The 136,126-nt window shown below is 39.8% G+C and overlaps 14 protein-coding genes and 1 long non-coding RNA gene across 26 annotated transcripts; 6 read left to right on the plus strand and 9 right to left on the minus strand.

Annotated features, from left to right (window-relative positions):
* Window positions 1-1,532: 1,532 nt before the first annotated feature.
* Window positions 1,533-2,885, minus strand: Pgcl (Pepsinogen C-like). Its single transcript, XM_017251060.2, has one exon. The coding sequence runs from the start codon at window positions 2,857-2,859 to the stop codon at window positions 1,642-1,644; it is 1,218 nt and encodes a 405-aa protein (XP_017106549.1). The 5' UTR covers window positions 2,860-2,885; the 3' UTR covers window positions 1,533-1,641.
* A 642-nt stretch (window positions 2,886-3,527) lies between these two features.
* On the minus strand, window positions 3,528-4,892 carry LOC108131941 (lysosomal aspartic protease-like). The gene has a single exon (XM_017251061.3). It carries the CDS (start codon window positions 4,873-4,875, stop codon window positions 3,655-3,657), a length of 1,221 nt encoding a protein of 406 aa, XP_017106550.2. The 5' UTR covers window positions 4,876-4,892; the 3' UTR covers window positions 3,528-3,654.
* Window positions 4,893-5,238: 346 nt separating this feature from the next.
* On the minus strand, window positions 5,239-6,499 carry LOC108131943 (lysosomal aspartic protease-like). Its single transcript, XM_017251063.3, has one exon. It carries the CDS (start codon window positions 6,481-6,483, stop codon window positions 5,272-5,274), a length of 1,212 nt encoding a protein of 403 aa, XP_017106552.2. The 5' UTR covers window positions 6,484-6,499; the 3' UTR covers window positions 5,239-5,271.
* A 29,280-nt stretch (window positions 6,500-35,779) lies between these two features.
* On the plus strand, window positions 35,780-37,901 carry ase (asense). Its single transcript, XM_017251062.3, has one exon. The coding sequence runs from the start codon at window positions 35,960-35,962 to the stop codon at window positions 37,550-37,552; it is 1,593 nt and encodes a 530-aa protein (XP_017106551.2). The 5' UTR covers window positions 35,780-35,959; the 3' UTR covers window positions 37,553-37,901.
* A 5,217-nt stretch (window positions 37,902-43,118) lies between these two features.
* On the minus strand, window positions 43,119-45,382 carry Cyp4g1 (Cytochrome P450 4g1). The gene has a single exon (XM_017251058.3). The coding sequence runs from the start codon at window positions 45,254-45,256 to the stop codon at window positions 43,607-43,609; it is 1,650 nt and encodes a 549-aa protein (XP_017106547.2). The 5' UTR covers window positions 45,257-45,382; the 3' UTR covers window positions 43,119-43,606.
* Window positions 45,383-47,480: 2,098 nt separating this feature from the next.
* Window positions 47,481-52,387, minus strand: ebo (ellipsoid body open). The gene is made up of 10 exons (XM_017251078.3): window positions 52,200-52,387; window positions 51,555-52,072; window positions 51,295-51,450; window positions 50,835-51,217; window positions 50,583-50,779; window positions 49,959-50,398; window positions 49,181-49,900; window positions 48,899-49,108; window positions 48,395-48,839; window positions 47,481-48,331 (listed from the first exon to the last, which is right to left on the minus strand). Exons 1-10 carry the CDS (start codon window positions 52,200-52,202, stop codon window positions 48,254-48,256), a joined length of 3,150 nt encoding a protein of 1,049 aa, XP_017106567.1. The 5' UTR covers window positions 52,203-52,387; the 3' UTR covers window positions 47,481-48,253.
* A 118-nt stretch (window positions 52,388-52,505) lies between these two features.
* On the minus strand, window positions 52,506-53,785 carry LOC108131955 (uncharacterized). Of its 5 annotated transcripts, none has more exons than XR_011442432.1 (8): window positions 53,565-53,780; window positions 53,474-53,513; window positions 53,261-53,378; window positions 53,142-53,209; window positions 53,003-53,080; window positions 52,909-52,949; window positions 52,724-52,800; window positions 52,506-52,661 (listed from the first exon to the last, which is right to left on the minus strand). It is a non-coding gene; the product is annotated as an uncharacterized lncRNA (long non-coding RNA). The 5 variants fall into 5 exon arrangements; XR_001773669.3 differs by having other exon boundaries at window positions 52,515-52,672; XR_011442431.1 differs by having other exon boundaries at window positions 52,909-53,080; window positions 53,565-53,779.
* Window positions 53,786-54,403: 618 nt separating this feature from the next.
* LOC108131936 (28 kDa heat- and acid-stable phosphoprotein-like) lies at window positions 54,404-54,946 on the plus strand. The gene has a single exon (XM_043209829.1). It carries the CDS (start codon window positions 54,404-54,406, stop codon window positions 54,944-54,946), a length of 543 nt encoding a protein of 180 aa, XP_043065764.1.
* Window positions 54,947-61,706: 6,760 nt separating this feature from the next.
* On the plus strand, window positions 61,707-63,759 carry LOC108131959 (uncharacterized). 3 transcript variants are annotated; one of them, XM_070278929.1, is made up of 5 exons: window positions 61,707-61,822; window positions 62,154-62,217; window positions 62,310-62,487; window positions 62,909-63,305; window positions 63,367-63,759. In XM_070278929.1, the coding sequence occupies exons 3-5, from the start codon at window positions 62,352-62,354 to the stop codon at window positions 63,428-63,430; spliced, it is 597 nt and encodes a 198-aa protein (XP_070135030.1). In that variant the 5' UTR covers window positions 61,707-61,822; window positions 62,154-62,217; window positions 62,310-62,351; the 3' UTR covers window positions 63,431-63,759. The 3 variants fall into 3 exon arrangements, with proteins under 3 accessions (XP_070135030.1, XP_017106573.2, XP_070135052.1); XM_017251084.3 differs by having other exon boundaries at window positions 61,719-61,871; XM_070278951.1 differs by lacking the exons at window positions 61,707-61,822; window positions 62,154-62,217; window positions 62,310-62,487 and adding an exon at window positions 62,663-62,822.
* On the minus strand, window positions 63,682-68,402 carry LOC108131956 (uncharacterized). Its single transcript, XM_017251080.3, has 6 exons — window positions 68,280-68,402; window positions 65,778-68,216; window positions 65,067-65,719; window positions 64,653-65,003; window positions 64,037-64,597; window positions 63,682-63,954 (listed from the first exon to the last, which is right to left on the minus strand). The coding sequence occupies exons 1-6, from the start codon at window positions 68,293-68,295 to the stop codon at window positions 63,793-63,795; spliced, it is 4,182 nt and encodes a 1,393-aa protein (XP_017106569.2). The 5' UTR covers window positions 68,296-68,402; the 3' UTR covers window positions 63,682-63,792.
* A 45-nt stretch (window positions 68,403-68,447) lies between these two features.
* Window positions 68,448-71,421, plus strand: LOC108131957 (ATP-binding cassette sub-family B member 10, mitochondrial). 2 transcript variants are annotated; one of them, XM_017251082.3, is made up of 7 exons: window positions 68,450-68,667; window positions 68,875-69,202; window positions 69,266-69,472; window positions 69,529-69,731; window positions 69,784-70,065; window positions 70,121-70,864; window positions 70,918-71,421. In XM_017251082.3, the coding sequence occupies exons 2-7, from the start codon at window positions 68,995-68,997 to the stop codon at window positions 71,209-71,211; spliced, it is 1,938 nt and encodes a 645-aa protein (XP_017106571.2). In that variant the 5' UTR covers window positions 68,450-68,667; window positions 68,875-68,994; the 3' UTR covers window positions 71,212-71,421. The 2 variants fall into 2 exon arrangements, with proteins under 2 accessions (XP_017106570.2, XP_017106571.2); XM_017251081.3 differs by having other exon boundaries at window positions 68,448-69,202.
* Window positions 71,422-72,876: 1,455 nt separating this feature from the next.
* On the minus strand, window positions 72,877-76,080 carry LOC108131962 (probable methylmalonate-semialdehyde/malonate-semialdehyde dehydrogenase [acylating], mitochondrial). Its single transcript, XM_017251089.3, has 2 exons — window positions 75,927-76,080; window positions 72,877-74,604 (listed from the first exon to the last, which is right to left on the minus strand). Exons 1-2 carry the CDS (start codon window positions 75,954-75,956, stop codon window positions 73,072-73,074), a joined length of 1,563 nt encoding a protein of 520 aa, XP_017106578.2. The 5' UTR covers window positions 75,957-76,080; the 3' UTR covers window positions 72,877-73,071.
* A 1,705-nt stretch (window positions 76,081-77,785) lies between these two features.
* Window positions 77,786-98,862, plus strand: Unc-76 (fasciculation and elongation protein Unc-76). The gene is made up of 5 exons (XM_017251086.3): window positions 77,786-78,860; window positions 96,689-97,170; window positions 97,244-97,459; window positions 97,529-97,618; window positions 97,711-98,862. Exons 1-5 carry the CDS (start codon window positions 78,319-78,321, stop codon window positions 97,791-97,793), a joined length of 1,413 nt encoding a protein of 470 aa, XP_017106575.1. The 5' UTR covers window positions 77,786-78,318; the 3' UTR covers window positions 97,794-98,862.
* A 1,163-nt stretch (window positions 98,863-100,025) lies between these two features.
* Window positions 100,026-121,471, plus strand: csw (protein tyrosine phosphatase non-receptor type corkscrew). 4 transcript variants are annotated; one of them, XM_017251077.3, is made up of 11 exons: window positions 100,026-100,201; window positions 101,635-101,822; window positions 101,892-102,018; window positions 115,436-115,598; window positions 116,561-116,740; window positions 117,008-117,125; window positions 117,199-118,142; window positions 118,222-118,312; window positions 118,382-118,571; window positions 118,645-119,135; window positions 119,243-121,471. In XM_017251077.3, exons 1-11 carry the CDS (start codon window positions 100,188-100,190, stop codon window positions 119,398-119,400), a joined length of 2,664 nt encoding a protein of 887 aa, XP_017106566.2. In that variant the 5' UTR covers window positions 100,026-100,187; the 3' UTR covers window positions 119,401-121,471. The 4 variants fall into 4 exon arrangements, with proteins under 4 accessions (XP_017106566.2, XP_070136589.1, XP_043065630.1 ...); XM_070280488.1 differs by lacking the exons at window positions 100,026-100,201; window positions 101,635-101,822; window positions 101,892-102,018 and adding an exon at window positions 108,890-110,186; XM_070280556.1 differs by lacking the exons at window positions 100,026-100,201; window positions 101,635-101,822; window positions 101,892-102,018 and adding an exon at window positions 115,229-115,364.
* Window positions 121,472-125,281: 3,810 nt separating this feature from the next.
* Window positions 125,282-130,818, minus strand: ph-d (polyhomeotic distal). 2 transcript variants are annotated; one of them, XM_017251088.3, is made up of 5 exons: window positions 130,719-130,818; window positions 129,041-130,638; window positions 128,544-128,979; window positions 126,772-128,483; window positions 125,282-126,705 (listed from the first exon to the last, which is right to left on the minus strand). In XM_017251088.3, the coding sequence occupies exons 1-5, from the start codon at window positions 130,751-130,753 to the stop codon at window positions 125,948-125,950; spliced, it is 4,539 nt and encodes a 1,512-aa protein (XP_017106577.2). In that variant the 5' UTR covers window positions 130,754-130,818; the 3' UTR covers window positions 125,282-125,947. The 2 variants fall into 2 exon arrangements, with proteins under 2 accessions (XP_017106577.2, XP_070133543.1); XM_070277442.1 differs by having other exon boundaries at window positions 130,715-130,761.
* Between the last annotated feature and the right edge of the window lie 5,308 nt (window positions 130,819-136,126).

A 136,126-nucleotide genomic window follows, 5' to 3' on the forward strand; every position in this document is an offset into this window, starting at 1 on the left:
TTAACTGATTCCGTTTAGAGATTTGTCAACGGACAACTTGTTAAGGGATTCCGCTGGTGAAATATTTTAATGTGATTTATCTGCCCGACTAACAGCTAACAGATACACGAAACGTATATATGTATGTCGAACGAAACAATCGAACGAGCCATAAATCAGGCGCAGCTTTTGCGGCTAATGAGACAGATTGCCATCTTGCCTCTCGCTCTCGGGACTCTTGGATACCCTTTGGGGTCAAATGCCGGTGGTCCATACTTCTTGGGATCCTGCCATACTTCATTCGGGATCTGGCCATCCTCCCAAAAGCAATTGCTGCAAATGATATTTTATTGGTATTTGATGAGCTTGATGGTGGCTTGAGGTTGATGCAATTGCTGGTCCAATAAATCTAAAGCCCGATATCGGGAATACGCACTCATTAGAGAACGATCTTGCAGAAGGCACTGAAACAAACCGGGCTATAGATTAATCTTTTCAAATTTCAGGCCTTTATTAAATATAAAATCAAGTATAAACCTATTTAATTGAAAACTAGATTGGGGGAAATCAAAAGAATTCCTCACCGGAACATTGCCTTTTAATGATGTATTTAAATTCATTAATTTTTCTATTTGAATTTAAGCTTTTAAAAATATATATATAATTACAAATTGTATAAAATTCTTAATTAAAATATATCCCAGACTTTAAAAACTTTAAATGCTTAAGAATTGAATTTAAAAATTTAATAAATATTTATAAATCTTTTTATTAATTCGTATTCATAAATAAAAGTAAAATATTTTCAAAGCAATAATTTCTCTTCATAAATTTGTGGGAATTAGAGGCTTTCGTCACCGGAACTTGGACCCCAATAATTGTATTTTTTTATTCCATAAATGTTGTCTACTTTTGGACTTGTTTTGATACCTTTCATGGACTTTTTTTAAACCTTCTAGAAGAACTACCAATAAACCCCTTTAAAGAACTACAAAAATATTTTTCCAAGTACATTGGGTCGTGATCTGGATCTGTTACGACCACCGGGCGAGATCCGTGTGGGAGAGCCGAGGCCTAATCCTGGCCAAAGCACAAAAAATAACATCACATAAATAATGCGCTCATTGAGTTCCACTTCATTTCACTCTTCAGTTTGAGTTCCAATTTCTTTGCTGCCAGTTGTTTTTTCTTGGCCCCAGACTCGGTTCTTGTGTGTGTTTTTGTAATTTTTTTTTTCTTCACAATAAATCACGCGACAGGCCAATTAGGTTCGCCCAATTTGCGATCACTGATCCCCCGGAGAAGCTGCAAAAACAAAACCCCAAAGGCTATGGTTCTCCCCTAACACACAGAACAAAAAAATAAGAGACAAGCCTTTGGCCAACTCAATCAGGTCAGATGGCTCGGGCCTGATCCCCTATTTACTTTTGGCTAAATAGACATAGTGCCGGGTTCGAAATAGAGCCAAGTATTTATCTAGAACTTACGTTATCGGTGTGATCGATGGGCTCGCGGTGGCGGTTTAAATGACATGCTTCCCCCACATACCAAAGTTTAAAAGGGAATTATTTATTAAATAAAACGGTTTACGGTTTTACATTTCAGGGGAAAAAAAATAAAAAAAAAATTGGTAGCTATTATATAGTTGGAGGTATAGTAAGGTTAGTGGAAGAATATCTTATAGACGGCAAGGACCATCAGTAAGCCCAGTACACCCGACTGGCTAAGGGTATTGGCGGCATTCACGGGAGCGAAGCCCAATCGCTGGTTGCCCACATCGAACTCCGTGTAGTAGCGTCCCAGGAAGACATCGCCCATGATCCAGAAGTCCTGATCGGCAGGCTGGATGGCCAGGGCGCAGTAGTATCCCTCCTGGATGAGATAGTACTCAGGCGTGATCTGGAAGGATACACCGCTGATCTTGATCCACATCGTGGGCCACTTGTTGATCTTGCCGCAGGGAAAGACTCCCTCGGAATCGGCGCTGAATATCTTGGCGATCTGGGTGTACTCCGCCTGGGGTGCCACCAGGAGGGAAGTGCCCGTGTCCGCGATGGCGGCATCTCCCATGCTGATCAGAGTGTTGCCCATCTGGATGGAGTCCGTGTAGAACTGCCAGTAGGCGGGATAGCTGACCGGGACGTAGGTCAGTGCGCCACGATACAGTTTCGGGTCCGATCCTCCCAGGATCAGCTCACCACCGTAGTTCAGGGTTGTGCCATTATTCCTCAAGTAGAATGAGAACACCGGCTGCTTTACCACATTCTGGCTAATCAGATTCTGGAAGAATGGAGTCACCAGGTTGACCGCCAGCATGGGGAAGGCCAAGCCCAGGATTCCATCGAAACTGGCATTCAAGAAGTTGGTACCCGACTCAGAGGTCACCTCACCGAAGGTCTGGTTGCGGATCACCAGGCCCGCCACCGACACCACGTCCTGGGACATGAAGCCGGAGACACTGCCCGTGCCGTAGGTGATGTTGAAGATGGAGCCGTTGCTCTTGTAGGTGCTGGACTGGTAGCTGGAGTACCGGGTGTGGACCATGCAGGATGTGCTCGTGCACTGAGAGCTGGGGATCCATAGGTTCGAGGAGCCCGTGTCGAACTGTACCTGGAAGTTCTGGCCGGGAGTGCCAATGCTGATGTTTCCGTAGTACTGGAAGTTGTCGTAGTTGGAGAGCTTCTCCACAGCGGAGCTATTGGTGGCGACATTAAGATTGTACTTCCTGGCAATGTAGAACATTTCCGCCTTGGCCGCCGCCCGGGTGCGCTTGAAATTCGGGGATCTCTGAATAGGGATGCGGCGGAGGGATCCATTAACCGACACCACCACCGACAGGAGCAAGGCCAGCAGGGCCAACAGGATCTGGGGATGAGCCATGTTCACGGCGGCAGGTAACTAAAACAACTGACTGGCCGCTTCCCACTCCGTTCAGTTCTTATAAGTAAAAAGTACAACTCGGAGTTAAGCCTCCCCCTTATCAATGCAGATAACGGGCAGTCTGGGTGAGAGTTACTTAATATCCGAAATTAAGCTAGTGTTACACTCGTTCTATTTATCGCTCACGCATTCAACTTGTTTCCTTTCCAAAATATTTCACAAGCCCTCTTACTCACCCCCGATAAGTGGCCTTAACTTTCCTATCTATTTGTGATTTCATTATCGAACATTCAGAATAAACAAAATAATGTGTACTCCATGATTCAGTTCCCGAAACTTTCGTTAATCCTTTCAAGGAAATGACGAAAGTCAATGCAAACTTCTTTTTGTATCACCTTGGATACAAAAGTTCTATTTCCATTAACTGGTATCGTATAATTTCTATACGTCATGAGCCCTTCCAATCAATCAATCAATAGACAATGTAATCAAAGGCGGTGACATGTTCTCTGATGAGTCTTCCTGATAGATAATTTTGTGGAAAGTCGGTTCTTATTCATATGATTAATGAAAAGTAAGTTAGATCCGTTTAGTTCTCAAGACCTCCAAAACTATGGGAGGAAGTACGGATAGTAAAGGGTTCCCAGAGCTCAAACCAACACAACAGATTTGCATTTCACATTAAACATTTTATTTATTTTTATAACATATACCAAAAAAAAACAATATTTAACTAACTGATTAGACTCGCACTCATTTAAATGACATTTTGGAAAGACTACATGTTCCTTTTAATCAAAAATCCAAAAGATTAGAGGTTAGAAAGGCAGTGACAACAAACAAGACCAATGCACCCATCTGGCCTAGAGCACTGGCAGAATTCACTGGAGCAAAGCCCAATCTTTGGTTTCCCACATCGAACTCCGTGTAGTAGCGTCCCAGGAAGACATCACCCAGGATCCAAAACTCCTGATTGGAGCTCTGAATGGCCAGCGAGCAGTAGAAGTCGTCTTGGATGATGTAGTACTCCGGCGACACCTCGAAGAAGACCCCGTTGATTTTGAAGTACAGCTTGGGCCACATGTTGATCGTACCGCAGGCGAAGAGTCCCTCGGAATCAACACCAAAAAGACTGGAAATCGAATCGTATTCGGACTGAGGAGCCACCAGAAGCGAAGTGCCAGTGTCCGCTATGGCCACATCTCCCATGCTGATCAGAGTGTTGCCCAGGAGGATCGCGTCTGTGTAGAACTGCCAGTAGGCGGGATAGCTGACCGGAATATAGGTGAGCTCTCCCCTGTAGAGGGTGGGATCCGATCCGCCCAGGATAAGCTCTCCGCCGTAGCTTATAGTGCTGCCGTTGTCCCGCAAATAGAAGGAAAACACGGGCTGTTCGACCTCGCCGTTATTGATGAGGTTCTGGAAGAACGGAGTCACCAAGTTGGCCGCCAAGGAGGGAAAGGCCATGCCTAGGATGCCATCGAAGTTGGCGCTCTGAAAGTTACTGCCCCTCTCCGTAGTCACCTCGCCAAAGATCTGATTGGCGGAAGAGAGTCCGGCCACTGTCACCACGTCCTGGGACATAAATCCCGAGACACTCCCCGTTCCATAAGTGATGTTGAAGGATGTTCCATTGGCCTGGTAGGTGCTGGACTGACTACTGATGTACTGGGTATGCAAAAGACAGGCGAAGTCATTACACTGAGAGCTGGGCACCCACAAATTTGAGGAGCCCGTGTCGAACTGGACATTAAAGAACTGAGACGGTGTGCCGATACTTATGTTCCCGTAGTACTGGTAGTTGTCGTAGTTCGACAATGGCTCCATTGGATATCCATTGGCCACAGCGTCCATGTTGTACTTGTTCCGGATATACGACATTTCCGACCGGACTGCTGCCCGGGTTCTGTTGAAGTTTGGAGATCTCTGGATGGGAATCCGCCGCAGAGATCCCGTGGCCAGGACAGCCACCGCATAGATTGACAAAATCACGGCCAGAAAATGAAAGTTAGCCATGTTGACGGCAAAGAGTTTCCAAAACAACTGACTGGCCTTCCGCCTCCGGGCTCTCATATAATAATGATATAGACATTGGCAAGAAATAAGCCCCCAATCTTATCGATAACGATAACGAGCGAGTCGCGTGTGTGCTTCCCGCGAATTTACAAAATCAATCAAACCTCGTTTTTGGGTAATTAATGAAATTAGAATATAAATGGGTTAAGGGTATTATAATCTTGTAACCTTGTCCGTTCTAAGTAGACTTGTTTCTTGGCCACAATACCCCCAATACAAGCTTTGTCTTTTAAACAAAAATCATTTTATCATTAACACTCTTACTTTATTTATTTAATATATAGTTAATATATAACAAAAAAAAAAAATAATAACAATCATGATTCAGACTCGAACTCAATGGACCCACAGCTTCAATAGGATAAAGCTCAGTAACATAGTGAACACACCCATCTGTCCTAGAGTAGATCCAGTACTATTTACATTCGCGAAACCCAACCTCTGGTTGCCCACATCAAATATCGTGTAGTAGAGTCCCAGGAAGACGTCGCCCAGGATCCAGAACTCCTGATTGGAGCTCACGATGGCCAGAGTGCAGTAGGCGCCTTCCTGCAGGATATAGTTCTGCGGCGGCACCTTGAAGGATACTCCACTAATCCTGAAGTTCAGCGTCGGCCACGAACTGATTTTGCGGCACCGGAAATATCCCAGCGAGTTCACCTTGAATATCCCGGCGATCTGAGTGTACTGGGCGAGGGGAGCCAGCAGAAGTGAAGTGCCGGTGTCCGCGATCGCCGCCGATCCCCGACTGATCACCGTGTTTCCCATCTGGATGGAGTCCGTGACGAACTGCCAGTACTCGGGATTGCTGACCGTCACGTAGGTGAGCTGGCCGCGATAGAGCGCCGGATCTGAGCCGCCCAGGATGAGCTCTCCGCCGTAGCTGGCGGTAGTGCCGTTGTTCCGCAGCAGAAACGAGAACACCGGCTGCTGCACCAGCTTGTGGTGATACAGATTCTGAAAGAACGGAGTCACCAAGTTGACGGCCAGCGGGGGAAAGGCCATGCCCAGGATTCCATCAAAGCTGGAGTTTAGGAAGTTGGTACCCGTCTCCGTGGTCACCTCGCCAAAGGTCTGAAGCACACCCCGAAGGCCTGCCACGGACACCAAGTCCTGCGACATGAATCCCGCCACAGTACCCTCCAAGTAGGTGATGTCGAAGACCGACCCGTTGCTCTGGAAGGTGCTGGACATGTTGCTGTAGTACAGCTTGTGCTGAACGCAGGCGGGACTCGAGCACTGGGCGCTGGGCACCCACAGGTTAGCGGAGCCCGTGTCAAATTGGACACTAAAGACCTGCCCCGGAGTTCCGATGCTTATATTTCCGTAGTACTGGAAGTTATTGAAGTTCGATAACTGCTCCATGGGGAAGCCGTTGGCCGTAGTGTTGAGGTTGTACTTGTGATCCACATAGAGCTGCTCCGCCACAATGGCTTCGCGGGTTCTCTTAAAGTTTGGAGATCTGTGGAGGGGTATCCTGTGAAGAGATCCATCGGCCAGGGCCGACAGAAGAATGAGAATCCCGACCAGAAACTGAAAGTGAGCCATGTTCGCGTCGGCGCGTTTGAAATTCAACTGACTGGCATTCTCCGGTCCTCCCGAGTTCTTATAGAGGGGTGCTATACCCCCCGAAAACAATAACAAATAAGCCTCCAATCTTATCGATAACACGATAACGTGTGACTGGCGTTATGATTTCTGTGATTTTACAAAAATCAATCAAAGCTCGCCGTTTGCCTCGATAAGAGTTAAAACCCAATCCCGGAAGGAAGCAATAATGTAACCCAGTTTTTAGAATCATTTCTTTATTTAAGAAATATATTTTTTATTTTCAAAAATCTCCCATTTATAAGTTCTTTAGTTTTAACCGTAAAATGATTATAAAATTTGGAAAAACCATTCAAGCTTTACTTTTGAAATGCGCAAGTCATCAAAGCTGTTTTAATTCTTTTTAGAAATTCAAAGAACATTACCATCTCCCGGATAGTGACATTTTATTTTTCGTATAAAGCCTCCATTATCACAATTTTTTATATGTGTCATACATATCACTCTGTCAATCAATCAAATTATTTAAATTATTTCATCAAAGTCTTAGGGCTTCTTTTTCAATGAATTTTAACCCTTTTTTATGAAGACGTGTGATTGTGAAAGAATGCTATGTTTGTTATTTTTTAATCAATAACAAAACTAACATAATAAATAAGATTAAAATATATCTAACAAGAAAGCAAAGCTAACTTCGGGCGGAGCCGAAGTTGATATACCCTTGCAGCTAAAACCGAATATATAGCGCAAACATCGGATATAGTTGGCCGATCCTTATGATTACATCATAATAAAACCAATTAATTACAATAAAAAATCTAAAAAAAAGTCCCAAGCTTCTATCTTCAAAAATACGAAATTTAATATTTCTACCAAATACCATTTCCGATCGTTCAGTTATATGTCAGCTATAAGATATAGTCAACCGATCCTAATGAAACTTTGTAGGTCGGATTAACTGACCAAAAATAGAATGTGTACCAAGTGCCAGCTTTCTATCATCAAAAACACGAAAGTTGGGTCATTTCCGATCGTTCAGTTATATGGCAGCTATAGGATATAGTCGGCCGATCCTTATGAAATTTGGCATGTCATATTATTTTGCCAAAAATAGCTCTCATATCAAATTTGAACTCTCTAACTCTAAAAACACCGAAGTTATACCATTTCCGATCAATCAGTTATATGGCAGCTATAGGATATAGTCGGCCGATCCGGGCCGTTCCGACTTATATACTGCGTGCAAAGGAAAGAAGGGTGTGTGCAAAGTTTCAAGTCGATAGCTTTAAAACTGAGAGACTAGTTCGCGTAGAAACAGACAGACAGACAGACGGACAGACGGACAGACGGACAGACGGACAGACGGACATGCTCATATCAACTCAGGAGGTGATCCTGATCAAGAATATATATACTTTATAGGGTCGGAGATGTCTCCTTCACTGCGTTGCACACTTTTGGACAAAATTATAATACCCTCTGCAAGGGTATAAAAATAATAGTGGAATGGAAAGCAAAATCTATATATACATTTATTTTCTTTATTAAAATGCAAATAACTTCCTGGCTGTCAGAATTCGTTTTGGAAACCTTCTGGTTTTAAAATATAAAGCAGACCCCTGGAATGACCAATGTCCACTATCCCTCTGACTAATGGAGTTGTCAATTCTAGAAGTGTGGGAATATTTATGGATCGTATCTAAAATAACTAAAGCCCGAGACCCACCAAGATGCCCACAGAAAAATGAATGAAGGCAACAAAGAGTTATTGTTTTTAATATATGCACAGGACTAGCCGAAAAGGACGAGGGTCAGAGGTCCTCAGTAGGTGGCTCAGTAGTGCACACACGTGGGTATGGTATCCTTCTCTCCTAGGTGTTGGCCACTTGATTAGCCGTGACCTAATGTTGCACTACACACAATGGGCCATGATGAGGTCGCTTTGTCGCCCGTGCGGCAGTGTCAATACGGATTGGTTCCGCTACCATATATAGATTCCTTTTTTTTCACTCTCTATATGGTATATAGTGTATGGTAGCTCTGATCGATCCTTTGCGTGGGCGCTCAAGTCAAGCTAATTGAAAATTTATCACCCGCAACGAATGCCGGATGCCGACTCCGATGATGACTTTGTATGCCACGGAGAATGCATTTTTTACACTTCTGGACGAGCACTGAACCATTTGCAAATTGATTTCGTTTTGCCCAAAAATGTCAACCGAACAATGATCACCTCTCCCTTCTTTTGGCTTTATTTCAGTTTTTAGTATTATATTTTTTTTTTGTCCATCCTTAAAGGTACCTTGCCGGGTCTATCCAATTTCAAAGGAGTTTCACACGCAAATGCCGCCCAAAGAAGCTCCAGAAAGTCATTGGCCCGCTGTGAACTGCAGGCTACACTTACCGAAACGAATGATATTTTGTGGTTTTTAAATGGTTATAATTTATATTTTTTTTAGTTTTTGGAAAAATTATTTTTAGAATTTGGTGGAATTTTTTGGAAACATAAAAAGGGGTTTTGAAGGAGAACAAGAAGGGAAGAAAAAGGAAAGGATTATTTTTATATTTTTTGAAAATATTAAAACTATTATTTTAAAAGTATTAAGCCACTAAATTACTAAAAATTTAATATACCAGGTATACTTAATAAACTATATATTCTCTTATATTTTTTTCTATTTTCTAAATAGAGTTAAAGATGATTATCCTAAGACCTTAAAGAACCCTTTTAAACCTTAAAGAAAGAAGAAAAAAACATCATGTCTTCTTAATCCTTAATCAAAAAATAAAAAAATATTATTTAAAATTAAAATAAAATTATTTTGAACTGTGCTTTATAATCCTGGAGTGGGTGCAGACTGTTCCTGGAGTCAAAGATATATATCTTGGCCATGCTATATGGCCCTTTGGCCCCGGGGCGCTGCGTTTTAACTTCAATTTCATTTCGAGCTGATCGATTTTTGCACGCAAAGTGTGAGGGAGCCCTCCCAAACCCCTAAAGCTCCCAAACTTAAGACCCACTAAAGCCCCACACACCGCCCCCCCACACACACACACATACACATAGGAATAAGGACTCTGTACTTAGGCATCGAATTTATTGTTCACTCCGATCAATATTTTATTGTTTTTCTCGCAAAACTTCTGCACCTCCTTTGGTGGTTATGGTGGTGCTGGCTGGTGTGGTTTTCTGGAGGTGCGTTATCAGTTCTCGTCTGTAGATCGAAGGTGTACACTGAACACTGTAGAGCTTCAAAGCGCCGTCGGGGTAGAACCTTCCCCCTTCCCGCTCTTACCAATATCGGTTTTCGGTTTCTGATTTTTTTTTTATTTTAAGGCCACATGCAAAACAATAATCGATGTTGGGCAATTGGAGACTCAGACTCGGCCGCATTTCATTCCATTTAAGGGGAGGGTAAGGTATTAAATATTTTTTTTTTCCATTTTTTTTTTATTTTTTAAATTGAATGCATAATATCTGAAGAATATTGTGTCAAAATTTCAAGTCAATTAAAGCAAAATTGACGAAGTTATTAGTTATTGACGAAGTTGCTTATTAACGTTTTACACTGGATTTTTTTGTGTTTAAAACTTTAAAGCGTTTTTCCCACAACTCACGTTTTCAAAGTCGGTGCCCCTCATAACTTCAAAACTACTGCACCGATCCTTTTGAAATTTTAAACACTATTTCTGTACATATTTTACGAGGTAACGCTGTCGAGTTTTTTTTTTTTTTTGTTCATAGTTTTGATTTTGCAATGAAAAATTAACCGATTTTTTCCCAAAAAATTGAGTTTTTCACTTCAAAGTCTTCGAAAAAATTAAAAAATTGCAATTTTCAAAAAACCTTTACAGCGTTACCTGGGGCGAACTATTATCTAACGAATGAATTTTCATTTTTTGATTACAAATGATCCAGCACCGAGTTATGAGGGGCACCGCAATTCAACTTTTTTTGGCGACACGTCCGGACAATTGCTACCATTGCCATATTTTTAAATATTTTTTTGTAAAAATTTGATAAAACATTCTTCTAATGTCATACTTTAATATACCGTGGGTTGAATAAATAAATTTTAACTGTGTCGTCAGGAAAAAAATCACAAAAACATGGCTTTTTTCGCATGATTTGACCTTACCCTCCCCTTAAAAACGTGTTAAAGAGTGGCATTTCCTTGGCATTAAAGGGTATGGGGGGGAGGGAGCTGGGATGGTGGGGCAATGAGGTCTTCAGACCATGGCCAAGATCACGCCCACACTGCACCGCCCTGGCTTATTTGATTTTGGATGCGTTCATTCCGCGCCCCGCGGCACCACTTTATCCTCTTGCTTTTCTTTTAGTGTATGGATTTATGATGTGATTTCGATCATTTGACATAATCTATTTAGCGTCTTCTGCTCGTGCTGCTCTTTTCCTCCTTCCAGAAGAATTCTCCTCCACCTTCGTTCTGGCATTGGGGGCATAATTTGTAATGAGATAATTTTATTTGCTTTGCTCAATGACTTGTGTTTGGATACTGGATACTGGATTTGGGATTCGAAATTGGGGATTCTGGAAAAAGAAGGTTTCTTCAGAAGATGGAGGTGGAAGATTCTGGCTGATATTAAAGTTGGTTGCCCTGTTGGGGCTTATTTATTGGGGGCTTTTTCTTCAGTTGATCACTTCCTCGATCGAAGAGGTCAATTGGTTAATTATATGATGGTTTTTTTGGCATAATAATATTGTAAGTTCTTTTAAAATTCTTCAAGAAAAATACGTCTTATTCCCAACCCATCCTTATGACTCATTCCTAGCAATTAGTAAACTCTCTCTTTCGTATCTACAAATAAATTTGTTCTTCACCTTTTGATAAGGAACACCCGGAAAGGACCCCAAAAAAAGGATACTCTTTGAGTCGTAACTTTCGCTCCTTGTGATCCTATCAGTAGCTACTTTAATGTCACTGGCAAGAAAGTTGCTACCACATTTTCCCAACCGAGGATGCTGGATCTGGAGGATATTTTTACGAGCATAACGAATTTGGTTTTTTTTTCTTTTACGACTTTCACCTACCGCAGCCGTGACAAGTCTTAACCCGTTGCGGTATCAGAAATTAACCCCTGACTAGTTTTTTATCCGTCTACTAATTGATTCAGAAGTCAGGAAGAAAAAAAAAAGGGACACGCGCTTCGCTCGAGCGATCTGTATCGAGAGGGATCTACTAATTAAGGACCCACCGCATACAGGACTCCCGATCTCTGGCACTTTCTTTAAACAATTTTTATTTTTCTTTTTCGCTGCCAACAATGTTTCAGTTGTGCCAGAGAGGCTAATGAAACGTTTTGGGCCAACTTGACCCACAAAATCCACAAGAATCCAGAAATCCAAAGAGCCGGTCACCGTTAATACCAGTACTGATAGTTACTAATTGTTTGTTATTAGTCTGTAACTGTTTTGGGTTCTCATCTGGGTCTTTTTTCACTGCTTTTTCCCTGGGATTACGCTACATGGTGCTCCGGCGATTGGTAATCAAGAAGCCATGGCCAAAATCAGAGACAGACTCTTGGCCAGAACCGCACTGATCGATAGCCATCACCGGCGGAGTTGTGGCGCAATCTTGATGGCCAACTTGTTTTATTTTTTTCAATATTTTTTTTAATACTCTTTACAGAAAGGATGCTTGTATATTCACATAAAAAGTATTATTTAAATAATGTATATGTTTTATAGAGAATATGATAGTTTCTTTGTATAATTGCCTTTAATATATTTTTTCGTATTATTTCTTTATACTCTTAAACAAAAAATAATGTTTATATATTTTTTAATATTATTTATATACACAGTCTTCTCTTGGAATTAAAATATACCAAGTCCTTATTAATATAAGCTCATAGAGTATTAAAATCTTCTGCTTTTAATATTTGCTTTACTTTCTTGATTTTTTTTACATTTTGGCTTTGCTTTTTTTATACCCTTTTTATTTTTCTTATTTTTTTGCATAAAACGCGCCTCATTTGCTTTACATCCCAGAGAATTGAGTTGATTTAAAAAAAAAATGAAAAGGAAACGTTCGACGCACTTCACTTGGGCTGATGGAGTGTCTGCTTTTCTGCTTTTGCTTTTGCTGGCTGCTGCTTTTGTGGCTGCTGCCCGGGGACCACCCAGGCAGTCGATATTTGCCACCAAGGTTGGGACCCCTCAATCCCCCTCTGGTTTTGGGCCGTAATATTGACGTAAGTTGGGTCTTTGGGCGTCTTTGTGGGAAGCCAGGAGAGGGGCGGCAGTGTTGCAAATTAGAAAAATGTTGCACGAAAATCAATAAAAGCTAATGGATGACCAAATTGAAAATGCGAACACAAAGCGAAAAATCCACCTCTGGGCCAAAGTAATGGCAACAATGTGCGGATAATTGTTAGTGGAAATGATTGGGGGCAAGCCATTCGGTTAAGTGATCGTTTAGCGATCATTTCTGGTCCTGTTTCTGGCCGCCTTTTGAGGCCCAAATGGCCAGAATGGCCACAATGTCTTGGTAAATGAATGCAAAAATGCCCTGACAGAATTTCATTTGCAGTGCCATTAAGTAATAAAATGGGAGGGCATGTGGAAATGAGGAGGAAACATTCTTTGGCCCGATAAAAGATTGATTTTGATCGATTTGTGGTGGTGACTGTCTATAATTTTCTTAAAACGCATTTGAATTTCAATTTTCTTTTAAGGATTACTCATTAAAATCAATAGCCTTTAATTTGCATAAATAAATTATGAACTATGAAGAATTAAGGTCTAATATCTATAATCTTTCTTCAAATTGATTTTAATTCAAACTCATAAGCATTATAGACGAAAAAATTTGCATTTATATTAAGAAAAAATAGAAAAATCGACTTTAAACGATTAATATTAACTATCTCCCTTTCATATTAAGTTATTTCCCTCAAAACTCACTACATTTTATATAAATTTTTTCTGCACTTTTTGCTGGCAATGTGACATTGTAAAATTCCCATTTCAATCATGATAAAAATTCTAAAGTTCATCAAGCAATGAATACAATGACAAAAACGGCAATTAACGTAAGAGACAAAAATTCTAAAAATTGTAAGTTAAATTGAATTGACAAATTTTTATGATGAAGTGACTGACAGGGGAGCTACTACTACTGCTCCGCTCAATGGACATAAATCAGAAAATCATAAAAGTTCAGACAAGTTAAGGGAACCGAGAGTAAACCGGACTGTTGGCGATTAAAAATGCGTATTAATTTTTATGTCCAAAACGAGCAAAAAAACCCCAACTCAGCTTAAAGATCAGAAAAAAAAACAGGACTTACAAGGGAGAGGAAGAACAGGAGTTTGCTTTAAAAATATTTTAAAGCTGTTTTAAATTTTGTTAAAATTTTTAAATCTCTACATTTCTCAGAGCAAGATCTTTAGTATTTTATATTCCGTAAAAAAATTGATTTGATTTGCAACAGAAATTCTATTGTTGGTATTTCAAACAATGAGTGGACAATCGTAAATTACTAATTGAAAACGTATTTCGGACTATTGTCCACTTTTCACACATCAAGGACAATGGGCCTTTGAAACCAAGTGTTTTTGTATTTATAGAGATTTTTTTTTTGGCATTGTTTTCCGTTTCAAGGATTTTCCCGGGAAGACCAGCAACGCGTGTCAGTCATCAGGAATTAATGATCTATGAACTATAAATTTATTGAAGACCTTTAGAAAAATATATATAGTATATTTATAAACTTTTGATTTAAAAATTGAATACTGGTTAGTGACCTTTTAAGGCCGGACATCCGTTGATTCAAGTTCACAGAGGCTGCCCCTCTGGCTGCGACTCTGTGTGTGGGTTAACCTTTTCAGAAAAAAAATAAAAATAAAATAAAAACCAAAAACCCCAGATCCTTATGGCTGACAATTCAATTATTTTTATATTTTGTGTCGGGGCCGGAAACTCAGACAGCGGACTTCCTTGGGTCACTGCCTACTTATGCATCTTTTTTTTTCTTCTTGGGTTCTTGGTCAGTTAATTGAGTTGTCCTGGCTTTTTATGCAATTCATGGTCCTGCATTGTCCTGGGCCGCATATCCTGCTGCTGCTACTGCTGTTCCTGGTGATCCTGCAGGACCACACACCCGACCACCATCCTCGTAACCTCCTAACCTCCACTTCTAGACTGCATTCAGAGTCGTTCCTGCTGCGAAGAGTCTGTTATGGAGGTGGAAGGAAATGCTGTATGGTCTGAAAAGAATCCTTCAAGGCTTCAGACAAAAACAAAAAATTTTTCTCATCCTAAAGTATCTAGTTTATTTTTTTTTTATGGTTAAAAATAGTTTAGTTGAAAGATCAATTAGTAATAAGTATAAAAGATATCTAAAAACTCATGCTATCTTAATGAACCAATAATAGTATCTTCTCTTTAATAGTTTATTTTTAATAGTTTATTCCCCTTGTTTAGATAATTAATCGATTAACGATAGTCTCTGGGTTGTAGCACAAATTGTCAACAACGATCGATAAGGTATCGATTGCCGAAGCCAATCAGAAACTCACCAGGAGGAGGTCCTTCTGCCGTCGAGTGTCGTGCTGGGATCGCATCAATTAAAGCCGCACCAATGTTTTCGCACCCGGTACGCAAATCGATTAATTCCGCGCCTAAATGCGATAACGTTCTCCCCTGCCCCCTCCCTTTTGGGCCACTGCACTGCCCCTCTTTTTCGATTTCCATGGGACCCCTGACTGGGCAGTCAATATTTAACTTTGAACTAATTATTTCAATGGAAAGGCAAATAAGTTGATTTTTCTGTTTGGAGCCGGGAGACTCTCCTCCCCTTTCCGGATAAACCGCCCTCTTTGTCTTTTTTTTTGGGAGCTCCTTGGGCATGTTTTTTTTAATTATAAGCAACACGCAGGCGGCCACCAGATTTTGGTCAAGTCGCGTTTGAGCCAAGTTGAGCCTCAGAGTTGCACTTCATTCACTGGGCTTGCGCGTGGCCACGTCCGCACAATGCCCATGATTGTGGAAAAAAACACTAAAAGAAATTGGGGTTACAAATTGGAATTTATTTAACCAAGGGTTCTGTCTATTTTCTGGACTTTTCTTCATTTTTTCCTGTGTATAACCATTGCCAATCCCAAAACCCAAGCCCATCTTCAAGCTTGTCTCGCAGTCTTGATGTGCGCGCGATTTTTGCCACTTAATAGCGCTTAAACACGAACATTTTGAATTGTGTGGCCAGGACGAGGGGATCTTGGGGGCTCTTTGGAGGCTCTGGGGGCTGGGAATCAAAGTGCAGCGCGTAATTGCAGCAGCAGGAGCTTCTGGCCGGGATATACATATACACATAGGATCTGCGACCAGATCCAGATATCCAGATCCCAAGTCTCTGGTCCCTGGTCCCTGGTCCATGGCTAGTTGCAATCCCGAATCGGGAGCAGAAACAAACAAACAAACAAACAGAAGGCACACAGACTCGAAGTGCCGGCACAAATTGCGGTGTGAAACAGCCAGGAATGCCATAATGAAGCTAAGCGAGTTACAGACCTAAAGGATACCGTCTAACGCCAGCGACACCTAGTGTTGGGTAGAGGAAAGTTAAAGAGGTTTAGTGAGAAGTTCGAGTTTACAAAATTTTTAGGAGTATTTTTAAATGAAAATAATATATAAAATGCTTAAAAGGATGTACTCATCTTAAAAATTCGAGAAGCTCAAATGTATTCATTCTACTTATAGTTGTATATTTTTTTTTAAACAAAAATCCTAAGGTATTAAGAACCAGAAACCAAAACGACTTTCATCCTCCAGCCATTTAGACTCGTGCAGTTTCCCTGGCAGCACTGCACATAAATTAATTTGTGTGCATAATGCCAGATAGAATCCTGGCCAGAACCCTTTGCGTGGCTTTGGAGCATTCATCACGGGACTTTCGCATTTGTTTGCTGACAATGAATTGCACACTTGAGGGACTTTTGAGGCTCGACTCCAAATTAAAATTCCGCCATGGACCCAAAGCATAATTAAAAGATTCGAATGCCTAATGAAGTAAGCCTGGCATTAGATGAAGCTACCAAAAAAAACAAGAACAAGAAAATAAATAAAGGGTCTCAGCAGCCAATATATCAATGTGCAGTGACAACTGAAGCCACGCGACTTCTGACGCAAAAAAAATAAGAAATCCAAGATGAAAAAAACAGCTCAGAAATCCTGTGAAAGGTGCGCTCTAAATAATTGCCCATCATTATCGCTGATGATCGTGGGGCAGGAACGGAGGAGCCACTTGCTTGGGTAACACGTGCAACGCCATCAAATCGCCAGCCAAATCAAACACCCAAGATCCCAAGACCTCAAGACCCCAGACCTGAGACCAGAGTTCCCGTCAAAATTGTGTTTAATGAGTGAGTTGCTGGCAACTTAAAAAAAAAAAATATGAGAAAGATCCTCATCCCAGATTCGGAAAGGGCTACCTCAGCAGCTTAGCCCATTATTCAGGCTTTATTTATTTTTCGGTCCACTCCATGGAAGTCCACATCCATGGATGTCCAACGGGCCAAGTCGGAGAGTCGCAGTCCGGAGCCAAATTAAAAGTTCGGTGCTTCCAAGTCAAAAGTGCAAATTTTCGCAGCCGCATCAGACGTCATATTAGCGAATCAACTGACAAAGCATATGAATATCAACAGCGTTTGAACAAGTGGATTAAGGACCGATCCCATCCGATCCGGCTTGCTTTCCAAACTGTGACAGAGATGGCAAATACACCCAGCGTAAGAGATAGATCCAGAATGGGGAAACGGGAAAGGGTGAGACAGACTCCAGAGCCGGGACTTTGGCTCCGTTCTTTATAATTAAAACAGTAAGGGGCAGGGTTTTGTGTTTTAAGGTAGAGGTCTGAATACCCTTCTTTAAAATATAATATAATCTTGGAAAATATGAGGTTTTTCTTTCAGAAACAAGATTTTTCTTTCGAAAAGTATCTTTAGCTTTAAGCCCTAGAACAAACGAGATCTTTAAAAGACCAAGCTTAGCCTAGGACTATTTTCTTGCAGGTTTATGTTAAAATCTAATACTATAAAAAATATGTTAATATATTATACTTTATAATGAAACAATAAAGTAGTATTTAATTTTTAAAAAAAATTTTAAAATGTATGAATCAGTTATTCTAACATCTTCTTCTAAACAGAATATTAATTGTAAATAAATTTTGAATAATATTTGTAAATATTTTAGCTACAATTTTAAATATTATATATATTATAAATTATATTCCAAACTGTATCAGTTAGCTAATAATCCCCTTGTGCTGAGTACAGAGTCGCAATGCTGAGCTGCAATTCCGGTTCCCATTCGTAATCGGGCTTCGATACGTTTCATTCATGGACTTCTCAAGCCTAAGCCGCTTAAGTTCTTCCAAGCCAGTCTTTATATTTCTTGTTTATTTTTTTTTCCTGGCTCATTTTTATCGTGTGTGCTTTTTGTATTTGTTGGCCTTATATATATATATATTTTTCTTTCTCCCTGACTAATGTCCAGCTTACACTTGACTGGCGCACAATCAACACCATCAACGGGAGCGGTAGATTCCTCAAACTCAACAGCCCGCGATTTTTTGTTTGGGTTTATTTTTAGGGGTTTCGGGTACTCATCATCATCAGAAGGCACATGAAAATATGTTTCTGGGTAAATTACTAAAGAATTTAATCTAATAACTAATTTTAAAGAGAGTTCTTAATACTTTAGGCGCCTATTTGTGGAGTACCTTTATAAGAAAACCCATAACTCCTTTTTAAAACATTCTAAGACTATCTTTAAAAATTTTTCCCTGTGTAATATCCATCACTTTTGAGAGGAAAAGATGCCGATTACTCGTATTAAGGCAACGCGTGTTTCTGCAGCGTAAAAATTCACAAATTTACTGATCCAGAGGTTCGATATCCAATCTTGAGAGTCTGGTGGCTTCTGCTTCTGGCTTTTGGCCAAGAATATACCGTTTGTTTTATTTGACTTTGACTACGCCCACCCCGAGGAAAACCGGGCCCCAGAGCCCCACCTGAGGCCAATAAAACGACATCCGAAGAGCCTGATGTCTGGAGGCATCATCTCATCAGATGAGGCCTAACGGGCGCACATCCCAGTCCCAGGAAAAGCATTAACTTGAGGAACCCAAATCTAAATTGGAGCTACCGTTCCTTAATTTAATTTTTTTTCTTTAGATTCCGATAGGGAACACTGTAAAACTGGATTGTAGATTAATTGTTTACTTTTCTGGAAAATCAACAGAGCAAGACGTCCGAATCAGAATCGGAATCGGAATCGAAATCATTATGGTAATGATATAATCAAACAGTCGCCTCTGGTTAAACATTTCCAGAGAAGTTCCCTTTTTTCGGCCAATTTAAAAGCCATTAGCCAAATGACACTAAATTCACCCCATGGGGTGTATTCGGGTAACAAAAAAGGTCCTTTGCAGATCATAAATTAAAACATTAAAGGATGGCCCAGAAACAGGAAACAAAAACACATAACTTTAAACGAAATGCAAATTGAAAAATTCTTTTTTGGTTTTTGTTTTTTTTTATTTGTCTTGTTGGAGTTCTTATATGTACATATGTATGTCTTGTTCTCCAAAAAAGAATTCCAACGACAGCACTTAGTGTGCCCGCAGTAACTATTTAAATTATGCCAAGGACCTGGAACTCGTGGATCTCCATCTCCACGTACTCCTGGCAATTACGGGCACCAGCATAAATGCGCAGCGGGGTTTCCTGGAGGATACTCTGAGTCTGGTAAGGTACTGGGGTCGGGGGGATAAAAGCTAAAGTCGAGTGCCAATATACCTAGTCAGTTATTAAACAAAAGGGTGGATAGGTGTCTTAAGAGCTTATATTTCGGAAAGGGTTTCATAAATTATGATATATAATTAATATGAAACAATTGACAAGTTATTATGTTTCTTATCGTTATGCATACTTTTCCTTATAACTCTTAGCGGTTTAAAAACTCCTTATATTTTAGTAAATAATTTATTAACTTTTCTCAAATCACTCAGTATCCCCGCTTCGAGTTTTATTTTCAAACTTTCCATATATTTTTTATACCCCTTATTTTTTTATATTTCTTTTTTTAATTTTGAGCCGGCAGTCGAGCAAATACGACAGCGTTGATGATCATGTTAATGAGGGGCAGGTCCCAGAAAAATCAGAAGGCGCAAGCGCAGTCGCAGATCTCAGCTCCCAGCCCCGAGAACCCGTTGATGTTGCACACACCAGTGATGTTGCAGCATGTGGCAGGATGGAGAAGAGTGGAAGTGGGGAAACTGCTGGTGTTTGCCAGTTCTCTCGTATGCAAAACGTCAGCGTTGACGCAAAATCAAAAGATCACACAGGATCAATTACAACTAATGATATGGAGACGAGGCTGAAAGACGTTGAGAAGACGGAAAGACTGAAGAACAACTGACTGGGTAGACTGGGAAGACTGAGAGGGATGAAGACGGAAGACTACAGGATGGATGGTGGATGGGAGAGGCATCTTCACTTGGCTGACAGCTGAGATGACGTCGCCGCATGCGGGAACCCGGTGTGCTAACAAGTTGCACCCCAAGTCTCAAAATTGGCCAATTGACTGATGTTGGCTAACATGCTGTTGCCGGTAGTACATACATGCTGCCACCGAACACAGTACCGGCTAAGATAATAGCACTCTATTACCCATTAATCACAAGGAACCCATTACAATGGGTGGGTGGCGGTTCTTTCTAATAGTTACAAATCGGTCAAAAAAAGATGAAAGGAAGTGCCTTTCTCTGAAGAATGTATGGATTTACTAAATTTATTTTAAAGATATTATTATCAAATTTTTGTTTAAATTTATTATACTTTTAACAAACTTTATCCATCAAAAAATAACCTCCAATTACCAAACAATTAGTTGTCTTTCTATTAAACGTTATTATTAAAAAAACTCTTAACAACATTAAGTTCAATTAAGTTCTTGTTTAACAATAACATAATTTATCCTGCTATTAATTTAACCCAAACTGTTAAAAAAAAAATAAACAAAAACCCAAAAGCCAGACAGCTGGGACATGAGGAGTTCTGGGGTTTGGAGCTCTTCATCATGTCGCATCGTTGTCACCTCATGACCAAAAATTATCCTTGTTCTTCTCTTGATACACCCCAGACCCCAAGTCCCACCAAAGTTCCCTTAGAAGCCTCCTAAAAAAAAATCGGAGCATAATTAAACTAATTGTTTCCATAGCCGTGGGTCGCCATTCGTTTGATGTTTCAGTTTTTTTTTTGAGCTTGATGCGGTCAATGATCTTGAACTTTGTTCGGCTTTTAGTTGGCATCCAATCCAATTCCGATTCCAATTCCCGATGGTCCAATTCAAGTTCAGCACTTGCACTTTAAAATGTAAAAATTATTGACGTCCGTGCCGCGCTCTGTGGCAGTTATGTCATCAATGTGGCATTCAACAATCAGCGATCGGCAATCAGGGGGCAAGTTAAGTAATCAAAAGGCCTCAGAAATGCTTCATTTTGCTTGGGGCATGTTGGTTTTTTAATGAAAAATTGTGTATTTAATAAAAATATTAGTAATTTTAAATTTAAGAATTTTAGGCTCTTAAATATTATATTTCCTTGGGCCTATGGGTGCCTTGGGAGAAAAGAGAGTCTTGGAAGTATGGGCTTGTATTTATTTGTTTAAGGCCTTTTAAATTCTATTTAATAATTTTAAGATAAAATTATTTATATATTTATTTATTTTAAGACCATATTTTAACATTTTCCATACTCAAGATAGAGTATCTTTGAAGCATTTTAGTGTGTTCCTTGTAATTTCTTTGAATTTCATTTTTGTTTGTCACGATTGTGGCGATATCTCATATAAACTATGTTGAAGGAACAGAAAAAAAAGAAATAAAGGGCCGAAGAATCGGATGGCGGAGAGCTGGTTTTGTAGCAAAAATAATAATAAATAAATATGCCGAAACACTAATAACACGCTTAAAAGATTGGCGCAAGTTGGCGCTTCCTGTGCCCCATTCAACCTCAACTTCAATTTCAACTTCAACTTCAACTTCGGCATCGTTTCTCTTTCTAACTCAGTGCATGTGCCTGTATTGGCCATCTCTCTCTACTCCTTGGATCGGTCAGTTAACCCGTCTTGGCCATATCCCGTCTACTTCTGTTTCTCTGCTTTTGCTTTTCTGCTTTTGCTTTTTTTTTTTTACTTTTTGCTTTTTGCATTTGTCGGATGCGATTTAATACAATAAAATATCACAATAGTCCTCGGGTCATTTAGTTAGACTTTCAGCTTATCATACATGAGTATCTGTGTGTGTCTGAGTATCTGAGTGTGTGTATGTCTGTATCTGTATCTGTGTGAGGGAGGCTGCCCCTCTTCTTCCTGGCATTGGCCCTGCCTCTGTCTGATCCGCAAGATTGATGTTAACGGAAAGCATCGTTTCTTTTGGCCCGTTGTCTGTCGCTGTATCTCATGGATGCAATCTCTGGGATGCACTTTATACACTAGTCAGCCAGGTTTCATTTTGAAAAAATACTTTACTATACAATTTTTTTAATGTTGATATGTACTGTTCTTTAATTTTAAATATTTCCCATTAAAAGAAGTGTATTTGCTGACTAGTGTATAATGTGGCAGTCTGGATATGATCGGAAAGTTGCCGTTTCTGCTAGTTACTGTTGTTGTTGCTATTGTTGTTGTTGTTATTTGTGCAACATTCAAGTGCAACAGCGTAATTGCTGTTATGGTTGTTGTTATTGTTATGACTGCTTTTGCTTTTTTTTTTTTTTTTTTTTTAGCTGGCAGTGTAAATTTTATTGCATTTCAATTTGGCAGCCCAAGTGATTTTCCCCTTTCTTCAGATCTCACCGGAAAGCGAGCTCATTTCTGTGATTTCCGCTGCGGCAGGAAATTTCATAATAAGAAAACAATAATTCAGTTAAAAAACAGAAAACACCATCATGACGTCACGGGAAATGGCTTTCAAAAAAAAAATAGGGGGGATTTTTTGTATAAAATATTTATGGATTTATTTTCGAGGGGGATCTTTATACATAACATAATCCCAATGGATTATGCAAATTAGATAGAGCGTGATAAGCGATGGGCACACGCTCGTTTGCTTTCTCCCTCGCTCTGTCTGTATTCTTGTCTCTATCTTTTGGACTATAGCTCTCCCTGTTGTCTGGTGGCACACGCGCACCTGTAGAAGGAGCAGGTGCCACCAAATCGTCGTAAGATCGAGAGGATGCAGCCCAGGATCCCCGATTCACGATCCACGATCCCCGGGTGGCAGGTGCAACATTTACCGTTTGGCTTCGAGAGGCCGCAAGCCAAGAGTCCTCGATAGGGGATATCCTTAAAGAAAAGAAATAGGGGAGACAGGACATTAGCCAAGGCATCCAGCCAGGACATCCCTTGGGGGAAACATTTAGTTTGCTTTTAGGTAATTAAGGGCACTTAATGGGGTTTTAAATATGAAAGCAAGCTAAAACGTTTTAATTAAAATATTTTTGGTTTTATTTAAGAGGTGATAGTTATAACAATTTCTTAAAACCAATAATAGTAGGTAATTTTATAATAGTTTCATTGTGTTTTATAAACTTTATTTTGCTAAAAAAAATGTTTAAAAGGATTTCAAATATTAAGAATTTACTTGAAACACCGACATTTAAATTATTAAAATAATAATTGATGATAAATATTTTTGTTAAAACATTTAACGACCTTGAAGACTAAAATTCAATGATTTTATGAATGCTTTTAATAGAAACCCCTTTCTATTCAAATACCAAGTTCATTCTTTATTTTTCCAGCATTAAACAGAGCCCTAACACCTGATCCTATTGAATAAACAAAGTTTCCACTTCAACAGCCAACAAAAAAGGACATTTTTAATCGATGTCACAGAAATATTTTCATTAAGATTACAGAAGCTGAAGGATAAAGAAAGGATAGCCAAAAACATCAATTCCCGCTGCGTTGATGACAATAATAACATCAACAGCAAATAAATTTATGACCAAAAAAACACAAAAAACTAGAGACATGGATACCCCCCTCTAATTAACCCTAGAATGCAGATAACCCTCGAGATTCTAATAGATAGAGATAGAGAGGAAAAAAGGGTCCAGGTAGCAGCAATGCAGGTGTGTGTATGGGAAACGGTGGGCTTCCCCATCGCCTCCTACAATTTTTGATTTATAAGAGCATGTCCTTCGATATAATAAAGTTTTTTTTTATTATTTTGGAGGCGTTTTATTGTGCAATCAGTAGCCAAAATAGATAGAAATCATCTAGGATGTCACTTTCGCTACCAACGATCGTCTTCCAATGAAACTGATACCTTGACATTGATATCCTGAACATTCCAGGAATGGTATACGACTCTCAAATATTCCCATATAACCCCTGCACCTGTATGCTATATCCTTTCGATTACAAGCTGATTAATTGAGTTGAAATGATTGTTGCTAAAAAAAAAAAAGAAGAATCTTAAAGGAATTAAAGAAGGAACGATACAAGGTGGTCCCTTTTTGGCAGCCACAGCCAGCAAATCAATTAGCCTAACAAGACAGTCGAAATGGTTTTTGGGAATCCGTTGGTATTCGCCAGGAATCTCCTTCTATCCAGCTACCGAAAAAAAATAAGATATATGCTTCAAAGGATGATCGGATGAAAAATCGGAAGCATCACCAGCAGCTTCCTTTTTTTTTGGTGTGTGTGTGTCGGTTTCTCCCTTTTTGGCTAAATGTGTGGTCTATGCCAATCATGCACTTTACGCGCTGCCTTCATTAGCCGCCAGTAACAATCTTGGCCAGTTTATCGCACTCCTTAACCCTCCACTCACTCCACACTCAGCCACCACTCTGTTAACCCCAGAAAGGTATCCCGATAGCGCCGAGGCGACCACATCAAAGCATCCCACCGATGATCCGAGTACGGGACGGGGGGACTCCATGGCCATTATTAAACTGATTTGCGAACGCGACGGACCTGGCCTGTATTTGAATGCGCAATTTATGCGGTTAGCTGATCCTAGAGCATTCCTCAGCAGCGCCCCCAAAAGGCCAATGCACTCAGAAAAAATTTTAAACTAGAAATAGTCTTTTTATGATGAAAACATATTGGACTCCATTAGCATTATCTGGCTCTCTTTTTAGTCTTTCTTCTCTAAAAAACGTTTTCCATTTTTTTTCAAACTATCTTTTAATTCGAGTGTGCTACCATTTCTTCCCATTTTTTTTTGCCTTTTTTCTGGCCATGTAACGAGCTGGCAAAATGACTTAATTAGTGGCCCGGGACCCGGTTAACGATTCCCTCGGCTCCAGACAGTACCAACATCTCCATCGACCCGGCCTGGACATTAACATTTAAGTCGGGCGGATTTGTGAAGATCAGCAGCAGCAGCAGCAGCTCTAGACGGCGGCCTGCTGGGCCAAGTGGATCGAGGACGAAGGACCTTATCTAAATAGGCGCGTCCCAAAGTAGTACAAATGGTCAAGTGGATAGATATTGGTCCACGGGGCTGGCTTCGCAGGGAGTCTAATTTGTGAACAGTTAAATAAACAAACATGCCGGCTGATGCGGATTGGGATTCCAATTGCTACTCCCGAAAAGGACACTTGTCGGCGTCGTCCTCTGAAGCCAGATATCTGCTCAGCTCTCAGGCTGGCCTTTGTGGAACAAGCCGACACGTTTTGATAAGACTGACTCCCGGCTGGCAAGGACTCTCAAGTGGCGACGCACGCGACATGCCTTGGAAAGGAAAATAAAATAAAATATATTACATTCAGAAGGCAAATCGGAAGTGCTGTAATAATTCAAGCGATTCGGAAACGGAGTTCGGTTCAAAGGGAAAGAATAACAAAAATATATTTAAATATTCTTCAATTACAACTTGTAAAATAATACAAAGGGGAGCCTTCAAGCGAAGTTCGGGCCAATAAATAGACGAACTAACACAAATGGTCTACCGATCGAGAATCGAATGAGAATTGGCTGAGATGTGGCTATGACTCTGAACCATATTTGAAAAACCCCATTTTACAAGGAATCTCCCCACAAAATTTGGAAAAAAATCTAAAAAATATTTTGTTGCAAGATTTTGATGCAGATTGGTGGGAAATTGATCCAGAAATCGTTTAAGGTATTCCGTTTGGGAATCGGATGAGAATTGGCTGAGATACGACTATGATTCTGAACCATATCTAAAAAACCCCATTTTACAAGGGGTCTCCCCAAGAAATTTGGAAAAAAAAATCTAAAAAATATTTTGTTGCTGGGTTTTGATGCAGATTGGTGGAAAATTGATCCAGAAATCGTTTAAGGTATTCCGTTTGAGAATCGGATGAGAATTGGCTGAAATGTGGCTATGACTCTGAACCATATCTAAAAAACCCCATTTTACAAGGGGTCTCCCCACAAAATTTGGAAAAAAATCTAAAAAAATATTTTGTTGCAGGGTTTTGATGCAGATTGGTGGGAAATCGATCCAGAAATCGTTTAAGGTATTCCGTTTGAGAATTGGCTGAGATATGGCTATGACTCTGAACCATATCTGAAAAACCCCATTTTACCAGGGATCTCCCCAAAAAATTTTGAAAAAAATCTAAAAAATATTTTGTTGCTGGGTTTTGATGCAGATTGGTGGGAAATTGATCCAGAAATCGTTTAAGGTATTCCGTTTGAGAATCGGATGAGAATTGGCTGAGATATGGCTATGACTCTGAACCATATCTAAAAAACCCCATTTTACAAGGGGTCTCCCCACGAAATTTGGAAAAAAATCTAAAAAATATTTTGTTGCAGGGTTTTGATGCAGATTGGTGGGGAATCGATCCAGAAATCGTTTAAGGTATTCCGTTTGAGAATCGGATGAGAATTGGCTGAGATATGGCTATGACTCTGAACCATATCTAAAAAACCCCATTTTACTAGGGATCTCCCCACAAAATTTTGAAAAAAATCTAAAAAATATTTTGTTGCTGGGTTTTGATGCAGATTGGTGGGAAATTGATCCAGAAATCGTTTAAGGTATTCCGTTTGAGAATCGGATGAGAATTGGCTGAGATATGGCTATGACTCTGAACCATATCTAAAAAACCCCATTTTACAAGAGGTCTCCCCACCAAATTTGGAAAAAAATCTAAAAAATATTTTGTTGCAGGGTTTTGATGCAGATTGGTGGGAAATTGATCCAGAAATCGTTTAAGGTATTCCGTTTGAGAATCGGATAAGAATTGGCTGAGATATGGCTATAAATCTGGACATATATGAAAATATTCAATTTTTAAGGGGTATCCCCCCAAATTTGTTGCAAGATTTTGATGCAGACTGGTGGAGAATCACCCACAAACCTTTTAAGGCTTAAATATTGAATTGGAATAAAGATGTCTGAGAAATATCTATGGATCAGGAGGACTATATCTAAAAGTCCCGTATTTTATATATATATTTTTTTTTTTCCATTTTTAAGAAGCAGAGCAAAACAAATGTCTTTGTCGAACGAAAAATCCAAAATCTGTCATCTGAAGTAATTTTTTTATAGAACCCAACTATAGTGTCCTTCGTAAAGGGTTGACAGCCTTTCAGTTAATCCTTTGGCAATCCGGCAATTCCCAGAAGGCAGAAGGACATAATCCTGCAAAGAAATTGCATAAGAAACGAGCGTTGCAACAAAATCGCAACATTCGATCAAACATCACGAACTCCGGCTCCAAAAAAAACGGGGCCCGAAATCCTTTTCCCAGGATAAACGTGAGAGAATCAACAGTCCTTGATTTCTATCAGACTGGAGAAGGAGATGCCGAGGGAGGACAAGAAATGGATTCTCAGAAGCCAGGACTACGGCTTGGAACAAGGATTGTTCCATTTTTGTGGCTTGGCCCACAAAAAAAAAACACAGAAATAGAAAAATGAAAGGGACGATTTATTTGAATGGTTGCCTATATTTGCGCAATATTCCTGAGCTGCCAGCTAAGAAAATGTTTTGGCTGTAAACTCAAAAAGGATTAGACAGGGCCAGAAACAGCTGAATAAAACAGAAGTCCTGCTACCTTGAATGAACATAAATATTTTGTTTGCTGGCACAATTGCAAATAGGACATTGGAGAAATAAAATTGCAAGGAATGGGTAGGTTATAAGGTCTTGTAGATACCCTTTTAAGTTTCTTTCAGTTACCGAGTTTATTTTCATTTGTATGATTTTTTAAAAGGATGTTTGGATAAGTAATAGTACTTGGTTTATACCAAAGGATAATGGATCTATATCATTTTATAAAACATTTGTATTTTGTTTCTGGATCACTTATTATGTATGTATATCTTTATCAAGATTCTAGCCGATTCATCAGTAGGTTAAAAACATTAAAAAAAAGGAGGTAGAGTATTCCTAAATGTCGACCAAAACCTACCAAAATAAAACACAATACCAATAATAAGAATCTAGAAGAAAAACCTTAAGAAACCCATTGCCAATCAAGAACTGCGCAATCTCTCGTTATTTTTGCTACGAAATTTTCCGTGAAAATCGTAGAAGAATGCCGTAGAGCCGAGGAAATTGTACAACAATGGACAATTTTTCACAATTTTCCACAGTGCTTGGAATGCAACAAGGATATATGTACAAACACGCAGCATGTGGGCACATTCAGGATACGTCCAGCCAGGACCAAAGTCAACAAAAATTCACCAAGAGAGAGACACTGAGTTGGGAAAAAGCAAATATCACGAACTACTGTGAATAAGCAATGATGGAAAGGACAATGGATGCAGGGGATATATTTAATTGATCTGAAATACAAGCAAGTGCAAAAAAATACAACAAAATAGAAAGAAATTTTTGTAAAGGATACAGGACATGAATGAAGGCAATTCTTTGGCATGGGGCGTTTGTCCTGTTTTTTTTTTGTCTTTTCTTCTGTATTTGGTCATGTTTTGTGTAAACACAGATCCCTCGATCAGGGGAGTGACTTTGATAGGATCGAGGACCCTATAGCCCATGGCCCATAAAAAAAAATCACTGATATTGACTTGAAATTCCTTGAAATATTTTTTGTCTCTTAAAGAATAGGACATTTCTGATCAATCATTTTGGGGCAAGGACAAGTAAATGTTTTTTGGGAAAAAAGAAACCTAACAAAATAAACAGAAGCTATCTTCCTCAAAAATTGTATCATTTTCTTTACAAAAATTCATACAATTTGTCATTTATTTAAAAGGAAATCAGGATGTTTGTTTTTAAAAAGGAAATTTATAGTTTAATGGCCTTAAAAAAATATTAATTTCAAATTTAAACTCTCCCTAACATTAAGAATTACATAAATATACGAGTGCCAGGATCAAGGATCATGTAGCAGCTGCTGGGAAAGTCATGTGCCCCTGGGCTAATCTAATCAAGAGAGTCATAATTTGTCCTCAGGCTTCTAGGGGGAACTGAAAAATAAAGAAACTAAAAAAACGAAAAGTGTATCTTATCAGCGGGAAGCCTGCTGCAGATACAGATACATAAGTAGCTCAGTATCGCAAAGGACATGGCCGCATGCCAAAAGTGCTACAACACCAATTAATGGTTAAATGTCCTCCAGAATTTGAATCTCGAATCTGGAAACTAAATACTATTTTTGTCTAGCCAGTCGGCAGACTTCACTCGCCGTCTAATCCTTGAGCTGCAATTCACTTTTGACGCATAAAAATACATCTACATATATCCTTGTATACCTTGGGCTACTTAAAGGATCATTCAAGTGCATTTAAATCCTCATCGGAGCCGAAAGGATCATTTGTCGAATCGACAACCGCAGCTTGCCAAAGGAGGAACAATAAAAAGGAAAATTCAACGGTGCGTAAATTTTCCATTTTGCAAAAAAAAACAATTTGTTTGAATACCAAAATCGTCGAAAAAAGGCAGGATATCAACGCTTGACACAGAAAAATCAGGGAATCAAAAAAATTCTATAAACCATTGAGGGGGTGTCTTATAAAAAAAAGTAATATGAAAGAAATTAGAAAGGGTTGCTTTGAGGAAAGGCATTAAAAAAAATTGCCTAAGTTCAAAGGCATTTCTAAAGGTTGCCTTTAAAAAAAGAAAGACTTTAATTGCCTGTGAAAAATTTATACAAATAATCGTTCCTCTTATATCCTTTGGATATTCTTAAATATCCTTACATCCAAGTCTCAGTTTCTGTACTAAAAAATGATATAAAGAGTGCCGTCCCAACCAGTTCAATCGACACCTGCAAGCATACATAGTCTTTAAAAATTACAATAAAAATAAATTTAAAATAAAAAAAGAAAAAATTAACAGCGCGTGCGATCACTGGTATATTTCTAGGGTTGTTTTGTGGAGGGGGAAGAAGAGTGAAGGGGTTAATATTCAGAGGACATGTCCAGGGAATAGGGACACGCGCACCGGGCAGCTCATTAATATGCCGACTGGGCAAGGTCATGCCGTTCTACAAATTAGGGATACCCTTTCCAAAAAAGGGAGTTTTTTGACTTTTTACACATAGTACGTGGTTTCCTTAATATTATTACAGTCTTTCATTTGTATTTTACACAATACTTACAATAAATTGTTTAAGAACAAATTAAATTAATTTTTAAGGCTTGTTGAGGATTATTTCTTTCACAGATTCTTTCTAGAGTCTTGACTAGTGTCTATTGTTCCTTAAGAATAAGACTATTTTTTATTAAATTTATTTAAAAGTTGTAATAGTTAATTTTTATTTTGCCTTAATATTTAATAATTTTTTTTATACAATAACTGATTGTGGCTTTATCATTTCCATTCCGCAATACTTTGTTTTTAATTAAAATATGTACTATAAGTGTATTTATCTATTCGTTTACTTTTTACATTGAAAACATACATATTTCTTAATTTACAAAAAAAATTTTAAAAATAAATTTAAAAGCCTTTTGATTTTTTTTTTTAGTTTAATTATGAAGCCACCGAAGCAGGATCAACTTTTTGGCAAAAGGGGAAAATTTGCATAATTTGCATAGCCGCCGGGTGAGTCCTTTATCAAGGACCTTCGCGCGTGCGCACAATGCACCCTTCCACCCCTCCCTCCTGTCGCGGCAACAAGTTTTTCAAAGCTTTTTTGTTGTTTTTTTTTGTCGCCTATTCCTGCTCACCCTCCCCGGCCATGTAATCAGTTATTCAAATAGATTTTTTTCATCCCATTCCCCTCCAAATAGTATGCGCATTAATTCCGCCCATTGTGCACTCTATTGTTGTGCTATTTTTAAGGTCCTCCTCCTCGGCTCGATTGGAAATTCCGATTGCGAATCCTGTTGCTCCTGCGCACTCACCCTCGTTGTACGATTGTCCTGAAAGTACAAAAAGAATATAATTTTTTAAATAAATTACCTAACTAAGAGCCACCCATAGCATTTTGATATATTTGCAAGGATCTGCGGAGAGAGGGTTGATTATAAAATTTATAAATAGTTGGTGATACTATTTGAAGTTCTAGGGACATTCAGAAATGAAAGTTATTGGATGAAGTATTGAAATAAAAATTATATCCATATGTATAAAGACAAGGACTATGTATTAAGGGCTCCTGTCAGTTTTTTTAAGGCCCTAAAAGATCCTTACGATCCCATAAACTATTCATAACCAAAGAAACCAAGGAAAATAAACAAAACCCAACAAAAAAAACCTATAAACCTTATGAAATATATCCCATAAAACAAACATTAAAGCCTAAAATCATAAAAAAAAAGGGAACCATGTTTAAGGACTCCCACTCCCACTCCAAAAGAAGAAAGAAAAAAAACAGCTTTTTGGCTGCTTTTTTGGTCAAAAAGCTACCACCGATCCTTGCTCACAGATCCTTAGAGCAAATACACGGGGAGTTTGGGCTAATCCTGCGGAATCCTGTGCTGCCAGGACCTTTGTGGACAATGCTATTGACAAAATGCCAGAGGCTACAGAATACAGGAGTGGCTGGCACAGGGGTTGCTGGATGGTTTTTCTCTGGCGAGTATGGGGAGGAGGGTAACGGGGGTGGGGTAGGTCCTGCCAACAGGAGACGGGGGAGGCACACTGGGCGAAAGGGAGGGCGGGGAGGGGTGGAGAACTGGCTGCAGCAGGAGCAGATGTTTTTCGCGGCAGGATGACGATGACGTTGGCGATCAGCGACCCCAGCACGGGACACGATACAGGACTCTGGATATATAAGTATATATATACATGTATGCAGTTATATGAGTGTGTAGTGTATAGGGAAAATGGACAACAAAGAGTGAGAAAGAGATAGAGACTATGCGAGGGAGATCCTGCGCCCCTTTTTTCAAACAAAACCGGTCGCTATCCTCTTACACTTTGAAAATTATTAAAAGAAAGTGTTTTATATTAAAATGTAATATTTTTTAAGCTTAAAAGCTAAAGAGCTATCTGATACCCCGTACTTCTTTGTAATTCTTGAACCATTTTTCGAACATAAGCTTTAATTTTAAAAACTGTATTTTTAAAGAAAAAATTTTTAAAAATCTATAGTCCTTATTTTATATTTGAAGATACAAATTTGTATCCCAAAACTCTATACTCTTTCAATTATTTTTCCCCCTGTGTAATATCGCCTTTGGCGATATATGTCCGGATTGGATCATAATCAGAATCGGCTATAGTCATGGCACATGGCCCAAAAAAGCGGCCAGAGGGAGAGGGTGAGACATTAAGAGTGAGACGGCAAGAGGGCGAGGGTGAAAGGTAATTTATTGTTGGTTGTCAACCCCCGAAAGAGCGACCGAAAAGCGCGGGACAACGACCAGATCCGTATAGTCATGGTAGTCCCAGGTAGGGCACGATCCCTTCCAATTTCAATTCCTTTGCATACACGCACACACACTGGCACGCACACGCATACTTGTACAGTAGTAAGGACATGGGCACGTGCGCAGGATATCGCACCCCAAAAAAAAATAATGAAAATAAAACCGAAAATTCCACTCAGCTGCGCGTTCGACTTTTTGTAGGAAAATTCGCCGGGACTTTAATGGCGAAATGTGTCGAGAAACTGGACGGGATCGCCGATTCCGGATTTAAGATCCCAGATTGCAGATCGGCGCACTTTTGGCGCAAGCCTAGGGGCGGAAATTTCGGGAAAATGTTCACAAAAAGGAGGATACAAGGGCCAAACACCTAAAAGTATGCCAAGTTTATAGGAATAGGAATATTAAAGTCTATAGAGGATATATGTATGGGGAACTTTAAAAATAAACAAAATAATAAAAAGTATTTAAGCTTTATTATGAAATAGTTTAGAAAGAAAATCTATCTCTAAGTTCTAAGAGTTTCAAATTAAAATAAACTAAACTTCTCTTAAGAAATATTTTATAAGAAGCCCAAATTAAACCATTATATACCCCGCAGAGTGATTCCTAAGTTTCTTGAAAATTTTAAAATCCTGCAAGTTCGAGAACTTCCACAGCAAGACTTCCGTTTCTTCAAGTTTCCGCTTCACTCACAAACACAAAAATGCCAAAAAAAAAAAAAACAGAAAACCTAAGAAAAAAATATGAAATTTATGAAGGTACAACTGTGCACAGATGCTGTCAAGCAGCAAGGATGGAGGATCAAGGCACTTGAGCTGACGACAAGTACACAGGACATGAGGGCCGCCGAAAGGACTCTCATTCACTCGGCGCCTTCCAAGCTAATTTCCAGTCGAAGTCAAAGTCCTTTGAATGCTTTGCCTGATTGATTTACAGCCTCCTTCCTACCAAAAGAAGGACGACTGCCGCCGAGTGTGTGGAGTGTGAATGGAGAGAAAGGATGTGTCCCAGGATCCTTATTGTTTTGGGCTCGACTGCCTCTGTTTGCTCACCGCTTTCACTCCCATTTCAAATTTCACTCATCATCTATATTCATATTTCTTTTCAACGGCGCTCCCTTTTTCCCATTCAGGATGGGCAGGATACAGGATTCGAGATTCAGAATTCGTATTTTCCCATTGAAATCGATGCGTTTTATTATTTTTTTTTTTTTGCTTTGGGAATGCAAATAAGCCAGGGACCTGATGAAAGATCGAAATTAGTTTTTTGTTTGCACAAATTGTTGTATTTTCTCAAGCCGCCAAAGATGAAAGTCACAAAAATTGAAATGGAAAACATAATACGAGATTTTTGTAGAACAGGATGTAGGCAGTTGATCCTTTTTTTGTTTTTATTTTGCCAAAAAAATGATGATGAGATACCATAGATCAACCCTCGTAGATTTTTGCTTTTTCAGCTGAAAGCTTTTCAATTAAAATTTCATCATCAAAGTGCCTAAAAAAAAGTTTTAAAACGTTTTTTTTTTTTTTATACTTATGTATATGGTTATATAGTTCTTCTATATCTCTGTATGCGACTGTATGGGTGTGATTATAAGTGAGAGAATATAAGAATTATAGAGAGAATTGGGAGAACCGAATTGCATTATTGAGAATAATGAGAAATTCAACCCTGTTGGGAATCAGACAAATTATAATTCCACCAGGGGTGGCATTATTTTTTATGATTATAATAATTTTTATTACCAGGTTGGGTTTTGCTTAATTTTTAAATGGTATTATTTTGAAGGAAGGCAAACTATTGAGACCCAAAGCCCTGCTTCTTTGCTATCCGAGAAACTCTAACAAAATCATATATCTTACATAAATCTATAAAATAATATTTTTAAACTTTATAATCGTTTATCTTATATCTTACCAAGTATCATCTAGTTAAAAAAAATTTCTTGGATCCTTTTCTCAAAAGATCCTTGCCATCCAGAGGGTGGCCTTTCTAGGCGTGTCGTGTCGTTTTGTCAAAGTGGGACGCAACCGAGTCAAAGCCTGAAGGATAACAAAGGACCCTGCAGCAGCAGCAGCTCTCACAACTGTTGACTCCTTTTTTTTGAAGAAACATTTTTTGAAAAGTAAATGCTTTTGGTAAGAGAGGAGGAGGGATTGCGGAGAAGACGAATATAAAAAAAAACAAACCGGTAGTCAAGTCGTTTCCTTGAACCTTTCAAGTGAACTCAAGTTTATAAATTGTGCAGCAAGTACACAGTACTCGGTACACACACATATCCTTGCTCTCCCAGCAAGGAGACTGACTGACAGGACTCAGGTCTCCGTAGGACTACCTGAGAACCCGAAAAAGTTTATTGTAGCACACCGAAACTAGTTTCAAAAAAAAAAAACAGACAATAATTTAAGCTTCCCGAAAACGAAACGAACGAAAAAAAAAAAGCTAAAGGACCTGGTAAGCAGGAAGATATTTTCCCACCAAACTAATTGCTTAAAGGATCTGAGAAAAGTGGCCAGAGAAAGGATGCCACTGCCACTGGTATTGGCATTCACCCCTATAAGGATTCTGTCAATTTTAATTAGGATTTATGGCCGAACAAATTCACCAAGATTCCAGATCCTTTCTTCCCAGGTCCTTTAATTTTCCTTAATTAGCTTGACAATTGGCAAATGATTTTGCACAATACCAGGATATTGATTAGTTGCCTCTATTTTTCTATTTTTTTAAGGGAAAGTTTCAACATTTTGAGAATGGAATTTATTCTTTTTGTGCGGAAGTCTGGTGATTAAGTGGAATTTTTAAAACAAAGTGACAGGGCGGGGATTTGGTGATTAATGGGGCTTGCTTTTATTATATTTTCTGCTTTTGGAATATATATAATATATTTAATAGTTAAGTTATTAATAATTATACTTATACCTTTTTATATTTCTAAGCAAAGCTTAAGACTCAGGTTCGACTCCCTTGGGATCTCTAAAGTGATCTATTATTTGGTAGTGCCAGAGTGTGTGTGGGAATCTTTCCCACCTCACTCTCTATTTTTTGTACCTTTCTGGTAATAAAGCTCCTCTTCTTCTATATAGGAATATATGTATATATATTTTCCATTTCATGGATATATATAACGCTTATTATTATATGCATAACCGAGGGGCGGTATATAAACATTCTTGCTTTTGGTAAATAAAATGCTGAGAGCCGGCCAGAGCCAGTCGGGGCGAAATCCACCCTTATCCTTGTGGTATCCTTGTATCCAGGTGGAGTGGCTCGAGTCGATCAGATGTTAGTTTTCCCAAAAAAAAAAAAAATAAAAATAATACAGAGGTGTGCGCCAGTGTGTTGCGATCGCAAAAAGGGAATAAGGACACCCCAGTCTAGGGGATGAAAAGTCATACATGTGTGTGTGTGTGTGTGTGTATGTGAGTGGTGCTTTACATAAGGGATACACGCAGGATATGCTGCTCCTGCTCCTTGCTCCTTGCTGTATTATGTTGTGGCATTCAGTCAGTCAACGAAGTCACTTCCGCCGCTCGGTTTTATTTCAGTTGATTTCAGTTCGAGCTCGGAGTTCGGGGCACGCGACACGAAATTCTTTCTAAACCTTGCCAACCAACGTGGATAATTACGTTTTTTTTTTTTACATTACGAAACTACAACTAAAACCAAATCCTAAATGGCTGCCTTGAGTTTTAGTCCATCGCCGCCACCTCCTGCCGTCAGCGCCACGTCCAAGGACTCCACCAAGGAGAATGCAACGGGCTTGAAGGCGACTCTAAAGCCCTTCGGCAAGATCACCGTCCACAATGTCCTGTCGGAGAGTGGCGCCAATGCGTTGCAACAGCATATCGCCAATCAGAATACGATTATTCGAAAGATCCGGGACTTTGGAATGCTGGGAGCCGTACAGAGTGCCGCCAACAGTACCAACAGTAGTGCCAACATCACGACTCAGCGAAAGCGACCGCTGGGCGAGTCCAACAAGCAGAATCTTCAGAACCAGCAGCAGAATCTACAAAATGTCCAGAATCTACAGAACATACAAAATCTACAGCCCAGCAAGGCCAAACGCGTTAAGAACTCAAAGAAATCCAACCAAGAAAAGCCACCAAAGGCTGCAGTTCCCATCAAAACGGTTCCGGTTCCCACGCCCAAGCCAAATCCTGGCGAGGATTTGACCATCAAGGCGGCTGGAACCCCAGGACGCAAGGGCCTGCCCCTACCCCAAGCGGTGGCCAGAAGGAATGCCCGGGAAAGGAATCGCGTGAAGCAAGTCAACAATGGCTTTGCCTTGCTGCGTCAAAAGATCCCTGAAGAGGTGTCCGAGGCTTTCGAGGCACAAGGAGCCGGACGCGGGGCCAGCAAGAAGCTGTCCAAGGTAGAGACTCTTCGAATGGCGGTGGAGTACATCAGATCCCTGGAGAAGCTGCTGGGCTTTGATTTTCCACCGCTGGGAAATCAAGCCAATAGTTCCGGTTCCGGGGATGATAGTTTCATGTTCATCAAGGACGAATTCGAGGGCTTGGATGAGCACTTCGATGACTCTCTGAGCAACTACGAAATGGAGGAGCCACAAGCCGGGCTCAGTTCAGTGCCAGAACCCTCGCAGGACATGCTGCCGAACCTAACTACCATTAATGGGATGCAGTATATAAGGATACCGGGGACGAACACCTATCAGTTGCTAACGGCAGATATACTGAGCGAGTTGCCAGGTGCAACATCTGCAGCAGCAACACCAACAGAAACTGGCAACTTATCGCGATCGCCCGTGCCACACGATAGCAGCAACATAAGTAACAACAGCCCCTGCTCGTCGCCTTTGGTGGAGAGCCACGTTTCACCTGCCACAAATGAGCTGCTGTTGCAGGCGTGTGCCGCTCAGCTGCAACAGCAATTGATCAAGCAGGAATACAACAACACCACCAGCAACGTCACCAACAACAATCTTAATAGCAATAATATCCACAACAACAGCAACACCATCAATTCTAATACCAATTCCAACACTAGTTCCCCCAATTTTCCACAACAATCTCCCCAACAACAAATCCTACTGCCCGCCTTCTACGACCAGGAGCCTGTTAGTTTCTACGATAATGTTGTTCTGCCAGGATTTAAGAAGGAATTCAGCGATATCCTACAGCAGGATCAGGGCTCCGGATCTGCCGCAGGCGGTGGCTGTCTCTCCGACGAGTCCATGATCGACGCCATCGACTGGTGGGATCAGCACACGCCGAAATCGGAAGCCACAGGAGCCACCATTTAGCCTCAAATCTTAATTATTTTTTTTTAATTAACAAATTAAAAATATACTTGACTAAGTCATTGTGTAAATAGTTAAAGAAACTTAAGTAAAAAATGGAAATAAGGAGTCATCTAGTGATATAAACCAAAACAACTAACCAAAATCTTCCCCCCTTCCTCAACAAAAACTAAAACCCCTCAACAAAAACAATTATAAAACCAAAAAAAAAATATATTCCTAATTTTTAAACATAAGTCATATTTAAGCATAAGTTTATTAAAGTAAATGGCATTTTTTTCTCTCTTTAAAATCAATTTTTTTTTCATAGATTTTATTAATTAAGTTAAGCATGTTGAGAGTTGAAATATATACACACAAAAAACACTATAAAGAATCCGTTTTTGATTAAAAATAAACCCCTAAATAAATGCACCAACTAATGGACGTTAAACATGCACATGAGATTCTGTGATCCTGCGACATATCATGTTAATTTTCCAACGCGTCCAAGCATAGCAAAGGACATGGAAATGAAAGGCTACAACTGTCAGAGATCCGGGGATCTATTTGCATATCGAGGGTATGCTGCGCTTGAGTGCTTCACCCCAAAGTGAAGCCCCTAGGATATTCAAATGAGTCGCACCACTTCCATCCGTATGTCCTTTCGCATCGTCCTGATAAATGACAGTGCCGCCAAAATAAAAAACCGAAAACCAAAAAAGTCCTGTGCCGTAACGTGGGAATTGTTTTCGGAAATTTGGGAATTTGCATGGCAAGTGCTGGAAAAATTCCTTCGTAACGGTTGCTGTTTCTTTTTCAAAAACACATGTGTATCCCTGGCCAGGATAAGGGCGGAAAATGTTTCGATGGAAAGTGCATATTAATTAGGGCAACCGCGAGATCAAACGGCTTAAATCCTAAATGTCATTTATTTCGGGAATTCGCTTTTTTTTAACCCAAACTTATGATCGATTAGATCAGCTTATTATCCTTTCTTTTTAAGGATTAAATAAATATTTTATAATGGCAGTTCTTTTTAGGAATTTGCATAATTTTTTGGGTATTTTTAGAGGTATGAGAAGAGGGTTTTCTTAAAAGATGTTTTTTGAAGGATAACCCATTAGGGTTTTCAGAAGAGATGATTATATTTTTGATAAAAAATTATTAAGAAGATTTAAGAAGCTATCCTTTTTTTGGGTTATTACTTGGTTATTACTTAAAAAGTTCCTTCAAAAGAAAACTTCAAGGCTCTTTTTCTTCCCTTTCAAACATTTCATAATCTTCAAAAATAATGAACACAAAAAAAAACATAAATCTCCATATACTTTTCACATTAAAAGTAGCAAAATATCTTGACTGCAAGACCCCCGACTCCTTGAAAGATATTTCGCACCCTCTCAGGCTGACTTGGCGCTAGACTCTGCCAGCGCCTGGCTAATTGTATGCAGGACCTCATTGTCCTGTGCCTACGTGTCTTGTGTGCTGTGTGTCCTGTGGCAGGCTCCTCCTTCAGGCAGCTGGCGCACAAGGACAATAATAAGAAAATAAGAACGGTAGAAAAAAAAACGCGCCAATGCCGAAGGATAAATGATGCAAAATTATCCAAGATATCCAGGAGAACAATAAGGAGAAATCAATTGAAAATCGTTTGGCCATTAAAGAAGGACGATGTATGGATGGGAATGGATGGCCTGTGCCATCCAAGAAAGGATCTGGCCGTAAAAATTTCTGCATCTGCGGATCGTATCCGATTCGATCAGACTGTGTCCTTTTTCCTCACCTATGTACCTACACTGGGTGCTATAGTGTGGGTAGAGAGTTTCCAGTTTCCCAACATTTTCTCCATCCAGGTGCAAGTAGGGGATTTTCTACTCTTAGATTATTATTTTTTTTTTTGGAGGTAACTGTTCATCGTTTCAACCGTTAACAGTGAAAATCCTTATTAGGCATTAGGATCCGTTATAATTATTATTAAATATTGGTAATGCGACACGCCCCCCTCGTGCACCTTTCGATTTTTCCACCTTCGATCATATTTCAAGTCCCGTTTTCGAAAAGAAAAAGGCTTGAAGTCCTTTTCTAGTTCCCTTCGCTCGTGTCCTTTCGTCATCGGCAGGATTCGGTTTCACACAGAAGTCCTTAAAGTCCTTTGGGTGCCGCGATTTGCTTTCCCGTTAGGCGAGATCAGAGAGCACATGTCACCATTGAATATTCATAAATCATTTCGTGTAATAACTCATTATTATCCTGGATCCCTGGGTATTTTCAGTAACCTCCTCCGCAATGTGTTTTTCTTTAAGAGGGGTAGGGGTATTGGATGTTGTATAGTTGGGGAAATATTACATTACCATTACCATCCTGGGCCAGGTGGCTGATCTCAACTCGTGATCAAACACGAGCCAGATTATAATAATTGTTTCACAAATTACAGATATTCTGGAATATTTATGGGGTTTTGAAGAATTCTACAAAATTCCTTATTAAATGTCTTTTAGAAAAAGAAGTTCTAGAAGTTTCCACAACTTAAAAACCTTTAGAAATTGATAGAAAAATTTCAATATTTTAAAAAGAATTTTATTGAATTTAAATTAAGTTTGGAATATTTAAGGAAGTAATCTTGTTAACAAATATTTTCACTTGAATTTTATATTTTTAAAGAAATTTTTAGACAGACGCTAACTATGTATACTAATATAGTTTTATATTCTTTCAAAATTTGTTCCTATCCATGTCCTATTTTTAACTAAGACTAGAAGTGTTTTATTTTTCAGCGATTATCGAGATTTAAGGATTTGAAAAAGAACTTTGAAAAGCAAGTAATATTCATTCACAAAACCATTTCATTCAGAAACCGATTTCTGCAAGGGTTCTTTGGTTCTTAAAGGATTTGACAACTTTGTCGAGTGCCTGATCGGCTGATCCTTGGAATTCATTCAGTTCCTTAGCCCGTTCCCTGAGGTCCTTGCACCAATTACGAAATTAACCGCAGCCTAAGCCAAGCTCCTTAGATCTAAGCAGCTTTCCAGGACATCTATGTATATATTATGCAGATTTTCAAGATTTTCAGTTTTTGAGGATTTTTTTGTCTACTTTTATCCTTTGAGTGGCTGCACTTCAAACCACAATAAGGCACTTAAGTGTGTGCTTTGTTCATGAGTCCAGCCAAGTCCTTAATCCTGGCTCAGAAACAAAAAAAAAGCAGGTTAACACTTCACAGCACCTCCTGCGGTTCACCTAAGCCCCCCGCCCACAATTCTTTTCCTTACTTTCCCATTGTTTTTCCCGATTTTTCGATTTCCCGATCTCCCCGATTTCCACTTCAGATGGGAGATGATCCGGCGTATGGATACATCTGACAGATCCGAGTTAATTTCATTCACAAGTCGCGTTCTGCTACCATATTGCGGGCAATAGTGCACTCGAAAAAATGGGGTATAGGTTTATTCATCTAGGAATAAAATGTAAAGAGAGGAGGTTTCTTTTATGAACTTTTCAAAAACCTTTTCGAAGAAGCGGGTTTTTCAATATTTTGTTCTATAACGATCTATAGTTTTTAAACACTTATCCTTATATCCTTAGATAATCCTTTATTAGTTTTAAAAATCAGTTTATAAAAACCTCTCTTTTTCCCAAGTGTAAAATAAATGAAAGTCATAAGGACAGCATGTGTTTCCCCCAGAGTTCTAATTTAATATGTTAGTATCTGTTCCAGTTTTGTTTTATTCCTTTGTGTCCTGAATTCCAGAACAGAGCTCCCCAGGACTGGCAGCACATGTTGTTCGGTTCAGTTTCCAGAAGACAGTTCCAGGACATTTTCATTTGGGACCGTGTGTCCCCACGTGTGTCTCCTTGTATTTTGACTAATGCGCCCAGGGTGGCCACACAGGACTCACTATTCAATAATGGGGACTATTCAGGATATACTATTCAGGACATAGTATTCATTAAAAGAGAAACTGTATTGAGTCATCAGGTTGAAGTCGATCGATTTTTGTATGACAACACACAAATTTTGACAGTCGAAGGACCTCGACACTCCAGGAAGCATTTTGCATTGATTGAGATGTCCTTTTTGGTTCTATTTGGTCCTTGTTCTCTGCTGTCCGCTAATTCCCCGAGCTCTCGTTTCCTCTGAAGCTGGCCAAGTGTGAGGTCTTGGCCAGAAAGAAAGGACTCTCTCTTGAAAAATCAGGCCACACGAAGACAACCCGGAAATAGTATAATCATTGCAAGGACTTTATTGTAAGGATTTCCCAAGGATAATAACAAAAAGGCTATTTTTTTAAGAGCTTCTAGAGCCAGTTAGCAACTAACCTTTTTCTAATCCTACATCCTTTTCCCTTAAAAGCATGTCGTTATTTAACAAGGACTTTCTTCCTTCCAGCACATGCCAAAATAAAAGGACAAAAACCACTAAAAACATCAATTTTATGGAGGATTAGTGGGAGATGCGGTTGTAATTAGAAATTCCGGCGACGGATACTATGGTGAACGGCGGTCATCAAAGGACCTCGAATGTCACGCTGCCAGAATGTACACAAACATCCGGAATCGAATGTCCAGGATTGGATTACAGATCCTCGATTTTCGATTAGATCAGGTAGGATTGTTAAAAAAAAAAAACGCCGCTATTTGCCAAACGCAAAAAAGGACAATGACCAAACAGAATCGATGTGCATCGGTTGGGTGCCTGTGTGTGCTGCAAGGACCTGCTGCATGTCCTTTTTGCTTCGCCGAAGGGGTTCATACCATTAATCGTGTTTGGCAACTGTGAAAAACCCGGCGAAAATACAAAAAGAAGGGGGGGAAAGGGAAAAAGGAAAAGCGGAAGAAACCGAAAGGATTTCCGTTTTGAGTTTCGTAATCCGATGCTCGTTAATCGAACGAAAATCAAACGGAAAATTGCTAAAAAAATGTAAAATGAAGCAAAAAGTGAAAGCCGACTTATAAAAAAGGGGAAATAAAAAACTACTTAAGACCCGGGTGCTTACCATGCGTACTTGGATAGTTATTTGGTAATGTACATATACTTTTAAATAAAATAACAAATTATAAACTTTTTCAATAAATTGGCTACACACCTATATTCTTGTATATATATGTTTTAAGATTTGAAGGATTGAACTAATAAATTATAGATAAACTATACTACAGATAACCAATATAGTTTATAAACTGTATTGCATATAGCTGTATATTCCACAAGAAGGCTTGTATAAGCCTTTTAAGCCTTTTTTTTCGAAAATTGAATTTTTAATATTTTTTTTGCGTATCTCAGCGATAAACTGCTATCGATTTGATGACAATAGCATTTGCATTTGTCAGCATCTCGGATGCGATTAATGCGAGCATTACAAATCGCTGCACCGAAATGAGGTGTCGACTTAAAGGCGACTTAAGGCGAAAGGCAAGGATCATAATAATGCTAACAAATTTATTGCCAAAAGGCAATCGAATAAAAAATACTCAACAACCAAGGACAAGAACAGGGCCTTGTTGGGATAAATATTTTGACATTTCTGAGCCAGAGTTTGTGGACCAACTTTCTGCAAATAATAATTTTTCAAATAATATTAAAACGAAAGACTTGTTATATAATTTTTGCAGCTCAATTGTCTGCTTGCTCGATCGTACGCATATATTTTTCATATTTTTTGGGTTTCATTCAAACCATGAGACTTAATAAATACTAGAAAAAAAATCACACTACATGTCTAGGCAAAAAAAAAAAAATAAGAAGATAGTATAGAGCACAAACAGTTGCATAGATTAGGGATATAATAGGGGTCACCACCCGCTAAAGACCAACAATAAAGTGGAAAAAGGAAAAAAGTAATAGAGGTTAGCATAGATGGTTAGAAGAAAATAATAAAATGACATTCAGTTGACTCTCTGTGGCTGGGTTTTTGAAGGATTTTTCACTAATTGATTGATTCTTTGTATTTTTTTTTTTTGTGGAGGGGGTCGTCATCGGATCAGTGTCGAGGGGGATCATCTATATACAGGGCATCCATGGGCATCCTTTGGGCATCCGTTGGGCATCCTTGGGCATATATATCCTTTTCTTTTCTTCGTTTAAGCAGTAGCAGTGGCAGGATACTGACGCTTCTCCAGCGAGATATTGAAACCGTTCTCCAGCTTCAGGATGATGTCAGCCTGGAGCTTGAAGTCCGCCTCGGTGTCGGTGGAATGGACAATATAGTTCCTGACAATGGTGGACAGCAGGACCTTGAGCTTCAGCATGGCGTACTTGCGTCCGACACAGCTCCTGGGACCGGCACTGAACGGAATGAAGGCGTAGTAGTGCCTGTTGGCCATCCTCTCGGGCAGGAAGTTGTCCGGATCGAACTTGGTGGGATTGGGATAGATGTCGGGACGACGATGAACGCAGTACTGCAGAACGATGACAGTGGTGCCTTTGGGTACGGTATACGGACCACTGGCCAGCTTCAGATCGTAGTCCACGCGGCGGGCAATCAAGGGTACTGGAGGATACAAACGGAGAGTCTCGAGGATGACGCGCTCTAGGTACTTCATTTCCATGGTGTCGGCGAAGGTGCAGTCCCGCAGCATGTTGTCACCGAAGATGGCCTTCTGCTCGGCGAATACCTTCTCTTGGATGTCCTTGTGGATGCCCATCATGCAGAGGGCGAAGCTGGAGCCGGCGGAGGTGGTGTCGTGACCCTCAAACATAATGGTGTTGACTTCGTCGATGATGTCCTTCTCGTTCCACTCGATGTCCGGGTTCTTGGCCATTTCCACCATGGCGTCGAGGAGCGCCAGACGTCTCTTGGCACCCACATCGTTCTCATCGATGTCGTCCAGATCGTCGCGCAGGCCCTCCTTCTTGGTTGCCGGAGTGGCCGGGGTGGGGGTGGTGATCTCCTCAACGATGGCCCGGTTCTCCTCCTGGTAGTTCTCCTTGCGATCCTTCACCACCTTGCTGGTCATGCCCAGGATGATGTTCATCATGCGGTCGCCCTTCTCGCGCAGCTTGGTGAACTTGTAGATGGAGTCCAGACGGTACAGGAGCTTGATCTGGCGCTTGTGGATGATGTCGCACATGTCGACCACAGCCTGGGCGTACTCGAAGCTCTTGTTGCCTTCCGGCAGCTTCTTCACACCCATCGCGGTAGACAGTAGGATGTCGACGGTGGTCTGGGACATGTAGTCGTGGACGTCAAAGGACTTGCCGGCCTCCAGACCCATGCGATCCACCACAGCCTTGGAATGGTTAACGAACGTGGGCACGAAGCTCTTGAGGATGCTCTGATGGAAGGTCGGGGCGATCATCTTGCGATGATGACGCCAGTGGTGGCCATTACTGATCAGGAGCCCATCGCCGAACCAGGGCTTGAAGTACCGGTACTCCTCGGCCTTGGTCAGGTGCTGGTGTCCGCTGAGGATCAGTTCGATGTCGTTGGGATTCGTGATGAAGACCAGCAGTACGCTGCCCAGCCAAGCCTTCAGAGTCTCTCCGTACTTGCTCAGGTAGCCCAATCCGACGTTCATGATCTCCGCATTGCTCAGTCCGGCGGCCAAATGGGCCTGTCCGAGAAGCGGTAGTTCTGGCGGGGATGGGATGTTGGCCACCATCCGGTATTCCCGCGTATTCCGGCGATAGTACTCGTACAATCCCAAAGCCACCAATGTGGCCACCAGAGTGGTCAACGTGGGACTGTATCCCAACAGGGATGTTGATGTCGCCGCAGCCTCCACAGTCATCTTGATAATTCTCTCGGTTCAACCTCCTTCGTTTCCAGCTAATCCTGTCCAGCTACCAGCTATAATCCTCGGCTTTAGATGGCACTGTCGCTACTAACCGTCAGCGCTCAACTGTGGCTTCCACTCTGCCAACGGCACTATTATATAGCGTGCCAGGGTCCAAGTCTCTGGGATCAGCGCCCAAAGTCAAGTGTATTCCTATGCTCCATACTGTGTCCATTTCCCATTTCCATTCCAGCTCTCCTCAGACCAGAATTTGCAAACCAAATCGAAATCCAAATCCAAGTCACGTACCCACCTGCCCTTTGGATTCATTTGCTGCACTGCGTCATTTCGGTTCTTTTTATTCTTTTTATTTAAAAACTGGGTTGTATAAATCCTTTTCCTTAAAAAAAAAAACAAAAACAAATTAATTGTTCAAGTGCAAAAAGAAAAAAACAATTATTCATGGACATTTTTAGTTTATTTTTAAATGGAATTTTTATTTATTTTGTTTCTTGTTTTTGATTTTATTTCCATTAGCAACTAAAGACTGCTTATTAAAAGTTTCTAAATTAAAAAAACAAAAGTCATGATAACAGATAATACTTAAACATTTTTTTTATATACATACTCAAACATTATTTATTTCAATTTTTTACATTAAATCCCTATAACAAAGAAGCCTCTAGAGCTAGAGCTAAGTACCTTGTAAGTTAAAAAATATATAAATTATATTTTAAAGTAAAAATACATAAACATACACAAATATTTATTTTATTTTAAGCTTAGGATCATTATTTAATAGTAAAATACATATTTGAAGAACTTTAACCATTCCCATTATGTGACACGCCTTTGAAAAAGAAATGGCCCTTAGAAGTTTTGTTTTTATTTTCTACATACTATATTCGAACTTTTAATAATATATGAATAATACATAGCTAAAAAATTTAAGGCTAAATATTATAATACCTAAAAATATATATAAATCCTTTCCCCAAAAACTAAATCTCGAGACACACGCGATTTAAAATGAAAAGTGAATTCGCTCCCCTCTACCATTGTCTACCTCGTCCTTTCGCTTCCTGCGGAAGTGCACAGGATGCCAAAGGATCTGTGTAAAGGATCTCAGAGAGCGAAGAGGGGAGGGGTGGAGGGGTATGCAAAACAGTCAACTACCTGTGCAGGTATATTTTATATGTACCTGACCCGCAAAACGGAAGTGGGTGATCTCCTCCATATATCGTATGTACTTCTGCTTTCGCTTTTCATTAAATTCAATTTCGGTTTTCGGCTTTTGTCCTTTTGTGTCCTTTTGTGAGACACCTGAGAGAACTTGGCTAAAAATGCAAATTTCATTAAAAAGGGAAAATAAATTTTGCAAAAAAAAATAAAAATGAATAAAAATGTAGACAATAGAAAGGATGCTGTCGCTTTTATGATCCTTGGCATGCCTCTATCCTTGATTGTTGTTTAAAGTGATCCTTTTCGGGGCCTTATTATCCTTGTTATTATATTTTTCTTGGAAAGCGCGTGCAGAGCGTGTTCCTATGTACATACCATATATATCTTTCTTCATTGATTAAAAAAAAAGGAATAAAATCATTGATAAAATAAAGGACTGGACGATGAGTTTAAAAGTTTCTTTCAAAAAATACTTCAAAAGTATTTAAAAGTGCTTTCGAAACTTTTAAAACTTTACCTTAAATACTGCTAGATATTACTTTTCAATGTACTTGTTTTTCAAACCATTTCAAAACTTTACCATTCACCTTCCTTAGAATCAGATGGATATATGTATCTATATTATTAATCATAATACAAAAAACCGTAAAGGGTTTAAAAGTTTTAAAAATTCAATACCAACTTGAATCCATTTGAAGGACTTTAAAAAAGCGTTCAAAAATATTTTTAAAAAACCTTTAAAAACCTTTAGACCTAAACCTTCAAAACATTACCTTAATAGGTCATTTTTTAATATTGAATATCGCTTTTATGGATTAAAAACAAAGTAAATAGAAACATTTAAAAAACTGCCTTATAACTTTCGAAAACATATCGAAAAAAGCATAGTAATTGTTTTAAACTTAAACCAATAACTATACAGCATGGTTAGTGCTTGAACTAAACCCCTGATAGATGTACATATGTATATATCCTTTGGAAACTTTTGAAACATTTTCCAAACTTTAAAAACTTTTTAAAATCTTTCCATTAACCTCTCAATGAAAGTAATTACTAATTAAAATGGTAAAAATAGTTTTTATTGAATTTTTGATTGAAAGGTCGGACTTACAAAACGAAAATCATTAGAAAATCAAATTACAATCGGTTGGGGTGTGTGTGTGTGTTGGGTGTTTTTGTTGTTTTTTTTTTTTTTTTAGAATAAATTACATGAATGTGTTGCTGGACCCCCGGCTTATGACGTAATTGATTTACATATTGATATATGCTAATTAATTAATTAATTTATGTATATATGCTACTAAGATACAAGTATGACTTTTCATCGATTTGCGGCGACGGACAGCACAAAAATATAAAGTATGCGTGATAAACGTAAAAATAATAATGTTTATAGATATATATATTTTTTTTTAATTACACAATAAATGTGTCACATGCATTTTTGTTTTTTTCTTTAAAATTAATCTTTTTTTTTTGAATTTCTTCTTAATCTAACAATGTCTTTTATAAATTGAATGAATTCTGTTTGGACACAGGCACGCAAATGACTCGAAATTTTTTTTTTGGGAAAAAGGAACAAAACGCTTGGATTTGGATTTTTTTAAAAAATGAATAAAAAAAACATAAAATTATAAGAGGCAGTGGGGGACGTGAGCAATAATGACACTCGAAAATATGGCATACAAGTAGAAGCACAAATACAATTACAATTAGGAGCACAAAACAAACAAAAAAAATAGAAATTAAAAAAGCAAACAAAAAATAATAAAGTTTAGAGGATACTGGGAGGATTAATGGGGTGGTTATGTATGAGGCGATATATCTCGCCTACGACGTCTCATTAAGATGCACACAGTGGGCGTCCTGCATGAGCTGTGTAAGTTTCTGCGTAAACGTTGGAATGTCCTGCAAAAAAATTTTAAAAATTAATTAAAAATTATACAAAATAGAGGATTAAAAAAAACTAACACTTGTCTGGCAGATCTCCTCCAGCGCCGTCTGTGCCACTGGCAGCGAAGCCTGAGCAAAGCTCTCAAGCAGCTGTCGCCTGTCCACCTGGCCCATGGCGTACAGGGACTGGGCGATCATGTCGAAATGGAGGGCGCCCTCGCCACTGAGCAGGAGGTTGAGCAAAGCCCGCTGGAAGGAGGCCAGCAACTGCTCCTTGAACAGGGCGCGCTGGTACAGACGACTCCGTTCGTTCACGTTCTGCATGGAGAAGAGGACGCTGCGCACATTGCTGGGATCTGTGCCGCTCACCAGCATCTGGCCATAGGCATTCAGAATGGCCATGAAGTGGGCCGGATGCAGGTTGTCGCTGCAGTTGAAATTGCCACTGCCAGAACCAGAGCCGCCTGTGTGCCCGTTGGAAAGTTGATTCTTGTAGAAGAACTGCCACTTGCAGGTCAGGACACTAAAAATCAAAAGTAAATTATAAATAAGAAGCTCTGGCCATTGGAAGTAAACACCCACCTATCGAACAAAGCATACAACAGACTAGTTATCTCGCTACTGTCCGTGGCAGCGTTTTGTTGTTGCAACAACGGCAGTATCTGCTGGGTGCTAAAGTCCAGAATGGAGGGCAGCAGACCCAGAGAAGCACTGCCCGGTTGCTCCACAATCAGCTTGAACATCTGCAGGATTTTCTCCATTACAGCCAGGCGGCTGAGTGTCAATTGTTCCCTGAAACGGAAAGCGATGAAGTTACAAACAGTCCACCAATTAGAAAGAGAGGGGAAGAAATCCAAGTCGTACCTGCTGCTGACATTGATGAACAAAGTCACCATCTCCTTGATGAACTGGCCACCTAAATGGGTGGGCAGTGTTCGGAGCATGCTCAGACTGAACTCGGCCACTGTAATGGCCATGGCAATGCTGCTCAGGCCGAAGCTATTGAAGATCATCAACGCCTTGGTCAGGATGGGCTTGAATGTGCTGGCCAGCATGTCCTTGGCATTGCCGCCGGTGGCCTTGAAGTACTCTATTAAAGCCGTAAAGGTGCCGAGAAGACTAAGCGTTGTGGCCGCCACCTTGCTCTCGTTGGCCTGGCCGAGATCGAGATCGAGGAAATTCTGGGCCAATCCTTGGATATACTCGCGCAGCATCCACTGCCGGCGCTGGTAGTCCTGCTGCTGTTCGGGCACGCACTTCCAGGGCAGAACCATGTAGCTAACCAGACTGATATGGACGTTGATGCACACCTGTCGGGGCAGTTGGGCGCCCAGGCGAGAGCCGGCCTGCAGGAGGCTCTGGATCTGGGGGATCTCCAGCAGGCACTTGGGCCGTATCACAGTCGAGATGAAGAGCAGCAGCTCGCTGGCTGCCTGCTGGACGATGGGCGAGGCCGCCGACAGGGAGCCGTTGCAGGCAAAGATGCTGCCCAGAATGGCAAACATCCGATGGAGAAGCTCGTCACTGCCCATGGCCTTGGACAGCGGAAAGATGCTGCGTATGGCCAGCAGGACTTGAGCGTAGCTGCAAAGGACTCCAATTAGCTTTAAAATTCTTTAGAAAAACCAAATCCTTCACTTACAGGTTATCCATATCAGTCTGGAAGGAGGCCTTATCCATTTCGTTGGTGCCGTTGCCGAGCCGATTGCTGGCCAGGAGCTGCAGTGTTTGGAGCAGGCTCTCCGACAGCAACCTCAGCTGGGATTCCATCTCATCGGCCACAGCCGGCGTGGAGGCCGTGGAGGTGTCCATCAAGGGAGCTAGACGCACCACTGCCTGGCAGACGGTGGCAAAATCGCGCAGTATCTCTCCCACATTGGCGCCCTTGAGTTTCCGGGCTGCCTCGTAGGTGCGATTACTGCCATGCTCGAGGGCATGCTCCAGGGACAACAGATACATCTGTGGCCGCGACCAATGGGCGTAGACTTGTGCGAAGACGACGTGGGGGCCGCGAGTATTGGCCAGGAGAGCCAGGGTCTCGAAGCATTGGTCCAGGAACTGCTGCCATTCGGTGGCGGAGGTCTGGAGGAGATTATAAATGGGAGTTTAGTCTAATTGGAAACTTTTGGAAACTAGTTAGATCGAATCTCTTATCGGAATTGGAAAAATAATATGCCCTGTTCTCTTACAAGATATTCCTGACTAATTCTTATAAAGAAAAAAGGGTCATTATCTGAGCCCCTATGTATCCATAACAGAGACTCACATCGTCCTCCATGAGCTCGTTGTCGAGCACCTCCAGCTCCGGCTTGTTGGCCTCGAACTGTGTGCGTCGCATGATCTCGTCCACCAGCTGGGTGAGCACATGGTTGAAGCGCGTTATCTTGGCGGGGTGGTGTGCAATGTTCTTGATGATCGGTGTCCATATTTCCAGTTTCTCCGTAAAGTCCAAGGCCCCATGTACTAACCAAGAGAAGCCATTAATAAAATAGTAATACGAATAAAGTAACATTCCTACATTCTGTGGTACAGGAATATAGAAGATTGAGAAAAGTCTCCAAGACATCGGGCTCCTGCATCAGTTTACCGGCATATTTCGTGGAATAGAGTCGCAATAATTCCCGGAACTTATCGCCATACATATCGCTCTGGCGACGATTGCTATTGTGCTGCTCCAGAAGGCTACTGACACCGCCCATGAGGGTGCCGGCATAGGGAAGCGGTTTCTGCAGATAGAGCAGCTCATTGAGGACCGATAGGGCGGCCAGGGAGATGGGTTCGTGGTTGGGTCGCCACTGGGATAGGTCGAGTATGCTCATAAGGAAGTACTCCGAGATCAGTTCAGTGCGTATCCAGGAGACCAAGTGCTGCACACAGCCGAGCAGCTCCAAAATAGAGGAACTTGAAATGTAGAAGAGGATGAGGTTAAGGTTAAGAGGTAATTAATAGACCTATAAAGCCTCCAATCGATCACCTACCTTAGTTGATTGTCATTTGGCAGCGCTGAGGTTAGACTAAAGTCCATGAGGGTGTTTGGTATGGTCGTTTGAATGTCTTTGCCATTAATATGGCACACAGCGATTAATAGATACGTGGTTACCAAATCCATGACATCGGGTATACACATGGAGATGCTATTTCGAGACACAGAACACGAATAAGCCACATAAGAATACATATATGAATGTTATTCACAAACAAAAAGGATGTCCCTACGGGATAGGGGAGTATAACCCACCAGGAGTAGAAATACTGCTTCCATTCGGTGGTCAAGTCTCCGCGATTGCTCACCACCTCCTCGGAGGTGACTTTCAATAGGTTTATGCCCAGCTGGAACCGTGTCTTTGTTAGCTCCATGCAGTGCTGCATGTAGTTGGGATCCTGTTCCGGGAACTCTCTCTTCCCCATTAGAGCTATCAGTTGTGCGAGTGTGTCCCTGTGCCGTTTGGCTGGGGTGGCACCCAATTGGGCGTATGTATTCCATAGGGCCTCCCTCAGCAGGGTCTTGTCTTCCGGCGTCAGCTGCGTCCATCGCCGTGTAATGGTGTGCTCCAGCGTTGAGGTGCTGAAGAACCATAGGAATTGATTCTCGGTACCTTCAGACGCTGTTGCCACCCGAAGGCACAATTGCCACGCCTCCGGCTGCGACTTGAAGGCCAGCAGGTTCGTTTCAATCTCACGCTTCCTGGCATTCGAGGTGCTCGGCTGGTAGAACTCCTGCAGCAGGACCTCCACCGTCGTCATGGATGCGGCGTGCTATCAGCCGACAAGGGGGGGCAAGGGGTGAAAGTGAACAAACCCGAGATTAGTAAAGAGAGCACCCCAACTCTGAATCAGCAGCAGCAGCAGAGGCAGCGAACCCCAAAGTGGGCGGCGCACTTACCATTTTTCGCCTGGCTTTTCTCGCTTGCTGTGTGGTTTCTCTCGCATCAGCAGCTGGCCGCTGGCAGTTTCATGTTTTTTCTTTGTGTGTACACGGCCTCGAAGGTGTCCGAAAAACAAAAAAAAAAACAAGTCAAGATTGCCCACAAAAAAATCCAACTCTGAAACTCTCAGCAATATGCCTGGCAACCCTATCATCACACACGTTGTCCAACACTCGGACTATCGATAACAACAGCTGAATAGGAAAATAAGTGCATACCCCCCACAACACTAAGGAAAAATTGAAATTTTTTTTATTTTTTCAAATGAAACATAATCTTATTTATTAATTATTGTAATGTACATAATGTAATTAAGTCATATTATAGTTTATAGTGTTGAAATGTTTATGTTTTATTTCTGTGCAATAACATTCCAATATCGTTAACGGTCAAAGCTTCCGGCCGAAAATGTCATTATCCTATAAGGAAACTATTTTAATTCTAAATTTTATTCTTTCTCTAAATTTTAAAAATTACTTACCCACTTGAGATGTATGTTTTCTTCATTTTAACATTATGGTTTTTTTTCCTTTCTTTGTGTCTTTGATGAGTGTAAAGCTGCGAAAGATAAATACATATTTGAATTATTTTTTTAGGAATATTATCATTTAAACTAAAATAAACTTAATAAACTTCATAATCACCGTGTGATTTCTTAATACTAACATTATGTTTCATTTTTTCCTTTTTCTGAAGGAATGTGAATACTGTGAATGTTAAATTGTTATTACGATTTTTAGTTAAAAACTAAAAATATTACTTTGTATCTTGCTTTTTTTTTGCGTTGAATATATTTTTTTTCTTAATGATTTTCTCATTTATGAAGTTATGGAAAATCCTAGAAAGATGTGGAATATTTTCATTTAAACTAAAATAAACTTGGGAAACTGCATACTCACTGTGTGTCTTCTTAATCTTATCATTATGGCTTTCAATTTTCTGGTGAGTTATTCATTAAAGAATAATGCTGCGAATGTTTAATTATTATACGGTCTTAATTATAATTTATAAATATTACTTTTAATCTTCCTACGAATTGTATACGTTTTATTTTTTTCCAATTCTCTGATTCCATGTTGTCCTAATCTTATCATTATGATTAATGTCTTCCTTTCGATTAATTTAGGAGCAATACGCTGCGAAAGATAATTTTTTTAATACATTTAATACTATTTTTTTTTAGGAATATTTTCATTTAAACTTAAATAAGCTTAAGAAATTGCATACTCACCTTTCTTCGCGTCAATTTCAGTTTTATGGATAATTTTACTCTTAAGGTTAGGTTGTTAATTATATTCGATATTATAATTTATAAATCTTACTTATTTCCTTCCATCGATTTGGTTAGCAAATTTTTATTGATGACTATTTTTACCATATTCAAACTTTTTTCAACAACAAGAATAAAGAACTTTTCGCGTTGATTTTAATTCCGATCTATATTTATTATTTTTGATAGTTTTTCAGAGCTACGTTCCTTTGGTCTTAAAAGTGCCTTAGCGACTGAAAGAACTTTAAAATCTTAGTGGGACACTCAAACCACAGAATACTTGTTTGGAAAAAAAAACCAATAACTAGAACTTGTGTTTCATTTTATCTCAAAATTTATCGAAGAAAAATAAGTTCTTTATCGAAGAAAAATACATTTTTCCTAATCTTCGTATCCTTTTTTAGGATTTTTCAGGCATTGGAGGCTTTAAAAACTTATTCATAATTTGAAAATAAATAAAGGTGTATTTTTTATTTCGTTTTTAAAGTCGTTCTTACCATTTTCTAAAGATTTCAACTTCTTTCTTTTGATTTATTTGGGACTTTGGGCCTTTTCTTAAGGTTTTATTAACTTAAATATTTATATACTTTTGCTTTAAAGATTTTTTTAAAGACTGGCAGAACTGCCTTCTTGTGGCCCAAGAAAATGAAATTATTTTCATAATAAATCCCCAACTCTTTTTCCAGCTCTCACATAACCTTTGACTCTTAAGTTAAATTTCATTTTATTCAAGGAGCTGTTGTATCCCAAAACAATCATTCAATTCTCAGTTGTTTGTCGACCTTAACGGTGCTCCAAACAAAATTTTGTTTTTTTTTTCATCGTTTGAAGCTCAAAATAAATAATTTTTTTTTTTTTTGAGGTTTATCTCAGCTATCAAGACTTAAGATCATGCCCCGTGGAAGATATGGTAACCGCAAGGGACGCAACCGCCAGTTCACTCCGACTGACGAATTGAAGGAGGAGCTCGAAAGCAGTGGATGCGACCGTAGTGTCCTCTTGAGCCTAATGGAGAGTTACCCGCCGAACGGGAAGAATTCCTCGTCTTCGGAGCCCGACTCGGAGGACGAGTTTCCTCGCTCCAAGGGCGCCTGCGGCGTCCATAGCCTTTTTAAGATTTCCAATCCGAATCGCTTGTCCGAGACCGAGGATAAGGCCACTATTAATAGCCGCGTGAAGAAGCGCGAGCGTCTCCTTACCCATAAGTTGCTGAAAAGCAGCGAGGCCGAGGCGGACCTGGCCCGCCTGGCTGTGGTCCGCAAGGAGCGCGAGGCGGCCGCCGAACGCCGTCTGGCCGCCAAGGAAGCCGCCGCCGCCGCCTTGGCCGCCGGTTCCAAGACTTCTATGAAGCGCACCTCCCCGTCAGCAGACGCCAACGTGGCTGCCAGTGTCGGGGGCTACCAAAGGAAGTCACGCAGCTCCCGCAAAAAGTAATCCCAGACGTCCCAGGCATCATACCGAGATGTATTAGCAAAACGGAAATAAATACAATCATGTAAAAATTTTAGTCTTTATACAGAAGGATATAGAAGTAGAAAAAGGGACTTTTTTTCATATGTCTGCATATCTCAGCCAATTCTCATCCGATTCTCAAACGGAATACCTGAAACGAATTCTGGATCGATTCCCCACCAATCTGCATTAAAACCGTGCAACAAAATATTTTAAAGATTTTTTTCCAAATTTCGTGGGAAGACCCCTTGCGAAATGGGGTTTTTCAGATTTGGTTCAGAGTCATATCCATATCTCAGCCAATTCTTATCCGATTCTCAAACGGAATACCTTAAACGATTTCTGGATCAATTTCCCACTAATCTGCATCAAAACCCTGCAACAAAATATTTTTCAGATTTTTTTCCAAATTTCGTGGGGAGACCCCTTGCGAAATGGGGTTTTTCAGATATGGCTCAGAGTCATATCCATATCTCAGCTAATTCTCATCGGATTCTCAAACGGAATACCTTAAACGATTTCTAGATCGATTTCCCACCAATCTGCATCAAAACCCTGCAACAAAATATTTTTCAGATTTTTTTCCAAATTTCGTGGGGAGACCCCTTGCGAAATGGGGTTTTTCAGATATGGCCCAGAGTCATAGCCATATCTCAGCCAATTCTCATCCGATTCTCAAAAGGAATACCTTAAACGAATTCGGGATCGATTCCCCACCAATCTGCATTAAAACCCTGCAACAAAATATTTTTCAGATTTTTTTCCAAATTTCGTGGGGAGACCCCTTGCGAAATGGGGTTTTTCAGATATGGCCCAGAGTCATAGCCATATCTCAGCCAATTCTCATCCGATTCTCAAACGGAATACCTTAAACGATTTCTGGATCAATTTCCCACCAATCTGCATCAAAACCCTGCAACAAAATATTTTTCAGATTTTTTTCCAAATTTCGTGGGAAGACCCCTTGCGAAATGGGGTTTTTCAGATATGGTTCAGAGTCATAGCCATATCTCAGCCAATTCTCATCCGATTCTCAAAAGGAATACCTTAAACGAATTCGGGATCGATTCCCCACCAATCTGCATTAAAACCCTGCAACAAAATATTTTTTAGATTTTTTTCCAAATTTCGTGGGGAGACCCCTTGCGAAATGGGGTTTTTCAGATATGGTTCAGAGTCATGGCCATATCTCAGCCAATTCTCATCCGATTCTCAAACGGAATACCTTAAATGAATTCTGGATCAATTTCCCACCAATCTGCATCAAAACCCTGCAACAAAATATTTTTCAGATTTTTTTCCAAATTTTGTGGGGAGACCTCTTACGAAATGGGGTTTTTCAGATATGGTTCAGAGTCATAGCCATATCTCAGCCAATTCTCATCCGATTCTCAAACGGAATACCTTAAACTATTTCTGGATCGATCCCCAATCAATCTACATCAAAATCCTGCAACAAAATATTTTTCAGATTTTTTTCCAAATTTCGTGGGCAGACCCCTTGCGAAATGGGGTTTTTCAGATATGGTTCAGAGTCATAGCCATATCTCAGCCAATTCTCATCCGATTCTCAAACGGAATACCTTAAACGATTTCTGGATCAATTTCCCACCAATCTGCATTAAAACCCTGCAACAAAATATTTTTCAGATTTTTTTCCAAATTTCGTGGGGAGACCCCTTGCGAAATGGGGTTTTTCAGATATGGTTCAGAGTCATAGCCATATCTCAGCCAATTCTCATCCGATTCTCAAACGGAATACCTTAAACTATTTCTGGATCGATCCCCAATCAATCTACATCAAAATCCTGCAACAAAATATTTTTCAGATTTTTTTCCAAATTTCGTGGGCAGACCCCTTGCGAAATGTGGTTTTTCAGATATGGTTCAGAGTCATAGCCATATCTCAGCCAATTCTCATCCGATTCTCAAACGGAATACCTTAAACTATTTCTGGATCGATCCCCAATCAATCTACATCAAAATCCTGCAACAAAATATTTTTCAGATTTTTTTCCAAATTTCGTGGGCAGACCCCTTGCGAAATGGGGTTTTTCAGATATGGTTCAGAGTCATAGCCATATCTCAGCCAATTCTCATCCGATTCTCAAACGGAATACCTTAAACGATTTCTGGATCAATTTCCCACCAATCTGCATCAAAACCCTGCAACAAAATATTTTTCAGATTTTTTTCCAAATTTTGTGGGGAGACCTCTTGCGAAATGGGGTTTTTCAGATATGGTTCAGAGTCATAGCCATATCTCAGCCAATTCTCATCCGATTCTCAAACGGAATACCTTAAACTATTTCTGGATCGATCCCCAATCAATCTACATCAAAATCCTGCAACAAAATATTTTTCAGATTTTTTTCCAAATTTCGTGGGCAGACCCCTTGCGAAATGGGGTTTTTCAGATATGGTTCAGAGTCATAGCCATATCTCAGCCAATTCTCATCCGATTCTCAAACGGAATACCTTAAATGAATTCTGGATCAATTTCCCACCAATCTGCATCAAAACCCTGCAACAAAATATTTTTCAGATTTTTTTCCAAATTTTGTGGGGAGACCTCTTGCGAAATGGGGTTTTTCAGATATGGTTCAGAGTCATAGCCATATCTCAGCCAATTCTCATCCGATTCTCAAACGGAATACCTTAAACTATTTCTGGATCAATTTCCCACCAATCTGCATCAAAACCCTGCAACAAAATATTTTTCAGATTTTTTTCCAAATTTTGTGGGGAGACCTCTTGCGAAATGGGGTTTTTCAGATATGGTTCAGAGTCATAGCCATATCTCAGCCAATTCTCATCCGATTCTCAAACGGAATACCTTAAACGATTTCTGGATCAATTTCCCACCAATCTGCATTAAAACCCTGCAACAAAATATTTTTCAGATTTTTTTCCAAATTTCGTGGGGAGACCCCTTGCGAAATGGGGTTTTTCAGATATGGTTCAGAGTCATAGCCATATCTCAGCCAATTCTCATCCGATTCTCAAACGGAATACCTTAAACTATTTCTGGATCAATTTCCCACCAATCTGCATCAAAACCCTGCAACAAAATATTTTTCAGATTTTTTTCCAAATTTTGTGGGGAGACCTCTTGCGAAATGGGGTTTTTCAGATATGGTTCAGAGTCATAGCCATATCTCAGCCAATTCTCATCCGATTCTCAAACGGAATACCTTAAACTATTTCTGGATCGATCCCCAATCAATCTACATCAAAATCCTGCAACAAAATATTTTTCAGATTTTTTTCCAAATTTCGTGGGCAGACCCCTTGCGAAATGGGGTTTTTCAGATATGGCCCAGAGTCATAGCCATATCTCAGCCAATTCTCATCCGATTCTCAAACGGAATACCTTAAATGAATTCTGGATCGATCCCCAATCAATCTACATCAAAATCCTGCAACAAAATATTTTTTAGATTTTTTTCCAAATTTCGTGGGGAGACCCCTTGCGAAATGGGGTTTTTCAGATATGGTTCAGAGTCATGGCCATATCTCAGCCAATTCTCATCCGATTCTCAAAAGGAATACCTTAAACGAATTCGGGATCGATTCCCCACCAATCTGCATTAAAACCCTGCAACAAAATATTTTTTAGATTTTTTTCCAAATTTCGTGGGGAGACCCCTTGCGAAATGGGGTTTTTCAGATATGGTTCAGAGTCATGGCCATATCTCAGCCAATTCTCATCCGATTCTCAAACGGAATACCTTAAATGAATTCTGGATCAATTTCCCACCAATCTGCATCAAAACCCTGCAACAAAATATTTTTCAGATTTTTTTCCAAATTTCGTGGGGAGACCCCTTGCGAAATGGGGTTTTTCAGATATGGTTCAGAGTCATAGCCATATCTCAGCCAATTCTCATCCGATTCTCAAACGGAATACCTTAAATGAATTCTGGATCAATTTCCCACCAATCTGCATCAAAACCCTGCAACAAAATATTTTTCAGATTTTTTTCCAAATTTTGTGGGGAGACCTCTTGGTCCTCTTGACCTCTTGGATATGGTTCAGAGTCATAGCCATATCTCAGCCAATTCTCATCCGATTCTCAAACGGAATACCTTAAACTATTTCTGGATCAATTTCCCACCAATCTGCATCAAAACCCTGCAACAAAATATTTTTCAGATTTTTTTCCAAATTTTGTGGGGGTCTTGCGAAATGGGGTTTTTCAGATATGGTTCAGAGTCATAGCCATATCTCAGCCAATTCTCATCCGATTCTCAAACGGAATACCTTAAACGATTTCTGGATCAATTTCCCACCAATCTGCATTAAAACCCTGCAACAAAATATTTTTCAGATTTTTTTCCAAATTTCGTGGGGAGACCCCTTGCGAAATGGGGTTTTTCAGATATGGTTCAGAGTCATAGCCATATCTCAGCCAATTCTCATCCGATTCTCAAACGGCATACCTTAAATGAATTCTGGATCAATTTCCCACCAATCTGCATCAAAACCCTGCAACAAAATATTTTTCAGATTTTTTTCCAAATTTTGTGGGGAGACCTCTTGCGAAATGGGGTTTTTCAGATATGGTTCAGAGTCATAGCCATATCTCAGCCAATTCTCATCCGATTCTCAAACGGAATACCTTAAACTATTTCTGGATCGATCCCCAATCAATCTACATCAAAATCCTGCAACAAAATATTTCTCAGATTTTTTTCCAAATTTCGTGGGCAGACCCCTTGCGAAATGGGGTTTTTCAGATATGGTTCAGAGTCATAGCCATATCTCAGCCAATTCTCATCCGATTCTCAAAAGGAATACCTTAAACGAATTCGGGATCGATTCCCCACCAATCTGCATTAAAACCCTGCAACAAAATATTTTTTAGATTTTTTTCCAAATTTCGTGGGGAGACCCCTTGCGAAATGGGATTTTTCAGATATGGTTCAGAGTCATAGCCATATCTCAGCCAATTCTCATCCGATTCTCAAAAGGAATACCTTAAACGAATTCGGGATCGATTCCCCACCAATCTGCATTAAAACCCTGCAACAAAATATTTTTCAGATTTTTTTCCAAATTTCGTGGGGAGACCCCTTGCGAAATGGGGTTTTTCAGATATGGCCCAGAGTCATAGCCATATCTCAGCCAATTCTCATCCGATTCTCAAACGGAATACCTTAAATGAATTCTGGATCGATCCCCAATCAATCTACATTAAAATCCTGCAACAAAATATTTTTTAGATTTTTTTCCAAATTTCGTGGGGAGACCCCTTGCGAAATGGGGTTTTTCAGATATGGTTCAGAGTCATGGCCATATCTCAGCCAATTCTCATCCGATTCTCAAAAGGAATACCTTAAACGAATTCGGGATCGATTCCCCACCAATCTGCATTAAAACCCTGCAACAAAATATTTTTTAGATTTTTTTCCAAATTTCGTGGGGAGACCCCTAGCGAAATGGGGTTTTTCAGATATGGTTCAGAGTCATAGCCATATCTCAGCCAATTCTCATCCGATTCTCAAACGGAATACCTTAAACTATTTCTGGATCGATCCCCAATCAATCTACATCAAAATCCTGCAACAAAATATTTTTTAGATTTTTTTCCAAATTTCGTGGGGAGACCCCTTGCGAAATGGGGTTTTTCAGATATGGTTCAGAGTCATAGCCATATCTCAGCCAATTCTCATCCGATTCTCAAAAGGAATACCTTAAACGAATTCGGGATCGATTCCCCACCAATCTGCATTAAAACCCTGCAACAAAATATTTTTCAGATTTTTTTCCAAATTTTGTGGAGAGACCCCTTTGCGAAATGGGGTTTTTCAGATATGGTTCAGAGTCATAGCCATATCTCAGCCAATTCTCATCCGATTCTCAAACGGAATACCTTAAACGAATTCTGGATCGATTCCCCACCAATCTGCATTAAAACCCTGCAACAAAATATTTTTTAGATTTTTTTCCAAATTTCTTGGGGAGACCCCTTGCGAAATGGGGTTTTTCAGATATGGTTCAGAGTCATAGCCATATATCAGCCAATTCTCATCCGATTCTCAAACGGAATACCTTAAACGAATTCTGGATCGATTCCCCACCAATCTGCATTAAAACCCTGCAACAAAATATTTTTTAGATTTTTTTCCAAATTTCGTAGGGAGACCCCTTGCGAAATGGGGTTTTTCAGATATGGTTCAGAGTCATAGCCATATCTCAGCCAATTCTCATCCGATTCTCAAACGGAATACCTTAAACGATTTCTGGATCAATTTCCCACCAATCTGCATCAAAACCCTGCAACAAAATATTTTTCAGATTTTTTCCAAATTTCGTGGGGAGACCCCTTGCGAAATGGGGTTTTTCAGATGTGGTTCAAAGTCATATCCATATCTCAGCCAATTCTTATCCGATTCTCAAACGGAATACCTTAAACGATTTCTGGATCAATTTCCCACTAATCTGCATCAAAACCCTGCAACAAAATATTTTTCAGATTTTTTTCCAAATTTCGTGGGGAGACCCCTTGCGAAATGGGGTTTTTCAGATATGGCCCAGAGTCCTATCCCTATCTCAGCTAATTCTCATCGGATTCTCAAACGGAATACCTTAAACGATTTCTAGATCGATTTCCTGATTTCTGATTATCTGGTTCTGCATCCTTATCTAAATCAATTTATTTAAGCAGCAATTTTCAATAAAATCAATATAAAATATGAGCACAAAAGTAAGCCATGAGTTTTTATTCTGAATTGTTAGCCTCTGGATAGTTCAACTTTAGTTTAGATCTCCTTTTGATTTCATAGAAAACAGACCAAAAATATATTTACCGGAATTGAATATTCAAAATTTTAGTTTTTATTTATTAGACTTTGGTAAGTGTTTCAAAAACACCAGGAAAGTTTCCACCAGGAAGTGAAAACGGTAAAGTATTTAAGATTAAGATTAAGATTTAAGATTAAGCCCAAACAATAAAAAAATACATATATTAAAGTTATTATTTATTTTAATATATACGAGAGATTAGAATTAAAATAAAAATAGAGTAAATAATATAAAGATAGAAAGATAGACAAATAGAAGATGAGTAAAATACACTCTTTTAGATTTTTGAATATTAACCGTTTTTTTTCTAGATTTAAAATTATAAATTTAATAATCCGTATTTTTTGTTGCCCAACACTGCTGCTCCCATCCACCTTGCAGCACTGCACTAGCGGTAGAAAAGAAGAAGAAAGCGCGCGCTTCGCCACACTGCCACCGGCAACAGGTAAGAGAGAGAGAGAGAAGTGCTGCAAAAAGCTAAATAGTTGCCGGCGAAACAATCAGATATTAGCTAGTTAGAATTTGCCAAATATACAGGTTTAATCTGATCAGAAGGAAGCCAAAGAATTAAATCCGATAATGGAGCGTAAGGCAGGAAAACGTTCGCGTTCCCCGACCGATGACGATACCAACAACAATGTTACCCAAACCAAGGTCTGGGTAAGCCAGAAGATGAGCGATGCCCGCGACCCGGCGAAGATGAAGGAGGTACACGGTGAGTCCATGGTGAACTTAATCGGGGGGCAATGATACCTTATTTTGTATTTAATAAGTATTACCACTACTAAATGAGAGAAAAATGGTTGTCCGACTGGGTGGGGTTACACTTGCGCTGTCGTCCGGCCACCAAAATGACAGATGTCATTGGATGTCAGGAGCTGGAACAATCAAAAACAAGTGAAACACGCAGGAGCAAAGATATCTCCTAAAAAAACACATCAAATATCTGAATTCTTTCAAAGAAACTGGAAAACTTTAATAGAAAACGATTTAATATTAGTATTATTTGCTTAAATTTCGAGTTTTTTTTTAATAATTTCCATTAACATTGTGAGTTTTTCTTTTGGAGCTTTACACGTGTGTTCCATTCCCAAGTGTGTCTTGTGAAAATATTTACGGTTGCCTTTCACCCGCAGAAAAAACTACTAAAATGCTATTCGATGCTGCCGCCAACATGGGAACCGGAAATGGTAGTACCCAGGCCCCGAGTCTAACCCTTACGGTAGCTGGAGGATCGGCACAAGGACAGCAGCAAGGTCAGGATCAGACTATAGAAATGGCACCCGCATCCTCAACTGCCTCCGCCACTCTACACGAACAATATCAGTTGTTGGGGGATGGCACCATCATAGTACGCGATATGCGTCCGGATATGGCTAATCCGCGCCTGGAGCGCAAAAAGTCACGCTGCTGCCAGCGCCAGACCCTCATCCATGGCATCTGTGTCAATTGTACCATGGACTTGTGCGAGGAGTGCGGCTATTCGTGCGGCGAATGCTACCAATTTATATGCCGCAGCTGTGTTACTCTATTGTAAGTGACTCCAACTAACTAATACTCATACTAGTTAATTAATATAATTAATTTTCTTTAGTGGCAACCGTCCTGATGATTCCGATGATCCGCTCTGCGAACGCTGCCAGATGTTCTTCGCCTAGGAAGGAATTATTCCTATTTTTCATAGTTTTATTTTTTTTTTTTTGGAATCCTCCCAGTGAGTCGAAGTCGAGTTATATCCATTATCCCCATCCGCTCTGTTAAATTTTAAGTTCTGAATCAGTACAAATTAGGCCAATCTTTCTATATATATATATATCTGAAAAGAGCCAAAGCCAGAACCATCACCACCACTACTACTCTCACTTCTTAGACTTTACACGAATAAACTTAAACAAGAAAACACACATAATTTATATATATAACGCTGATATATATATATATATATATTTGGAAAAATAAAGAAAAATTTATGTCTAAAATCGGGAAAGGCAAGGTATAAGAACCATTATCCTTAGTATCCTTAAACTTTTCCCCTAAACTTGTGATACTTTTCGTGATCCTTCACCAGGCTCTCGTACATCCGGGCGCCGGCCTCGCTGCTGGAGCGCAGGATAAAGTGCCCGGCACGATGGTCACAGATCCCAATCAGCTCGTGGCACACACGAACTATGTGAACTTTGACCTGCCAAACAAAGAAATATATGAATAAGTCCGTAGTTCTAAGTAATCTTAATAAAGAATATATATAATCTTGAAAGCCTAACCTTTTCAAACAACGTGGTGGGTCGTTCGGTGGCCACCATCTGGCGAATGGTGAAGATCAGGAGGAAGGGCGCCACTCGCTTCACGGCCAGCGACTGGGTGGTCGTCACTGTGGACATTACGGTGGCCAGTTTCAGGCCCAGATCGGCCAGACCATCCAGCTCCGTTTCACTCAAATCCTGGGCTTGCTTGCGCTCCGCCCGATAGCCCACAATGGCCTGGACCAGATCCTGGCACAGGGCACTCAGCTGGGCGGCCCTATCTGACATCAGGTTGGTGTGCTGTTTCAGCAACACCATCAGGTTGTCCGTTATGGCGCCATACAGATCCACAAAGTCCAGCCAACTGCCACCGTTGCGGATCAAATGTTTGATGTCCACGTCCAGCAGACTGCCCAACAGGCAGTCCAACGTCTCGCCCGTCAGAGGCACCGTCCTGTTGCCGGCCATGTGTCGCTGAGCCTCCAGCAGGCGCACAGCATGACCCCGGTATTCCGCATCCTTGGGCTCGGGCAGGCGCAGGGCGGCGCTCACACTGATGACCTCAAAGTGTTCGTTGAGCATCTGGAATGGAGGACAATAGAGAAGTGTCTGATGAGGATCATAGTTCCCAGCTCACCGCTCCCTTGACGCTGCTCAGCGAGCACTTGGCAAAGAGTCCCAGCAGAGTCAAGACATTCCTCAGGGCCGTATGCTGGGCGGGCGTTTCCGGACGCGGCATCTCCCCGATTTGGCTGGAGAGGCGCCGCAGGAGCAGTAGAAAGTCCTCGTTGGTCTTGTAGCCGATGATCAGCTTGATGGCCGGCTCCACTGTGCTGGCGGAGATGTCGCCCGTTTCGATGTCCTCGTTCAGTTGCCGCCAATAGGAGCTCAGCACGAACTCGATCTCATCGGGATCCAAGTGGAGCCGCTGGCGATGGGTGAGGGCCACGTTCAGCAGGCGGATGGCGTGCGGATTGCGGTAGTTAAGCTGGAGAGGATTTGCCACAAAGATTAGTACTGGAATATCAAGGATATCAACCACAAAACTCACAGAGTATCCAATGTATATCTTGCATATGCGCCGGAACTTGTCATCGATGGTCTCCGACAGATCCTGCTCCGGGGCCTGCTCCTCCTTGGCCTTCTTCTTGTTCTTCTTCTTCTTCTTTATGTCCGTGTCCTCCTCCTGACCTTCGTTTTCCTTCTCCTCCGCCTTCTTGTTCTTCTCCAGCTGCTCCTTTTCGCGCTCCTGCTTGGCGACCCGATTGATGCAGCTGCTCAGGTAGGTGGCATAGCCCGCCCGGGTGTCGTCCACAAACTCCATGTAGACGGATGCCTCCTTCTTTTTCGAGCGGAACTTGTGAGCCACCATCTCCCCGAAGATCTCCACCAGCGGCTGAAGGTGCCGCTGCAACCGCCGGCCCTGAGCACCACTGGCATTGGACAGCGTTTGGATGGCCAGGAGCAGGAGCCGTGTCTGCTCCCCACTAAGCTTACTGTTGGCCGTCAGCTGCTCCTTGAGGTGCTCCGAGCAGCTGACGAGGAACGACTCGCTGCCAGCACCCTGCCGACGAATGCAGCGCGCGAAGAGAGTCTCGTAGAAGCTCCAGCCCTCCGCGGTGGTGGTGGGAATCATCTCCAGCATCGTGGCCAGCTTTGGGATGAACTCACAGACGGGCAACGGTTGCCCAAAGTGCATCAGGTCTGTTGGGAGGGTTACTCGTCAATCCTGAATCCCACAAACTAAAAGCTAGTCACTCACCTATTAGCACTTCCAGGAGCTTCTTGGCTTCCTCCTCCTGCTGCTGGTTGCGACTGAGATCCCTGTAGAGGACGAAGGTGACCAGCCAGAGGCGGGAGCGTATGGAGCTGGACAGTTGCACCAGAGGTAGGCCCTGTAATCCCTGTATAGTCTCCAGAGCTGAAGGCAGATCCTCCACATCCTTGTCGGTGGCAGCCTTCTCCTTGAGGAAGCTCACCAGAGCAGCCTGGTCCAGTTGCTCCTCCAGCTTGAGCTTCGCCAGCAGGGAACCCTTCACCTTGGCCGCCTTCACAGAAGCCGCGTACTCCTGAAGGAGCTTCAAGGCCAACAGCTCCACGCAGTCCGCGTCCTCCAGATCCTGCAGCCCCTGTTGGGTGCGCAACTGTTTCTGGGGCCTGGTTAGCCGGAAGAGCTGAGATGCGGGCACGATCTCGGCCAGGGCGACGGGGCATCCCACGCCACGTTGATCGGCCTGCAGCAACCAGCCGCTCTCCGCCAGCTGCAGCTCCAGGCGCTGCAACCGCAGGCGGCACGAGCTCTTGCCAAAGTTGTGGACTCTCTGCTGGATCAGAGTCCACTCGGAGGGCGGCAGGAATCCGCGAAGCTGTACGGATCTCTGGCTGGCGGGATGACCGTCCGGCCAGTAGTGGGCCAGGAGCAGTTCAAAGCCACTGGCCCGCTCCGTGCACTCGAGGAAGGCGTTCATGAGGCGACGATTGTGCTCCTGGCTGAGCAACCGGCGTCCGAACTGCTCCAGCACCTGGGCAGTGTGCTGCAGCTGCTGTTCCACCTCACCCTGATGCAGATGCACTTGCTCCGCCAGCCGAGTGCCGCTCAAGTACTGACACAACAGCGCCGCATGAAAGTCCCGCGAGAAGTCCAGATTCTCGGGCAGCACAGCCTGAGGCTGTTCCTCCTCCAGCAGCTCGGCAAACGAGTGGAGCAGCGTCTTCCATATGACCAGCGACGGCTTGGTCATCAAATGGCTGACCAGGCGGGTGAAGGCCATGCCCGCCGATTGACTCGGCCAGGTGTGATTCAGCTGTTTGAAGGCATCGTTCGAGGACGAGGCCGGGGGAGCTGACGTGGGCGATGTCTCCGCCAGAATGATCTGCAGAAAGTGCTGTTCCGTTTCGGTCTCAGCTCCTTCGCTCACGGAGTCTTGCAGGCGACGCTTCTTGCTCTCCCCCGAGGCGACTGGCAGCTGGTACTTGCCCAGCCACTCCTTTAGACTCTTCAGGAGATTCATGATGAACCTCTCGGCCCGACTCAGGCGCCGGAACATGTCCAGCAGCAGGATCAGATACTCGGAGTACAGCTGCTCCTCAACGGCACTCTGTTTCGGAGCGGTGAGCAGCCAAACGGTGATCTGGTAGACACTGTGCTCCAACAGCATTGGGTTCAGGCGCAGGGCCGAGCACAGGAGTATCAGGACCTCCTTCAGGTGCGTCTGCTTGTGATCGCGAACCAGCTCAAGAAGTTTCTCAGAAATGTAGGTGAAGGCGGTTTTGACTTTGGGTGTGGACCCGGCGGCCTTCTCCCCCTCCTCCTCCTCCTCGCTGTCGGACTTCTCTCGGTTTCTCTTGCTCTTCTTCTTCTTGTCCATACCGAACTGCAAGGATATGTCGTACTTGCGCAGGGACGTTAGCAAGTGGGCGGCTAGCAGCAGAGGCTCACTCTCCCGGAAAACCGCCCTAATAGTCAGGACTAGATCATTGGGCTCGAAGCGATTGTTGAGGACTTCCGCCTCCAGGAGCAGTAGCTTCACATGTAGCGGCTGCTTGGCGATGCGCTCCTTCTTAAAGTGTGCCTTCAGCTGCTTCTCCAGCTCGGCCAGCTCCTCCACGCAGTGCGATTTCAGGGTGAGGAGCAACTCTACCAGAGGGCGGAGGGATTGGTTGTCGTGGCAGGTGACGAGGTCTTTCACCTTCTGGGATCTCCGTGCCATGTCCGACAGCTGCTTAATGATGGGAATCACAAACTCGGCATCGGTGTGCTCCAGCTCACGATCCTCACCAGCATTCCTACGTTTTTCGACGCATTTCTGATGACTTCTAAAGATGCAGGCGAAGATCTCGGTCAGAAGATTGTAATCGGAACGCAGGGCATCCTGGAGCAGCTCAAAGTTCAGACAACTGGACAGGAGACCGAGAATAGCTTCGTCTCCGGTCGAATCCGTTCCTGCCACCGCCACCAGAGCTCGGATAAACGCCGATTTGCACTCCTGACTCACCAAGCCCGGTTGGGCGCGCAACTGGACGAGATCCTTTAGCTGCTGGATGGGTAGTTGTGTACAAGAGCCAAGGGATTCGCTCAGCCATCGGATGATGATCTCAAACTTGCTGGGATAGGGAAACTCCACAGACTGCCAGACGCGTAGAGCGAATTCAACACGTGCCGCATACGGTTTGGTCTCCTCCTGCAGCCAGGACTTCAGCTCTGTGGAAGATTCGGAGGAAGAAGACGTTTATTAGGGTTTACCCCGGTTGATTAGCCACTAACCTTCGCCGGTGTCCATGTTAGTGCATTCGTTCAGGTGGTTTAAAAAAAAAAAACACGGCAATTTCGAATCTCGCACGTGTTATCGTTGGACAGTGTTGGAAAACACTGTTTACACCCCCCACCAAAATCAACCCAAAAGGCATCAGCTGATGCTTTGTAGTTACTGTCAGTTTATTAAAATTAACTTTAATATTTAAAAAAAATTCTTTTCAAAAACAATGAAAAACTATTTTCTTTAAATACACAAAGAAACATAAGCTAAAATTATTTGTATATTTATATATTACTCGATTAATAAAAAAAAAAAGCTACACAGCACTGCCGGAGAGTGGACCGCCACCGAACAGCTGATCGCGCATGAAGAACTAACCATCAGCAGCTGATTAAGGTTTATTTTTTGATTTTCGCCAATTCGAAAACATTTTTCTCAATTTTGGTTGATTTCTGTTTATGGTGCTGAATGAAAACGAGTCGCTCGTAGACAGAAATCACAATGTTGTTGAATTGCACGAGGCTAACACACGGCTGCACGACTCTCCGGGTCTCGCAAATCTGCCGAGCATCATATAACCACCATCATCACCTCCACCGACAGTATCCGCAGCTGGGCCGGTGCCTGCAGCGAGGATTGCGGACACCGCCGAGGCCACCAGCAACGGTGGCACCGTCCACCAGCTTAGGTGGCCACCACCAGCTGTTGTTCCATGCGCTCCGTATGCCGACGCGGTGCCTGCGACGCGGTCTGGCCCAGACTGCCAAAAAGATTAGGTTGATAGGCAATGTTCCAAAGCGAGGAAAGGTACCCGTTACTTCACCATTAACCGCCCCACCAAAACCTAAAGTCGACGTTCCTGCTACTATGGGCCGATCACAGTACGCACGCCTTCTAAGCCTGACCAAGTCGGAGAAATGGGTGCTGACAGGTGGGGGATTACTTGGTTATATGTTTACCTTTCAAAATCTAATGCTTTGATTTCTCCTTCCAGCGGGTATACTATGTCTGATTGTCTCCTCGGCCATCACCATGTCGGTGCCCATGTTCCTCGGCAAGGTCATCGACGTGGTCTTCAACAAGGCGGGCATGGACAGTGCCGCCGTTGCTCGACTGGGCGAGTACTCCATGATGTTGTTCGCGATATTTGTTTTAGGAGGAATCGCGAACTTCTCCAGGGTCTACCTGTTTGGAAATGCAGGTAACTTGAAAGCCATATCTGTCCAGGATTATCCTCAAATAGGAATCTACTTGTAGCTCTCAGGATTGTAAAGAATCTTAGATCTCGGGTGTACAAATCGATGCTGATGCAGGAGGTGGGTTGGTTCGACACCAAGGGCACTGGTGAACTAATCAACCGCCTCAGCAACGACACCTACATGGTGGGCATTTCCCTGAGCCAGAACGTCTCCGATGGACTTCGATCCTTGGCCATGATTGGCGTGGGAACAGGCATGATGGTGGGTTATCTTTGCCATTGCTACTCTGTTTAATCTTGGAATTATTCTACAGATCTACACCTCGCCCCAATTGGCGGCAGTAAGCGCACTGGTGGTGCCCGCCATGGCTGGAATGGCCATCGTTTATGGGCGCTATGTTCGTAAGATTACCCGCAAGGAACTGGACAAGTATGCACAAATCATGAAGTATGCGGAGGAGCGATTCGGCAATGTGAAGACCGTGAAGATCTTTTGCCGGGAACAGCAGGAGGTGAAGGCTTTCGACAAAAAGCTGGACGAGGCTCTCCAAATTGGTTACAAGGAAACCCGGGCCAGATCCATATTCTTTGGACTGGTAAGATCTCTACTCTACCACCACTGAGCTCCAATTATCTCAACTTCACTTTCAGACTGGCTTCTCGGGCAACTTTATAATCATATCGGTGCTGTACTATGGCGGCACCTTAGTTCTTCAGGATCAAATCAGCATCGGCGCTCTGACCGCATTCATGCTGTACGCCGGCTACGTGGCCATCTCGATGAACGGTCTCTCCAATTTCTACAGCCAACTGAACAAGGGCGTGGGTGCCTCGGAACGGATCTGGGAGATTCTGGACCGCGAATGCTCCATACCCATTGACAAGGGCATTGTACCGGACGGCAAACCGTTGGGTGATGTGGGCTTCCAGAATGTCTACTTCTCGTTCCCCACACGCGCCGAATCTGCTGTCCTCTCGGACTTTTCGCTCAACCTACTGCCCGGCCAGACGACAGCGGTGGTGGGTCGATCGGGATCGGGAAAAACGACAATAGCTCTACTGCTGCTCCGACTCTACGATCCCCAGTCGGGTGCAGTGACTCTGGATGGCATCGATCTGCGGACGGTGAATCCCCAATGGCTAAGGGACAACATCGGAGCGGTTAGCCAGGAACCGGTTCTGTTTTCGGGCACCATTCGCGAGAATATTCTGTACGGCGTGAATCCCGGGGATGAGCCCAACGAAGAGCTGCTTCAGCGGGTCGTGGAGGAGGCCAACATTAGCCAGTTCACGGATCAGTTGCCCGACGGCCTGGACACGATGGTGGGCCAGCGGGGCATGATGCTAAGTGGCGGCCAGAAGCAGCGCGTCGCCATCGCCAGGGCACTTATTAAGGTGAGCATGGTAACAAAATCCTCGCGATTATTTATCCTCCGATCTTCTTGTAGAATCCCACCATCCTTGTCCTGGATGAGGCGACCAGCGCCCTGGACGCCATGTCCGAGCAACTGGTGCAGAACGCCCTGGATCGGCTAGTCCAAGGCCGCACTGTCCTGACCATTGCCCACCGACTGAGCACCATCCGGAATGCGGACCAAATCGCCGTACTGAGTGACGGCAAGATCGTGGAGCAGGGCAACTACACGGAACTGATGAACATCCCGGAGGGTGTCTTCCGGGAACTGGTTGCCACTCAGGCCTTTGGCAACCAGGAATCGGCGCAGGAACCGGCCCAGGAATAGCTCCAGGAATGGAACTAGGGTGTGGGTTTTTAGTTTAGATATCTTAGTATAATTGTGTGATCCGCCGCTGGCTGGTGGTGGTTTCGCTGGTGCATCTCTGTTACCGGGCTATGTGTTCATATATATGTAGTATGTATCGAGGTATATATACTCAGATATATATATATATCTTTTGTTTTTGATTCTTTGTACAATACATGGACGATGTTAAAGAAATGCTGGCGTTTTCCTTTCGCAAAGTAAGTGGGTTTTGAAAAAGGTTTGAAATCGGAATAAAACTAGAGGTTTTGAAAAAGAAATCTTGTTTTTTTTAAGTAGTATATTGTATCCCTTGCAGATTTGTAATATTTTGTTTTATAATTAACTGCTATTAGTTAATTATAGTTTTTTAATCAGGACTGTTAACTAGTTCTATCTTATATCATAAACCTTCTTATAAGAAAACGGGAACCTACTATTAGGATTTTGAAAGAGAGATATTATTTTGTAGAAAAAGTACCGGGTATCATTTATACATTTCAAATATAATTTAGTTAAATTAACTGTTATTTATTAATTACAAATTTTTGATCAGAATTGTAAATTTTCTCTCAACACTACTAACTTTTAAGATACATAGTTTTGGTTTAAAAAGTTTGAATCAATAATACATTTTTTTGAAATATGTACCGTGTATCATATTTAATTCATATAACACCATACAACAATTTATATATATTTTATAATTTTCCTCATACTAAATTCTTTATTTTAATTTGTAAACCATTTATTTTTTTAATTATAAACATACTTTTAAGTAAACGAAATCGGGTTTAATATTTTTAAAATAGTAATATTATGTTATAGGTGTACCATTCCCAAAAAAAAAAGTACCGGCTACCAAATCTAGATATTTAATATTATATTTTATGATTTCCATTTCAATTCGTATTTTTTTAATAAGTCTTTTATAATTAAGTTTTCTTTTTAAAGTAAGAACTCCTTTTTCAAAACCTCCTTCCAAACCTCCTCCTTTTTCAAACCTCCGATCCTCCTTTGGGATCGTTCATGGGGTTTGAAAGTGTTATATTTTTTTAGCAGAAGTTGGGGGTATCATTTAAAATATTTTAAATCATTTAATAATCTTTCACAACTCACCTGAAATTACTTATTAAACTATATTTACTATCTCTTTCTTTTTGAAATTAAAGATGCAATGATTAGAAACCCGCAACTTTTAAAATAGCTTTTGAATAGTAATAATATTTTCTAGAAGTACCGGGTTATCATTTTATCATTTATATCGGTTATCAGATTTTCTTCTAAAATTAATTATATAGCCAAAATTACTAACTTTTCCTTTTTAAAAGCCAAAACTTTAGAAAATGGGAATATTGAAACAGTTTATTAATTTAATAATAAGCTCTGTTTATGGAAAAAGTACCGGGTATCTTATACAGATTTCTTATTTTATTTCATTTAATTCCCTATTTAAATTAATTTCAAACTTTTTTTTATAAGAAAGTAATTCTTGAAATTCAATAAATACTAACTGATGTAGAAGTAATGTTTTATTTTTAAAGGATTTCTGATACTATACCTTATAATTTCCTGTTTCAATTAATTATTTAGTCAATATTTTATAAAAATTACTTTTCCCTTTTTTTTAACCAAAAACCCCACTCATTCTTTACACTTTGAAACATTTTATTATTAATTTGTTTTCTTAATCTTAAATCTAATAAACAGGCACAAAAATAAATGCAATAATTTCATTGTATCTAACTTCTAAATACGTCCTGTGCAAAATATATCCAGAAATTCAATACGTGGAACAGGCTAAGGGATACAGCTGGGCAGTATCCTAATCCTGAGGGAGCCTTACTTCATGGTGGGCATGGCCACGGCCGCCTGGGTGTGGGTGACGTCAGTTTCGCGCCACAGCTGGGTGACCGTCTTCGTCTGGGTGTAGAACTTGATGCCCTGCTTGCCGTAGAAGTGGTGGTCACCGCGGAAGGAGCCGCGGGTGCCGGTGAACGAGAACATGGGCAGGGGCACGGGAATGGGGACATTCACGCCCACCTGGCCGGCATCGATCTCGTTGACGAACTTGCGGGCGGCCGCTCCGTTGGTGGTGAAGACAGCAGTGCCATTGCCGTAGGGATTGGCGTTCACAATATCGATGGCATCGTCCAGGGTGTCGGCGTTGAGGATCACCAGCACCGGGCCGAAGATCTCCTCGGTGTAGCACTTCATCTTGGGGGTGACATCGCTCAGGATGGTGGGTCCAACGAAGTAGCCCTCCTCGTAGCCGGGCACTGTGATCTTGCGGCCGTCCAGGACGAGCTTGGCACCCTCCTTGACGCCGGACTCGATCAGATCGTTGATGCGCTTCCGGGAGGCGGCACTGATCACGGGACCCACATCAGTTCCGGGCACATGACCGGCATTCACCTTCAGCTTCTGGGCACGCTCGACCAGATCGGGGATCCAGGACTGGGCATCACCCACGAAAACGGCCGTGGAGAGGGCCATGCACCGTTGTCCGGCCGCACCGAAGGCGGCTCCGGCCAACTGGTTAAGGGTGTTCTCCTTGTTGGCATCGGCCAGGATGATACCGTGGTTCTTGGCGCCCATGTTCGACTGGACGCGCTTGCCATTCTTGCCGGCCCGCTCGTAGATGTACTTGCCGGCCTGGTCGGAGCCAACAAAGGACACCGCCTTGATCTCGGGGGCATCGCAGATGAAGTTGACGGCGTCGTGCTGGCCGTGGATCACGTTCACCACACCGGGTGGGCAGCCAGCCTCGTTGAGCAGCTCCATCAGCAGCATAGTGGCGCCGGGAACACGCTCCGAGGGCTTCAGCAGCATGGTGTTACCCGTGGTGATGGCCACCGGGAACATCCACAGCGGGATCATGGCCGGGAAGTTGAAGGGAGCCACTCCAGCGGTAACACCGAGAGGCAACACCAGAGAATAGGTGTCCATGTCGCGAGCCACATTGGCCACCGTCTCGCCCATCTGCAGGGAGGGAATGCTGCAGCAGTGCTCCACCACCTGGAGACCGCGGAGGACATCACCCTCGGCATCGGCCAGGGTCTTGCCCTGCTCCTTGGTGATGTTCTTGGCCAGCTCGCCCATGTTGGCCTTGATCAGGGCCTGAAGCTTGAACATCACCTGTTGGCGGGTGAGGATCGACTGGTTGCTCCACGAGCGGAATGCCTTCTTGTTCGACTCCAGGGCCGTCTGCATCTCCTCCTGGGTGGCCTTTGGCACACGGGTCACCACCTTGTTGGTGGCCGGGTCGTGCACATCGATCCACTCCTTGGTCTTCGACTCCACGAACTTGCCGTCGATGAAGAGCTTGGTGGTGGGAGCGGCCGAGGAGTAGGAGCGCTTGGCCATCTGGCGAGCCTGGTGACGAAAGCAATGTATTGCGTAATTTTTTGTGGTTTTCATTAACAGTTTTAACATTAGTGATATCTTAATCTAAATGTTTATTATTTTTATCATTTTCCTATTTATATATGTATATATTTTTCATTCTATTTTAAATATCTAAAAAATGTAAAATGCTTACTAAAGATACTTGTGACGAAATGGTTTTAATTCATGTATAAAGTAAATTGGTAAAAACATCAAAAACTGTTTCAAATTGTCTCACATTTTTAAAAATTCTACAATATTTTATTAAATTTTTTGACAAATACTTGTAACTAGGGATTTTATTCATTAGAGACTTGAAAAATAAATATAAATGGTTGATTATGGGGGAAGCAGATACTTTTTTTTAATAAACTATTATTTTAAGTCGTAAAAACTAGGAAGACACTTCAAAATCTACATTTTTTTATGTAAAAACTCTATAAAAAGCTCGAAAACATATTTCAATTAAATTTACAATGCTAAAAAAACAATTTAAATAGAACTAAATTATCTATATGCTTTGGAAGATGAAAAAATCTATATAAAGAACGAACAACTTTCGTTACTGGTAAACTAATGCCTTAAATTTGTTGCACTTGACTTTAATTTTAAATGCAAAATACCGGAAAGTGGCCGGGAATCCTAACCTCAATGGCCCCAAGAATCTATTCGGTGGGGTGAGGTTTTTTGTAGCTGGGTTGATAACCTGCCGGGGCGGGCATACAGGGGGCTGCCACGCCCACTCTTATCAGAATATATGGCCCAGAGACCATTTGAAGTGGCATGGAATTGTTTCGCTCGCGGCTTATCGCGTTTTATTGAATTTCAAACATATTTCCCTAAATCCCCCCTCATAATTGTTTTTGTTTTTTTGAGATACTTTTTTTTTTATTTTTGCCAACACCGCTTTATCTGTTTCTGCTAGCCGACTGCTTCTCATATAGTATAAAGTTGCGTAACATGTGTTGTCAATTGAAGATTTGGCCCAGGGGCATATCATAAAGGGATAAGATGATCATTTTTATGTTTATTTAGAAATAAAATATACAAAAATTTATAAATTTTTAGAAACAATATATAAAAAAATATTTATTTATAATTTATTTTAATAGATCCCTTCTTCCAACGCCCCTGATAGTCTCTTTCACGGCCACACTTACACTAGCGCACCTGCTCATTCTTATTTAATTGACTAAAGTGAGAGTGAGAGCGGTGTAACGACACCTATGTTACATGTGCCATTACACTCTCACTATACTTTCTCCCCTATCTTCCCAGGGGGGAATTCTAATTGGAAGTCATTAACTCACCTCAGCTCCAATTAAACGCACAAGGGACATCGTGGATATGTGGATTTTTGGCTCGGGAGGATCGGATCAGATCGGATCTCAGTTGGGGAGCAACGGGGGGATCGCGTGTTCGCCAAACGATGGTTCCACTAGAACTGAACGCAGCCGCCGATGTTTTGCCCACTTGGAGTATATGGAGGCATGTATGGAGGAGAATACTATATAGCGTGGTGTGATTGTTGATATACGAGTCGGGAACTTGACGGCGGTAGGTGGTGGGGCTGGGGCGGTGTGTGGGGGAGACAACGTCAAATAGCCCCCATACACCCAAAGCACACACACACACCTTTTCAATAAGAACCTGGCGCAGCAGCTGTTGTTTTTGTTTTCTGCTCTTTTTCTTAAATGATTTGTTGTTGTTTTTGTTATTCGTTTGGGGGCTCGTGGCTTAATTGTGTGTGAGTGTGTGTGTGTGTGTTTGTTTTGCGATGTTTGTGTTTTTAATAATTCTCTAAAAAGAAAGGGTATCTTGAATATTTAAAAAAAAAGTTATGATTAATAATAAAAATATTACATAATATTGTATAATTTCAGTTTTTCTAATATTTAAATCAATTAAAAACTTTTTAAATATTACTCCAACTTTTTAAAGTGCATTTAAAGTTTGGTATGAAAGTAGATATATTTTATTGGGTATTTATAAACACAGTTGAAATAGAGATACGAATGCTTAGGTATTCTCATATTTTTCCATCAACCACACTATCTTACATAGTAAATACATATACTAAGGCACGTGTCCACCAGTAAAAGTTAAATATATTAAAAAAAGTTATGTTTGAAAAGCCGGTTAAGACTTTTTAGGAAAATGAAGAACATAGAGAAAAGGATAAGTCTCTTTCATGAGCTTTAGATAGCTTTTTGCAATGCTGGTCACACTTTTAAAGGAGCCACACTTGGCCCTCCTTTAATTTAATTTTTAAAATTTAATTGCTATATACTACAACGAAGAATCGAGTTTGAATTAAGTTTGTTTAAAATTTGAAGAAATAATAGTGCATTTACGAAAACCAAATTTATGAAATACCAACAAAAATATAGAAAACAGAAGAAATTGTTACCAAATAAAATACATTATGATTATTATTATTATTATTATTTATTTTACAGCAATTTTATTTTTTAATTTATTCTTCAGAATCTTCCAAAGCTCGTTTTTAAATTTGAAAATTTGAACAATAATTGTCTATTAGGTATTTTTTTGCTGATATGGTAACACTTTTGCAGTGTGACTGTTAAAATATGAAAATAGATATCTAAAATGTATATATTTTTGTTTGAAAAGACTCAAGAAAGCTTCTCTATGTTGTTATTTTTATAATTATTTATTTAAAGGGTCGATAAGGGTTTATTTCCCTAAAAATTGTATTTAAACTAAGACTACCTTATGTCTTGCGATTATCTACGTTATGTTTAATGGTGTGGTCACACTTTAACCGATTCGGTACGTACAATCATATTCGTACCGCTCTACTTAACTTTTAAGGTTAAATAATCATATAAATAAAAAATACAAATTTATTAGTGACTAGGAATAAAACTCTTGGATTAGTTAAAATAATTAAAAACGGGTTTTTAAATATTATGCAAAAAGGAAAAAAAGAAAAATTTTAGGAAATAAAAAGGGGAAAGAAATCGATGGTTATCGTGTTTCAACCCAGCTGGGTATTTTATCTGCAAAAATTCTTTATTTTTACCAACATGTTACATTTAAATTTAAAAATTTATTTCGATAACAATTTCAATGTTTTTTTTCCGCCCCTGAAAAACATCGATTATTCGATAAATTGAAGAAAAAATATAGTTTGGACATCCCTGACAAACGACGACCACAACAAGATTTCTGGTCCGAACGGTTGAACGCGGCGAACGGCGAAGTAATATTGTTTTGCGCACATCGGGTCGCTTCGTCGCTTTTATTTATTTATAATCCCGTAATCCCGTGATCACAGAACTGCATTTTATCCAAAAAAAAAAGATTATATATATACGATATTTCAGTTATAACCGCGAGTGTTTGTGTAATTTTTTTGTATTGTTTTAAAGTGTTAACACCTAGTGGGTCTGCTGGCGGAAAAGAAAATACGGCCAAGAGGCGAAAATTAGAGAAACGAATCGAAGAGAGGACGACATCGGAAAACCCGGGGTGCCCCCCACACAGCCACCAATACCAACCCCCTGAGAAAAACATAAAAAAAAAAACAACAAAAATTAGGGGTTGCAAAAATTTCTGCAGTCGAAAAAACAAAAAAAAAACATAAGAATTGATAGAAAAATAAGATCCAATTGGAATAGTTCAAAGGGCAATCCCGGCGAGAATCCTTTGAGTATCACCCCATTGAGCTCGCGTGCCATGCGTGACCTCGGCACCAAAATGGCCGAGCTAAAATTCGAGGCTCCATTAGCAAAGTTCGAGGAGACGGACGAGTGGGGCGGCTGCGATTACATTTCCAATCAGAACGCTCTCAACGACACCCTCAACCTGAATCTTAAGGATGCCGCAGCGGCTGCGGGCAAGTCTCAGGATGCCGCCGGTAAGCTACGGCTTCTGGAGGACGCCGTCCGTGATGCCCATGTGAGCAAGAATGGGGGTGTTGATGGCAACATTGGCGGCGGCAGCATCAGTCCCAATTGCAACACCATGCAGGGTGCCTTGGATTTGGGTCTGTCCGATGTGGGTCTCGTTCCTGGCGAGGATGCCGGCGCCATGGATAAACGCTGCGGCGTTGGAGATCATGTGGACAACTTTACAGAGACCTTTGGCGGCAGTCTGGAGGATCTGGTGAATACATTCGATGAGAAGATAACCAAATGCTTTGGCAACTACGAGGAGAATGTGGAGGAACTGGCTCCGGTGCAGGTTCGCAGCCAGGAGGAGATTATGAATGAATGCCAGTAAGTAGGGGTTTTTAGAGATTAAAGATCTATAGAGATACGAGTATATAATTATAGAGATTTTAAGAAGAGGGTTTCATAAAGCAGGGTTCTTAAGTGATAGTTTTTAATATTTTTAATCCAAGTCCTCTTATACCATTATTAATATTAATATCAAATATTATAAAAGAACCCCTATATCATATTATAGTTCTTTTTTTTCTCCATGTTCACCGGCAAGGAGTTCTCTATGAGTCCTGCTAACTCCCCAATCCTAGTTATGTAAAGTGCATTCCATGTTTTTGTATTTTCGTGTCTATTGCCACACTGCGGCGGTAGAGTGCGCATGCCCCACAAAAGTTACGACCCCTGAACCCCCCATCCCCTGGAACCGCCATTTCAAGAACCCGGCGCCACATAACGACGTAATCCTGGTGGCTAGTGGTGGTGTATGGTATGCCATTTTTTCTCTCCGTGTATTGTTGGATCGATAAAAGTGTCAGGACAAGGAGCTAGAGGGCTATTGGGGCCGTAACTTTTTCCATATTTTTGTTGTTTTTTTGGCATTACGACTGTTGCTCCTTGTTGGAGCTTGGAATTGCATTCTGAAATATGTTTGTGTGTGTGTATGGTTGGTACTACTGATTATGGAGTGCTCCAGATCCAGATCCAGAACCACGCGAATGAGGGGAAGTTGCAATCATACAATGGAGTGGAGAGGCCCTCTAAGGCTAGGGAGGGGGCAATAAATCATATTATATCCAGAGTGGCCTGATAAACACTTGACAGAGCATTGGCCACTTTTGCGAAAAATGACTGACGGATAGCCATGACTAGAGGGTCTAGGGAGAGGGATTTTGGGGTTATACTAGTCTGGGGTTCTAGGAATTATGGAAATTTAATATTTTCTTAATTTTTGAAGAGCTTTCTAAATGAAAACTTTTATTATTTCAAGAAATCCTCCAAATAAGCGTAATATTTCTTTATTGTTTGTGTTTTTTAATAATTCTCAACTAGTTATAGCCTTAAGGTCTTAAAAGAAAGGCTTTCTAAGGACTTTCTAATGAAATATTTAAACTATTTCTTAAAAATATCTTTAAAAAAAGTTTAATTTTATATTTTTTTATATAATAATTCATAATACCTGTTTGAAAATTAAAATTTCATCATATAAGTCTAGAAATCTTTAATAAAAAAGCTTAAATTGCTAAAAAAAATAATAAATAAAAACTAGAAAAAATCAGCACCTTTCCCTCTCACTTGCTCAGTCGACTTCCCTCTCGCTCCCTCTCGGCTGACATCAGCCATAAATTTGATAATCGCGTGCACACCCGTGGGTCCATTTGTGTTATTTTTTTTTTATTTTTTATTATTTGTGTGTGTGTGTAGTGGTGTTTACGAGCACTCACACACATACATATACTCACTCACTCACATCCTGTGCAAATAAATAAACATACAGTGGAGATTGACAAATAAAGGATGTCTTGAATATAAGCATCATTTATGATCCATAAATATTAGTGTAAAAAAAAAGTTTTTTTTTTAGATTAAGACTGAATTATGAAAGTAATACTAACATAAAGTTAGTACCTATAAGTCTACATTATATTTTGAGCAATAATTTTGAACCTTTCCCAAAAGCCAAAAAGTAACTCATATTTTTAATTAAATGCCTCAAAAAACAACAATATTTATTTAAAACTATACACTAAAGTTAAACTAAAAATGAGAAGGCTTTAAGTCTGTTTTTTTATAAAAAAAATCCAAATCCTTGATAGATATTTTATCGAAAGATATTTTGAAACCCAATCAAAGGAAGAAAAATATCAAATTTTGTTTATTAAAAATCCCTCATTCTCTCCCTCGATTATCCACTGTACTTGCTGGGACCCTCTTACAGATCGATGATTAAAATTCCGTCTAAAAATTGCAGCAACGGAATGAATAATCATTTATGGGGCTGCCACGTAAATCGCCAGCATTAATTGATTTATGCATTTTGCTTTCTTTTCTCTCTTTCTCTGCATCTCTCCCTGTCTCTTTCTCCCTTTATGCACCTTTCTTTCTCACTCTCTCTCTCTTTATTTTAAACCTTTCTCCAGATGCAGCTTCCCTCTCAACAAAACATACCATTTCCTTGGCATTTAAATATGTAAATTTTGTTAAACTTTTATTTCTTATTGTGTCCCAGCAGTTCGCCGCACTAGTGCATGGGTGTCGAATTCACTATGCCCCTGGGGTAGACGAGTACCCACCAGTCAATACCTAAGACATGTATTTCAGAGGCGAATTTAACTAAGGCATGTCATAGGCGGTGTACAATCGTCACCTCTTCGTATACCAATGAGTATCGAATTGGGGTACCCAAAAGGAGTACCCAAATACATACTACTAAGGGACATCGATTTAGGTACGGAATTGGGTACTCTATACAGTATAGCCACTTGGGTATCTACCAAGGGACAGCGATTTACATACCCAGAAAAAGATTTTTTTTTCTTATAAATTTTTGTTTTTTATTATGTATAAAATTATTAAATATTATAGAAATACATTTAATTCATTTTTAAAAATTTATAAAATTATTTTACTTATCAGAAATTCACAGAACTACACCATTTTATTTGGCTTAAAAATACTTATGTGTTACGTGTGCGAAAATTATGTGTTGTTGTTGTTGTTGTTGTTTGAGGCATATTTCCATTGCCGCCATCAGCAGAAATTACATCTAATATTATAAAAAAAAATCATTATTAAAATTAAAACCAATATTTTTTTTAAATTCTTACCAAGTAGTGCTAAATATACATTTCGCGCTGTTTTTAATGACTTTATACTCCATCATTAAGGAATCGCTTAGCATATTTTTTAAATTTCTGGCAACTTCACCAGGGCTGCAACAAATGCCTTATAATTGACGCCTGAAAATAAATTCTTTTCTCTTTTGCAAACCATAATTATAATTATTACCTTGTTTATCCTTTTTTTATCACTGCTTCACTGTCACTGTTTTATACCCTTGCAGAGGGTATTATTAATATTTATTTAGTGTTTTTATTATTTATTTATTATTTACCACACTTTCACGTCGTGTCACCAAATATGCTCAAGTTATACTGAAGCAAAAATCAAAAAAAGAGAAGATTTTCGTTTGCGCTTTGTGGTGGTCCGACCGTCGTACCCAAAAGGAGTACCAAAGTATATACTCGCAGCGTTATACAAAAAAGACATGAAGCAGAGAGTACCCAAGCCGCTATACCAATAGTAAGCGATATGGGTACCCACAAAAGAGTACCCAAATACATACCCAAAAAGAACTATTGCCACCAGCCGAACTGCTGGGTAGTGGTATAATCGTAACATTGACAAAACTCTGCTGCTGCCACAGCAGCCCAGTCAACCAAAGTTGTTTGCTTTCCTGCAGTTTTTCTTAATTGCGTTTCATTTTTATTTTTTTTCACTGCCACCACTCTTACTGGGGACTTGGCCCTCATCTGCATCTGTACCTACCTGCCTCAAAGTCCCTCCACATCCACTTCCACCGCCACCACCATCTCCATCTGAACCTGAATCCCTCTATTCACCTAGATGAGTGCATCTTGTGTGCCCAACTAACTGCCGCTGCTTTTGTTCTCATCGTTTTTCAGTTGCATGTGAAAATAGGGTAGCACTGGGTATTTATGACACATTGAGGTTCTTGAATATAGCTTAAGGCCAAGTTTCAGATTTATATTTCAACAAATATTCGAGTTATGGTTAATAGAGTTGGTAGGGTTTGCATTAGGACTTATTAGATTGAGGTTTTTAACAAAATTCTTATTTTAAATACTCAAAATGGTCTATATATCTTAAAATATTAGTAATTCTATCTTAAAAATAAGTATTTTTTTTTTAATTTATAAGATCTTTAATTAACTTTAGATAATGATGTAATTTTATAAAGTAAATAGACCAGAAATCTCAGTGTCTTTCTATTAAAATACTACAAATATCTTAAAACTTGTAGTATTTTCCAATATTATTTTTCATATTTTTCATAAAAAAAGCCTCTTTTTTCCAAAAGTAGAGACACCATCATATTTTCATATCATATATTCATATTTTTAACAAAAACCGCCTCTAAGCCTTACAACTGGGACCCTAATCAGAGCTAAAACAAGAAAATTGTATATCCCAGAAACCAGAAAAGTAATCAAAGCCATAATATATTTCAAAAACCTTAATAAAATTCTAAAAAAAATGATTTCTTACAAGGAAAAGCTCTACATTTTAAACTTAATATTTAAAACCTATAAAGGGTATCACTTAGTCGACTTCCTCCATCGAATGGTAATGCGTTTGCCGCCTCCTTTCGGTTTTATTTGGTTTTTTGTTCTTGTCTGACAGCGCGTTAAAATGAACGCCAACGTCTCTTGTCAATATTTACCTTATATTTAATAATGGTTCAGTGGAAATTGTGCTGAGTACACACATCTATATATATATGTATGTAGTAGTATAGTAGTATGCCTGGCTCGAAGGTCGCCGCCCTATTGTTCTGGTTCTGGCACCTCCATTTGCTGATGGAGGTGCCCCCCTTTTTTGTGCCACAACTGCTGCTGCAGATTAGTTGCAGCTGCGCTCCAAGGACAAAGTTTCTCGGCCAAGTTAGTACTGTACGTGCGAAAAAGTTGCGGCCAGTTGCCCTAAGACAGCTTTCCCCCCTTGATAACTTTGACTTTACAAAGATGACAGGCTTAATTAAAAGTGGAAAGGATGGAAAAGTTATGGCCTAGAATAATGAAGCCTATATAACCTTTGACATTTGAGGAGGTGATGGATAATGGATGTACAATTGTTTTAAGGTTTGGAGGTAAAGGATTGGTAGAAAATTGTCAGAGGATATATCTGGAAATCCTGGATTTTTTAAAAGGCTTTCCCTTGGAGAAAAAAAATCTGAAAGATATTTAAGCCATAGATTTTGGTGTTAGCTTAGAGGGATTAGCTTTAAAAATCGTTTAAGGTGTTTCTCTAAAGAATCTGATAAGATGAGCCTAAGATACAGTCTTAAATGCAGGCTATATAAGAAAATTAAGCATTTTGAGAGGACTTCCTCCATAAAAATTGGCCAAAAAATCTAAAAAATATTAGTTGCTAAAATTTTGATAAAGAATAAATGCGAGTCGAACCACAAAGCTTTTAATATATTATTCTAAAGAATCGGCCAAGAATTTACTAAGATATAGACATAGACATGAGCCATATAAGAAAATCAAGCATTTTTAGAGGGGTTTTCTTACCCTCTTCATATAAAATACAAAAAAAAATAAACAAAAATAATCAATTCTCAAATTTTGATGCAGAATGAAGGATAATTGAAATCACTAACCGTTTAAGATCTTTTGCTAAAAGTCTTTCAACTATTCTTATAGATATAGACCTCTTAGGAAGTGATATTACAAAATGCCTTTCCTATGGAATGTTTTGTCTCAAGACTTCAAAGTTCAGAAAAGATTTATAGAAAATATTTAAGAAATAGGTATAGAAATAGGTGTAAAAATAGGTACAGCTGTGAATAGGTATAGGTAGTATCAGACTTCCAAAATATAGATTTCCCAATACTTTCCTACTCACAATACTGGGGGGCTACCAACGAAGCAATAAATATTCCGAGAGGCATGCCCGTCTCGGACTATAATCGAACTGACCATATGCTGGATTTGGCTGGACTGTGGCCAATATACAATGCCCTCCATATGGTCAGGCTTCTTCCGGTTTGGCTCGAAAAACAGCAGAACAGCGAAAGAAAAGGTGCCAGTCATAATTGAATTGTTGCTGGCCAGCTATGGCAACCGACGACCTACTTTGGGCAGCCAGTTATGTGTGCAGTCAGCGGCGGCGGCGAGTCCCCCAAATCGATTCCAGTTTCCCAGCTGGAGTTCAATGTCCTGCGTCCTGCAGACATTCCAGAAATAAAATTCCATTTGCTGCCAGATGATATAGCCAAGTATCTTTAATTATTTTGTCATCAGATGATCTTAAGCAATAGTCTCTCTCGTTAAATAGAAACTTGTTCTTGGCCGCCATTTATGGCAAAATCTACTAAGACTTGGCTTACTTGTGGCTCTGTGAGTGCATCCGAGTGCTTAGAGCCTTCGATTATTAATTGGCCACACGCTATGTGGCTTGAAATGTCTTTCAATCGAGTTTATAGAGAGATCTTACATCAGCAGACTGCGAAATGCAACCAAACAAATGCCGAAGCGTTGATTGCTCTTAATTGGTATTTGGTTTGGGAATCGGTATCGGTAACCAGTTTGCGTGCTTCCGAAAACGGTTTTTCAAGATGGGAATGTGTTTCACAGAGAGGATGGTTATTAAATGTCTGAGGCATGAAAAGTGGGGGGTCTCAGGCTTTCAAGAAGGTGTTATAAGTACTGGGTATTATCACTAACCATACAGCATATAGACAACCCATTTCATACAACGAAAATGGACGCGAAAATTTCTTGCTACAGGCCCCAGCAGGCCCCAGAGCGGATTTCTTACGCTCTCTTACGCTCATCGTTCGTTCATCTTACGCTCATTCTCGCAATAAATGTTTTCTGTTTCTCAGTCTCTAAACGGAGCGCGATGAAGAAGGTTGGCCTGCGCTTCGGTTGATCTTTGTATGTATGCGTGTCACACATTCACATACATGGGTGTATGTGTGCGTGCGATTTCGTTTCGAAGCCAGCGCACAAAATTTTGATTTTTCTTACTTTTAAGGCTTGCTACCCTAACAAAATTCGGGTATTCGTTATTTGATGAAATGACGAAAGAAATTATATTATTTTTTATATTATATTTTTTTATTATTTCAGCATACATTTTTAATTTATTTAGGAATAAGATTAAGTGTTAGTAGTAAAATGTTTTCTGTATATATATTTTTACGAATCATTAAAAATCAATATACTGAGAAAGTGTCAGAGTATATTTCGGTCGGAGTCACTTAAAGCGCCGTTTGCTTTTAAGTTTTTGTTGTTCTGCAAGAGGCTTGTGCATGCCTACTCTAACGATGGAATGATTTTTAGGGGAGGGTGAAGACACGAAAACAGCTGATGGACTTGTTTACCTTTTTTGTTTACAATTTTTCAGGCACTTGTTATTATTTTGGGTTATTGTGAGATTTAATTAAATTATTGTCGTTAATTTAATAATTTCCTTATATATATTTCCTTATATATAATAACTTTAAAAAGTAATTTAATTCTTCACCCGTCTTCACCCTCCCCTAAAAATCATTCCATCGTTAGAGTAGGCATGCACAAGCCTCTTGCAGAACAACAAAAACTTAAAAGCAAACGGCGCTTTAAGTGACTCCGACCGAAATATACTCTGACACTTTCTCAGTATATTGATTTTTAATGATTCGTAAAAATATATATACAGAAAACATTTTACTACTAACACTTAATCTTATTCCTAAATAAATTAAAAATGTATGCTGAAATAATAAAAAAATATAATATAAAAAATAATATAATTTCTTTCGTCATTTCATCAAATAACGAATACCCGAATTTTGTTAGGGTAGCAAGCCTTAAAAGTAAGAAAAATCAAAATTTTGTGCGCTGGCTTCGAAACGAAATCGCACGCACACATACACCCATGTATGTGAATGTGTGACACGCATACATACAAAGATCAACCGAAGCGCAGGCCAACCTTCTTCATCGCGCTCCGTTTAGAGACTGAGAAACAGAAAACATTTATTGCGAGAATGAGCGTAAGATGAACGAACGATGAGCGTAAGAGAGCGTAAGAAATCCGCTCTGGGGCCTGCTGGGGCCTGTCGCAAGAAATTTTCGCGTCCATTTTCGTTGTATGAAATGGGTTGTCTATATGCTGTATGGTTAGTGGTATTATACATATATCTATGCAATGTTTATTCTATTATAACACTATTTGTTAAGTTTTACTTTTTATACTATATATTCAACTTTTTATACTATAACTGTTTCAACTATTAGGGTTGAAAAATTCTTTATACTATTGGGTCTCTACCCCTCTAGAGGTTCTATATTAATTATATTACAAAATTTTGCATAATAAAATAGCTTGGAATAGTATTATAGTATGAATAGTATTAATACATGACCATTTGACCCAAATATGCTATGACAAGTACCTGGTATATTATAGCACTAACCATACAGCATATAGACAACCCATTTCATACAACGAAAATGGACGCGAAAATTTCTTGCGACAGGCCCCAGCAGGCCCCAGAGCGGATTTCTTACGCTCTTTTACGCTCATCGTTCGTTCATCTTACGCTCATTCTCGCATTAAATGTTTTCTGTTTCTCAGTCTCTAAACGGAGCGCGATGAAGAAGGTTGGCCTGCGCTTCGGTTGATCTTTGTGTGTATGCGTGTCACACATTCACATACACGGGTGTATGTGTGCGTGCGATTTCGTTTCGAAGCCAGCGCACAAAATTTTGATTTTTCTTACTTTTCAGGCTTGCTACCCTAACCAAATTCGGGTATTCGTTATTTGATGAAATGACGAAAGAAATTATATTATTTTTTATATTATATTTTTTATTATTTCAGCATACATTTTTAATTTATTTAGGAATAAGATTGAGTGTTAGTAGTAAATGATTACTGTATATATATTTTTACGAATCATTAAAAATGAATATGAGAAAATGAGAAATGAGAAAATTTCAGAGTATATTTCAGTCGGAGTCACTTAAAACGCCGATTGCTTTTAAGTTTTTGTTGTTCTGCAAGAGGCTTGTGCATGCCTACTCTAACGATGGAATGATTTTTAGGGGAGGGTGAAGACACGAAAACAGCTGATGGAATTGTTTACCTTTTTTGTTTACAATTTTTCAGGCACTTGTTATTAATTTGGGTTATTGTGAGATTTAATTAAATTATTGTCGTCAATTTAATAATTTCCTTATATATTTTGGAACTTTAAAAAAGTCGCCGCTCGAATTTTTTACAGATATACATATATTTGTATATATATACATACATATTTACATTGGTTTTCTGATACCTCTTGCAGAACAAGAAAAACTTAAAGGATATAGGCGTTTTGAGTAACTCCGACTGAAATATACTCTGAAATTTTCTCATTTCTCATTTTCTCATATTCATTTTTAATGATTCGTAAAAATATATATACAGTAATCATTTACTACTAACACTCAATCTTATTCCTAAATAAATTAAAAATGTATGCTGAAATAATAAAAAATATAATATAAAAAATAATATAATTTCTTTCGTCATTTCATCAAATAACGAATACCCGAATTTGGTTAGGGTAGCAAGCCTGAAAAGTAAGAAAAATCAAAATTTTGTGCGCTGGCTTCGAAACGAAATCGCACGCACACATACACCCGTGTATGTGAATGTGTGACACGCATACACACAAAGATCAACCGAAGCGCAGGCCAACCTTCTTCATCGCGCTCCGTTTAGAGACTGAGAAACAGAAAACATTTAATGCGAGAATGAGCGTAAGATGAACGAACGATGAGCGTAAAAGAGCGTAAGAAATCCGCTCTGGGGCCTGCTGGGGCCTGTCGCAAGAAATTTTCGCGTCCATTTTCGTTGTATGAAATGGGTTGTCTATATGCTGTATGGTTAGTGATTATAGTTATCTACGTTTTGTTCGAATAATTCTATGACTTTATAACTATTAGTTCTAAAACTTGACCATGAAACCCCTTAGAAACCCACTAAATACTCCCCCTACCCCCTTGAAATTAAAGCTTAAAAAATAATCCATTCATTGATCAGAAAAATGTAAATAATATCGCAAAAACGGCATTAAATATCTTTCATTTTCGAAGACCGGCTGGAAATGTATTTAAAGTCACGACTCGAGGGCAGCCACTGAACTGCATGGGCATTCAATTAAAAAGGGGGCTTTTAGCGCTAAAAATAATCGGGATATCAACTGCCAGGGGGATGGTCCTGAACGAAAGGGGTGGGGATTAAAAAAAAAAAACAGGGGCCTGTGGGGGTCTGTGGGGCGGAGGTCTCGGGTCTCTCGGATCTTATTTTCCGGTGGTTGTTGTTGCTTTTGTTGCCTGACATCGACATGGCCTGCCCTGGCCTGGCTTGGCGGGCAAAAACAACCGCCCTTTGACATGAGAGGCAAATAAAAACAATAATAGAATTATTGCAGAGAAAAAAATAATATTTAATTACACAACTTAATTATACATTTTCATTCTTGATGTATAAATATTTATTGAGATCTTAAAGTAGAGAAAAGTTATTAATCTATTAATCTAATAAAATTAATCTTATTTAATATTAGAAGTACCGGGTATATTAACACTTTTTTTTGTACTAGAGTTTATTGTATTATTATTATTATATCTATATATTTTTTACTTTAATTTTTACCCCATTTCTCTCTCTGTAATAATAGTGGGGTAGTTCCTTGGTATTCATAGTCCTCCCGGATGAGTCATCCCGTCACCATGTCGTATGCGTGTTAACGGGGGCGACAAGGGGCGAACCAGCGAATACCAGAGAATACTTTATCAATTTGAAAGCATTAAGGTCCTTAGGCAGGACCTGCCGACCAGCCAAGGGGGTGGTTACTTGCAAACTACTTATAAAAACAGGACGAGTTCCTGTTCCTGGTGGCAGGAGAAACTTTTATATTTTTTGCAGCCCCTGTTTCGCTGCATTTTAGAGACTTTGAGAGAAAAAGGACATTAACCTTTTAGGCGTTGTTGGGGAGGTATAGGTCTCCCAGGATACTGGCCTGCACACACCCCTTGACATGCTAATTGCCCGACCTAACCTCACACAATTGTAGGGACGACTCCGCCTCGGATTCGATTGGCGCCATTCAAAATATTAGAGAACGACTGAAGTCTGACTGCCATCGAGGAGGAGATATATATATACATATATAGTATAATGCCAGTTGATGACTAATCCAGTCGGGAAGCAAACAAACACACCACTGTATGGCCTGCTGCGGATATATTACATCATCGACAAATAACAAGGCAAACAGAGACACACACCAAACAACACTTGGCATCTAGTCAAGGACACGGCGAAAGGGAGCTCTGCATATTTATTTTGAAAAGGATATAAAGGATATTGTATAATTGAGACAGCCCACGCTGACGCGTCAAGAAAATTGTATCTCAGAAAGAGTCCAACTCAACTCTATGGCTTTGTATCTCTGACTCTGGCATTGAATCCTGCGTGGTGGAGAGGGAGATGACTGGGGTGGCGCCCCAAGGATGTGCCAAGGATGCTTCTGAGGCTGCTACGCCAGGCTGAGGGCAGTCCTTGAAAAAAAAAACACAAAGACGTCTGTCTGAAGTTTAAATAACTCTTTTTTTATAAATTTTAATTAGAGAATTTTTTGAGGGAATAATTTAATAAGAATTGGTGCTTTTTTTTAAGCTAAATATTACATTAAATATTAAAATCAAAGCATTAAAAACTGAGTGCATAGAGTCTGAGATTTTTTAAAGGTTCTTAATTAATTTTTACTACTATTTTTTCAACTAAAAATGAACTAGAAAGTAACTATAATTTTTAAAAGCAAAAGTCTACTAGTCTTTTGTTCTCATATTTGAAAATAGTTTTAAAAAATTATATAAAATATCGTTTAATATTCAAAGATCTATAGATATAAAAGATTCATTTTTAAGCTTTAAATATTAAAACTAAGTATCTCAAAGTTACTTAAAGATAAGCAACTAAAGTCTCTCTCAAAAAAGCCACTTATCTACCATTTCTGAATCCAATTCGTTGACTAATTATAATTAAATTAGTCTAATGACTAATATTTAAAAATAAAATTAAAATAAAGTATTTGTTTAGGTTTCTTGAATGTTATTTTTTTTGCAACATCATCGATTTAAATTACCTTACTAAGTGTGCCATTTCCCCTCAATTTCCTCGACTTTTTCAAAAGCTTTACAGTTTACTATTTTATGTTTTTACGTTTTTTTTGTTGTATTTTTTTTCTGTTATTTGTTTATGGGCCACATAACTGCCAACTGCCAACATTTTGTTGTGCGGTTTCGGACGCTGTTAGATGATTATGGCCATGTTATGGTGGAAGCCATAGATATTTCTCAATTCTTCTCCTCTATTTCTTGGCTATCTTTCTTTCTTTTATTTTGTGTGCGTTTCTTCGTCTCCCGCAGAGAGAGTTACTTGTGGGCTTCTTTGCCTTTCTTCTCCCAGTGCATTTTGTTAATGTTAATGGCCTATTTAAGCAAATTAATTATAAATTGATTTTCTTCAGACACGCAATGGTCCGGAGAGGCTTCAAAACAAGGCTTGAAATATATATATTTTTTATTTATTTCCTCTCTATGATTTTTCTCACTGTGTAGCCTTGAAATGCAATCGAAACCCTGCAGCTCTCCCCCTGCCATTTGATGTGTGTCCCCAATTTTCCAAAATAAAAACCCCCCTCTCCCTATAGCCTCTATAGAGACTATTATATGGACTATATAGACGACTGACTTCGAAGTGCCAACGCAAAGTGTGAACGGCCTAAAATTAGAAATACTTTGAAGTCTAAAAGACATGATTTTTCCACCTCTCGGTTGGTTTTTTTTTAGTTATATTTTTATTTTAGTTTTTACCTTTTTTTTTTGTTTTCTTGGTGAGCTTGGGTGTGTGGTGGCATTTTTCCACACTGGAAACAATAGTTTTTATTTGAAATTTTGAATAAAATTGGGAAGTTGGGAAAATAATAGTGAGAGTTTCAAGAGTTGAAGGAAAATATAAAAAAATATATTTTTTAACAATTATTTGATGGCTCTGGGTGGCCCTGTGCAGGTGGGGAGGTGAAAGGTAGGGAGATCCAATCGCAAAGCAAAAAACTTTCACACTTGGAGCCATAAACAAAGTAAAACAACAAAAAACTAATAAAAACCTACAACAAAATGTAAGAAATTGAAGAAAAAAATCAAAGCAATTAAAGTTTGAACTTTTATCAATGAAAAATTGTGTTAAAAAAAGTGTATCTGCCGAGAGGTAGTATTTTATCAAAAAAGTATACAAATAATGAATAATTTTCAGATATTATAGTCAAGTTTTTATGCGTTATTATAGCCTTAACCATAGACCTTAAAACTAGCCTATATAGGGCATCAAATATTCGTATAAACTCAAAAACAACCGAAAATTAAATGTGTGAATGTCTTGTCAGCTTTGCGGTTGAGTGAAAATACGTGTGAACGAACCCCCAAAATAAAGAAAACAATAGACAATCGAAAAATAGTTACAAAAATAAAGAAAAAAATTTAAAAAAAAACTATAAAGAGAAACCTAAAAGAGAGTATCGAACCCTTAACTTAAAAAACTGAAAGAAATATTTTAAACTCTATTAGTATTATTAAATCATAGTCTTAAGCTTAAATAATACTCCAAAAAACTCTATTAGAAACTTCTTTTAGAAAATCTTTTACAAAAACTATACATTTCTTAAAATTTCCTCAAAAATGTCATGAAATTTTTGTTGAAATTCGAAAGCAGAGAAAAAATGCCAAACACAATTAACTTGAAAATAAAAATACCAAAAAAAAAACATCAACACAGCGTGGGCGAAATGAAGCCAATTGAGTCAAGAGAGCTATGAGGTATGTTGGGGTTTTGGGGAAATGTCAGTGGGTGTGTGGGTGGCTTGGTGGATGGAGACACTTGCTCAAAAGTTGACTTGAAGAACACCAGTCGTTGGTAATCAGTCTATTCATGATTATTAATATTATTAACTGATGAATCATCAACCTCAAAGTGCAGGCAATTAAAATTCATTAAAAAAATGTTTATATTTATTATTTAAGAGGATTTCCATCATAAGTTTTCATTAAGGAAACTTGTGTGACAGTTTTTGAGACATTTTTAAGATACTCTTTAAAGGGCTATAGACTTTGGTTTAGGAAGTAGTTGTTTGGGATGGTAAACAGTTTATAGAGTTTATATTACTTATAGAGTGGCGAAATTTAAATAAATAAAATTTAAATTAGTTAATAAAATATATATAATAGAGACTAGGGATTTTTATTGCTAACCTAATACTAGTCCTGCTATACAGCTATAGTCCTTTGCAGTCCTTTTTTTTAAGGTAACCATAATTTTTGAAACAAAATTAAAAATAATAAATAAACATGAATAAAAATGTATTTCAATAATAAGGGGTTTCTCCTCTCTTCTCATAAGATGCAGCTTACAAAACCAAACAAGAAACTAAAAACCTTAAATAAAAAAAATAAAGAATTTAAAAGTTATTCAAAAAAAATAAATTTAAAAAAAAGTGCCCTCCTCCTCGATTCTCATAAGTAGCACTTAAGCAACCCAAGAAAATATTTTTTTAATAATTTTTTTTTTTTGTAAAAAAAAAAAGAGTATTTCTCTTTGCCTAGCCTTGTACTCTTAGTACCTCTTAATTGTTTCTTATTATAACAAGTTATGTTTTTCTAAATGATGAGCTCATATTTCAAGGGGCGTTTATTTTATTTTTTTTGAGAATCTGCCGAGTAGAACTGCTAATTGTCGGACATGTGGCACCAGACCCTCTCGCATATCCACGCCCCAAAATTTCCATGTCAGGGTCAAAGTGTTTCGAACCCGAATCAGATAAGAACCGCACCCCAAAGTAAGAAAAAACAACAACAATACTCTAGACTCTAGAGTTCATGGTGATAACAAGTGTGTGTGGTCAGAAGCTATAATTTCGAGAATAAAAAGATGAAATGCCATTGATAGATGAGAGACAAGTAGCATTCATTTAATTGCCCCAAGTCGATGATGGAATGCCAGAGAAAAATATTAAACTGATGATGGAGTTATCTCAATTGTTTGTCAGCGATAGGAGAGTACCAGGAAGTACTCCCCTTGGGAGTTTCTCATTCAAAACTCTGTCAAATATAAGATTGTATTTTCATCACTCTTCTATGGTGACCCACATTCTACACATTTTTGATTATGATACTCGGTGATGTGTCAATTTTCAGTGCGTACTTATATACATGTGCCACTTAATGTACCATTTCCTATTTAGATTAGCCAGCTCTGTATTAAAAAAAAAGAAACATAGTTGTTGTTTTTGGAGTGCTAGTGCTTTGTAATTAGTTGGCTTTGATGGCAATTTAATTCATTCGTTATGTGTCCGCCTCGTCGTCTGACAAAGCGTCCAAAAGTGTTGCCCACATCATATATATAGATCTGTACGTGTACGTGGTGTATTATTCATTGAAACAAGCACATATATATGTATATATATGCATTTATATATATATATAAATTATTTAGCGGCCTCGACACACACAGACACATACTAAATCGAGAGATACTTTGCGAACCCAATGCACTAGATGAGTTGGCGAGATGAATTCTCTTGAATTTTTGGAATATTTTTGGGGTGCAACAAAGCGATTCAAAAGTGTTGTGTTGTGAATCAATTTTTATTTTAATATTACGATTTACACTTCTCAAAAACCCCTCTAATATCTCCTCCACCTAAGCCTCTGTTTGCTTTTAAAGACCCCTCTTTTTCCCTTTTTTTTGTCACGAACAATTTATGCGCTCTGCTTGTTTCGCACATTTTTTATCTTTTTTTTTTGCTATTTTATTTATTTTCCTGTTGGTTTTTGTAGTTTTACTCTTTCTGAGGGTATTTTGGTTCCATTCTCACTTACTTACTACATTATAGAGAAATTTAAAGGCTAAATATATAAAAGAAACGAAATAAAAATATAGAAATTCATAAAAATAGAAGTAGCACCCTTCCCTTCGCTTCTTATAGGATGTACTTAAGACGCCAGGATATTTACGGAATGAAATAAAGTAATTGACTTATTTTTAAACAATTAAATTAAACAAAATACAAAAAATAATAATTTAAGAAATAGCGCCCTCCTCCTCGCTTCTCATAGGTTGCACTTAAGTTAGCCCAGAAATTAAAAAAAAATCTTATATTAAAATCGGTTTTATACAAAATCTAAAATTGTCTAAATATTAAAACCAGGCACCATATACTCATCATATCAAAACAAAAGCAATTCTCCAGATGCATTTGCATTCTTTTTAAAATTCCTTTTCTTTTTCAATTAAACTTTTATGGTTTTTGGCACAAAAGCGAAACATTTTTATTTACATTTCCAGTAAATTTTTAGCAAGCCTCATCAAAAAGAAGCGGAATTTAAAAATAAAATTCCATGGTTGTCATAAAAAATTGTTGTTTTCATGGTTTAATGGTGCAAAAGTTGGCCTCTTTCTTAGGATGTTTTTATGGAATCCGATTTTCCTTAAAAGCCATTACTTTCCTTTATTTATTTAAAGAATTTTCTGTAAAATCTGCCAGTCAGATGGTCAGGTACTTGATTATTTATTTTTCTATTTTCCACTTCCCCTCGGAATCAGAGAATCCCGTGATGAAGTGACTCATCTTGAAGTAATCAGTAAAGTGCAACCAATTGCTAGAAAAATGTAGAGCATGAATAATTATGGGGAAGCTCTTAGGAAAGGGGGCCAATTAAATGATTGGCAGTGATCATGAAATTTGATAGTAAATGTGCCAGCAAACCGACAAAACTGACAAACTCTTCTGACGGGCAATAATGTGGGCCCATTGCCAGAGACTAGGGGGAGAAATAATGTACTACAGTGGAGCTTGGTTAGGGGGGAAATAATTAATAAAGGGAGATGATTAAAGGGTTATTTTATAAAAAACTAATACAAGCTTCTAAAATAATATTTATTCAAATAATAGAGCTTTTCCCATAGCTTTTTATAAGCTGGACTTAAGAAATATAATAATTTAAAGAAATATATAAAGAATTTAAATAGAAGAAAGTGGTTTAAATAATTCATATAAAAATCCTGGGCCTTTCTCCTCGCTTCTCACAGAATGAGCTTAAATAAGAATAAAAAACATCAATTAAAAACAAACAAATAAAAGAAATCTTTAAAAATAATTATTATTAAAAATAGCGCCCTCCTCCTCGCTTCTCATATGTGGCACTTAAGAAACCTAGAATTTTCAAAAATATTTTTTGTTATTTTTTTTAACTTTTAAGAAGTTTTACCTTTAATAAATTTTACCTGTAGCTTTCCAAAATACCTTCCACTATCCTCCCTAAGCACGCTTTGCTGTACTTGGGAAAAAACTTCAACTGCAACTTCCAATCCCCCCCTCATTTGACATTTCCCGCTTTAATCCAAACGAGTGGCAGTGCCACATGCAACATGCAATCTGCCACCGCCACTGCATCCGCACATCATCTGCCTCTGAATCATTAACTTTTCGAATGATGTGCGTTGATTGCCTAATGAGGCAATTTGTCAGTAGCTTAGGCCGCGGCGAGGGCCTTTCCTTCTTTTTCCCACTTGGCAGTTTATTGTGCCAGTTTTTCCAGCACTTTTCCAGCTTTTCCACTCTTTCACACAAACACACTTTTCCACAAAGGCCTAGTGCAGCATATTGTTGGACTCATAAGTGTGGAAGTGCTTCAGATTTTTTTTGTGGGTGGCGACAAGTACATGAAACATTTGTTAAAATGGCCAGTTTTCTTTTCATATTTTTATATATATTTTTTTTGTTTTTGTAAGATGATTTAAAAGGTGAAAAAGAGGTGTTTTAAAGAGGGATTATATTTAAGATTTTTATTTTGGTTTTTAGTTACAAATACTTCGTATAATATTTCATATTCAAAGATATTTTTATGAGCTTATAAAGTCTATAGAAACCTTTAATATTTTTATTATTTTAATTTTAAAAATACCTTCTCTAATTGAAATAAATCTTTAAAAATATAAGCCCCTGTAACTAACTGATAAACTACCTTCTTATTTTTAAACAGAATGTGGTGGACCATCACTGGCAACTTTGGCAATATACTGCCCATTGACTGGTCCAAATCGTACACCCGTCAGATGCACATGCCCACTCTGAATCTCGGCCAGAATCCCACAAAACAGCAACAGAACTCACGCAACCAACAGCAGCAGAATCAGTTGCATCACCAGAGCACACACAGCAGCAATGGCTTTGGACCGGGATCTGGATCGGGATCGGAGGCACAGACCCCTGGTGGCGATGACTTCAACGATCTGGCCAGCGAGGATGAGGCGGTGGCCAATGATCTGGACATGCATGCCCTAATACTGAACGGTTTGAATGGAGATCTGGATGATCAGCCCATCAAGACCGTGGAGGAGGTGATCAAGGAGATCGATGACATCATGGATGAGGCGGAGAGCCCGCTGGACGAGCCCGAGACCTGTGAGTCGGAGGTTATCGAGAAGGCGCGAGAGGTCCTGGGAGCGCCCCTTTATGCAGAGAGTATGTTTTCATTATAACTTTCTTAAAATCTTAACTATTTAGTAATTTAATATTTTTAATATTCTTTCAACAGAACTGCAATATTTGACCACGACACAGCTTAACGAGCTGTACATGGAGATGGAGGTGCTGATCCAGGAGCTCAGCGAGACTTTGATCAACGAGCTGGCACTGCGGGACGAGCTGGAGTTCGAGAAGGAGCTGAAGAACTCATTTATTTCCCTGCTCCTGGCCGTCCAGAACAAGAGGCGGCAATACCATGTGGAGAAAAAGCGCGGAAAGTTTCAGGGTAAGTTTTTTTTGAAACCACTATATATTCTCAGGAAGTTTTTAAACTTATATTGTATTTTATGTACAGGTCCCGAGCCTAAGTACTTGACCACTGTCATTCCGTATCATTTGGAGAATGGAACACCCAACAATCAGTCCTTGCAGGTTCTGATCAAAAGTAAGTCCTATCCTATCGAACCAGTGCCATCACTAATTGAGATGGTACCTTACACAAAATTATACTAATTCCTATATTATTTCATTTTTTAGTTCTTAAAGCCATTAATGAGGATAGTCCCACGGTGCCGGCTCTACTGACGGACTATATCCTGAAGGTGCTCTGCCCCACATAAGCGCTTCAATCTAGGCCAGCTGTCTCAGCTCTATCTCTCTGTCTGTGTTTATAAACGAAAGAAAAAAAAAACATCTATATACAACTTGCATATATACACAATACACACACATTAATTTAATTAGTTTGTACTTTACAATTTTATAATTTAAATGCAATCCGTGTACTCCCCATCATTCTAAAATGAGCTAATGATTTCCACATATAGAACAAAATATGCAACAAAATATACATGTAATACATATATAGACACATATATAACACATAACAAAATATTAATGGAGAGCGCGCTATAATGGCAATAATACTCACTTCTCTGCCTCTCTATCTCTCCAAAACAACAAAATGCTAAAAAAAAAAACAAAATATATAAGAATCGATGGGAATATTTATACTTAAAATGTATTGTTATAGAGCTGATTTCAACTAAGCTTATTAAATGATATATAAACAGCTTGATCAGATCGATAAGACCGCTCTTTCTATATATGTATGTGTAATAACCGATAAAAACCGATCGAAAGAAAAAAATCGAAAATCGAATCGATATTCGTTTATCGCTTGTAATATGTTCGCGCTGCTTTCTGTAATCGGCAGCAAAATCCATAGTTTGTACAATATGTAACTTGTATGTATAGATTGTAAGACGTCAGAATGGCCTGTTCCCTACAAGAAATTATAGAAATGAAAAACCTACAACCAGAACAAAACTAAAATGAAAAAAAAATCAAACAAAAACAAAGATAATCTGCCTGCCGCCGCCGCATTTCCAAATGTGTTCCGCGTTCGAATCCTCAAACTACAGGCAGGACAGCGAATCAGGTTTATACAAAAAAAAATTGTTTCACTTTGCTTTAAGTTTTATTTAATGCTATTATCTACTATATATATTTTTTTTAAATTGTTTTTTTTTCTTATTTGCTCGCGAGGCCATAAAATGCGTTCTGTTTTGTTTAAAACAATTGTTTAAATGTAAAAAAAAAAACAAAAAACAACAAAAATATATACAAAACGAAAATGTAATTTTAATTTGCATAGAAATCGCTGTGTTATTTACTTTTACCAAACAAGCATAAATACATTTAATTAATAAAATAAATAAATAGTTAAAAACAACAAAAAAACGAAAAGAAAACAGTCAGGCGCACAGTGCTATTCTTTTTATTATAATAAACCAATATTTTTCCCCCCTTACTTTTAAAGCTACAGTCACATTTAAAAATGATATAATACTAAGCTACGATCACCCTTAAGAACTAATGGAAGATATATTATTAAATCGCATCCTCGTAAAGTCCAAACAAAGTACCACATTGATATCATGTTTCACATTTCACGACAAAGACGACAAAAGGGGAGCTAAAGAAAGGAATTCCGATCTATTTGAAGGATTTATTATAAATCACATCTAATGCAAATCTTAGGTACCTTTGTTAGTAAACAATATGCATACATACCTAAAACAAAACAAAAATTATATATGAAAACAAAAAACAAATGAAAAACCAACAAAAAAAATACAAAAAATAATGCATAAATGTTTACGACTTTATATACATTATATTTAAATGTATATCACATAAGGTCGCGCTTTATAAGAAATACAAAACATAAAAGAAATGAAAACGTATTTACTAAAATGCATAATTCAAATGGAATATGACTTTTTTTTAGGTCTCAGCTAAAGTAAAACAAACAGAAAAAAAATACAAAGGCTATATAAATCATACAATATGATAAAAATAAAAATGAATTAAGAAATGGAATCCCCTAATTGTATGTGTATTTGTAAATTATTTAAAAAAGAGTCCATGTTAAAGTCGAACGAAAAACGGAAACGGGATATGTCGTCTAGAATGGAAATTATATTTATTTGATAAATTAGTAAAAAAAGGAAACAAAAAGGAATAAAGGAAAACGACAACACAAAAATACATACATAGTTCTATGTATACATGCAATGCAATGCTCTATATACAAAAACAACAAATGACAAACCGAACAACTTTTAAATTGCTTAAATAAAAACAAACAAAAAAAAAACACTTGAAATGATATTTTAAATGGGAGGATATCAAAAAATTAACTGAAAGCTCAAATTTAAAATTAAAACGGAAACGGATATGGTATTTTTCCGGTATTTAAGTGTTGTGAGTTCGCTCAAATCAGTGTTGTAAAACAGGGAAAGCGTAAACCTTTTTGTATCGCGGGGTCACACTGCCTTGTGGGTTCGTGGTATCTTTCGGCTGCCCCACTACGGTCACATCATAGTTTTTTTTTGTATCTAAAAACCAACCGTAAAAATAAGTTTAAGCAAAGCATCTACGTATAAGTTTCATTTTTTTCCGTTAAGTGTAACAATTATTTATTTTTTAAGTGCGCCTTCAATAAGAAAATGTCATCGCGAAGGTAAATCCAATAGGAAGTACGACAAAGTGCCCACACGCACACATACTCGCGCACGCTGCTCTGCTGCTCGACCGAGAGTGTATCTGTGTGTGTGTGTGCGAGTGTGAGCGAATGCCAGTGTGTGTGTGTGTGTGTGTATGCGAGGCACATATGTACACACATTACCCGCCCCACCGCCCCCCCCTCCCACTTCGTCACACACCATACACTGGCACACACGCTCCCAACTGGGCTATTTACATATGTATAAGTAAAGGCAGAGCAAAAAAAAAAAACAACAAAAAAAAAATGAAAAAAAAAAAATAAAGAAAAACAGAAACAAAAATTTCTGAGATAAAAAGTGCAATAAGGTGCCGAACGTGAACCCACACCAGCACCGTCATCTGTAAGCTGTGTGGCCGTGGATGCAACAAACAGTGGCAGTTGCAATTGCGATTGCAGTTTACGGTTTACAGTTTACATTTTACGGTTACAGTCCGTTCTCTCCCTACACCACCCTACACCTCCCATTTCCCCCCCTTTCTCCCCCCCTTTTACGACCCAAATACAAAAAAACTGCTACTCTACACCTCCAGCTGTTGAGCTGTTGCTGGGCAGCTGTGAGATACACCCAAGGAAATAGTACTCACGTATTTCTGTTTTTTTTTTTTCATTTTCATTTCTTTTTTATTTAATTTTTTTTGTTGTTGGTTTCACCTGGTTGAGGTGTACACTCTCTGCATGATGTGTGGAAAAGGTGGGGGGTGGGGTGTGTGGGGCAGGGCCTGTCCTTCCCCAGGCGGGGTACCTTTTCCCTGACCTAGGTACTCCAATACCTGTTACCTTAGCTACACCAAGAGAAAAAGAAACATGTGCGTGCGCTTAGGAGGCCCTAATTGGACAAAATTTATATTTCGATTCTTTTGGGGATTTAAAGTGTCTTTTTTTACGACTTGTTTATTCATTAAAAAAATAGAGTATTTAATCAACTAAAGTAATAAAGCTTATCTATGAAAGGGTCTTAAAAAATGGAATTACTTTTTCAGAAGAATTTTAGTTTATTATTTGAATTATTGTTTTTCTAATAAAAATATTCAGTTGATTGTTATGTTAATGTTATTAAACGAATAATCATGAAATAAAATTTATTTTAACTAAAAAATTAAGAAAACAAATTAAATAAAACCAGAATTTGTTATTAAATGAAAATACTTTGGTTATTATTTTTATTATAATAGGTTTCTTCATAAAATGTTTATTATTATAAAGTATTATAGTATTTTTTAGTTGGTTCCAAAATATATAGAACTAAAAACGACTGCCCATAAACTAGAACCCAAATAAAACCAACATTTTCATGACCCTGATCCTTAATCCTTTAAAAACTTGAAATAAACCCAAAAATTTCTATTATCTTAAACTAATTACTAAATATTAACCCACCCACTTATTAGATGGTTCCACCCAACGATATCTGGCATCGAAGCTGAGAAACTGTTACAGGACGAGGGCTTCGATGGATCCTTCCTTGCCCGCCTCTCCTCCTCGAATCCGGGCGCCTTCACGCTCTCCGTGCGCCGCGGGAACGAGGTGACCCACATCAAAATTCAAAACAATGGCGATTTCTTTGATCTCTACGGCGGTGAGTAGGATCATACTTTAATAAAATATACACATTTATTAATTAATTAAAAAATTTACAATTTTTTAGGTGAAAAGTTCGCCACACTGCCGGAACTGGTACAATACTATATGGAAAATGGGGAGCTGAAGGAGAAGAATGGCCAGGCCATCGAGCTGAAGCAGCCGCTGATCTGTGCCGAACCCACCACGGAAAGGTAAGTCGGGGATTATTTTATGATATTATAATAATACTTTTGTAATTGGATAATATGGTTTAAAGCTAAGATAATAGAATGCTGTTGTATATTATAACATTTTTTAAAAGTTAGAGAGCTTTATAGAGTTTATAAAGTTTCCTTTTATAATTAGGGTACTTTTATAGAGTTTTGATCCATAAAAAATGGCTTTCATTTATTAAGAGAGAGTATTTTTTGCATAAATAGGTATTAAGACATATTATAAATCCAGAAAATACAGAAATACCTTGAAATAGTACTTCTAGGAGCAATTTTGGAATGAAATATATGAAGAAAACATATATATACTTTATATGTTGGATATATTAAGTTGGGAGCTCCCTTTCTTAATTATTTAGGAGGCATTTTGTCATTCTTATATAAGGTATTTTGAAATGTAAAGGTTATATTAATAATAAAAACCAAATTCACAGGAAAGTGTCTAAAAACAATAAAACTATCATTATAATATATCATTTCTGCCTCATATGGAAATATGTATAAGTTTATATGGTTTATGTTTACCTTTTATAGCCTTATATAAGTTATTAAAAGTTAAATAAATATTTATTCTATAAAGGAAAGCCATTTGTCTTTCTTTTAATGTTTTTTCTACAAAAACTTAATATTCCTATATACTATATACAAAATACTACCCTAATATACAACATCCTCTAAAGTAAAATAGTTCACCGCAAAACCAACCCAAGCCCCAAATCAAATCAACCTCCATAGTGCCTATCTCTGCATTTTATAGCCCTTGACCCAATTGTTGATATCGCACTGCTCAAGGATAAATTATTCTCATTTTCCCCATTTTGTATTTGCTTACTTTGTATTCATTTATCTTGTTTATAAGCAATATTTAAGCGATTTACCCTAGTTTCCAAATACTTTGATGAATAAGGATTTTACTTTAGGGGGCGAAAAGGCGCCACTACAGTCTTTTTTTTGGAGGGGAAGCATTTTCGTTTATTTAGAAAACAGCTGTTGGCAAATGCATTAAAATCAGAAAGCGTAAATAAACAGCAACAACAGCAGAAGCAGCACAAATTATGTTGTTTTGTTTATGAAGAGACACCATGGCGTATACGCAATCACACGCACATGTATGTCATTGGTTGGGTGTGTGTGAGTGCGATTGCAGACGCGCTGTCTGCTGATGCGTGCGCTGTTAGCCAACCAACAGCTGTTAATGTCACTGTTAATGCTGCACTAGAGCTGTTAGATAGGCACTGAGAAAAAAATAGTGATTGAGAAAAATGGGAAATAATATTTTTATAAATAAAATAAATCATATCCAGACGGGTTTTAAATTAGAGATTTATTGTAAATAGTTTTAAATTTAAAGAACTATTATATTTTTAAAGTTAAACTATATTTAAAACCTATTGGAACCACCTTCTGAAAATGAAATAATTCGTAAACCAGATTTTTGTTCTTGTTCTTATTATGCAAAATAAATGCTTTTGGGATCGTCTTTTTTAATTTACGGCCAACTTTTTAATTTACCCACTTTTGTGCCCCAATGACGTGCTACGGGGCTTAAATTAAAACAGAACCCTCATCGAGAACCCAAAAATAAAATAATTATGATGCGAAAAACCTTGTTTACTGACGTCATCTCGTACTCGAATCAGAAATCAAATGATTTTTTTCGGCACTCGCACTCTCAGATCGATTGGGTGAGCAATTAATGAATGCAACACCTTCTTAAGTTTAAAAATAAAACAGAGCCCGTGATCGAGAGGTTTTAAAAATAAAATCAGGTACAAACAAAAAAAACGGTAAACGTCACAGGGTTTTAGGGAGGAATTTTTAAAAGCTTTTGATTGAGAAGAATCTTAAATGTTCTTAAAGATTATAATAGGATTTTTTTTCATCAAAAATAACTATTTGTTATGTTTAATTAATAATACAAAATATGTAAAACTTTTAGAAGTAAAGCTTCTTTTTCGACCAAGTTAAGAACGGTTGGGGTATTTTTAAAAAGTGCTTCTTAACCAAATATAGGCGGAGAACCAAGGGAGGCGTGGTCATCAGAGGTAGCTGACCTTTCCGTTAGGATGCGGAAAATGCACTTTACAAAGAAAGACAATAAAGAAAGAAAGACTGAAAGAAAGAATTGAAAGAGGGATCTCGTAAAATATTTGACAACGGTCACAAAAAGGCAAAAAAAAAAATTAATAACCAAGAAATACAATAAATAACAAAAATATTTTGCGCGTGTGGGTTGTAAAAAAAACAAACAATGCATATGCTTGTATGGTTACCAATTTGTGGGTGTATATATATATTATAAATGCCTATTTGTTTCAGTGTATGAGTGATCAACAGGTGAGTGAGTGAGTGAGTGAGCCAGTGAGTGGGTGGTGTGACTGAGTGGGTGGCTTGGCTGTGTTAAGTGGAATTAGAAATTATTCACCCACAAAATAATATAATTTCTCGGCTTTGAACTCAAAAGCTTTGTTAGCAAGCTTAAAAAAAGAATGTACAAAAAATGGAAATGTTTTGTAAAATATTTTGAATAACTCTTAAAAGTTTACAACTCTCATTAGTGAAATAGCTTTTTAAATATTTTCACGAGCTACTCTGTATATCTCAAGATTTCATCATAAATACTACTAGTTTATAGTAGTATGTATCTCGGAAAAAACTTTTTCCAGATATTTTTCAATTTGAAAATGTCAGTCTTGAACTTTAATCTTGTCGGAATTCTGTGATTGTCTCTGTCCAGGGGATTGTTGTGGAAAATCATTCACTTATTATTATTTATTTTTGTTTACCCACCTGAGTACCTACCTGCCCGCCACTTGCACTTAAACGTTGCAATTAAAAAAAAAATGATCATTTAATTAATTGCTTTAGTTTCGAGCACTTTCTTCAATCTTTGTTTTTAAATAAACAACAATCAGTTGCACAATTAACTTTTCAATTTCAAACTTGGAAATATGTGTGTTTTGTGTATTGTATAATACTATATAGCCCCGCCCACTGTCCACTGTTTAACGCCCAGTGCCCCCTAACCCTGCCTCGCAACCCTGCCAAGCTCATCAATCAGAATCTCAAGTGCCTGAAATGCTAAATGCTTTCAATTTTCGCCATTAAGACAAGCCTACAAATGCCTTATAAATGCCATACACGTAGCACCAGACTGGTTATATCTTTGAAGCTAAATCTAAGGCATCATAGAGTATAGGATGTATGTAGTCTCATCCCTCGTAGAACCAACAGACAATTTGATTATATAGCCCAGTTCGAAATAATGATACTGCATAATCTGTACGGCACAACTGTACCTGGAGCTCTATCAAAATAGATCTGGAATTGTGACTTATATAATTCAACGAGTTACATTAATTATCCGCCAACTAATCGAATATTGAATACTTGAAACTTGTGGCTTTTGAGAATTGTAATTACAAGATTAATTAAAATTCAGATGAGTAGATATAAGAATTCAAATTTAAAGATAATTTCTAGATAATTTGAAACTATTAGAACCCTGTGTGTTCTTTCCCGTTTTTTCTGAACTGAATTACAAAACGCACGTATACCAAATACCTATATATATACTCTCAGATATATACGCAGATTGGAGATGATCGTTATATTTGGTATCCTATAAAGTGCCCTCTGAGAACGACAATTTAAAGCTCTCGGCACGAACCGCAAATGCGTCCGTTCCTTAATTATTTATTCAGGTAAACCCCTTTGGAACAAAAAAAACAACAGAAAAAAAAATCATCGAAAAAAAACAAAGAACCCACCGAACGTTGAGAGAGACAATAAATGGTATTGGCGGGGATATATGGATATGGTTATGGATCTGTCAGGGGGTTCGGAGGATGAAAATCGAAATTGGCTTACCCAGCAGGCCAATGAACTGTTTCATAACAAAAAAAAACAAGAAAAAATAAAAAACTTCCTTTGAAAAAAAAAGGAAATCTTTTTCGCCTTTAAAGTTAAGTAAGTCCCCCGTGGACCTAATGAATTACTCACAAAAAAAAGTAAATTATACGAGTACATGTCTAAACGCACGTAGCTCCATCTACTGATCCAGTAATTTCCCTCTAATTTATATAGCCAGTTATCGTAAATCTTGGCAGATATATAGTTTCGGCTAGGTAGGGCATGGAAAATGTTCTAGAGGCAATCTCATAAATCTCCCATCCCAGGAACTGGGGAAACCCAAACACACACCCCAGTCATAACTATATGTAACTAGAAACCCTCATATGACACCCGCTAATTATTTAATATTTATCAATATCCAATAGATGATATTATCCAATAAGAGGAGTACCCCATCTTGAATCGTCCATCAAAAATACGAGAATTGTAATTTTGTTCATATTCTTAACTGCTGCTTCCTTATGGCTGCAATGTGAGTGGGTGTGTTCGATTCCATTCGAGTCTTTCATAATCGGCATAGATTTCTCAGTCCTTGGTTATCAATTCCCTGACTGGCTAACCCATTTTTGGATTATACTTCCGACCGGCACGCTTTAGGCTTCGCCTCGCAAACCAAAAAATTATAAAAAATTAAAAATATGTACCTTAAACCGAAAACGGCTTGACAGTCGCATAGTCACGTGTGTGGTTGGCATTTTAATAGCCTAAGCTTTAATTATTAACAATAAATTATGTTTATTTTGTGCTTTTGAAGCCCACTCCCTGATTTTTATTTCGGGATGCCTAAAGGTTGCTAAGCTGGAAGATTGAAGATATAGTTTTATGAGTAATCCTCTATATATTGAATTATTCCATTATTCTTATGTATAGGAACCTCCTCGCAACCCTCGGAGACCTAGTTTTTAGTGTGGTTTTCCATCGGATCTGGTCACCATCCTGTTCGCATTGATGCATGCAAATGTTCTACTTACATTCATGGGGGTTTTCCCCCAACCTGATTTATGCTTCTCCAGCTGCAACTCGTGAATATGATCATGTGGCTTTAATATGCATTTTGTGTTCTTTCATTTAAATGAAAATGGTCATACGGCTTTTGATCTATGGCTATTAATAGAGTTTTTTTTAATTGGAATTCCATATAGTTGTTTATTTGTTCTTTTATTCTTTTGTCACTGATTATTTTTGCATTTTTTCATTCGATTGTGTGTTCATTTTGAGTGATTATTCATTTGTTCGTCTATTTATGGGTCTTTTGGTTAATTTTTCAATTCTTCCATGTGTTCATTTCTTTGTTTGTTTATTTTTCCATGAGTTCATTTTTTCTTGTGTTCATTTTACCTTTTTTGTTCATTTTTTCATGTGTTCATTTCTCCGATAGTTAATTTTTCGCTTATATAACATTCTTCCTTTCCCAAAACTATTCTTTGAATTAAAAATTCAAATAGTTTCTAACCCTAACCACACCCTTTTTCTTTTAAAAAGAATATCGAAAGTTCTCAAAATTTTCATATCCAAAGTTCCTTTATTCTGATTCCAAATAAAAACCAATGACGAAATATAGGAAAAATAAAAACTAAATAGTTTGTCATCAGATTGGAGGTGTTGGGTTCTGTTTTTTGTACTTTAGTGTTTTTTTGTGTTTTGGTCGCACGTCTGCCACCAGAATTGAGCTGTTGTTTTGGCCAAAAAGTATGCTGGGCACGTTCGCTCCTCTGACGTCTGCGCGCCTGCGCTGTAAGAGCGCTATAGATCGGGCTAGCTCAAGCTAAGTAGTATCTCCTCCTACCGCCCCCCGCTTTTGAAAACCCCTGTAGAAAAAAAAACTCCTCGCCTAGATGACCGCCAGAATTGTAGTTGTTGCCGTGCGGTTTCAGTTTCATTTCCGGTGGCAGGCAAACGGACAGTCAGACGGCGCTTAAAACGCTTTTCGTATTTTATTTTTTTTTTTCTTACAACCCAGCAGCAACAAAAACAGAAGCACAACACTCATATCACGAAATGACCATTTTCGGTTTGGAATTAATTTTCTGTGTTTTTGCCTTTTTTTTTGTTCTTTCTTATTTTTTTTCTTATTTATTTTTATTATTGAAATGTATATGATTCGGATTCTGATTACGATGAATTCAAGCAGTGATTCATCCCTGCAGGCGGCATGTCGGCAAGGCAGGCGGCGGTACAGTCATCAAAAAAATACTGAAAAAGCCTAGAGCCGTCGCACTCTCACTTTATGAAAATTAAAGTAAAAGTGTTAGGAGGGAACAACTTTCAAAAGCAGAAAAAACAAACAAACCCAAGTGGCGCCAAATGAAAATCAATTGAATTTTTGTATCAATTATATAGAATTTACTTTCAATTGATAAAAAAACCCAAGATATCAAATCAGGAAGACATTTCTTTTTAATCTAGAAAGGAGTTTTTAAAAAGATAAATATGAAAGCAGTATTCTTTGTTAAGAAAAAGGTTAAGAATGTGCCTTAAAATACTTAAGAGATATAATCTGTAAAGCAGTTTAAAGCTGTACCTTTATTAAGAGGATCTACAAAAATCAAGCATCACACACGCCCACTGCTTATCAATGTCGTTTGTTGTCGTCAGAAAATCCCCAACCAATAAATGCATACTATATGTATTCCATGTCAAGATTAGCAGGAAGGGTTAACCAGAACACCGGAGCAGGTTAAAAACCGATTTAAAAACAAAAAGCGCCGTCCAGAAACGTACAAGATTCATTCATACGCCAGAGCTTAGAACGGAGGCAAGCCACCAGTACACACCATCAACCCACAATCCAACCCACTGGAAAAGATCTGAGATCGGAGAACCGAGCCGGAGCCCGGAGACCGGAGAATCGGAGAAACGAGAGAGCACCGAGACTGAGGAGGCAAAAACAAGCTAAGAATCGAAGGCAAAAAGCTTCAGACCCGGCAGCTGGCGCTTCATTCTCGAGTTGCGGTCCAACGAGTTAACACGTCGCCTCTACCAAGCAGTTTTATTATAAAAATCGCGTCAAGCAGTTTACGTATTTTGTTTGTTACTTAATTTTTTTTTATTTGAATATTACGCGAATTATGCCTTCATCTACATTTGTCCTGGAACATTTGGTGACGGCACAACTACGTCTGGAGGAACAGGAACAGGCTCTGAAGGCTCAGAAAATCCAAAAGAATTCTCCAACAACCACTATTTGTAAAACCACAAATCCTTTGAAGAAGTCGTATGAAAAGAAGCTGTTGTCGGCTCTTAAGAAAATTGTGCAATAAAATAAATAAACAAAAACAATACTATAGAAACTATAGACATTTCACCTTAATCGAGCTGACTAAGATCAATAAAAAAAAAAAACAAAACAAAAAACAAAAACAAACAAGCGGCGAAAATATAAAAAACAAGAATACTAGTTTTCTGAGTGAGTGTGTGGGCAAGTTGTTACATAAACAAAAAAATAAATAAAGTAATAGCTAATAAAAAATATATACATCTCTCAAAAACAAAACAAAAAAACAACAACGCATTATTCCCCGCTGTTGTGGAAGTTTTTTACATTTATTTTTTAAAAGTGCGTGTCAAGTGAAGAAATTAAAAAATAAAAAAATCAAAATGCTGTTCAACAAGTGCCTGGAAAAGTTGTCCAGTGTGGTTAACCACAAACTTCAAGAGAAACAAGTCTACAATAATAATAATAATAACAATAACATAAATAATAATAATCTAAGTCAGAATAATAATAATGCCTATAATAAGCAAAGAAACTTTGAATACGAAAGAGCTATTCAGGCTCATTATGGCAGTAAGGTGGAAAAGTCCAGGGAACGAACGAAAACAAAGTCCGGCAAACGGAAGTCAGTGCCACTTGAAAAGGACGATATATCGGAGGATATATCCACACCTTCCACTGGCAATTGCATGACGCACGACGAACTGGCCCAAATAATAAGGGGCGTGGCCAGAAATCAACCAAATTCCATTTCAAATCGAAACCAAAGTCAAAATAATCAACGCCGAACACTATCCGCCCAGCCATCTGCCTGTCATTCGAATTCCTCATCCCAGGAATCCTTGCATCATCATCATCAGTCCGCCAGTCCTGCCCCGCCCACATATGCCTCATATCCGGCCACGCCCACCTCCTGGTCAGCCACGCCGCCCCAGTTTCCGGCCCCCTTCGGAGGAGCTGGCTCCGAGAGCACCCTATGCCTTTTGGCCAATATGCGGTTTCAGCTTCACGGCTATAAGTAAGTCGGAGTTAACAATAAAAATTAATAAAAACCATAAAAAATATTTATAATATATATTTATGATCATACAATAATAATAAAAAATCTAAAAGGCAAGCAAACAACGTCAACGAATCGCGATTAAATGATTTGGGGCGCGTGCGAAATTAAATGTTAATTGTTATCAGAGTGCGAGTTGTTAATTTGCTACAAAAAAAAAATATATATAAATTAGGTGATAAAAAATAAATCAAAAGCAAGGTCTATTAAAGGGTTTTTCTTTAACTACAAAATATATAGACTCTTAAAATATTTACAATATTTTACAAAGAAAAGTGTTACAACTTTTAGTTTTCAAGCTTCTATTTTTGTAGTATATTTTGTTTAAGCTTTAAAATCTTTTTTTAAACCATAAATTTATATTTTTTATTTAAAGTAATTTACTGAAGGTACATTTGGAAAATTATTTATATTTTTTTAAGACAAACCTCAAGACCTAGAGCCTCTTGCCCAGTCACATGTCTATAGAGAAGTAAACACATTTTTGAAAGATTTCTGGAGGCTAGAGGGGAACCAAAATTTGGGTCCAATCTGCTGCCCATTAGCATTAACCCTAATAAGGGAAGCAATCACTGAGCAGAGAGCTGAAAAACACACACAAAAAAAAACAACAGAAATTGTCATGTGTTCGAAATTGCCACGCAAAATGAGTAAATATTTACGCAAATCACAAAATGACAAAAACAAGCAATCCAATCTCCCTCCGAGAGTCGTAAATTGACATTCTAATATGAATGAAGGGGAATTGGAATTGGAATGGGAATGGATCTGTTTAGATCGCTTTTCATATATGGAATATAAACATACAACTCGAGACACACCAATTCTCACCCCCTCACTCAATTAAGCCATTTGTTGACTTGTTGTCTTATTGATTTGAAAGGTATTCTGTAAAAAAATGTATATATAGGAGTATCTAAGAATTACGCACTCCAGTTTTCAGGGGAACTTGATCTCTGCAACATGATATCTTTTTCTTTGGATTTATTATCTTTTCATACTGCCAGCGTATGTTTGTACTGTCTACATTCTTTAGGAGATTCCAATTCATTTACCTTCTCTGGGATCTGTGGATCTTTGGAATTTTTTTTTACCTTTTTTGTCTTTATTATCATGGCTTTGTGTCTTGTGGGTCTTTATTTATTTGATTACTCTTATTAAGAGGTTACTGTAACTTGAAGAAAAATATATAGACTTAGCCTTGATTATCCTGATCGGTGTCACCACTTGATGATCCTTTAGTTTGAAGGTCTTAAGTGTTTTTAAGTGTATTATATCCTTAAATAATTTAAATATTTTCTTTAAATATTTTTTTAAACTGATTATCCTTCTAAAAAAATCTATAGTCATATCCTTACCTAAGAGGGTTTGTTATCCTCATCGGGGTCACCACTTTAATGTTTGTTTAGTTCCCGATTGTTTTAAAAAGTGTATCACATCTTCGACTTTCTTTCCTTAACTGTCTCTTTTTATATTTTATTGTGTGGGCAGTCGCTTAAGTCGAAGAATTCTCAATTCGCACATTTCCCAAAAATTATATTTACATATGTATATGGAATATCTATGCATATGCTTATAAATTATCTTCGACTTTCGTTTGAGCCTGAATTGGAATTGTTATTTATGTTGATCTTTATCGCGAATTGATTCATTATACTCTGGCAAATATTTATTTTTTATTAAATAGTTAGCAACTTTACAAATTTTTGATTTTTTAAGTTAAATTGCACAATTTTTGATTATCTTTATTGGCCATTATAAATCATCTTTAACGATCGGCCAATGATTTGGCAATATAACTATAAAAGTTGTAGTCTGATGATTTCCGGTGTTGTCTCGTCACTTCACTAGGTCAACAATGGGGTTCTACAACGGGCCCCCATTAGTTTCCCTTTAAAAAAATACACCTTTTTTTTTTGCCATATGTCTGATTAACAATTTATAAACTCACACATTTGTTGTAATGACTTCTGTTTTGCATATTTCCGTTTTTTTTTTCCATTGCACAACAAATTGCATTTACCTTTCGTATTTTTCTGTTTTTTCTTTATTTGCTGTGACTGATCAAATAAATTCGCTTTAATTTTTGCAAATTCATGCAAAAGATGCTCAGTTTCTCAGATGCTCTGAATGGAAAGACCCTTTTTGAAAATATCAAATTTTCCAAAAACTATGATCATATAACTGCTTGCTTTATGGAGTCCTTGAACTGCTTGGGGAGTGGGTGAAAATGGCGGAGCTTGTAATCAAGCTGTTAAGATTGATGACTTTCCCAGTAAAAAAAAAAAAATTTAAGTTAATTAAACGAAGGCAAGCCGGCGGCGTCAGCTCCCTCTACAACCTGTTTCGCTGCCGCCTTTTTCCAGGTGCGTTGGCATACAAAAAGCACAAAAATACAAAACAAAAAAATAAGCATAAGTAAATAAAACGCTGACAAACGAACGAACGAAAAAAATTGCGCACTTTTCATGTAAATCTGTTTGTTGACCTTAAAGGCTTACGCTTTCATGAATGGCTCCCCAGCTTCCTTCGTATGCATAAAAAAAAATTAAAAAAAAAAAAAAGAAGTTTTATTTATAAATGCAAGTGTAACTGTAAATGATGCAAAAAGTTGTGAAATTTTCACTGACGTACTCCGTACTTCTGATAATAATTCAGTTGATATTATATTTTTGGCAGACAGTGGAGACGTTGTAAAAATTTTCAAGTATTATCGTCACACTGCTAAAATTAAAGATCAACATTGAAAACTGGGTGGAGAATGACACAAAGGATCTGATCTGATTGAATATTTGGGATTGGATGTCAGAGGGTATGAATATGAAATTGCGATCGCAAATAAACGATCGACTAAAAAGCAACACAGCGATATGTGCTAATAAGTAGACTTGGACCAAAAATAAATATTGAGAACCTTTCCATATAAAAAAAATATAAAATATTCCATGTGTGTGTTTTTGTTTTGAATCATCTTGAAGAATGCGCAATTCCATAAGAACGGAAATTATTACTAATAGTAGGTAATGTAGAGACTGCTTTAAACGAATTTCAAGCAGTTTTGTTGTAATGACAAGTAACCTGTCTTCTTCAACTGCTTGTCGTAGGTTTTCACTTCCGTTTTATTCATTTTACTAAAAATAAACCTTATAAACTGATTCTTATCATTACCAAATTCACCTTGAATCTGTAACAAGCTAAATTATATTAAAAAAAAAATATATATATATAGAAAAAATGGAGAGAGAAAGAGACAAACGAAAAGCATTGAAATGCACGACTGTGTGTGGCACGCTCTAATGTGTAATGTTAATTGTTTCTACATGAATTTCTATTAATAGAAAAACTCGCATACGGAAGATGTATTGATTTTTTTTTTTATTTAATAGAACTTCAAATACATAAAACATGAGTATATAGAATACCAATCAATACCAAATCAAAAATCAAACTCCCAAGTCTTGATGAAATATTTTATGATATCTACGACCTCTTAAGGACAACAAAGTATGTTTGTTAGTATGCTAGAATTTGCTCGAATTCCGTATTTTAGATATATTTATTTTGTATTTTATTTTATTTTTTATTTTTTGTATTTTTTTGCTGCCAACGAACTCAAAATCGGGGTAAACGAAGAAGCAAACAATAGCAAGCACATGGGTCGTTAATGGTATTCAAAGCAAGTTTTTTAAGTTAGTGTTATTTATGCAAAATAGTTGGTGGTAAGGTAAAACAAAGCGTAACCAAAAAAAAAACGCACAAAATCAATGAACTTTTGTCCAAAATATTTCACAAAAAAATATATATGTCATTCAATAAGTTGATATCATTTTTCCCACAAGCAGTGCAACATTGAGCTTCTTTAAAGCAGACGACTTTTTCTAGACTTCTAGAGATTTTTTGTTTTTATTTTTTTTTTTTTTCTATGTCATCACCTTAAATTCAACTTCAATTCGAATTGCACAGAAACTAGCTAAATAACGAATTTATCGATGGCAATCTCAAGTCTGTCAAGTCAGACGAGTCGACTTATAAGTCCAGGTCTCACTTTTGAGCTTCGACTTTAGTTTCAAGCAGCTTTCTGGCTTTGATTCAACTTGCACTTTTCCACACGGCGTATGCGTGTTTTTTTGCTCTCTACCCCTCTACAGCTTTGCTTTTTTTTCCAATATTTGTTATTGGTATTGGTATTGCTAATGCTGTTGCTTTTGTTATTGTTATTGTCGCCTTGCATTTGACTGTTTTCTTCGTTTTTTTTGTGCAAGTGTGAACCTATTTTTACAGGTCAACATCTATTACGTGCTTTTCTAAGAGTTTTTAACAAAAAAAATCGATAATTATCGATAAGTTTTATAATTCATTTAAAAGGCAATCACAAAAAATACATTTTAGAGATCTATTATATATATTAAGTCTTGGGCTTTAAAAAAATACCCATAAACCATTGACATACTTTTTGAAAAAAATAGGGAAATACTGTAAAATACTGATAAAATACTGAAATAATATATGAAAACCTTTTGGTTTAAAAAGACTTACACTAAAATATTATAATATATTTATGTAAGAAATATTATTAATGATTGGGAGTGTTACTATGATGATCAAGTTTTGGAATTATTTTATAAATACTGATACAATACTGGAAAAAATACTACAAATCTTAAACTAAAGTTAAAGAATTAGGAAGCTCAAGTTTAGAATCAAACTCTAAAACTCTAAAAATTTTATAATTTAAAAGCCTAAAACTTATTATAATTCTATAAAAAAAATGCCCTTTAAATATTTGAAAACTTTGCAATCTTTCGATGCTCTACTGTAGCTATAGATTCGATTTGTATTTGCACTGCCTGGTTCCTACTTATTTGTGTTGTTGTTTTTGTTGGTATTGTGGTTGATGTTGTTGTAATTGCTGTTGTTGTTGTTATTGGTGCTATAGCACTCGTATTTTGCGCTTTTGCGCGCTTCTCAAACATGCGCCCATATAGTTTCGTATAGTTTGTAATTGCATTTCAAGCGAGCACGTAGTCTCTCAGTCAGGCACTCTCGGGTTATTGAATTTTGTCAGTCAGTCAGTTAGACAGTTAGTCATTTAATCATTTAATCAGTTAGTCACTTAGTCAGTTAATCCAATAATAGGTATAAGCATTAAATTTCTTATAAAATTCTTGTATTAATCTATTAATTATTGCATCTATTTTTTTTTATAGATGGTTTCATGGAAATCTTTCCGGCAAGGAAGCAGAAAAATTGATACTGGAGCGTGGCAAGAATGGTTCGTTTCTCGTCCGTGAATCTCAAAGTAAACCCGGCGATTTCGTTTTATCCGTGCGTACGGACGACAAAGTAACCCATGTCATGATCCGATGGCAGGTAAGTTTTGATTATTTTTATGGTTTTGTCAAACACCTCATTTTCCTTGAAAATATTAGCATTATTGCAATATGCAATATGCTAATTACAAATTACGAATCGATGCCAGCCAACAAAGTTGTGTTGTGGGCATCTACTGGCCATAGCAAATCCATAAAGTAAAGTTCCTCATCGCCTGACCTTGGACTCTCTTGGTGTATGTGTGACGGTATTTGTATGTAACTTACATCCACATCCGAGAGACTCGTGTGCATTTATTAGCAATACTGTATATGGCTAAAAATTTGCAGTGAAAACTCTTTAAAAAAGACTCTCTTTTTAATTAAAAAAATTAATTTTTACACTTAACTTAAGGTTTGAACTAAAACCACACTTAAAAAAAGCCAAGAGATTATAATTACCTTATAGTTTTTGTTGTTCCATTTCTTGTACCTTCACTGTACCATTATTTAAAAGTTTTTACAAAACCATAAACTATAAAAATAGGGGGAATTTTTCTTAAAACGGAAAATTTATATTTCAAATATGATGGAAATTCCAGGAGAGTTTTCTACGTTTTCTTCGTTTTTATTCAAAGTTTTATTTAAAACTAAATATAGACACTTTGAATAATGTCATAGACTTCTCAGCTTCTCAGCTACTTAACAATGATCTCTTTGGATCAAGTTTCAATGTAATTCCCCCATCCAAAAAAAAAAACACTATTACTTTTGACCGTGTGCGGTTATTGCGGTTGTGGTTTTACGGGTTTATGGACTTACGGACCTACAGTTGCAATTATGCCATTTACATGTCTCGTTGGCCTTTTTCCCACTTTTGACATTGCAGTCACGTTTTCGATTTTATTAGCTAATCCCTTGATTTAACGCTCCATCGAATTCCCACGTGCTTTGTCTTAATATTCATTATTTATTAAATATAATGGTTTTTTTTTGTTCTTTTGTGCTATCAAAAAATTCCAGGATAAGAAATACGATGTTGGAGGCGGTGAATCCTTTGCCACATTATCGAAACTGATCGAGCACTACAAACGTAATCCCATGGTGGAGACGTGCGGTTCAGTGGTGCATCTGCGCCAGCCCTTCAATGCCACAAGAATAACAGCAGCCGGAATCAATGCACGGGTGGAGCAGCTAGTTAAGGTAAGTTATCTAGGAACTACATATGTCTTAAATAATAAGAAAGTGTTGGGGATGGCTAAAGAAATATAAGTTTTCTCGAAGGACCAAAATGAACTATTTGGTCTAAATGTCTCGAAGGACCAAATCTAGCTCTTTAGTCTAATTGTCTCGAAGGACCAAAATTCTTACTAATAATTTAGTCTAATTGTCTCAAAGGACTAATTCCAGCCAATACTTTAGTCTAATTGTCTCGAAGGACCAATTTTAATTGAAATTCTTCTATTTCAGGGCGGCTTTTGGGAAGAGTTCGAGTCACTGCAGCAGGACAGTCGGGATTCCTTTTCCCGAAATGAGGGCTACAAGACGGAAAATCGCATTAAGAATCGTTATCGCAACATATTGCCATGTAAGCTCTCAATTTTTTCACAAAATCACACCCAAAACCAATACTAATAATAATATTTTCCTTGCAAAAATAGATGACCACACTCGTGTCAAGCTGCTGGATGTGGAGCACAGCGTGGCCGGGGCGGAGTACATAAATGCCAACTACATACGATTGCCCACCGATGGGGATCTGTACAACATGAGCAGCTCGTCGGAGAGCTTGAACAGCTCCGTGCCCAGTTGTCCCGCCTGTACGGCGGCCCAGACCCAAAGGAACTGCCCCAACTGCCAGGTGCTGAACAAGACCTGTGTCCAGTGTGCCGTCAAAAGCGCCATCCTGCCGTACAGCAATTGTGCCACCTGCAGCCGCAAATCGGATTCATTGAGCAAGCACAAACGCAGCGAATCCTCGGCCAGCTCCTCGCCCTCGATAACGGGGTCCGTGAATGGTGTTAACAACGGACCCGGCACCCCCACCAATCTCACCAATCATCCGGCAGCCGGCTGTCTAACCGGATTGCTTAAAAAGCATTCCGGCGAATCGGCCTACGGCAGCGGTAACACTGTCTCCGGATCCGGTACGACGGCCGAAAGAGAAAGGGAGAGAGAGCGCGAACGGGAGCGGGAAATGTTTAAAACATATATCGCCACCCAGGGCTGTCTGCTCACCCATCAGGTGAACACGGTGACGGATTTCTGGAACATGATCTGGCAGGAGAACACACGGGTGATTGTGATGACCACCAAGGAGTATGAGCGCGGCAAGGAGAAGTGCGCCCGCTACTGGCCCGACGAGGGCAAGACGGAACAGTTCGGTCCGGCGCGGATACAGTGCGTCTCCGAGAACTCGACTAGTGACTATACGTTACGTGAGTTTCTGGTCTCGTGGCGGGATCAGCCAACGCGTCGGATCTATCACTATCACTTCCAGGTGTGGCCGGATCACGGTGTCCCAGCCGATCCGGGTTGTGTTCTCAACTTCCTTCAGGATGTCAACACACGCCAGAGTCAGTTGGCTCAGGCGGGTGAGAAACCGGTAAGTCTACCTTGAGATCCTCCTTCTAATTATTTATCTTCTAACCTTTTATGGATTTTATCTTGGTGGTATTTTTTAGGGTCCCATTTGTGTACACTGTTCGGCGGGAATAGGTCGTACTGGCACGTTTATTGTGATTGATATGATTCTCGATCAGATTGTACGAAATGGTGAGTCCAGTTTAAACCTGGCCCTAAAGACTGGCCCTTTATTTAACAAAACTTGTCTCCCCCTCATAGGCTTGGACACCGAAATCGATATCCAGCGTACCATTCAAATGGTTCGTTCGCAGCGTTCCGGCCTGGTCCAAACCGAGGCCCAGTACAAGTTTGTTTACTATGCGGTCCAGCATTACATCCAGACCTTGATAGCCAGGAAGCGAGCCGAAGAGCAGAGCCTCCAAGTGGGTCGCGAGTACACAAACATCAAGTGAGTCTCTATTGGACCTGAAAATCTTTTAAAGTTTAATACTAATTTTTGATGGTAACTCTTTCGTTAAAAGGTACACGGGCGAAATTGGCAACGATTCACAAAGATCTCCATTACCACCAGCAATTTCTAGCATAAGTTTAGCCTCAAGTAAGACGCCATCGACGCCGTCGACCTGCTCCTCGACGGACTCGAGCATGGGTATGGGAATGGGTATGGGTTTTGGCAACCTATCGGCCGGATCGGGACCGGGAACGGGTTCGGGATCTGGTACTGGCACGGGATCTGGCAATAAGCATGCGGGAAAGCAGCAACCACCGTTACCGGCCAATTGCAATAATAACAACAATGGCATCAGCAGCAACAATAGCAGCAACAACAAGGACACCAGCAACACGAGCAGCAGCAGCAGTAGCAGCAACAACAGCAGCAGCAGCAATGGTATCGGTGGCAGCAATGGCAATATAAATGCTATACTCGGTGGCATTGGATTGCGAAAACATCACCAGAGAGAGGATCAACTGCAGCAGCAGCAGCATCTGGCTGGTGGAGCATCAGGAGCAGGTAAGCAACAACAACAGCAGCATCAGCAACAACAACAACAGCCGGCACCGCCGATGCGACCGCGTGCCGGTATACTCAAGTTGCTGACCAGTCCCGTCATCTTTCAGCAAAATACAAAAACATTCCCAAAGACATGATGATGCAGCGGCCAATGCCGCCGGCAATTGTCGGCCAGCATCATCATCATCATGCTCCACCGAACGCCTCCCATGTGGATGCACAGGCATCCATTGTAGCACCAGCGCCGCCGCCGCGCAAAACATGACACATGAATTTCTAAGTCGGATGGTTCGAAATTCGAACATGAAACTGAAACTAGAAAGGAAACGGAAACGGAAATAGAAACACACACAGAAACCGGAAACAGAAAGAAAAACAAAAACAAACAAATGCCAAGAGAAATGATGTGGAAGAAAGGAAAAAGCAAGCCAAGCCCAAAAGAAAAGAAATACACTGACAGACAAAACGGGTTTCATTTTGTGACGCACCACCCACCCACCCGTACACCCAAAACCCAAAAAAAAAAAACAAAATTATTAAACAACAACCCACTTCCCACAACCCTTGACTATGTTTTACTGTTGTACTATTATTATTATTATTATTATTACTTGATATAATTTTTTTTTTTAATAATTGTAAATTATAGTTTTTTTTTTTTGTGTAATTGTGTGTAGTGATTAGATTGTATGTATTTTGTCTCGCTTTATGTTGTAAGTGTAACCCGCACAACCACACCTCTCCGCACCGCACCACCACCTCCCCCTCCCCCCGCTCCAAAAAAACAAAAATCGATATTTATGTATTAGTTTTTTAAGCAAAAAAAAAATTTCAAAACTTATTTTAAAAACTTTTGAAAATACTTTAAGAGGCAGAGCAGCAGCCTGTTCCCAAATTCCATAATAATCAGATTTTGGTGGAAATTCAAATTTTTTTTTAAAGATTTACACATTTAAAGATTTTAAAAATTTATTTAACAAAAAAAAGTGCAATTTTAGTTTGAAAACATATATAATTTTTTTCCAAAAAAAGTGCAATTGTTTTTTATACTTAATAATTTTATTTACAAAAGAAAATTGTAAAATATATATCGCCGATTCCACCAAAATTTTGTTTTGAGTTTCGAAAAAGGGAAATTATTTTTGAGCAACCTATGGTTTGAAAACTACAATATTAGGGCTTTAAATGTTGAGGAAAGTTATAGAATGTGGAGTTATAGAATACAAATATATGAAAAAAAAAAAGAAAAAGCGCTGATTGTGATTCGAGTAACAGCGAGAAGAGTAAATAAAGCTATAAGATACCAGATACAGATGAGAACGGGATGGGACAGCCGCCGCCAACCGAACAGAAATAAATCAGAAATATATATATAATATATATATATATTTAAAACAGAGGAGCAGAGATCAGAGATCGGATCAAATCGGATCAGATTAGAGAGTAGGAAAGATCGTCCCTAGGATAGGAATTCTCAAAAAAAAAAAAAGAAAAATCCAATTTGCAGGCAGGATGGCAGATGTATCTATTATATCCCTAATTTTCCCTCTACTTTCCACTCTTCTCTGTCCCCCCCTTTAATTTTTTTTAAACTTAACTATTTGTTTTTTTATTTAAGAGCCTATTTTGAAAATTTATAAAGTTTACCAATTGTGTTACATTTTAAATGAACGTTTTTTTAGTAATTTTTGTAAGTGTACGTATGTATGTGTGTGTGCCTCTCTAGCCCCCTCTCTCTCTCACTCGCTCCATCTCTCTCTATCTGTCTCTCTCTCTCGCTCTTTCTGTGTATGTGTGTTTTATTTTTTAAGATTAACGATTAAAAATATATATTTTATTTTTGCGAAATCAAACTCTATATGCAATATATAAGCACAGTACCTTGGACGCTGCATTGTTTCGTAATCTAAAAATTAAAATTAAAATTAAAAAAATTAAAATTATATACAGGAATAAATAACTCAATAATAAAACCCCCCCAAAAAAACACACACACTTTAGGCAGAAAAAAATATTTTAAACAATAAACAAGAATATTAATGGAGTAGACCAGCGGCAACAATCTAAGTAATATTGTATATTTAATATATATAAATATATATATTTTTTATTTTATCATATATTTTACCTTATATGCTTCTTTTGTAAGTGCTTTAAATTGTTATTCATCTTGATCTACAAACAAAAAAATAATACAAAAAAAAAACAAAATATGAAAATGCAAAACAGAAAACCGAAAAAAGAATAAAAAACTAAACAAAAAAAAAACGAAATATAAAAACACAAATTATATTTGTATTTATATATAAAAAAATAAACATTTTGTATGCGATAAATGGCAAACTTTTATTTTATTTCATTTATTTTTTTCTTAATAATTTTCAGTTTTAATTTCTTCGCTGGTGCATGTTGTTTTTCCCCTCAATTGTGAATGCCTTTTCCGTTTTCGAAACAGTTTTTTTTTAAGTTATACTGAATAAATACTAAAAATAAATACCAACAACACCAACATACCGAACTGATACAATAACCCAAGCCAAGTTAGGAACTCGGAACTATATACCCACAAGAGCCTTAAAGATATGCCTAAAGAAAACTTAAAAAAAAATAATAATAATACCAAAAGTTATTAAGATTCTCTTAAAAATAATACCAAAAATGAAAAAAGATGATATTGAGAGATAGCACAAGTGGGAAGAGGGAGGAGCTGTCCCTTTACCTCAGATAGAGCAATAAGTACTCATGTGTTCATCCACCCAATCGAATCGAAGGACCCAAGGCGATAACCCCCCATAGAAAGGACGAGAAGTCGGATCTGGAGCGGAAGAAGGATGTCGTGTGTGTGTGATCTAGTACTTTATTTAGTTAGTCTATGTACGATGATTCAAATACGGAAAAAGGATTCAAGGATATGTGGAAGCCTGGCTTCTGCTACTTCTTCAAAAAAAATCTGGGCGGTGACTTAGTAACCCCCAGTAAAAAATGTAGGTACAAAAAAAATAGTTTTAATTTTTAATTTAAAAATATAATGAATTATATTACCCCCCTTTATCTTAAAAGATATAGTTATGTCCTTTTGTCCGTATGTCCAACCTTTCAAATATGTACCTTTTTCATAACATCCATTACCATTATATTTAATATTTTTTAAAATCCGGATTAGAAAACTCTAAAAACCTATCCATAACTTTGGTATTTTTAGAGTTATTAGCCTGAAACATTTTGGGTAATAAGGGGCTTTACTGCCAAATCTATAAGCTTCGGTTTCGAATCGAATCTAACTCCCCATGTGTATAATAATATAATTAATTAATATTAATATGTAATACTCTTATCTTATAATTTATAATTTTTTTTTTTTGGAAAAAGCCATTTTCTTTTGTTGAATTTTTCTATATAGGATAAAACCTGAAGGATAAGATATTTTCCAAACTGGATATGGATATGGATATGGATAGGAAGGAAGAAATAAATGGGGATATATGCCAAAAAAAAAGAAAAAAACACCAGAATTCACCCATAGGCCTACAAAACTATAAAACCAACCAAGAAGAACAACACCAGCAACCAGAACACCAACTACAAAACAACGATATTAAAAATTCTTAATTATTTAAGAATAGAAAACCGAAATCAAAAGTAACCAAAATGGGAATAAAAATAACCAGAAAATAACATCCCTCCCTTCGAAAAAAACCCAAAAAACAAGAGCAAAGAAACGCTTTAAAAACTTAATTAAAAAAAAGTAATATATAGACACACACCAATTAAATTGTATCTAGGCGATTTATATATGAAATGGAACCTATACTTATTATCGAAACACCAATTATCCATAGAACGTCATATGGAACGGGAATCTAGGCGATCTAATACTTATGCATAATATAATTCAATAGAAGAAACACCAAGAGTGAATCACTCTAGTGACTTGATTACTTTAAATAACGATTGTAACGATTGTATCGATATTTTCAGGGGGTAGGGCGGCTAATATAGATCATCGTTGCATGTGAGACCTCAAAATGCCCCTCCAAGACCTCAAAAATAATTCCCAGTCCTTCGCTCACCCCTTTCCTCAAATCTTTACATCTATAAGCATTACAAAATCTAGAAAAACCCCAAAAAGTTGTTCGATATTTTGTTTTTTGAAATGAAACCTCGGTGTGGTTTCGAACCGAACATTATTATTTTTTGTTTGTTTGTTCAAATGTTGCCAATTGCAAAAATACTCCAAGTGTTATAGTACCATATATATGTACCATATATATATGGAAAATGGAATATATTTAATGAGAACGGAATTAGGATGCGAAATATCTAGGATTCTAAAGAATATATAATGTCTCTCTTTCTCTATATACATATATAAACGCGAGTATATAGATGAAAAAACTTATGAAAGAAATTTACTTTGCAAGTAGTAGTTCTCATCTTGAATTAAATGAAAATATTAATCGTCCTACGGGAATTAGAATATATATAAATATATATATATATATATATATATAGTATATGTATAGTATGCATCATACCTAACGAATATTGTTGAACGATGACCATTTAATTGGAAAAAAAAGAAAATAGAGGGAGATCGATCCGAAAAATATATATATACATATATATGTTATTAACAAAAAAAGGTAAACCAGCCCACGATGAAACGCTAAACGTTTTTGTAGCTTTAGAATTTAAGACGAACAACCAAAACAAAAACGAAAAAAATCGACAAAATCGAAAAACAAAAATCGTAAATCGTAAATCGAAAATCGAAAATCAATAGAACGAGCATTAAATGTCAACACCAAATAATTTCTAATTGAAAAAAAACCAACAAACTTGTTGTAAATGTTGAAGCAAATCTATGTGTATGTGAGTTAGGAAACAATTAGCAAAAAAAAAAACACTTAAAAAATCGAAAAAGATAACGAAAATGCGATAACGATAACGATAACGAACCAGAAACCGAAAACAAAATACCAAAGTGAAGCCATTTAAAAAACAAAAAAATAAAAGAGAAATGCAAAGAAAGCTGTTTGAAAACTAATATCGATAATATCGATAGTCGCGAAATATTGACGATATATTCAACATTTTTGGGTGTCTGCTATTTGAAAGAAAACAAATTATATTATTGAATAAACCGTATTACAAATAATCTTTCGAAAATTGTGTCCTTGTTTTAATGGGGAAATGGCATTTAAAGAAAAGATTTGGGAGGGGAATAAGGGCAAACTTTGAACTTAAAAACTATCGATTATTCGATATTTTTATTCCTTGTTTTAAAAATTATTCAAGAACTTTAAAATATAAATCTTATTACATTAATAAACAAAATGGAACTATTTTAAAATTTGAAGAAAACAAAAGAGTTTGAGCTTTGAACTATCGATTTAAAACTATCGATTATCGATAAATAAAATTAAACTTTTTTTCTTATTGTTTTAAATGTTTTTTATTGTTTAATGTTTAAAAACCATGTTTAATATAGCAAAAAGACGAAAATTAAAATTGGCTTTCATTTCGTCTCTGGAATTTGTCTGAAATTCGCCAACAGCTGAAAATGAAAAGTAACAGGCGGGCAGGAAAATCAACAAGTGGCCAGTCCTCTACCTAGTGACGTATAGAAATTGGAAATCGTTACATCAATCGGAAGAGAGATGGCTAGCCAGTGGAAGGGGGGGTGGGGGCGGGTGGCTAGCCAATGAGAGAGCGGCTTGATGTGTAAGCTTCGTAACTTTCATTCAGCTTAACCGTTACTTCAAAACAAAATAAAGTGAGACAGATGATGGGTGAAATGCATCGGCCCACGCTCACCAAGTGAGTGAGAGTAGTACCGTCCGAATTACCTGTTCCGGTGTTCTGTTCGCCTGGTATTTCCAGTACACTTCAAAGTAAATTTTCAACATTTTGGCATAAATTTAACAATATTTTTTTATAATAAAAAAATTGTTTAAGTTTATTGCCAGTTGAAAGCTACCAAGCAGGCAGGAAAAATAAATGGCATAACTTATTTTTAAGAATGAATTGTACGAGTGTGTGAGTGTGTGTGTGTGTGAGTGCCCCCGAAAGTATGCAATGCTTTGGCATGCAACATTTTCTATGCATTTTCCTCGAGTGTAATCCCCAAAAAGAAAACAAATATATATATTTTTTAATATTCACAATTAAACACTATTCAGTGACTTTTTATTTTGTTCAGCAGTTTTAAAAAAAAAAATTGGTTTTGTAAAAAAAATGTATAATTAAATATTACATTATAATAATAATTGAATTCATAGAACCTTCTGGACAAAGAATTTCTTTAAAATAATTGCATTTGAAGTATGTATAATCATATATATATATATATATCAGATGGTGAGCTTAACGGTTAACCCTACTACCTAGTTAGACTCCAAGAATGAATAAATTAATGAATTATTCCAGGCTTTCGATCCCTAATCCTAGCCAGGATTGCTATGCCTATAAAAGATTGCGAAGTAAAGCGATATCTGTACAATTTTTGTTGATGGTATATGATGTATGATGAGTGGTAGTCCCCCCTCTCAAGGTCACTCCCCTGTCCAAGATTTGGAATCAGATTCCGAATTAGACTGGATGAACTCGATCCACGGCTATTGCTCCTCCTCCAGCCTAAGGTCGTGGCAGAGGCGTGTGGTCAGGTCGAAGCACAGGTGGCTGCCACCGCTACTGTCCTCCGACTCGGGGGGTGGTGTGGCCGCGGGCGAGGGAGCTGCCAAACGGAGCAGGGCCACCGGCGAGTACGGTGGCGGTGTAATCGAATACGACGGCGATAGCATCAGCCGACACTATTGAGTCACTCCAGCCTCCTTGCCGCCCGCCTCGCCGGCTGGAGGAGGCGGCACCTCCTTCATGGACTCCACCTTGGCCACGATCTTGAGGGCGGGGCCCAGCTTCATGCCCATGGCGCTCACCAGATGGTTCTCCTTGAGCAGCAGCAGCGCCTGTCCGTCGATCTCCTGCTGGATGAAGTCGTCCACGTAGTCCTGGCAGCCGGTCAGCTCGCGGATGAAGTTGCTCACCTCGTCCACCGTCCAGCTACTAATCGGAGGTCGGTCGGGTGGCGCGCCATTCGTCATCGACGAGGATATGGCAGGAGTCGCCAGAGTAACCACGCCGGCGGGAGCTATCGGAGCCAGAGGAACAGGTGCCGCCATGTCCATTGGCACGAAGGACTCCAGGCCCAGGGCAATGGGAGTGGGTGGCATCAGCACTGGGAGCGGCAGGACCGGCACCTCCACCGGCGCCGGCTGCAGGGCCTCGGCCTGCATCTTCGCCTCCGCCATGGCCTCGTCCAGTTTGTCCACCAGAGCCATGGCATCCACGGCGACTATGCCGCCGGTGCCAAGTCCATTGGTCTCCATGGCGCTGACGACTCCGTTCTTCGCCTGACGGGCACATGCCGGCGAGCAGAAGCGCTTCTTCTTCAGCTTGGTCTTGTGCTCCAGCTTGCCGCACTGCTCGCAGGCCACGATGTCCGCCGGAGGGGGCGTGGCGCTGGCAATTCCGCTCGGCTTGATGTCCTCCTGCATGGCGGCCTTTTTCTCTGCGGGAATAGATGGAGGAGCGGGTAAGTGGACGGTCAGAGGAAACAAGTAGCAGGAATACTCACTGGGAGGCTCGTCCTGGATGTCCTTGTCGGCGTAGCGCTGCCGGGTGACTGGGAAGGGCTCGTTGGCCTCCTGGATGATGAACCCGTCGATGACGTGGGTCAGCGTGTTCGGCTTGATCAACGCCTTGGGCAGATCCTTGCCTCCATTGAGGCTGCTGGTCGTGGTGGTGGTGGTGATGGCGCAGCTGGTGGTGGTAGTGGTGCTAGTGGTGGTAACCGTGCTGCTGCCCGTGCTCCGAGCCAGACCAATGCCGTTGGAGACGGTGGATGTGGTGGGGGTGGACGTGGTGGTCGTTCCACTGGTGGCAGTGGACACCTTCACCTCCTCCTTGCCGCCGGGAGTGCTGCTCCTCTGCTTGCTGGTGGGTGTGAGGTTCGAGGTGGGAGTAGCGCACTTGGAGGGCGTGGACCCGACCTCGGGGGCTTCTCCGTTCGGCAGAGCTTCTCCGGTGGAACTGCTCGCCTCCGCGGAGGCACTTCCATTCGCAGGAGTGCCGGATTTAGAGTCCTGGCCAGCGACGGGCGTCATCGGAGAGTCAATGGGAACCAGCGTGGCCGTGGGAGTCTTCGAGGGGGTGTCCTTGGTGGGCGTCGCTGGGTGACTGCCCCCCACTCCGCCCGCTCCGCTGCTGGCACTGCTCAGGGCGACCAGCTGGCCAGTGGAGGGCGTCACCGCCGTACTCGTCACCGAAACCGTCACTGGGGGAGCTGTGGAAAGGTGCCCCACCGTGGCGTTCATCATGGAGGTCATGGCCAGGATGGGATTGGTGTTCTGGGTGAGTGTGCCTGTTCCCTGCGACTGCTGCTGCTGCTGCTGTTGTTGTTGTTGCTGCTGCTGCTGAGTCGCTGCCGCAATGCTGGCGGAGAGGAGCTGCTGTTGCTGCTGCTGGAGCTGTGCCTGAGCCTGCGCCTGTGCTTGGGCCTGAGCTTGCGCCTGGGCCTGGGCCTGGGCCTGTGCCTGCTGAAGAGTCGTCACCGTGCTGCTGGTGACCAGGGGAGTGGTGCTCTGGTTGGAAATGGTCACGACGCTGCTGGTGGGCAGCGAGGAGCTAGCTGTGGCCAACTTGCTGGTCTGGAAGAGGGTCCCAGATGCGGAGAGCGCCGCCTGCAGGGCACTGGAGGTGGCTATTCCCGAGGGCGTGGTCGTCGAGGACACCGAGAAGGGCACACTACTCAACTGCAGCTGCCCGGACTGCCCCGACTGCTGGCCAGTGGCGCCTCCCGTTTGCTGCACCACGATCTGCTGTATGATGTTATGTTGCTGCTGCTGCTGCTCCCGTTGGTGTTGCTGCTGCTGCGCCTGCTGCTGGAGTTGCTGTTGCTGCAACTGCTGCTGTAACATCTGCTGCTGCTGCTGCGTGATGAACGCATTCGTTGACACCTGGAGGATCTGCTGGGCCTGCTGCTGCTGCGCCTGGACTTGCTGCTGTTGCTGCTGCTGCTGGTCCCGCTGCTGTTGCTGCGCCACCGCCACAGCCTGCTGCTGCTGAGCCGCCACCTGCTGCTGCTGCTGGGAGACTTGCTGCTGCTGCTGCTGTTGCATCTGTATGGCCGCCAGTTGCTGCTGCAGCATTTGCTGTTGCAACAGTTGCTGCTTCTGGATGAGCTGCAGCTGCTGCTGCTGCTTCTCCACTCCGGCCGCAGTGGCGGCATGCAGGGTCTGGCCATTCTGGAGCGTAATGGGAGTGCCCGTCGTGCTCATTACCACCATTCTGGAAGAGATTAGAGGGTTAGATGATGCGGATGAGGATTGGGATTCAGCTTCCACTTACTTGTTGCCCGCGGAGTTGACCACCTGCTGGAGATTGGCCGCCGCCACCGCCTGCTGCTGCTGCACTGTGGCCAGGTGACCCACCACCTTGTTCTGACCCGCCACCTGCCCGTTCTCCGTCTTCAGGGTGGGCAGGGCCGGGCGCACCGGCGTCTGCTTGGTCCGCATCTTGGCCTTCAGCAGGCTCTGGTTCTGGGCCGTCTGGGTGGAGACGGAGCTGGCCGGACGCACCTGGGTGCCGTTGTGGGGCATCACGGGAGCCCCTGCTCGGAGGGCCGTCAGCTGCTGCTGCTGCTGCTGCAACTGGGCAGTGGCCACCGCCAGCTGCTGCTGCTGCGCCTGGTTGCTGTTCCCCGCCTGCTGCTGCTTCGGAGCCAGTGCGTCCAGCTGGGTGCGCGCCTTGGTCGGAGTCTGTGTCACATTGCACTGGATGATCTCTGCAAGGGAAGGGGTGGTTAGTAGCCACTCAGTAATCCTCAGATTACAAGCCAATCTTACGGTTCTGCTGCGTCTGGAGCGTCTGCGTCGTCGGCTGCTGAATGAACATCCCCGACGTGCCGTCCGGCTGCCCCCTCAGGATGATGGGATTGGAACCGAAGGGCTGGAGTCCGGCGCCGTTCTGCCAGAACCACGGGATCTGCATCTGCTGCGCCTGGCCGGGATTCAGGAGCTGGGCCGCCTGCACCGACTGGGCCACCCCCGGGAGGGTGGACTGCGAGACCTGGACGCACTGCTGCGTGGTCTGGGTGGTCTGCTGCTGCTGCTGCTGGACCTGCTGCACCTGTTGGGCCTGGGTGGCACCTCCTTGTCCCACACCCACTCCTGCTCCGCCGGCTGTGGCCTGCACGGTGCTACTCGTGGTGGTCACCTTCTGGACCACCTTCTGGGCCAGCTTGCCCTGCGCGTCCACGCCCACCTTGGCGAGGGCGGCCGTCAGCTGCTGCTGTTGCTGCTGCTGCGTGAGTTGTTGCTGTTGTTGTTGTTGCTGTTGCTGCTGCTGCTGCTGCGAGAGCTGCTGCTGGGCGGCGGCCATCGACTGGAGGAGGTTCTGCTGCTGCTGGGGGGAGTGGGAGATGACGTTCACGGGCGAGATGAGCAGCGTCTGGGGCGACTGGTTGTGGGTGGAGGTGGGATGGATGGAGGGGAGCGAAGGGATGCAGGAGGCGTAGGCTCCTCCTGCGAAGCCAGCTTGGCCCGCCGCCTGGATCATCTGCTTGGCGTTCTGGGTGGTGGTGGCGATCATCTGGGGGGCATTGCCCTGAAATGGTTTCCCCGCCGTTATCACCTGGATGGGCTGCTGCCCGAGGCTGCCCGGATGAAGCAGGTTCCCGGATACGAACATCTGCGGGTAGAGGAACTGTGTGGAGGGCTGCATCAACTGGACAGCCCGGCCCTGGGCCCAGTCCCCGCCCACTCCGCCGGCGGTCAGCTGCATGGGCGACATGGTGCTGATGGCAGTGGACTGCTGCTGCTGGGCATTCTGGGCATTGGCAGGACTAGGTGCTCCACCGGCCGCTCCACCGCCTCCCGCTGCCGCGCCACCTGCTCCTCCAGCCGCCCCGCTGGCCGCATCGGAGAGCTGCTGCTGCAGTTGCATCTGCTGCTGGACGTCCAGGATGTTGGCGGCATGTTTCAGTTCTGCACCGGTGGCGCCACCGCCCGCGCTGGGAAACTCCTGCTTCACCTGAATGGCATACGGATTGTTGGCGTACAACTGCTGCAGCTGCTCCGGGGAGATCTGCAGCGGCACCGTGGCGGTGGTCGCCACCTGTTGTGCGGGACTCTGTGACTTCTCCAGTGTGTGGCTGCGTCGCGTCGAGTTGGGAGTACTTGGCGCACTCAATATATTCCTCAGCAAGGGATGGCGTCGCTTCGAGGTCGGTGTTCCGGCAACGGAGGATGTCCGGCTGCTGGGACTCGAGTCCTCGTCGAAGTTGATGCCCGCTTTCTGGGCAAGGGTCTCCAAGCACTTGAGCGGTCTTCCTCCGGATGGTTCCTCCCGGATATTCGATGTGTCCTTTAGTGGGGATGCTGTTACGGCTGCCGATTCTGGTCCTGGTTCTGGTTCGGAGGCAGGTTCAGTCTCCGCGCCCGCTCTGGATACGAAAAAGAGAGCAAAGAGAAGAAACGAATAAGTAAGTAAGCGTGATAAGGGGAAGTAAACAGACGGACACACTTGGGGCGTCTCCGAGTACGTGAGGCATGCTTCATCTTGTTTTCTTTTTTTTTTTGTTTTTTTTTTTTAGTATCTTTTAATATTTTATCACCGAAACCACAAACATAAAAAAAAAAGTAAAAAAGCAAACAGGTTGGCAGCCCTCCGAAAATTTCTCTCCCCAACAGAGAGGGGGGAGAAGACAGAAAAAATGCAATGCACTGAGAGAAAATAATATGCCAGGGGTTTCTTTATTGAAATTATTAAAAACAAACAAAAATTAAAAACTTTCCACTAAGAATACTAAAATATTTAAATTTTTTTATAATTTGTATTTATAAAAAGAAAGTTCTCTTTTTTTTTCTCTCTCTGTAAAAGAAAAGTGAGAAAGAAAATGGCAAAGAGAGTGGGTTCCTGGGAAAACGAGACAAGACACATACGAGATCATTGAGAAAGACAAAGACAGAGGCGGATGGCCAAGAAAGCGAAAACGAAAACAAACTTTGAAAATTAAAACGGTAGTGAGTAGTGAGAGAGAGTGACATTACAGAACGGAATGTATCTCATTTCGCTGATCATTCACACAGTAAATAAAATATGAGAGAGTGACCTCTCATCTCTCAGTATACATTTTTCTGTTTATTTTATTTATCCATTTACCGAAATTGATAAAAATTTCGTTTTTCCATTTATTTATAAATAAAATATCAAACACAATCATTTTTTATTTATAATGCATTTTTAATAGGGATGTCCCACATAACACTGACCCAATAAGTGGTCTCTTATTCTATGGGGGTCACCTCTCTTTTGGAGGGCTGCTCTCTTTTTTCGGACTCTTCCTCTTTGTAATTATCCTTCTCGGCACTTTAGAGTGGGAGTGACCTTTATTTATGGACAGCCGAATTGTAATCCCCCGCCCCTCCCCCTTTCCCTCCTTTTAGAGTGCTCCCACGGGGTTACGGTTCAGAGACCTTGGGGTCTGGTTCTTCCAAAAAAAAAAAAAAAATACTAACAGTTGCTATTCCCATGTCCTGCAGGAGTAACAAATGGTTTCAGGTTCGATTTCACGCACAGAATCCCTTTCCAACAACCGGAGAGGAGGGTTGGTGGGGAGGGGTAGGGGAGGGAAAGGCACAAAAGCTTGAGGGTAAGGTTCGGGTTTAAAGGCGGGTGGGCGGTCCGCCGGGGGTTGATTCCCAGCCATGGGGTTGTTGCTGCTGTTGCTGCTAGTGGGTGTTGTTGTTGTTGTACTGTATTGTACATGTTCCCATGTTGTAGTGGTGTTTGTTTGTTCCAAGAGAGAGAGAGAAGGAGAGAGAGAGTGTGTCAAGGGGAGGGGGAGGACGGAATCAAGCTAGACGGCCTGCCAGACGCATCCTCCTCGACATCTCCGGCGGCCAACGTTCAGCAACATGCAACTCCAAGACTGGTTTCTTGCCACCACTTTTTCAGAGTGTATGTGTGTGTGTGTGTGTGTGTGAGCTCGGGTGTCGTGTGTCTGCAACAGAGGCTGAGTGCCTTCCAGAGGCTCTTTCTTGCAACAATGCCACAGCCATCATTAATATGATTTTCCCTTCAACCGAATTGAGTTGCAAGCAGCATTGCCACGGGGGTGGGAGAACGGAAAAGGGAACAAAAATAACAACAACAACAACAACAACAACAACAATGCGGGGAGCATGCGCCGGCGGAGCAGCAGCAGCGGCAGCGTCAACGACAGCAGCGTCTCGAAAATGTGTTTTACTTTTTGTTTTATTTTATTTTTTTTTTTGGGGGTTTTGGGACTCATTAGTTTTCTTAACAGTACTCTACATGCTAAAGGCCGATAGAGGCACCTGTGCACGCGATCTTACATAAAAAAAAACGCAGCTACGACAACTCTAGACGCCGAACAGCATTAATGTGTTTTTTTTTTTTTCTCTTGTCTTCTCTTCTTTCGCCTCCGCTTTGGCTTTGTTTTTACTCCAGCGATACACTTTCCAGCGACATAGCGCTGCTTACGTCGGCAGCGAAGCGCCGAAGCCGCCGACGTTTCTACTTCTTCTCATGTTCACCGAAGAATTGCAGTTGCATTACACTAATCGCATGCACATCTGGGCATTTGATTAAAAAAACATAAATAAATAGTCCGAATCCGAGGTGGACACTGGCCGCGGGTGTCGGTTTCTGGTGTATTATGGTGCGTCGCGTCGGCGCGAGAGTTTTTCATTCACAGCACATGCACGGCACGGCGCGGATAGGCAGAAACGCTGACGCTGACGTTAACGCTGTCGTTGTCGTTGTAGTTGTCGCAGTCGCCGTCGGAGAGAACCGCACGCCGTCGAGTTGAGTTGCAGACTGAGGAGGTTCGGAGAGCGCCGTCGAGCACTCGCCTGTCGGCGGGGCGACAACTCTGCCGGACAACTCACACGGTCGCGGCGAAACAAAATGAAGCGCGCATGTGTTCGTGTTGGTGCTGCTCTAGCAGCTGGCCGCGGAAACCAGTTTCTCTCGCACCCGATAACTTTTCTCTATACCGAAATGCGCGGGAGCGAGTGCGACGGCACTAGGGGCAGCCGACCCCGGCCAACGTGTATGAGTGCGATGCCCTCTGCGCGGCTGGGGTTGGAATGAAACAGCAGCAGCAGCAGCCAGCAGCGGCGGCAGTGGCAGGCAGCAAAAAAAGATACAAAAATCGAGATACAGCTGGCGGGCATGTGTGTGTGCGGTTCCAACCACCCCGACTGCGTGCTCCCCTCCAACCCCGCTAGCCTCTACGACCGAATCCAGTTTTCTGCCTTCTGTGTCTACACTCGAATGTCTGCCGCCCGATTGTTACTATACTTCATCTTCTTTTTTCATTCCACCACCACCACCATCGGCCACTCCACCCGGCCTACCTGGACGACCTTCCCCCTCCTCCTCCTCCGCTTCCATCGCCTTCCCTTGTGCTCTGCAGCCAGGGATCGGATCGGCTTTACGTTATTATTAGTTGTGCTTGTCGGAAACAGACGGGACGTGAAAACGCCAGGGGGTGGGGTGGCGTATGCGCAGAGCCAGGGCGAACTGTTGTTTTGCTCGAACAGTGGCATGCGATCCATTATCATTGGATTGCATTTTCATTAATTTTTTCATCGTTTTTTTCTCCCTGCAGTGGCTCATACACAGAGTGCACAGTGGTTTGAAAACAAAGTTCGATCGAACCGATATGTAGGGTATTATGAGAAGTCCCGAATCTGGGTGGATTACGTTCTTCAGATAGATCCTTTTGCAACTAAGACTGTTACATTTGGGAAATATTATATTAAAAAAATATTATAATAAATAATAGTTTAAATTTTTATATGCGGTATTAATTTTTATCAACCAATTTTTTATATATTTTTCAACTCTGGTTTCAGACCACCCTCGTCCCACTGTGCCTTTCGCTGGCATTTCATTTTTCATTTTGTGCTTTGTCGAGTGCTCGGGGCTGTGTGTGTGAACGCATTTGTATGGGTTGCGCCGCTTTTGGGCTCTGTCGGTCTTCTTCTTCCGCCTCCCTCCCCCTCCAACACGTTGCAGCGCCCCACAGGCGTTCATCATTCAATCGCCGTTGTTGTTGTTGCTGTTGTGGTTCGACTGATGAAATCGTGGGGTTCGCTTCGTCTCATTTCTTTTTTCGCCGCGCTGCCGCCATATTATTTTAACGTACGCTGACTGCTCTGCCTGCCGCCCGCTCTCTTGCTCTAGCTGGCGCTCTCTTCTCTGCTCTCCTCGCCTCTCTTCACCTCTGCCAGCGTTGTTTTTGTTTCTGCCTTTTTTAGTGCCACTGATTGTGTGCGCTGGTGTGTGTGTGGGGTTGGCTCTTTCTTTTTGGTATTTTTGTGGGGTTTTGTGCTTAGCTTTTTTCTTATTAGTTGCGGCCGCGTTCTTTCCTCCTCTTCTTTCGCCCTGGCAACTCAACTGTACAATGTGTCGAGCATGCGCTCTTCCTCTTGCCGCCGATTCAATTAATTGCAAATGCCTCCAGCTTGGGGCTTCTTTGTTGTTGGGCGGGAGGGTCGCAGCGTGTGTGAGTGACTCTGTGGGGGCAGTAGGTGCGAGCAGGCGAGCAAATGGGCTCTGTCGTCCGTGAGGGTGTGCGTGCGGGGGCTATTTGCATTTTGAGGAATGAAATGACAAATGTTTAATGAGCGTAAATTGCTTTGCACTTTTTCCACACGCTCTGTCTCGCTCTCACTCTTGTAAGTGCCCGTGCGCCACCCTCTCTCGCTCGCTCACTCCTGGGATCGCTGTAATGAGTCTCACTCTCACCCTCTCTCCAGTACCTGTTGTCCTTCCGAGACTTCTGCCAAGATTTCCTTCACCATTTTCCAAAACCCACAGCCTTGGAATTATCAACATCTGCATACCCTCCCATTACGGTACTGCCCGTGTAGTGGTGTGATAATCAAAAGTGGGCTGACTTCTATCGTCGATGTTGTTGTTGTTGTTGTTGTTGCTGCTGGTATCGTAATTGACAGCAGCGACGTCGCAGAGAGTCAGCGTTTATGGCCACAAGGCGTGGCCAACCTCGCAATAAAAATGGATCTCTGCGGTGATCTTCGTCACTAAAATTTTCCCTAATTAGTTTCCTAATTTTTTGTAGAGAAGCTCTTCCTGGGAGTTCTGACTTTTTCTTTTTGTTCCTTTTCTCTTCTTTTATTCTTTTCTTTTGTTTTCTCCTTCACTTGACCTTCCCACTCAAACCGGAAGTACTCGAGTTCGCCTTGGACTTTGGTTGGGTCATTCCATCAGGGTTGAAAGCGATTCTACAGAATTTATTTTAAACGAAAAAAATATATATATTTTAAAACATTTTTGTTATTGTATTAATATTACTAACTATTAATATTATTATCCTTTTATGGACCTGAAATTATATCATATATTAAATTCCCAACATAATATCTTAAAAACCATACAAATTATATAAGTATATTCCACAATTTATCAAAAAAACCCTAAACTATTTTCCAAAAAATCCTCTTTTAAAAAAAATATTTTCCACAAAATCTGTCCCTTCCCCTTATCCTTTTTCCGGATTGTTTATTTTTCCCCCCCAAGGGAATGAAAATCACCGGACTGTATCCTTTATCCGGAGAAACAAATAAAAGTAGAAACCCCTGGCAAAAATCGAACCGAAAAGCGGAAAAGGGTTGACCTCTGACACTTGGCTTTTCCACAAGCCGTTCGCGACCTCAGCGACCCCACCCCAAGCACTCCTCTCGAATATCCTTTTCCACCATTTTAGGGCGCCGAGTGGAAGCGATTTTAATTTTTAAACAAAACAAGATACATTTACCCCTAAAATCGAACAAAAAAAAAAACATCATAGGGGATTATAAGCGGGGATAACGATAGCGATCTATAGAGAATTCCACCCCTAAGCTCATTGTCGAGGGGGAGGGGGGTGTGAGGACGAG

The sequence above is a fragment of the Drosophila bipectinata genome, chromosome XL (assembly GCF_030179905.1).
Source record: "Drosophila bipectinata strain 14024-0381.07 chromosome XL, DbipHiC1v2, whole genome shotgun sequence".
Lineage (NCBI taxonomy): Eukaryota > Metazoa > Arthropoda > Insecta > Diptera > Drosophilidae > Drosophila > Drosophila bipectinata.

What these genes read in the sequence shown, in the direction of transcription:
- Pgcl (XM_017251060.2), bottom strand. Translation starts at nt 2,859, where the DNA reads ATGGCTCATCCCCAGATCCTGTTGGCCCTGCTGGCCTTGCTCCTGTCG.
- LOC108131941 (XM_017251061.3), bottom strand. Translation starts at nt 4,875, where the DNA reads ATGGCTAACTTTCATTTTCTGGCCGTGATTTTGTCAATCTATGCGGTG.
- LOC108131943 (XM_017251063.3), bottom strand. Translation starts at nt 6,483, where the DNA reads ATGGCTCACTTTCAGTTTCTGGTCGGGATTCTCATTCTTCTGTCGGCC.
- ase (XM_017251062.3), top strand. Translation starts at nt 35,960, where the DNA reads ATGGCTGCCTTGAGTTTTAGTCCATCGCCGCCACCTCCTGCCGTCAGC.
- Cyp4g1 (XM_017251058.3), bottom strand. Translation starts at nt 45,256, where the DNA reads ATGACTGTGGAGGCTGCGGCGACATCAACATCCCTGTTGGGATACAGT.
- ebo (XM_017251078.3), bottom strand. An exon ending in AAGCAGTATTTCTACTCCTG is followed by an intron (nt 51,451 to 51,554) that starts GTGGGTTATACT and finishes GTCTCGAAATAG; the next exon opens with CATCTCCATGTGTATACCCG. An exon ending in ATATTCCTGTACCACAGAAT is followed by an intron (nt 50,780 to 50,834) that starts GTAGGAATGTTA and finishes TCTCTTGGTTAG; the next exon opens with TACATGGGGCCTTGGACTTT.
- LOC108131936 (XM_043209829.1), top strand. Translation starts at nt 54,404, where the DNA reads ATGCCCCGTGGAAGATATGGTAACCGCAAGGGACGCAACCGCCAGTTC.
- LOC108131959 (XM_070278929.1), top strand. Translation starts at nt 62,352, where the DNA reads ATGGAGCGTAAGGCAGGAAAACGTTCGCGTTCCCCGACCGATGACGAT. An exon ending in GAAGATGAAGGAGGTACACG is followed by an intron (nt 62,488 to 62,908) that starts GTGAGTCCATGG and finishes TTTCACCCGCAG; the next exon opens with AAAAAACTACTAAAATGCTA. An exon ending in CGCAGCTGTGTTACTCTATT is followed by an intron (nt 63,306 to 63,366) that starts GTAAGTGACTCC and finishes AATTTTCTTTAG; the next exon opens with TGGCAACCGTCCTGATGATT.
- LOC108131956 (XM_017251080.3), bottom strand. An exon ending in AGATATACATTGGATACTCT is followed by an intron (nt 65,004 to 65,066) that starts GTGAGTTTTGTG and finishes AATCCTCTCCAG; the next exon opens with CTTAACTACCGCAATCCGCA. An exon ending in TGAGCAGCGTCAAGGGAGCG is followed by an intron (nt 64,598 to 64,652) that starts GTGAGCTGGGAA and finishes CCTCCATTCCAG; the next exon opens with ATGCTCAACGAACACTTTGA.
- LOC108131957 (XM_017251081.3), top strand. Translation starts at nt 68,773, where the DNA reads ATGTTGTTGAATTGCACGAGGCTAACACACGGCTGCACGACTCTCCGG. An exon ending in GATCCATATTCTTTGGACTG is followed by an intron (nt 70,066 to 70,120) that starts GTAAGATCTCTA and finishes CTTCACTTTCAG; the next exon opens with ACTGGCTTCTCGGGCAACTT. An exon ending in TCGCCAGGGCACTTATTAAG is followed by an intron (nt 70,865 to 70,917) that starts GTGAGCATGGTA and finishes ATCTTCTTGTAG; the next exon opens with AATCCCACCATCCTTGTCCT.
- LOC108131962 (XM_017251089.3), bottom strand. Translation starts at nt 75,956, where the DNA reads ATGTCCCTTGTGCGTTTAATTGGAGCTGAG. An exon ending in TGCGTTTAATTGGAGCTGAG is followed by an intron (nt 74,605 to 75,926) that starts GTGAGTTAATGA and finishes TTTCGTCACCAG; the next exon opens with GCTCGCCAGATGGCCAAGCG.
- Unc-76 (XM_017251086.3), top strand. Translation starts at nt 78,319, where the DNA reads ATGCGTGACCTCGGCACCAAAATGGCCGAGCTAAAATTCGAGGCTCCA. An exon ending in AGCGCCCCTTTATGCAGAGA is followed by an intron (nt 97,171 to 97,243) that starts GTATGTTTTCAT and finishes TTCTTTCAACAG; the next exon opens with AACTGCAATATTTGACCACG. An exon ending in CTTGCAGGTTCTGATCAAAA is followed by an intron (nt 97,619 to 97,710) that starts GTAAGTCCTATC and finishes TTCATTTTTTAG; the next exon opens with TTCTTAAAGCCATTAATGAG.
- csw (XM_070280488.1), top strand. Translation starts at nt 109,552, where the DNA reads ATGCTGTTCAACAAGTGCCTGGAAAAGTTGTCCAGTGTGGTTAACCAC. An exon ending in ATGTCATGATCCGATGGCAG is followed by an intron (nt 115,599 to 116,560) that starts GTAAGTTTTGAT and finishes AAAAAATTCCAG; the next exon opens with GATAAGAAATACGATGTTGG. An exon ending in GGGTGGAGCAGCTAGTTAAG is followed by an intron (nt 116,741 to 117,007) that starts GTAAGTTATCTA and finishes CTTCTATTTCAG; the next exon opens with GGCGGCTTTTGGGAAGAGTT.
- ph-d (XM_017251088.3), bottom strand. Translation starts at nt 130,753, where the DNA reads ATGAAGCATGCCTCACGTACTCGGAGACGCCCCAA. An exon ending in CGTACTCGGAGACGCCCCAA is followed by an intron (nt 130,639 to 130,718) that starts GTGTGTCCGTCT and finishes TTTCGTATCCAG; the next exon opens with AGCGGGCGCGGAGACTGAAC. An exon ending in CATCCAGGACGAGCCTCCCA is followed by an intron (nt 126,706 to 126,771) that starts GTGAGTATTCCT and finishes CTATTCCCGCAG; the next exon opens with AGAAAAAGGCCGCCATGCAG.